The sequence below is a fragment of the Anticarsia gemmatalis genome, chromosome 6, assembly GCF_050436995.1.
Source record: "Anticarsia gemmatalis isolate Benzon Research Colony breed Stoneville strain chromosome 6, ilAntGemm2 primary, whole genome shotgun sequence".
In the NCBI taxonomy this organism is placed as follows: domain Eukaryota; kingdom Metazoa; phylum Arthropoda; class Insecta; order Lepidoptera; family Erebidae; genus Anticarsia; species Anticarsia gemmatalis.
The window spans coordinates 883876-1005492 of NC_134750.1; the positions used below are offsets into that span (position 1 = coordinate 883876).

At 35.7% G+C, this 121617-nt stretch overlaps 7 protein-coding genes across 18 annotated transcripts; 4 read left to right on the forward strand and 3 right to left on the reverse strand.

Moving 5' to 3' along the window:
• Window positions 1–50690: 50690 nt before the first annotated feature.
• Window positions 50691–75829, reverse strand: Nrx-IV (neurexin-4). Of its 2 annotated transcripts, none has more exons than XM_076115117.1 (25): window positions 75625–75829; window positions 75239–75352; window positions 70473–70669; window positions 69672–69813; window positions 68514–68717; window positions 67931–68097; window positions 67198–67374; window positions 66562–66723; window positions 65828–66044; window positions 65147–65291; window positions 64590–64696; window positions 64091–64216; window positions 63466–63669; window positions 62102–62275; window positions 60927–61064; window positions 60441–60577; window positions 59899–60050; window positions 58643–58839; window positions 58024–58164; window positions 57390–57569; window positions 56848–56981; window positions 56281–56491; window positions 55485–55622; window positions 55030–55121; window positions 50691–54731 (listed from the first exon to the last, which is right to left on the reverse strand). In XM_076115117.1, exons 1-25 carry the CDS (start codon window positions 75689–75691, stop codon window positions 54633–54635), a joined length of 3822 nt encoding a protein of 1273 aa, XP_075971232.1. In that variant the 5' UTR covers window positions 75692–75829; the 3' UTR covers window positions 50691–54632. The 2 variants fall into 2 exon arrangements, with proteins under 2 accessions (XP_075971232.1, XP_075971231.1); XM_076115116.1 differs by lacking the exon at window positions 70473–70669 and adding an exon at window positions 72863–73059 and having other exon boundaries at window positions 75625–75828.
• Window positions 75830–76405: 576 nt separating this feature from the next.
• On the forward strand, window positions 76406–94935 carry sw (cytoplasmic dynein 1 intermediate chain short wing). Of its 10 annotated transcripts, XM_076115107.1 has the most exons (16): window positions 76406–76688; window positions 77314–77441; window positions 77895–78085; window positions 78669–78796; window positions 80934–80966; window positions 82837–82857; window positions 83568–83615; window positions 87396–87566; window positions 87991–88147; window positions 89051–89305; window positions 89590–89707; window positions 89984–90215; window positions 90495–90655; window positions 92189–92329; window positions 92647–92772; window positions 93219–94935. In XM_076115107.1, the coding sequence occupies exons 2-16, from the start codon at window positions 77319–77321 to the stop codon at window positions 93381–93383; spliced, it is 2070 nt and encodes a 689-aa protein (XP_075971222.1). In that variant the 5' UTR covers window positions 76406–76688; window positions 77314–77318; the 3' UTR covers window positions 93384–94935. The 10 variants fall into 10 exon arrangements, with proteins under 10 accessions (XP_075971222.1, XP_075971214.1, XP_075971218.1 ...); XM_076115099.1 differs by lacking the exons at window positions 83568–83615; window positions 92189–92329; window positions 92647–92772; window positions 93219–94935 and having other exon boundaries at window positions 80904–80966; window positions 90495–92008; XM_076115103.1 differs by lacking the exons at window positions 83568–83615; window positions 92189–92329; window positions 92647–92772; window positions 93219–94935 and having other exon boundaries at window positions 80904–80966; window positions 87429–87566; window positions 90495–92008.
• Window positions 94936–95298: 363 nt separating this feature from the next.
• On the reverse strand, window positions 95299–96446 carry LOC142973437 (peptide deformylase, mitochondrial-like). Its single transcript, XM_076115114.1, has 3 exons — window positions 96000–96446; window positions 95705–95825; window positions 95299–95512 (listed from the first exon to the last, which is right to left on the reverse strand). The coding sequence occupies exons 1-3, from the start codon at window positions 96333–96335 to the stop codon at window positions 95319–95321; spliced, it is 651 nt and encodes a 216-aa protein (XP_075971229.1). The 5' UTR covers window positions 96336–96446; the 3' UTR covers window positions 95299–95318.
• A 218-nt stretch (window positions 96447–96664) lies between these two features.
• LOC142973436 (3-hydroxyisobutyryl-CoA hydrolase, mitochondrial-like) lies at window positions 96665–102988 on the forward strand. Of its 2 annotated transcripts, none has more exons than XM_076115111.1 (5): window positions 96665–96726; window positions 99042–99582; window positions 99784–100058; window positions 100185–100326; window positions 100763–102988. In XM_076115111.1, exons 2-5 carry the CDS (start codon window positions 99042–99044, stop codon window positions 100906–100908), a joined length of 1104 nt encoding a protein of 367 aa, XP_075971226.1. In that variant the 5' UTR covers window positions 96665–96726; the 3' UTR covers window positions 100909–102988. The 2 variants fall into 2 exon arrangements, with proteins under 2 accessions (XP_075971226.1, XP_075971225.1); XM_076115110.1 differs by having other exon boundaries at window positions 96668–96897.
• A 278-nt stretch (window positions 102989–103266) lies between these two features.
• On the forward strand, window positions 103267–106269 carry LOC142973844 (3-hydroxyisobutyryl-CoA hydrolase, mitochondrial-like). Its single transcript, XM_076115864.1, has 5 exons — window positions 103267–103511; window positions 103833–104373; window positions 104597–104871; window positions 105149–105290; window positions 105614–106269. The coding sequence occupies exons 2-5, from the start codon at window positions 103833–103835 to the stop codon at window positions 105757–105759; spliced, it is 1104 nt and encodes a 367-aa protein (XP_075971979.1). The 5' UTR covers window positions 103267–103511; the 3' UTR covers window positions 105760–106269.
• Window positions 106270–107297: 1028 nt separating this feature from the next.
• On the forward strand, window positions 107298–110048 carry LOC142973435 (uncharacterized). Its single transcript, XM_076115109.1, has 7 exons — window positions 107298–107790; window positions 108014–108314; window positions 108722–108818; window positions 109170–109277; window positions 109569–109676; window positions 109760–109819; window positions 109906–110048. Exons 1-7 carry the CDS (start codon window positions 107298–107300, stop codon window positions 109945–109947), a joined length of 1209 nt encoding a protein of 402 aa, XP_075971224.1. The 3' UTR covers window positions 109948–110048.
• A 598-nt stretch (window positions 110049–110646) lies between these two features.
• On the reverse strand, window positions 110647–114043 carry LOC142973433 (uncharacterized). The gene is made up of 7 exons (XM_076115108.1): window positions 113560–114043; window positions 112752–113052; window positions 112278–112374; window positions 111835–111942; window positions 111297–111404; window positions 110890–110949; window positions 110647–110787 (listed from the first exon to the last, which is right to left on the reverse strand). Exons 1-7 carry the CDS (start codon window positions 114041–114043, stop codon window positions 110746–110748), a joined length of 1200 nt encoding a protein of 399 aa, XP_075971223.1. The 3' UTR covers window positions 110647–110745.
• Window positions 114044–121617: the final 7574 nt, after the last annotated feature.

Here is a 121617-nt window from a genome sequence, read left to right on the forward strand (position 1 = left end):
CGAACTCCGAGCTAGAACTGAAAATAAGTAATATACTTACTTATTTAAAAAAAACTTAAAGCACTTCGCCTCACCCGAGAATCAAACTCAGAACCTCTAAATTATTCTTATGCATTACCTTTGAAATCATAAAGGCAGTAAATAAACCAAAGAATAGTAATATAATGAAGACGATTATTGATAACGCCAAAAAAATGCAATTGGATCAAAATAATTCGGGCGTTTGTTGGACTCGCTAGTAAAACAAAAATCCATTCATATAAATCTAAACTATACCAAAAAACAACATTTTATTAATAAACCAATTGTAATTCAAGGTCATTTCCTACACATTCCGTTGCAAGATGAGTTTTTAAACGATTTTCTGGTACCATTTAAATGATTATGATTTAAACCTTGGATATAAACGATCGTTCTAGGAAAGTGATGACTTACAAACTTATATTTGCGGTTAGTTGTGAATGTTTTGTATGGGGCCAGCTTGTGGTTTATCTTTGTAAAGTTTTTGTGATTATTTCCTTAATTATTTGGGGATGTGGTTATAATATTAGTAAATTGTAGCGTTATGCGTTAGTTAAATAACTGTTTGTGGTTTATGTATTATTTTTGTATTATTTTTGTAGTTTTTTTAAGTTTTTGTGCTTCCGGCCTAATTTAATCATTTATCATGTAGTTTTCATAAACATTAAAAAAAACTGGGCTGGCTAATAGCCAAACCAGCATGAGGTATATAATGAATCCGCTATTAAGTTCCTTAGCGGTTGATTCCCAAATAGCCAAATGCCAATAGTTGATAAACTTTCTTAAGCTATATCCATACCAATTTTAAGAGAAATCGGTGTTGCGGTTTAGCAGTAAAAATGTAACAGACAGACAGCACTGCACATTCAGAACATTAGTATAGACTTGACAAATGAACGTACAAACAACAACAATAGCGAGAATTTTACAAGAGGTACTATGGAGCGTTTGAAACTAAGATTTTGAAATACACAAAACACATGTTTTAATGCAAAATTTGTCATTACAATTGTATAAAATGCTCCCAATTGATCTATTTTCTCAATGACCGATATCCCTCGCACAGATCTACAGATAGTCTTTAATCCAAATAGCTTAGAACTAAGAACATCCGCATAACCGCATATTATTCATTTATTGATATTTAGAGTGAACCACAGATTATATAGACAGATAAACGTGTCGAGATCACGAATAGATGGTATCGAGTTATGGGGAATTCCTATAAGGTGTCATGATTTAAAGGCTCATTATAATCTTGAATATTAATTAGTTTTAGTTTGTTGGTTTATTTCTGTTGTTTTGTCACAATAGTCTTACCTCATCTTGGGATTTAAGAGGGTTTAAAAAGTGTATGAGTACGCCTCTAACGCAGTGGTTATGCCATAAGCGGGTTCGGATCTCAGTTAACTGATGAAAGTTTGACTTAAGTAAACTACAATCAAATTCCACTTATCTCAGTGTAATTAGCTGAATAAGAATCGGAGATCGAATGTATAACAAACTGTTCTTTAAGACTAAGTTGACTATCCTCGTCATTACGCTGTATCAAATATTATTAACTAGCGTTCACTCGACTCCTTTTGTATTAAAACATGTACTTCATATTTTATCCTGCTGCATATTCAATCCTATTTGCGGACATCGCGACTGTCATTCAGTCATAAATAGTCCATACTCCATAACTAGTTGCGCTCACCGGTTGAAAAACGATCTGTGGGTTAAGCGACCATGGCGCGGTCATTCCGCCGGTGACCGCATAGTGGTATTTGAACTGAGCGTCTCTGTGCTTCGGAGGTCACGTAAAAAGCCGGTCCCGGTTGTTGTCTACTAAGATAACAGTCGTTAAGCCATGTCAAAGGCCTTTCGAGCGGCTTGAACAACTTTGACATTAGGTTGACCACTAACCATACGATAGATAGATAGATAGCTAGTTCCATAATATTACCATCTAAGACAGTAGAAAGATCAAAAATATTATAAAACGATCAAATAATCAAACAAATACATCACAGAAAACTCATTATCATCAAAAACCGCGAAGGTCATTAAACTTTTCTTCACCTTGACCCACTGGCACATGACCAGTGTGACCACATGACCATATGACCGAAATAGCCACAAAAGCGTATTGATCAACAATTAACAAGTTATTGGTGAACTATGTATAGAGTTACAACATGACTTGTAGTTTTATAAGTGGTCTAATGAGCTGTATCAACTGGTTGAAAGTGCCGTGACATTCGATGTAGTCGGAGAGCTAGGAGTGGCTTTCGGCGACTATAATATTTTGTTCGATTTAATTTGTTAAAATGAATATTTTAACAGTGAGGAGTGTTTCGGTTAATGGTTTTGCAAAGGACACAAATATACGTTGTTCCAATATATTTTTTACACTTATTTACTTTAATGACTTCTTTTAGACTCATTACTGATCTGAAAACGTTAAAATTCTCTTTTTTTTGTCTATTTGTGTGTCCCGTGCGAGGAAAAATTTCCTCACTTTCCTTCCACATCAATCATCTTAACTTAGTGAGTCAGTATAATGTATGGAAAACTCCAATTAATATAGGGCTAAAGACTGAAAAAACGTTTAGTGGCGATACAAATCAACAACAGTTAATATTAAAGATAAACTATCTCCTAGAGCACAGCGGCGTCGCGTCGGTAGCGAGTTCACAACCGGTCGCAATAACGTTACATAACGATTAACTACATTGTATTCAATAGAAAGGTACACAACTCACACACTAGTGTTAATACATCTATATATTATACTGTCTGTCTGTTACTTAATAGAAAGATTTCTTCACATATGGATGGCCTGTAGGGTTCTGTACCCATTCAATGATTTATTTTGATTATCTTCTTTAGAAAAATGTTGCGCAGTCGTTTTCAAGTCAATGTCAAAAGAGGAGAAAATAGCTCAGTATTTTAATTAATACAATTTGTATCAGAAGAACAAAAAACATTTTACATATATTTCATTCATAAAAGTGAGAAAAACAATCCACATTATTTTTTTTCTAACAAAACAAAAAGAGGCCTATCCTCTGATCCTGTTTGACCATTCTTTACCTGACATTTATAAATATCAAATGGAATTATGACAGTTGTTTTCATACATTTGCCGTCACTTTATTTAGCAAATGGATCTGAAACTTATCAACTGTGAACTTAGCCCCTCATTTTAGAAGAACTAGAAATACCTTGTCAAAATATAATATTCATTTATATTTATATTTTAAATCCTCAATTAAAAGTATTCTAGCAAAAATAGCGATCCTAAGTCCTAAATAAGGGCGATTTTCTCAATGCTAACAGAGCGTCTTAAACAAAGATAAAAATCAATATTATCTAAGGTTCTTTAAAGAACACCTACACAATGACATTTCTACACTCATCCTCACCTGCTCAATCAAACACAACCAGTGTCTCAATTGTAATCGATCAACCGGTACTATTACCTGCACTTACATAACGATGAGTTCAATGTATTGTGCAGTACATAGAGATTAAGTGCTAATAGATACGGAGATATGTCTGTTTGTTAGTAAATTGAGATGTAATTGTGAAGTGTGTTGTTGAAAGTAGACTTTTGGGTTTGGTTGCAGTTTTGGACAGTATTTTTTTACTTAGAAATAAACCGATGTTTTTCGACGGCCTCCATGGCGCAGTGTTTAAGGTGCTGGCCGCGCCACTACCAATGCGTCAGGAGGTCGTGGGTTCTATTTCCACACGGAATAAATGTCAGTGCGATCCATAAACACTTGCTTCGAATCTGGTAGTACGTTGTGTCCGTTATTTGTATGTTCGTAAAAGTCCCCGCGACACAAGAGCAATTTTAGAGCGGGAGTCATCAAAACAAGGAAAAAACATTTATCGAAATGCATGGAGGCAGAGATACAAACTTTTAATTGATTAAATTGTTATAATACAAGCAAAACCGTATCAATTATTTAGTTAATAGCGACAGTATGCTCAATAAATTCTTCTTAGTCAGTTGACATTATAACAATAAGATCTTATAGCTGATACATCAGCTAGTAAATGTTATATAACCGGCTAGTATTTGTTATTTAACTTTTGGTCACAAGTGCATTGACATTTACTGTTCTATGATCGAGTGCAGGTTCAATATTGTGTAGGTCTGTATTAGATGAGTTGGGTAATGTGATACGGATGATACTTTCTCTTAAATCTAGAACAAAAGTACGCCCTAGGAATGATTACTAGACCTGTTAAACAATATTTTTGTAAAACGATTAAATTTATTTTTATTTTAAGATCATATCAATTAATAATTCGACAGCTACTTATTCACGAGCCGTAGAAATATTATTTCTACGTCTATTTTGTCTGAAAAAAATGAGCAGAGATCTATGTTAAAATCTTTTATTTATTTTAAACTTTTAAATATAGTAATATCATAATTATACCATCAACTGATGCTCATACAGCTACAATTCCACAGATATATGAAAGAAAATTACCTCACAAAAGAACATTTTCCCTGAATGGGAATTATATAAACAAACAAATTAACAAACTGCATCACGGAAACCAATTTTCCGCTTTTACTACAAACAGTCAATTTAAAATTCACTCAAAAATTGCATTTTATCCAATTATCCTCAACCGATAGAGGAAGACAAACATATGTAATTAATAGCCGTACGTTTAAACAAGACATCCGCAAACAAACATACATAGCAATAAATAACATAACCTTGTAATGGACTAGTTTATATATCGCGAATTACTGTAAAAAATGCAAAAGAATCTCAGGTATAAAGATTTAGCTATTTATTTTACTAATAGTTTTCATTTACCAATGCGTGTAGGTTTGATTCCGGGTTGACTGGTTCAATATTCAGTGCAAACCGGGCTGTAATTTGTGTCCTTTAAATCTCTGTTCGGGCCAAAAATTTTAACTGAGTTATTCTGTCAAGAACTGCTTAGTGAATTGCCCGGTGTAAGGATGTTTAGTAAGAGCTCGGTGCCCCAGGGAGGATGTAAGCCCGTCAGTCCTGCATCATTCCTTCCACCTGGCTATGAGAACAAGGGAAAAGAAAGTGCACATGTGTTCAGTTGGCTTGTTTCATTCTTGTTGCCTGCCTCAGCCTCAGAGGAACACTGACTTATAGGACATAATCTTCCTTCAAGTTCTCCTACAAAATATAAATAAGATTCAAAATTAAAAATCCTGTTTTATCTATACTAATATTATAAAGCTGAAGAGTTTGTTTGTTGGTTTGAACGCGCTAATCTCACGAACTAATGGTCTGATTAGAAAAATTCTTTCAGTGTTAGATAGGCTGTTTATCGAGGAAAGCTATAATAGGCTTTGTTTGTAGTTTTGATCCATTCTCCTTTATCCTCATCCTCATTTAGTATATTCTCAACATCACGTGCTATTCTCAAATCTAGCCGTCTATTTGACATTTATATCAAAGACGCCACATATACAAACATGTTCAAACATCATAAATACAGTGATTAGCACTCATTTGTTACCTGAATCTAATAGTTGCCACTAATAATTATTACTTGTATTATTAACTAGAATAAACCTGTGACGTTACTTCATATTTATAGTGGAAATACTTTTTTTCAATCCATTACTATCCCACTGCAGGGCAAGAGTCTCACAAATTGAGGGGTACGTTAATCCTTAGGTCAACCACGCTGTCCGAAAAACGATCTAGGGATTTTATATGCCCTCAAAAAATAAGTATGTGAAGTCGATTCTCGGGTCAAACAAGGGGGGCTATTTCGTCTGTTCTGATTATTTATTAATAATACGTTTGTCTATGTAAGATTAATGGAATTGTAGCTTGGTAACGGTTCCGGTATATGGAAATATGTTCGCTCTCAATAATATAGGCAGCAATATAAGCGGCGAAACGTGGGCGGTTTTATACGGATCTACTTTCACCTTAGGATATAACAGGCCTAATATTATGGATGGTTTGTAATAGTTCAGGATGCCAATTATCTATACTAATATTATAAAGCTGAAGAGTTTGTTTGATTGTTTGTTTGTTTGTTTGTTTGAACGCGCTAATCTCAGGAACTACTGGTTCGATTTGAAAAATTCTTTCAGTGTTAGCTAGCCCATTTATCGAGGAAGGCTATAGGCTATAAACCATTACGCTACGACTAATAGGAGCAGAGTACCAGTAAAAAATGTAACAAAAACGGGGAAAATTTTGACCCATTCTATGTGGCGCAAGCGAAGTTGCGCGGGTCAGCTAGTGGCTTATAAATGAGAGATTCAGCCGGAGTTATGAGTTCAATTGTAGCTAGGAATAAGGCTTTATCTACCTATAACACACCTACTTTATAAGGTCTTATGTTCAAAATGATTAAAATGGATCGTGAGTTCTCGAGTTCCGATCTCTAGCGCAAAATAAAAGTTTGTGATATTCTTTTTCACATGTTCTTAGTAGCAAACCGCAGTTTGACAAAAATATTACCATTGGCACATGGCAATGCAATATTTTTTTCTTAACTTGTTACTGTCCCGCTGCTGGGTAGGGGTCTCCTCTCGAACGCGGGAGGGGTTAGGCCTTAAGTCTACAACACTGGCCAGATGCGAGTTGGAGACTTTGCATGCCCTCAAAATATGTGCTTAATAAAAAAAAAAATAGGCATGGATATAATATTGAAGTGAGATAAAAAAGACAGTTTGACAAGCATATAATAAACACATTAGATAATAATCAAGGTAATCCTTACCAGATGTAACATCAATAATGAGATTATAATCAATCAGCTATTTATACGATTATGTGTTGTGTGTGCATCCCGAAGGCGAACACGAATTAATGTAATTTAATCATCATTATATATGCTTATTTATAAATTATTTTATTATAACGTCACTTGTGTACATTGTAAGAAGCGCCCAAAGCCAGTTGCACTCACTGTTTGGTAAACGATCCATGGGTTAAGCAACCCTTAGTGCGATCATTACATAGATGGGTGATCGCTTAGTGATATTTGATCTGGGCATCTCTGTGCTTCGGACAGCACGTTAAAATGTCCTGGTTGTTATCTACTAAGCAAGTGGTATTTAAAAAGGCGGCTTAATGGAATAGGGAGCGTAATTATTTGCCATTTACAGGGCAAAAATGCGAAAAGATTATAGTCAGATACACTACCGCCCTTGCAGCAGAGACAGTCAATTAATCATTAGGTTGTATAACATAAATAACCTAAAATAAATGCACTTTATTAAAAAGTATGGAAAAAATGTCTTTACTCGTCTCCTCAAGGCAACCGTTGAAACTTTTAGATGAACAACCGCGCAATATCCGTATATGTAAAATACTGTGTTTATTTCTAAGTATGTAATATCATAATTTGATATATTAACGCGCTGCGAAATATGGCAATATGCAACATTAGTGCGGATTAGTATGTTTCATATTTTGCTTAGGACTAGGTCATAATGGTATGAGAAAAAATGTCAGCAAAACAATTGTGCTATTTATAGATGATCTGGCGATATTTTAGTATCTCTAAATGTATTTAACTATCTCTGGAATTATTTTTCAGATAAAACAAAATATCTCTTGGTATAATAGCTATTGCCGGTCCTATTGGCGCTCGATGTGGGAGGCCTTTGTCCAGCAGTGGACGATTCCCGGCTGAGATGATGATGATGATGATGATAATAGCTATATTAATGACGTAGGTTTCAGGCCATCTAGTGTCACCCAATGACCAACCGGACCTCAAACGCTCCTGAAACAATGGTGCACTGCTTATAAAAGACTTTTTTTTAACGTAAATTGATAAAAAAAAAACAATTTAAAAGTAATTGTACTCATCCGTATGACAAAATATACTGTCCGCAAAAAAAACTTAAGAATAAAAACCAATTTTACTAGTGGCTGTAGTTGTCTAGTGTCGGTCACTTATTACTTCATTTAACATTTCATTCAGATAGACAAACAAATAAATAAAATATACGATACATTGTGAACACGGTCTAGGTGTAGTTCGTGAAAGCCTGACATTTGCACTTGACTGCGTCTGCGTCGGTGCGCGGGCGCATCAAATGTCACGCGTTACGACAGAACACCGTGTCGTAAACTATTACTGATCATGAGTTAATAGTGCACACCTCGTTTATGTTCCGTCTTGTACCGAAGACTCAAATTTACAGTTTCCTTAAAAAAACGATTTTACTTCGTACATTTATCAAGTATAAGGAGGAAGGAGGCCAGGAGTTTCTAGCCGGCTCTTCTCATTGACCATACCTTCCGAACTGGCGGTAAATTCACCTACTGTATTTTACCATCATAAGTGTTTGTACTTATAAATATTAAAATAATCATAAGTACAAACACAATACCTACTTATATTTAATTTTATGTCGATTTTGAATTTTAGCTTTTGTTGCGCGTCCATTACTAGTTGCCTGGAATTCAATACCTGGAAGTAGCTTACCATGGCCATTTATCTAATGAATTTAATGATAGCCACGTGATAATATGAGCCCACTTTTTCATATACGGATATACATTTAAAACTTGTAAATCATAATGATAAATAAAATAAAACAGCTCTAATAAGATAATAAGAGAACATATGCGAACATATAACGCCTCATTTATTACACATAATTCTGTATTATGTTATATTACCAAACTTTGTAATCAACGCCACGCATTAATCAGAATCCACATCTTCGATTGGTGTCACAAAACATCTAAATAACCATGAAGGATACACAATTTATTTTCCTTTCAACTAACAATATTAATTTTGATTATAAACACCTCTCACTGTCGTCTGGTGTTAAAATTAGCTTTGTATGAGTTACTATACTACTTTGACCCTACGACTTCGTTTGCTTAGTTAGTTTGTAATTACCAGTTTATTCTTAGCTTTAAGATGCGTTTGTTTGTTGGGAAACTACGAAACTTATCTTAAACGTTTTTGTTAAAACATACATTACACTTCTAATTTGTTCCTTGTGTTTAATAATAAATATAGTTAAAATTACGTGTACCACTGATGAGCAGTAATCTCCTTGCCCGAATCCAAACCTTCCCTGACAATCCAGTAAGTAACGTATATAGCATCATGCTTTGTCTGCATTTTTAATTATTTTAATTTAGGTATTAATTGTCACCTTTTCATCATTTATTACGCTAAAAGTATCCTACACTAGCGTTCATTCACTCAGTTGCTGCCGACGGGATCATACACTACTTTCATTCCCGAAGTAAAAACAGCAGTATTATAAAATACATATCATATTCTTACCCAAATTCACTCAGTTTATAACCAACATGTCTTATAAGTTTCCTCATACCTCTTATCTCTTATCATAAATCAGAATACCTACTATGATCATGATTAAAGGAAGCTTACCTTTTCCTCGCTTCATCAACACCATAACAAACCTAGTTCACAGAACATACAGAGCGTTACTTTCCCATGTAACACGAGGAGGTAATGTGATCTAGATCATTGCGCTATTATAATGTATCGGGTGTCAGCACATTACGTGCGCATGATCGATGACATTGGAACAGGTGGGCTATTGAACAGATTGTAAGGACTTGTAGTCGACATTGTTTATAGATTTAGTTTCTTGCGTCATACAATTACTATTATTGTATATGAAGTAGGCTTACGGCAAAATCGTTACAACACATTTATCAAAATATGTGCAGTACGAAATGTAGGTGTAATTTAAAATTAAATGTCGTTTTAGTATTCGCATAGTACCTAATCTATAGAAGACATTGAATTAAACATATATATTATGAATGAAAAGGAAGGACCGAGAATGCAGGTAAAATATGAACCCACGACCTCTCAAATGCAATCTCCATGCCTTACCAGAGGGCCCATAGTAAACTTCAGCAAATTTCAAAATTGTTTACACTTCGATACAGTAGTATTAGTTAACACTTTTAGTTTGCACTTTATAAGAATTTCCCATTAAAAATTTACAAGTTTACTTATATTTCTTTAAAAACATAAATAAAATTTCAGCTTGCAACTATTCTATCAATCAATCTAATATTTTTATACATACTTGATCTTGTTAATCCTTGTCTAATATTCAAGAATGTGATTCTGCCACTGCACTTTGCCGGTTTTTTTAAATCTCAATATTATGTTTAAATACGTAATTTATCACCCACACACATCCATTAATATTTTCGTAAGGACATCTTCAATATAAAATAATTTAATTTTGCCGCTAAAAGGTTAATATCGACATATTTCACGTTTTCATATTATTTAAGTGTTATTGCTCTAGTTATTATTGACCTTATTATGTATGGCCCTGGGTTCGTTTCCTGCGATTGGCATGAAACAAAATACTAACTTGTGTCGCAGGGACTTTTACAAACATACAAACAACGGACACAAAGTACAACCAGACCCTATTAATTATTTGTAGATCGCATAAATAATTGTTCTGTGTGGGAATCGAACCTAGGACCTCTCGATGCAACGGTCGCGGCGTGGTGACCTAAACCACTGCGCCACGGAGGCAATCTTTTAGAAGATGGGATGAGGAATCTAACTTTTACTTTTATGGGCAACAAACGTGCTTTTTGGGTTATAGGTTATTATTATAGAAAGTGTAAATGGCCTCCTTAGTTACATATAAATGAATGCTTCACTTCAATAAATCTCTTATTCTCACGTAAAAATGTATACTTGTAGTATTGTGTATAAATTAAGACCTTAGTTCTTGGTTATAATTCAAATATCAGCCACCAGAACAATACACACTAATATATAAAATGTGTAAATCACAAAATTTGTTGTGTTTGGAAATCGAACCTATGCATAAATTACGCCTCACATGCCTTTAATGGAACAGTAGTCATCTATAAAATATATATAAGGAGCTAACATTAAAAAGCTAATGCCTTAAATGTATCAAATTTCTTAATACACTTAAAGACTATTTCTATATCAAAAATAGTCGAAAACTTGCATATCATTTTAGCTTCTTCCCACGGTTCCACGGCTTTAAACCACTTATAAAAAGTACCCAGTATCAATCTTCATTAAACTAAGTACTTGTATGTTAAATATCATCGCGATCGCTTCAGCAGTTTACGAGTAATATACTCAAAGACGAACAGATAACTTTTTTGTAATATATTGCAATTTATTGTAACATATTCATGACGGATGTATTAATGTTAATGTGTGGTCGGCTAAGAATAAGAAGAATATATTATTTAATGCTATTTCCTGTGGTATAATAATATGGCATTTAAAATGTTTTTGTCGAAGCTGTAATACTAACATATTCTGTAATTGTATTATTTGACCCAATTCCGTGTTTTGCCACAGCCATCCTGAGGGAAAAAGGCGTAAGTATTGGTTCTAAGTACTTCTAAGCATGCTTTCAAAGACTATGAAAATAACTTTTAGGTAAGCAAAGCTCGCTGACGCACGCAGATAATTAATCTCAGCTACTGCATTCCGGGTACTGATAGATTAGATTCTTTTAGTCCAGGATTCGAAACTAGACCTCTGCTCAACAATCACATGTTTCACCGCATAAGTAACTATTGTAAAGAAAGAGATAATTTTGAGAATTTGTGTAGGTGTTATCGCCAGAACTACTGTACATATTCAGATAAATGTTCACCTACTTTCAACTGGGGCGAAGACAGCGCGAGGTGTTAGTAAAAAAATAAAACAAATGCACTACTAGCTATACCTTTAGACGAAGTCTATACAACCTGTAACATAATTAACGCACATCCTGAAATTAGTTAGTTCAGAATCGGTAGCTGAATCCATCCCACTTCTTTCCAAAAAAATTTTTTTCGTTTAGATATACTTGAAAGTTAGTAAATTGTAGACATTGTCTTCATAATCATGTTTAGGTAGATACCTAGGTAGGTACGCCAGCGCTACTCGTGTGCGCCTGTGCGGGAGTGCGTAGGTTTATTGTGACCATAGAATTTGCGGGATATTTTAAAAACAATATGTTCCATAAACAATATCTACAATAATCAAATTATTATACTGATGCATTAATTGTGAATGAAAAAGGATTTTCTTGTTGGGGTGTCTGAGGATGTGCGTTGTTTCCGTTACACGTTGTATATGCACATATATATAGAAGAAGAAGCTTTATCTACATTTTATCAAGAGAAGATTTTTCTTTGCAGTCACGGAATAGAGACGAAATAATATAGAGTCATCTTCGAATCAATAGCACTTATAACACAGGTTGTAATATGCGTGGAATGTGTGTTGCAATAGTTCATGAACAATGACGCGCGCACCATCTTTGTGACTCACTTTATATGGCAGGCTGTACTTTCATTTATTACATGATATTATGCATTTTTTTCTCAGTATATTTAGTGATAGATCAATCCATCCTCATACGCAAAGGTAAAACTTAACTATGCAGCACACTGATTGTTTTTTTAATTAGTGTGTATTTTAGAACTAATAATCACTTATTTCGATAGTAAAAATAAACTAAAGTCATCCTTTCTGTGACAAAGAGAAAGCTTACTTATTCTGGGGTATGACAACTCATCAATGATTTTTTATATTATATTTTTAGCGCTTATAAAAAGTGAAGGAAAACATTCTGAGGAATCATTGCTTGCCTCGTCCTTTCAAGTTCCGCAATCATCGCAGCATGTTGTTAGGATGCATGCAGTCCTAACCAAAATTCTCATTCCAAAAAAACTCTGGTCCAAATCTCACAGCTATGCTGTAATAATACAAAATACACAAATATAATTAGTCTATAACGGCTTTTGAAGTAATTAAAACTTAATTGTTTCTATAAATTGATAATACACGAACACACAACCTGTAATAATAAATCACATTACACACTCCACTACGACTGTTCGTATAAGATCGGACAGGTGGCTCTACAAAGAGGTCAGCCGTGTGACCTCCGCGTCACTTTATATTACTTTATAGGGCTTCTGTCTTTAAAATGTATACCGTTCATCTTATGAAGCAACGATTCCTACTACTTAAATTGAAAATTAATTAGCCGGTTCACAAAACTTTGCAAAATTTTTTTTTTTTCATTATATCTAAAAAAAAAGAACTTTTGGGAATTAAACAAAGCACCATTTATTTGATCTTCATTTATTATACAATCCAGAAATATGGGTAGGTATTCAATTCTAAAACACACTCGAAAAATACTGGTAAAGCAATTTTCAATTGGGCAATTAACTTTTATATTTAAACATAGTAAAGAAAATTCACTAACAAATATCACATTGCAAACACGAAAATACGACTTTCAATCAAAATCATCACAAAAAATCTATCTAACACACACAATACCTTCAAATCGTTACATACTACATACAAACAAAACCACGAACACGAAACAGAAACAGCTAAACCGATCAATTATTTCTAACCAATCATAGCAACACGTAACATTTAAACCTAGACTTTTTCGAGACTATTGCCTAGCTCATCACAGCCTTGCATAGCTTTCAAACATCGGTGAAATACCATCGAAATTCTCTTACAACATGTTAAGGTGTGGTTGTAGTGCAAGATAAGCGATAATATACATAGGTGTCGTTTCTAATTTTAGTGATTGATTTTATGTTTTGTGTGGGTGGATTGTGAAATCTAAATTATGGTAAAATGTCTGCCGTGTTTTTAACAACGATGTTTATTACTCAATGTTGTTTGTTTTGTGATGATTAACAGCGCCCATGGTAAAGTTCATCATCACGGTACTATAAATTGTCGTAAATTAAAATCCCATGTAGAGTGATATTCCTGGATTTCCTACTTTGTGTTCATCACTGTATGATTGTAAAAGCCTCTCGATGAAAAACTTATATTATTAGTGCAAAAGATATATTTTCAAAAACTGTTCTTATTGTTGTGATTATGAACAAAACTTACCAACGATCGTGATCATTGAAACTAAATTGTTCAAAGAAGATGCTTATTAGTGGAGAAACACGTAAACATTATTTCATAGTATAGCTATAGTAAATAAGCTGGAGTAAAGCGCATATATATCGCTGTTAGTATAACACAGTCCCACAGGCAGGTATGCCGCGATTTCGTGACGCGACATTAGACGCGCTCACCTTGACACACGCCGAATGTCGTCTTCGCATAATTAGATAAAAATAAAAGTATAACTGGCTTAGATCGTGTTTTGTTAAGCATTCGCTGACCGCGTGATTGAGAGACGTGCGCGTTGTCGTATACGATACGGGATTCTTTGTTTCTAGTGGAATGTTTATATGTAGCATCATATGGACAATATAGGTACGATTCAGACCAACCGGCTCGCGTCGGGCCGGGCCGGGCGGCATTTTACAATGCGGTAAAGAACATTGAATTGTATCAACAGTAAATACAGTTCATATTTGCAAAGAACTTACGCATAGCTATCTCCGTCGGCATCCCGCGACGCGTCGCGACCTGTCGCAGAATGCATTCGGCTGTCGCGACGGCCGACCGGCCCCGACCGGCTCCGAACGGCGCCGTCGGCATCCAATCGGCTGCCGTCGGGTCCGTTCGGAGCCGGTCAGCTGTGCGTCGTGAAATACGAACGGAGATTACGGTGCAGCAACTAGCGAATCATTGAAGTTGTGTTCTTCAAGCGACAGTTAACATATTAAAATCAAAAATGGATACGGAAGAAAAACTAATTTCTTTAGTCCAGACATATGATTGGATTCCAGCGGACGCTGTCGGCTGCCGCGGCACGCGTGCGGCTACCGCGGCAGCCGTACGCATACCGCAGTAGCGGTACAGCTCCGGCGGACGCGTTCGGCTGCCGCGGCACACGTTCAGCTGCCGCGGCACGCGTACGGCTCCGTTCCGATGCGGGCCGACGCTAGCCGGTTGGTCTGAATCGTACCATAGTCTACTGAAGTATTTTACCGCAAAAAAAGGATTAGATAAGCGTATTGCACTACCTGTTTAAAAGTAATAATTTTTAAATAGTATAGATTGTTTGCGTGAAATTGGAAAAAAACCTAGTTCTTAGTTTAGTTTGATTTATTTTTAATAGAGTTTTTTTACAACATGGCTTAATATGTGATCAGATGTGTTACTTAATTACATTGTACCTCTACATGCATAACTAAAATTAATGCTATTTTGCTAAGCTTTAGTTACACTTCATTAAAAATAATTAAAATTTTGGATTTTACACCATACAATCAAACATAAATAGAATTAACAACTATAACCAATCACCAAAATTCACACTATTTAAAACAAGCTTGACCACTGTCCACTCTATATAAAATTGCGCTCACTGGTCGGTAAACTATCTGCGAGTTAAGTAAATTTTGGCGCGGTCATTCCATAGATGGGTGACCGCCTAGTGGTATTTCAACTAGGCGTCTCCGTGCTTCGGAGGGTACGTAAAAAGTCGATCACAGTTGTTGTCAATTTGTTTAGCCACGTCAAAGGCCTTCGAAAGTTGAACAACTTTGACACTAGCTATACGATAAGAGGAAGTCTAAAATATCGTGACACAATGGTAACGTGCACTAATCTGCAGCCTACGTCCAGTATGGGAGGTACATCTCGTGCCTTATGACAGACGTTACGACATCACACGTGTGAGGCGCGGTAGCCTCTAACATCGGAGCAAGTTGCGCTCACTGGTCGGTAAACGATCTGCGAGTTAAGCAAACTTTGGCGCGGTCATTCCATAGGTGGGTGACCGCCTAATGGTATTTCAACTAGGCGTCTCCGTGCTTCGGAGGGTACGTAAAAAGTCGATCACAGTTGTTGTCAATTTGTTTAGCCACGTCAAAGGCCTTCGAAAGTTGAACAACTTTGACACTAGCTATACGATAAGAAGAAGTCTGTTAAAATACCGTGTGACAATGGTTACGTGCACTAATCGGCAGCCTACGTCCAGAATGGGAGGTACATCTCGTGCCTTATGACAGACGTTACGACATACACGTGTGAGGCGCGGTAGCCTCTAACATCTGAGTGGAAAATACGGTATATGATAGTATTTTGTGATGGTTTTGAGGTCTAATTATGGTAATTCATGTTAGGTTAGAGTGAAAGATATGATTGGCGAAAAATATAATATATGATATAGATTTATTGTCAGTACAGATGAATATAAAAATCACAATAATGATAAGCTAGTTCTTTTTATTGACTCTGCCATCAAAATTAGTAGCAAATATATTTTTTGCATAACTTTTGTAGTTATTGGTATATCATCAATCAATTAATGATAATCAAACCTAAATTCATAGTTTCCTTTGATTAAGTGTTCGAATTAATTGTGAAATTTTCAGATCTGCCAATTTTTCAATACTTTATACCCTATAGAACCGGAATAGCGATGAAACCATATTAATATTTTTAATTTTTTTTTTCTCAGTGCATGACCTAATACTTCCAAGAACATTCTTATTAAATCGTTTTATTACATAAATTGTTTACTAACGAATATAGTAAACTAGTAATTCGCATATTTTAACACAAATGTAAACACTAGACTTCATTTAAATTCAGGAAGATGTCGAACTATGTGAAACATAATATTGACTGAAGTCATTATTAGAAATATTTGAATATTATATGTTTGATTAGATAATTTATTTGTGAGTAAATATGTGTACAATGACTTAGTGGTTAAATAGTTGCAAGTGTACGTAAGCTGCCGAGTTTGTTTCTTCCACTTTTTAAGTAATAAGATCGTGCTTTGTGATTAAAATCTAAGGTTCGAGTTTGATTTCCGACCATAAACTAATTAAAATGAATACGAAGTTATATGTACTTATAATATTATTTCAAATCACAAGCTAACACTTGTGACTATAAAACAAACATTTATGAACTAAAAAGTATTTTATTTATTTATTTACAGGTAACTCAACACGTATAGTATACATAAAAATCACAAACAGACAATTAAACAAGATCAAAACTTATATAAAATACCCAATTACAGAGTTACCAACATTTTTACAATAGAAATTTAATTTAAATTACCCAGATATAATACATAAAATAATAACAGAAAATTAATACGACAGAAAAAATAAATAACATACCTAATTAAATTTCATACTAGAACGCAAAAATTTTAAGTCATTAAATATCAGGATTTGTATATTTGTTACCGATACCAGAGCATGATGCTAGCGAAACATCATTCTATTACTTTGACGGTAAAAAATTATACTTTGAGACTATTCATTTAACCACAAATATTAATTCTAATTATACACCAAAACGTTAGATATTTAAAAAAAAAACAATTAGGCAGATAAATCTTTTATTCAAAATACCTAGCGCTTTTATTTCTTCATACATCACTCACATGACCTTAGCACCGTTGCTTCACCCATATGAGATCGATTTGCACAGTTATCGGATTACGCTCGCACTATGACAAATAAGATTTAAATTTCTCAACAAATACACGTAAATACCTTTTAATGTTATTTTGAAAGCCTCTCTCGGTCAAGTGTGGGTTGTTAATTTATTTAGCACAGTGGTACTCAACCTTTTTCATGATAGACCGCAGACAGCCTTAGCAATACTGCGAAGATATTTGACCGCAAACAGAGCCCATACATTACTGTGAATATTTTTTGTTTTAAAATTATCATAGATCATTTATTAATTAGGATATTAATAACATGCTAGTTTTGTAACAGTCTAGAGATTATTAAATATAAATATTTTTTCGTATTCTTCGCTTCCTGTACGATTCTGAATTTACACTTATTTTTTCAATATGATTAACAATACTTCTTTTTTATTTAAAAAGCCTTTTTACAGAATATTATTATAATACCACAATTTAGCAGTATAAGAATAAAAGTGTATTACAATGTGCCTCATTATGATGAAAGTATATTAAAAATAATAATTTTAATTAATTCGTCTATTTGAAAATGACAAAAGAGACGGCAATGCGAACGTGACCCCTTACTGTCAACCAATGGGGTCAAAAGTTTATAATTTGAGAACCACTGTCCCCGGTCACCTTTCGTTGAGAAATGAACAAACAATGGATAGGCTTGTGTCATATACCACAATATTTATTACATAAATATTTTAAAGGAGGATCGTTGTGAAATATCCAAGTGATGAGTTAAATGACTCGCTTTAGGCGTTTTCGAAACGTTTTGTAGACGAAGTGACATTTTGACTAATATAATTGCAGACAAAGGTTGTTAGAGTGATATGGTATTTAATTGTGTTAGATTATGTAATTGATATTTGATAGAACAAAAGCTGTTGAAATGATTAAGAATGTCTATTAAAATTGACAGAATATTACACACCTACTTAATTAAAGTTAGTTGTTATAGAAATATACTTGTTTTACCAAATCTTTGCTCTGACTAAATTAAAAAATCTTAACCCTATGTACATTTTATAACCTAAGATTCTATCTTTACTAATATTATAAAGCTGAAGAGTTTGTTTGTTTGTTTGTTTGTTTGTTTGTTTGAACGCGCTAATCTCAGGAACTACTGGTCCGATTTGAAAAATTCTTTCAGTGTTAGATAGCCCATTTATCGAGGAAGGTTATAGGCTATATAACATCACGCTACGGCCATTAGGAGCGGAGTAGTAACGAAAAATGTTACAAAAACGGGGGAAATTATGACCCATTCTCTCTTACGTGACGCAAGCGAAGTTGCGCGAGTCAGCTAGTGTGGAATAAATTGGATACTATGTAAAATAATGCTCACGATGTATTTTTTCCATGACAATTATGACAATATCTCATTAAAACTAAGGACGATAACCATCACATAAATATGTAATCGAAGGTTAAAAGATGACACGGGATATTAAATATACAGACGGACTGCATACTGCGAATAAACTTTATCAACAATGGCATAAAAATTAATACTTAATTTTATACAAGCTTCATCATCATTCTTCATTAGGCATAGGCCTTCATCTATTACTGATGATACAGGTGACGACAGATAGTAATATTTGTATCAAAGTTGTGTATACTGTATATCATAGTGTGTTGTATCAAATGAACATCTTTAAATGTAGTTTCCATATTTACAGTATAGATGAAATCAAATTCCATGTCATTTAATCCAATATCAGCAATGAGTTTGAGCAATTGCCCGTAGGCTATGATAACAAGAAACAATTAGGTTAGTTTGTTTGCTTGTTATCTAAATCCTATAACTATTATGTAAATATATTCACTTAACATGTTGCCTATTAAGGGCATCTCGGTTTCGAATCCTATGTCGGCCAAAAAGAGTTTTGTGAGTTTTTTTGGTAAAAAATACTCGGAGATTTCCCGGAGTTAGTTAAGGGCACCCTCAACGCACAACAATAGAACTACTAAAGTAAATAATATAACATGTGACGTCACGCCACGGTCGGTCTGCACAAACCTTTAGCTATGTTAAGTTCAATATAAGCCCTAGACAAATATGTAGGCAACAATTACTAGACTAGTGTTGTAAAGGTCTCATCAAATAAAATAGTGGAATCGTGAGTGGTGTCGGGTGAGGTCGTGGGATCGATCCCCGGCTGGACTACAATTGCTTGCTAGGGTTGTCTCTTGGGGCATGAGAAGACAGCAAACCTGTGTCTTTATACGGATTTGTTGGCTTATATTCATCTCAGCAACCGTCTCAAGCGCGAGGCCTATCTAATTTTTTTTCGTTTTCATCATATACGAGTCTCAAGTCGACAGATAAGTATCATTGATACTCAAGAACTGTTTTAAACAACGTTTAGACAAAACGTTTCCTTATAAAGCTTACTTTCGACTAAGGAATTGTTAATTAACTCAAAATTGTTCATTGAGACAACAATCGCTATATGATTAAAATATCTCGGTTATTTTTATGTTGTTAAGCAAATATTATCGTAGTATTCCTACAGTTTTATCATGTCGAGGCAGCCCTTGATACCCTATGACATACTCATCTTCGTACAAAGGGCAAACGTAAGACATACTGCGGAATTTAATTCCACTACTTCCGAACATTCGAGAATATATACAAGTATTTCTTTTGCCGCCTTTTATCTTAAATGCTTTGTATTTCAAGTTATTTTGTTGAGATAACTGTTTGTTCTTTCATTTTGTTAAGAAAACTGGGTTTTAAATTCAAATTCAAATTATTTAACCAATAATTAGACTTTATATCGAAGAATATCGACACCATCAGCAAAAGCTTGATTTGATCTTTTAAAAAACTCCATTAAAGAACGTCTTTTTATTATATTCAGGCTTGCTTTCGCTCCGTTTTTTTTTAGTGAGTACAGATTTCGCCTTAAAGAAAAAGTTAATAAAAGTCCATTGTTCTATAAATTAGCGTGTCCAAATAACCCATCATCTACATATTAGATTGCATTGTATTTAATTCTCATAAACAAATAATATTTCTGTAATTCACTTTTACTTAGTCTGGGGTCCAGAATAGAATCATATATGCCTTAATCTTCTACTAATCTGGGAAATGAGAGACCCATGTCTGGCCGTGCAATAATAAGTTAAGATGTTTTCATTTCATACACAGAAATTATCATTATTTTTGTGGTATGTAGGTATGCATTAAATAGAAAAATACATTAAATTTACAACCAATCCCTACATCATAACTTACAAACAGCATGATCTCTAACGAACTCAATTGTCGCAACATATTATCATAGGTATCAAATCATCCCTTACTTCAAAGGGCACCGCACTTTGTGCGAGTCACGCGTCACTTCAAAGAGCTGTGACTGTGACGTCACGTGTGACGTAATGATCCTGTTAACGGATTCAAACGTGTAATACAGATGGCACTAGTTAGCATGAAGGTCGTGTTTTTCTTTTCTTTTTTAACTTTATGCCTGTTATACGTATGTAGGTATTACAATAAATATGTATCAATATTCCGATATGCGGTCCCGTATAATGAAAGCAAACCTACTATTACTAACTATAATTCTGAAATATTCATATATACATCAGAAAATACCAGTACTTTACCTACCGGGATTCGAAACCGGAACTTATTTGATCAGCAGTCGTATACACTACCCCCCGAACTAACGAGGCAATAACGAGGCTATTATCATATACGTTATAATTTTCTTTCAAATTTGTTGATTTTAAATTCTAATTCGTTACAACCAAATTGTGCAAGCTGCCTGATTAACCGAGCTCTACACTACTAAAAGTTCAACACAAGCAAACTCGAAAATAACCGTGACCTTTACAAACCCTTAATATTTTATTAATATTAATTACAAAAATTACATAATCAACATCAAATGACATCATAATAAATAAATTAATTAAATACTACACAATATTTCCATACATCCGGATTTATTCCGGATCTAGCTGCCCTCTGCCCTCACATTGAAACAGCAAGGTCACCGGTCACTTGCGTGTTTGGTATTTATCAGAAATGACATATTACATATAATTATTATTTTATTACTATTTCTAATGTTGGTGAATGGCATGCGTATCAATCAAGTGTTTTTTGATGTACAGTCAGCAAGAAAAGTGTCTAAAAATATATATTTTGTAAGCCCATAGCAAATTTGGCTTTCGTTTTCTGAAATTAACTGCACGTAGTTAAGTAACAACACCAGCACGGAATGATCTCACAGGTTAAGCTACACTTACCGAGGTTTTCCCATAGATGGGTAATCTTATTATACATATCGATTTCTTCGGTGTTTCGGAAGGCACGTTAAAATAATGGGTTCCGGCTGTCATTTTCAAAGATCTTTGACAGTCGTTGAAAGTAGTCAGAAACTTGAAAGTCTTACCAGTCTTTCCGAAGAGTATCGTGTTATAACCCAGATAACTGGGTCGTGGAGGTCAGATAAGTAGTCGTCTATGTACAACACTTGTATTCAGCTGCATCGGGTAAGACTGGAAACCTGTCTGTATGTATGATTCAGAATGTAGGGTTTCGAGAATAATATTATGTTCGATAACTATTGTAGTAGACTCTACCAACATGTTCAATGTAACAAGTGGCGTTCTTTCTATGTGCCTATCTCCGTGGAAAACAGGCGTAATTTTAAACATGTTCAATCACTTTTGTCGTCGTCTGTACGTCCTCGTACTTTGATAGCTGATAGCTGGTTGCACTCATCGGTATGTAAACTGGTGAGGTAAATGACCTTTAGAACGGTTTACTAGCATTCAAGTTTGTTTTGAACATATAACTTAAACGTGCTAATTGGAATTATTCATTTTATTTGGTCTTATTATTAACACTTATTATTACACGATATCAAAATCTATGTACTAATTCATACTGTAATACAAAGAATATTGTCTAGAAGTGAAAGCTTGTTTGTATGCGGTGCCATAAAATAAAACACTTATATCGACAAAATTTTGTAAATATCTAGTTAAGAGCCTTAACTAGTGGAGAATGCAACTTTGGATGGGCATAGTTCGACTAGTAATTATAATAAAATCCTAATTCTATCAAAAGTTATTTAACGCATTTCTTAAGGGTATTCAAAATCCTCAACCTGCATTTGGCCAGCCTGGTGGAGTCAAAGCCGAGCCCCTCCCTCAACCAGGAGAAGCCATTACCATTACCCAGCTCAATGAAACAGTCATAACTTAAAAAAACATTGTTTTCATAAATAAATATTTGAGCTGTTAACAAAGACAAAAAGCATTACTGAAGGGATCTTATAATTAACTATTTTTATAATTCGGTTCAGTAGTTTCCCCTAGCAAAACTTACCAGCAAATAACTACCTAGGTATAGATAGTACTCATAATACCCGTATTCCTGTATAGTTAGAACTTAGGTGTAAAGTTCCGATAGCAGTTTAACGTCGGAACAGTTTTTGCTTATCCACACGTGTAGGTGTTTATTAGATTCAGAACTTTGTTTAAAACAAAAACTAGCTCGCACGGGTGAAGTTAGGCGGGATAATGTTGAGAATTTTACTAACGTACCGTAACGTACAGGTAATGTAGACTGTAAATTTTATATTACTTAGGAAAGTTATGAGTAAGCGTCTATGTAAAAGATATGGTACATGAAAAAAATTGCTAATTAAACATTTATTAAATTTATCAATACTTATCCAGAAGTGGTGGAACGAGGTGACTAGTTACCTATTTTACACATACATAGGTGTGTAAAATGGGTAACTATTTTAAATCGTCTGTTGACTCTGTGGTTCAAGTGAAAGTGTACGCAGCTCCCAATTACTGATTATAAAGGTTCAGTTCTGGAATTGCGATGTCGGACATACTGCTACTGAAATATTATCAATAATTATTAGAAATTTGACCTATAAACTACAACGACCTATAAAATGGATTACATAAAATGATCAGTAAAAGAAAAGAAAGAAAGTACAAGCAAGATTAATCTAATACGACAATGTTATCATACATTTTTGAACAGTACCTATTTATATTTACCCCCTAAAGCCCATTCTATACCCCACCTGTCCCCATCCCATAAACAAGCCATAGAGCTCTAAGTCACAAATGATGGAGGGTCGGACCTCAACTATAAAACTTATGAATTTATGGGAAAAAACACCATCGCCTATTGTCTGCGGGTGATGGGTGAACGTATACGTAAATAATGTTATTGGGAACTGGGAATATTAGTTTTTGTTGTGTATGGGATTTATAAGGTGGTCAAAAATAAAGAAATTGTACAATGATTGGTCATTCTGGAATAAAAAGATCACGAAAAGTTGATTTCTACTGAAGTACTACCACAATACTTAGACTTTATACGTGAGACCCGCCAACATAAATAGGCGTTAGGTAGTTAAATAGGACTATCAAATTTAAGTTGCATTGACAATGCCGTTGTGATTTAACCAGCAAACTGGGCACCAAATTGCTACTAGAATGAAAGAAAGCTGCTCTTAACCAATGTCAAAAACTCATTCATGTCGCTAAAAAATCGTATTTACTTTTGTCCAATTTTCTTTTTACCAGCTTCTTAAATCTTATAGGGAAAACACATATCCAAGGTAGAGCCATCTTTATGTTAAAATAAACATCATAATGTTAAATAAAAGCCACCCGTTTGAAAAGGCCCGAGTATAGTGTTCTATCTATACGATTAAAAACTTCATTAGAGACAATACAACTGGTATAAATGCACACAATATTTCACATTTTAATCACCACCTAGTAAAATAAAAAAGTCCACGTAGAACAATTAATAACTAACATAGTTTATCCACACGGGGGCACTTAGTATAAATCCCGAGAAGAGAATAAAAACAGGCCGTGTGTTGCGTCAGTAATAAGTGTCAAAATACAGTCGTTAATTCTTTGTGAGGTGCTCTGACTAACTGTCCGGTGTGAAACATTGCTGTGAGATTGTACGCCAGTGGGAGCTATAATATAGGTCGATGGAATGACCGTTTATGTGGAGAACGTAAAGAGCCACACTACTATACATATAAGGCTAGTTTTAAGTCGACCACAGTAGCTTATTGAGAACTAGCTGACCCGCGCAACTTCGCTTGCGTCACATAAGAGAGAATGGGTCAAAATTTTCCCCGTTTTTGTAACATTTTTCACTGGTACTCTGTTCAAATTGGTAGTAGCGTGATGATATATAGCCCATAATCTTCCTCGATAAATGGACTATCTAACACTAAAGAATTTTTCAAATCGGACCAGTAGTTCCTGAGATTAGAACAAACAAACAAACTCTTCAGCTTTATAATATTACAAGTAGATCCTGAGATTAGCGCGTTCAAACAAACAAACAAACAAACAAACAATCAAACAAACAAACAAACTCTTCAGCTTTATAATATTAGTATAGATATAGTATAGATTCATTTAAAGAACTCTCAACTATGACAGATGTCCTTACCATTAAAATAAGATATATTTGTTGCTAAAACGCACGTCTAATACGAAAAAAAAATGTGTTGCTTTGTTTGAAGACTGAAGGCCCTGCCACCATGGGACCAGTGCTCATAATCATATCTATAAGTTACAGATATAACAGAAATAGAGAATTAATCTTAAGAAATATATAACAGAATAGAAGTATAATTATAAACATGAACTAAAATTATCTTATAGCACTTTAAAGCTGACTTTAACTTCATGCATATCTCCCAGTGTACGACATACCTATGTTCACGCTCACCGCTCACAAAGCAATAAATAAACGAAGAGACAACACCTTGTTAACTGGAAATAATTAACGAGGGAAAAATAACGCTGCCACCCCCGCCACCACTAGCAAGCTTTATTGTCTTATAAGATCAACTTTATTATATTTAAAAATAGTTTATTAACTTATTTAAATTATAAACAATTTTGAATTATAGTCATTTAGCTAGCTATTTATTTGCAAGAATCGAACCAAGTGGCGTTCTTTAGTCTTTATCTAACCCTATAGGAACGAGGCGCGATTTTATGTATGAATGTATTTACTAGATGTGAAATGATCATCTCTACGAATTAAAAACATCATTTTCGCTACCTAGAGTGGAGTTTTCAAAATGATAGTATGAATCTCACTATACAACTGAAGAAAATTAGATAGAGGTCTCCTCACAACTTTAGTGAAAGTAACAACAACAGTGATCATCGGATTATCTCATACACGCAGCCCCTCACCAAACATTAGTCCCCACGCTTCCATTCAATATCATACAAAATAATACACCACTATAATTATGCTACGAACTTTTCAACTTCAGTGAATAGCTACGACGTAGCATTGTAGCGCACCCCTGCCTACGGCGTAGCAGGTCGGCTTGTTTACAAAAACAAGATGACTGGCTTAACGTGCCCTCCCGTGTCTTTATTGGCCCTTGTAGGCTTGTCTGACAGTGGATAGCAGCATGCGGTAGTGAAGCAACAAAATATTTTTAACAATTTAATTAAGTTGATTATTTTTTACAATCTTCAGGAATATGTTATATCTAGTAATTTCATTAATTGCTAAACGTAATTTACGATGTGTTTATAACCATGCATAATTTTCAACTTTTTAAATTTCTGATTAATCTAATATGGAAATTGCTCGTACTCAAAAAGTCTTACAGGATTTCAAAATATCTCAAACATTCAATTTCTGTCTTTTGTATAAGAAAAAATAAATTAACTCTAAACTCTATGTATTACTTTCTAGCCTATATTTCTCTAAGCCGTAAATACTCATAGCTCAATCACCCAATCACAATTGTTCCACACTACATAACACGGTCCATACAACAATAGCGCTATAAACGAGCGGAGTAATGGCGCGGCGCCGGTTAACTTCACCGTGCAGGTGCTTACTGCGCGCACAGTAAGTAAACAGGTACTTGAATTTAACACTCACTTTGTTCCATATCTCTCTTAAACTATAGTGTGGTAGTTTAACAAGTAACACTAATAATCCAAGATGTCCCAATACTTATCTCTCTTCCTATGCGTTTTTTCTCATGACGGTGTCTAGTATCCTACTGTGTTCCATTTTGTTCTGTTCCTGTTCTCCATTTTCATGTCACTTTTTTGCAATCTAAAAAAAATATATTAATAACATTATTTCTTTTCGTTTATAGTGTTTTAACAACTTTTGCAGGAGACCTTCTCTCGCTTTCAATAAATTCACCCAGACCTCCTCTAACTTCAAACAATCAATGTTTATTTAAAGAACCAAGCCTTGACTTCCAGCAATTGGTGGTAAATGACATACATTTTCAAAAATAAGCCACATAAGTACCTAAATAATCTTTGTATAAGACTTTCTTAACCTTAAACTTTTAAAGTATTATAGAACTACACGTATTATAATAATAAACAATCTCACAGTGCACTTCTTTTATCCAAATATTTCATTTAAAATTTCGCTACTTACATTTGCTTTGTCTGAAGAAAGCCCGGTGTAACGACCTAAGAGAAACGTAGCAACAAAAGCAAAAAAGTAAAAAACCCATTACAAATATTTCTTTCACGGTGATAACGGTGCGAAATATACGTAAAATTTTCCACCTTTTTTGTGATTCATGTTTTAAAAATTATAGCGTCCTAAAATACAACATGGTTGGTTAAAAATCTTGCGCGCGCTATCTACTGGCTGTTGGCCAAACTACCTGCACAATAAATAATACAATCTGAGCTCGCGCGCAGCGTGGTGCAGCCGAGCGACTTTTAGTTGCCGGATTTGTAAGCTAGTTTACACTTTTTTGGAAAGCTAACTCACGCCTCATCGAGAAGTTAAAAATAAGTTGTAATGTTAAGTAACTAGTTTGAACTAACTTGGAGGATAAACTCAAAATTGTGACAAAGCCCTAAACAGACAAAAAGCAATCAGGCTTGCGAACAACAAATTACCAAGGGAAGCAAACAAAAATAAGCCTAAGACTTCATACCTTTAATTACTATTATTTACTATTAAAAACACAGTATAATAAACTGACTAGTACCGTTCTTGTTATTCACTACTAACATTTAAAGGTAGTTTTCGTTTGGTTTTTTCGTTCAACATTTTGGCAACTGAAAGTCGCCCGTCTATGTCCTACACGCGTATCGCCGCGAGCAACAGCTACAACACAGGCGATAACTGCCATTGTAATAGGTGCGCGTATTTTTAGTCGCAGTCGCGCCGTAATTACTACAAGTTGTTGATATTCGTTGCTTAATGTGCGCTGATACTAATGCTGATAATAAGAGTTGTTACACATTACGCGGCTATAAAACGCGCGGCTCAAAAAAGTTTACGGTGTTTACACTTTAAAACGCCGTGGTCATTAACTACTTCCTGTACTCCTTAATTACTCCTTGAATTGCTACTGATTTAATTTATTTACACTGTTGACTTAGCTATCCACCATTAAATATTAATCCTTGAATATATTGCAGAATACTGCTGTTGAGTACAAGAACGCCACGAAACATTTATTGTTAAGCTTTACACAAACCCTAAAACGACTTTACAATGGTACTATAATTTCAATTCTTATAACCCAATAATATAATAACCCGATGAAACGCTTGATTTGTAATAAAATTATTGCAGCATTAATAGTACCTTTTACCTATCATAGGGTAAGGATGCCTATTATGAGATACCATTTTTATTTTTGTTTATAAAAATAAAACTGTTTCATTTGAAGCTTCCAAAGATATAGTTTTAGGTAGGAAATTTAATGTACTTTAAATGTGTAATAGCTATTTAGTGCTAAATAAAATATTTTTCTGGCTGGGTTGTCAAAAGTGAAAAATTACAGAAAAAAAGTCAACGGCAAAGGGTCTCATATTATGAGATATGAGGAGTTCTTAATATAAGATAGTATCCAATATTAAGGTCTTTAAAATTTAACGAGTAAAACATAAGAAATACCGGCCAAGTGCGAGTCGGACTTGCGCACAAAGTATTCCGTACCATCATCTATAATAGAAAATTAATATTGAGCAAAAAATACGAAAAAAACAGGTTTATTGTATGGAGACCCCCCTTAATATTTTACTTTTTTAATTTTTAGTATTTGTTGTCATAGCAGCAACGGAAATACATAATTAGTGATAATTTCTGCTTTCTAGCTATCACGGTTTATGCCTAACAATATTAATTTCAGTACAACACATAAAAATAGTTATTTTTGTGTATCCCATTTTAGGAACCCCAGCATATCTCATATTAGGAAAAACAACAGTTTAACGAAATGGATCCCTTGTTTTTGTTTCACAGTGAAAACACAATAAAACTGCATTTACATCTTAAACTTTTAACGTAATAATAAAGTGGTTACATACCCTGTAAACATGTGACGAAAAATATTTCGTTTTACAACAATGTATTAACCTGCCCGCACAGGTCCTTATAGATCGCCGGTGGCCGGCGCGACCTAGCAGACGTTTAGTATTGTTGCTATGTTGATTCGCGTGACACTAGCGCGAAATGGCTGACATGCATAGTTTGGTCAATACTATCTCATATTTGGCGCCTATCTCATAATAGGCATCCTTACCCTACTAAACACCTTTCTCAATAAATCCACGTCGGAATTCTCCTTAAAAGCATTTAAAAATTAATTGCTCGTCTCTTGAACTCACGAAATATCTCTAACTGAAAAAGTTTCACAACTTTTTCTTTGAACAATTTTTAAGTGAACTTTGCTTCGGACAGGGATTAAGGACTCTTTGCTATTCCTCTTGATTTCTTGTTTGTAATTAAGATTGAAAAACCTTAGGCTTTAAGATTCAGTTGAGTTTATTATGAAACTACGTTTATCGTTAGATTCAATACTGTGTTTAAATATACATAGAAAACATAACATTATGCCTCTTTCCTCTAGAGGTGGGCAAAGACCAAATAAGTGTTAGAAAAAATCAGACATACATTTGAAAAAAAAATGCCAATAACATGTACAAATCATAGAAATCCCAAAAGTTTATATTGTTAGAGATAATGTTTGCAGGCAAATGTTATATCAAAGAAAGATATCAATATTTTCTGTACTTGAAGTTCTCACACAATCGCAACCGATCAAAATCCTTGTTACCCGAAAAACCTGAAAGAAATAGACTCAAAAAGCCACTTTTCAATATCAATCCACTTTCAACTACGCACAAAGGAATACAAAAGTACAATATGTTTGGGAAACACTTACAGTATTGTCCTAAGTGAGCAATATATTAAAGGTGAGTCAGGTGAACTGCCCGCCCTGCTATTAACTATTGTCTACGAACATTCATGTAGAATGGAGTGGAGCTGCCGTCATTTGCAGGAATAGGGATTATAGTACAAAAGATCTTCTTTAATTTTCTTAGAATTATCATTTTACTTGTAAAGATGTTTAGCGTTTGTTTCGAGATTTTCTGTGATTAACGTTGATTAAGGTTTCCTGTCACTGAAAAGCATGTTTGATAGCCCATATAATTGTTAATATCTACAAGACAAACAGTGTTTTTTTCCATTTGAAAGGCTTTTAGAGCTAAACTGTTTGGAAATTGGGTTAACCAACGCAACAAATATAGTAACAGGAGTAAATAAGATACAAGTTATATTTTTTGCTTGACGTAAGCACGATTTAAAATTTACTGAAAATTGAGACAAAAGCACCTACAAAAGTTCAAGAATGAAAGCGTGAAAAGAAAATGCGTTTAGTTCAGTTTGATATAGTCTTAGCTCTTGCAAAACTGCCGTATCCAACTCACTATCCTTCCCACCTCTCAGTGGCATCTTAAAGTCATACAAGGGTGAAAGTGGACGCACGCGTGAGTCAGTACCTTAGATTAGCCGTCTAGACGCGCGTGTGTCCTGTGTGTCGCGACCCTTATTTATTAGCTACGTACAACCTCTATTTAGATTATTTTAGATATTAATGTTTTTCTGTCTGTAGAATTTGTCTCTAGGTAGTAAAAGATGATATTCCGCATGCTGATGTTTTTAGTATTAATTTATTTCCAACAATTTTTTGGACGTTTTGAACAGATTTTCGATGCTCATACATAACTTGGAAAAAATATCTCAGATAAAGTTCTCTCACGGTGAAGTGATCTAGCCCCAAAGTACTCGTAATTTTATTCTTAATGTTTTTTAGTTAAAGGTAATAATATGTAGCAATCTCACCGGATGTAGCTAGATACCATGTAGCTGACCTCCTAACCCAGTTACCTGGAATATAACACTATACCCTTCGGTAAGACTGGTTGTCAGACTTGGAATAAAGGTCTGGTAACAAGGTCAATAAAATTAAATCTCAATTTTACAATTGTTTCTTCAGATAATAAAATACAAATACCATTTTTCAGTCTTTAAAAAATTTCAAAATTACACCCTCGTCATAAAACTTCTCCCACTTATTTCCACCCCACCTACATTTTCACCACACTTACACACCTGATCACACAATGTTCAAGCTCGCTCACCGACGACCGATAGCTCAGCGCTCGTAATGACGGCACGCTTCCGGAACGTACCGGGGTTCGGAAACGTGCTATCGGTTTTATATGTTAAACTTTTTTACTTGGAAAGGGGTTGGTTTTTATTACGTCTGAATTAACTGAGTCCTTATGCCTACTAGAATCTTCGTACCTTTAGAATTAAGGAAAAGTACGGTAGAAAATTATACAGATAAAAAAAATATAATAAAATATTATTACTACATTTAGTGAAGCTCCTAGTAAAACTCAAAAGTACGATTACCACATAGGGCAATAGTGCCAAGATCTTGTGAAACCAGATGCTTATTCTCTAGTTTTATTTAATTTTACACGACAAATTATTATATACACCATACGTACAAATTGGAACTTACATATAAAACTTTTGGCTACGGTCTTTCAATAGTAAGACACATATTGATCATATCATATTTATTGTAACTTAAGTCTATTAATACATTTCTAAAACTAAATCTAATCAGTCTACCCAAACGTAATAACAAACGTTTAGAACAAACATAAGCCTTCTTTAAAATTCCATTAAAACAATTCACAGTCTTTCAACCCTTAAACCTCCCTCACCACTTTACTCTCACCTCCTTACAATCGTCCACTCGTGCGCAATGTCCGGCGACACTGTGACCGGAAACGCGCGCCATTTCCGGCCCCCACCTGTCGCCCGACGACTTCCGGTTGAAGCCTTCACCGATTCAATGTGTTCTACGATTTAGAGAAAGATTTTCACTGTTTCAGTGAACGTTTGTTTTAAAGGTAGTTTAAAGATAAAATTCTTATCTTAATGTATTGCTTTTTAGTTTACAGCTAAGTACTAAGTAACCTAGGTTTTCTGCAAATAAAGACCTTTTTTAAGCAGATTAAGGTGATTTTACATATAATACATATTTTTGTATTTTTTGATATAGCAATTTATTCTCCTCTTTCATAAAACAATGCAAAAACTTACTCGTATACACACAGCAAACAAAGCAACTTAACTCAAAACTCTCTCACTGATAGAAATGAGATACGAATACAAGTATTATATAGAAACCGAAAACTAAGTGTATGTCTGTATTCGTCCCTTGATTGACATAGAATTTTTTTGAACCCTGCATCAGTAGAATTTCGTATAATAAGTATTATTACAAGCAAGCAATAAAGAATTGTGAATACATATTATCCACGACGTTCAAATAATATGGCGACTCAGCAATAATTTACTTCTACACAAATTTATAAGAAATTGAATTGCTACGATTTGAATAAGATACATAAACAATTAAACCAATTGTAACAGATTAAATTCATGTATACTTTTTTATGCTCCGTTTAAATACATACCAAACCACCTTCAACCACTAGTATAAATACAACAAAGTAAAAAAATCCCTATCACAGCGAGTTTCCTCACACCATTTGGCCGCAGTCCAAGACTCTCCGTACCTCATTGTTACCTGTTATAAAACTCTTCATTTACACTCGCCGTGATACGTTTTATTTGATACAAGTTAATTCGAAAATACTGCCTTTGTTGATGTAATTGTTGTTTGTTGTTTTGTACTAAAGTAAATGGTTTTTGAACCGTTAATGATAGAATAAAACTTAGCAATGTGATTCCGGGGTATAACAAAAATATATTTTCTTTCTCCGCTGTTTTAAAGATAAATGATGTTTCTAAAAGTCAATATAATGAATGCGTTTGTCTTCTTTAAAGCTGTAAAAGAAAGTTTAACTAGAGTGTAATACTTGGGTTAGGCTTTTGTAACGCAATCTTCGCTTCTTTCGGTGGTTTATAGTGTTGCTCGGTCGCTGCATCTAGATTCACAATGCAACTTAATCGACAATGCTAAAAGTAACTAGACTACGGTGTCTATCTGTACGATCATAGAAATATAAAGTTCCCATTTCATGCTAGCGTAGAGGACTAAAGCCTTAATCGCTTTCTTATTCAGGAAAGAGATACTATACTGGTCCAATGATAAAACACTGGCCCAGACAGTCAAATATGTATGTATGTAATAAACTAAACCTAAATAAATATAATGCAGTAGTGCGGCGTGACGTCACACCTCACTATCCCGCACTAACTCATAGTGTAGGTGCGAGTGACAGTCGACACACGACTCTGCTGATTTATCGCTCTGTCCTTCAACTACATAGAATATTGATACAGAATGGACACTAAAAAGTCACTAATTCCCAGTTTCTGAGTACATTAAGCGGTAGTTTATCTATTCAATAGCGTTTTTTTTATATGAGTTTAAACGCTATTGAATAGATAAACTACCGTTAAATGTATCTCAGAAACCGGGGGTTAACTGTCATTTATACTGCATTTTCTTTCCACCCATGGCTTGCCGGCACCTCTACGGTGTGGAATTTCCAAAAATCCTGTCTTAGTGCTCCTCTAAACTTCCCAAAGAATCTTCTCACCAAATTTCAACTTTCTACGCTCAGTAGTTTCGTTGTCTGACTGTGCGTTGTCCATCAGTTAGTCATTCAATAACGGAAAAGTTTTATATACCAGTGGCGAAGGGTCAGTTTTTACAAAAGGTAAGCCGGAGCTATTAGTCATTGTCTAGGTATAGTACCTACATATTATGTACATCGTAAGAATATCGACGTAAAATTCTGCATAATAACAATATGAGAGTATTATCTACATTCGACTACAGTCTCTTATTTCTCTCTCTACAGTCTAATAATACATAGGTACTTACCATGCTACCTAATCATGCTCGTTTTGCATTAAGTTACTCTGTCTTCAGTAGTAACACGTAGGTAACACAACAGCACATATTTAAGATAACGTATATCGAACGATTGATGATTGTCTCGCACTGGTTGTTTAATAACATATTATACAAGCAGTTTAGAATGTATTCATCAACAATAAAATATCAAACACATTATGGATAAACGCAGAACACTTTAATAGAAATGAGTTTAGGTAACCTATAAATCTGACAAAATGAAAATTTACTCAAATAGAAACATGCAAAACAATTACTGTTTAATACACTGATACGTTCACAGTTATGCACAAACACATTTACTAAGGAATAATGTTGTAATAAACACAAATATTCTAATTTGTTATAGAGCGCGCGAAAAAACAGTATATAAACAAACATAACCTAATGTCAAACTGGTGAACAATGTTCGACACATACTTATGCAGGATGCTTAGCTTATATTTCGCCATCTCGCTCTTGCACGCGGCTCGCGCCGCGACAGAAACATGCGTAAGATCATGTGTCCGCCGCGGCGCGGCGGCGCGAGCGCTCTAGCGCGAGGCAACCCGCTCTTCCTCCGGCTTGCTCGCCACTATGCAGCGCGGTGTAAAGCGCGATCCAAAAGGTCGTAAGCGACATCGCCGCCATAGTTTTTATTGTACGCGATTCCCGATCAGCGCCTACGGTTTATTTCATTATTATTACTTCACGTTGCGTTTTTAGCGGAGCGTAATTTTTGAAGGGTAGGCGTTTTCGTACTGTTTCGATTAGATTATTGATTCTAGTTAAAGATTTCGGTTTAAATATTGTTGTTTGTTAATTAATTGTGTATTATTAGGCAAAAGTAAACAATTAATTTAACACTAATATTAAGTCTGTCCAGAAAGGGAAGCCGGTAGGAATCGAGTTGTATGGAGCCTTCGCCACTGTTATATACTTACATATGTATCTCAATACGTATGTAATTTCATCGATTTCCATAACTACGCATTGCATTTTATAAAACCTTAATGCCTAATTTCTCAAAAATCTTCTTCCCACGCGTGATCTTCAAAAAACCACAAACACAATCAAGTCCGGCCTAGACCTATCCATCGTCATTAAATAACTAACTTAATTCATATAAAAACTAATTGTTTTAGACTACTTGCGGTCAAGTGCACTACACCAGAGTGAGATAGAATTATGCGTAGAGAGCGTTGTCCCTTTCTAGTTGTAAAGATAGTAATCAAGTATATTACTAGTCACGATTTAAAGTTTAATGAAAATGATTTATGAATTGTTGTGATTCCCAAATTATATGGCGATTATTCTGCTACAGTTTTTTACGTTATATTTTTTCATTTCGAGTGCCTCTCGAGTCGAATAAATAAGTCGATGTTTTCATGTACCTCGGGATAGACATAATCTACTAATCTACAAATGTTTATTTTAAGTAATTCGGTATGTAAGCCGTAAAAATGTGATACACAGACATACAAACAAAATGTTCTAAATGAGGCATACCAGCTAAAAGAAAATAATAAAAATAAGTCGGCAATACCTTCCTTTGAAATAAAGCCGCAAGTATTGAATCGTCTTCAAGCGTCGGTAGCAGTGTATAGACTCTTTAACCATCTAAGTTTTTATATGTAAACTAGCTGACCCGCGCAACTTCGCTTGCGTCACATAAGACAGAATAAATAAAAAAAAATCCCGTTTTTGTAACATTTTTTACTGCTGCTCTGTTCCTGTTGGTCGTAGCGTGATGATATATAGCCTATAGCCTTCCTCGATACATGGGCTATCTATAATTTTTCAAATCGGACCAGTAGTTCCTGAGATTAGATTCAAACAAAAAACTCTTCAGCTTTATAATATTAGTATAGATAATTATCACAGAATATATGCAAAGCTGGTCTTCTACGTATATTTGTTAGTCTATGTACAGTAGGCGCAACAAATCAACGGCGTGCATATTGCGGCGGTCACCGGTGTTGAATTTCATACATCAACATACGTACGTTTTTCACTGCTTCCCAACCACTATTTATTGCACTAAATAATAGAAAAAACTAACAGAGAACTATATTTTGTAAAGCCATAAAATCAGACTCAATATACAAACAAAGTGTAATGGAACAAAAAGCAAAATATTTCAATTTCAAGTAGCATCACTTTAGAATGATATTAAAATCAAGTAAATACATGGGTTACTTTAAAATGGAAAGAAATGGCCATGTTTAAGGCCGATTACACTATTTGAAGTGTCACAATTTTATTAAATAGCAGTATTTAGTAACCAAAAACCGGAAAACTGAACTCGTCACTAGCATTTTATGCGAGCTATTATTTATTAAACCCCATTTTTTTCTTCAGTAACTTCACTCTATGGAACCTTTTACTTATCGCTCGCTTATTAGTCAAATTAGAAAATCATCATCTTTATTATCTTCACAATAACCGAAACCTCTTTCAAACTGCCGGACAAAACAAACCAACAAATTAAAAAAAAAACCTCCAAGTTACCAAACCAATAGTCCACGAAACTATTTCGTCTAGACCGAGTTAATTTCCTGAATACCTGCGTACAATGGCCCGCACACGACCACGGCCTCCAAGTCTCCACGAGGCACAAAAACACGCCATTTTTCCCTGGACAATGGGAGCCTGGCATTTAAGTTATTGGACTCGCAGGTGGATAAGAAAGTGTATTAGGTAATGGGTCTGTAATGTGAGGGTAAAGGTATTGTTGGGTTCTTGAATTGTTTACGGAATCTTTCATTTTGAATTTTTAAAGGTATGTATTACTTAACGGTATTACTTATGTTCATATCACACTATTCGTTAAATGCTCTATTAGAAATAAATCCTGTTACAACAAACCTATTTTGCCTTTACGATTAGGAACTTATTAATTTCTTAGATACAACAACAAGAAAATTGAGACATTCCCGTTTTGGAATTATAATAAAATTTTGCATCAGTGTGACACTTAAAGACACATTCCTTATTCATTTGGAACGTCATATAGAAACGTCATAACTTATAAACAACATATATGCAGACGAAAAACCAAACAAATTGTACAATGCTATTTAGTTCAAAGTCTATGCATCTTAGCTAAACAACAACCTGTAAAGCTAACATTTTAGTTACCACACATACTAACGGCCTACATAAATGAACGAACATTCCTAAAGATGAAACTATCGATAAATTATCTAAAGTAGAGTTAATAAGGCAGTGTTTGTTATCGACAGGTCGTGGAGCGAGGTTCGCGTCACATCTGAGGTGAATTTAATTGTCCGACGTCTATAAAAGCGTCTTAACTTTCCCGCTGAGCCCTGCCGATCACAGTGTGCTTGTCCATTGGTTACGACACAAGTTTATAAGTCTTTAGGTATAGTTTGTGTTTTGTAAATACACTGTTTTCAGGGAACTAACTAACTAACAAAGTGTGATGAATAGTCGTTAGGTATTTATTTTTACGTATCCAAATTAATTAATTTATACACCTTTTCAAATAAGATCAGCTTTGTCGCTTTAATTGCGTGAATGTTTTATCATCGAGGGCGAGACTACTCTGATTCCTCACGTAATTCTCCATCTCACCGAACTCCGAGCTGTCACGAAAGTTATAAATCTAAAACACTAGGCTGAGTATATCGATAGATCCTTATAATAGGAGTGGACAATGGACATTCCCAAAAATATTTTGCTAAGTGGAAAAAGATGTGATATCCAATTACAATATATTTGTCCTTTATTTCAATTAATTTAACAAATATCGACACAAATGGAGAAGGGTACTTCTTCACCCCAGATCGGATGTAAGTGGCGGGGGCTAATAAAGTCGTCTCATAGTAAGTGCGCAACTAATCTCACCGGCCCGCGCGTGTGAGCGCACCTTCCAACTTAAGCCTTAACTGATAAGATATCAGCGTTTGAAAATCCATCCAAATCTTATGTCAAAATGTGAAAGTAACTCTGCCTGTTTGTCATGGTTTTACGACAAAATAATACTACTTTCTGCAATTAAATCCTGAAAACCATAGTCTTTGGATCTCGCATCTTATACCATGTTCAAAGTCCAGAGACTCAATACTTTATAAAAAGCAAATGTTACTTTGTAATATATGTAAAATTACCACGTTTAAAGCATTTCCAAAAATCAATTAAAACAATAAACTTTAGACTTTAAATAAAAAAATACCGTAGAACTGATTGCTATAACAGGTACTAGCTGTTATAGGAATCAGTTTTACGGTATTTTTTTTATTTAAAGTCTAAAGTTTCCCTACTAGTATAATAGTTTTTATGCAATCACTTTTACAATCATATACGATACAATCACAAACATTTTACATAAATAATTACTCTCTCTCCTCTCCTAACTTACTCCAGTTAAATTTTAAAGCTCGGCCAGACGAGCGGTTTAAGCTAATCTTATTATACTTGAGAGCGTTTATTGGATCATTGTGGGTGCCAAGGTACTGAGCGGGTCCAGGTATCATTGCTAGCCAACTATTGTGAGGGAGAACGGTTTTACAACGTATTTAGTAATTAATTTGTGAGGTTTATTTGTGCGCTATTAGAGTTTGATTTGTACTTAAACAATTTAAAACATCAAACTGTCGATACAGTTTGACGTTTTAAATTGTTTAGTAAATTAGTTTCCTTCCTTTTCTGAAGTAAGAGACTGTAGTATAGTTCTCTGATGCTCGATTTAGGCAAAGTGTTTTCGGGTTATTCTAGTTTCGGTTGAATGTCTTGTCAATTCTGATAATTCTGTGGTTCTCCTTTTGGTACTGGTCTCAGAAGTTTGGTTAGTGGTTACAAAGTATTTGGTTATTGATTTGGCCCGTATAATCTGAAATCGTTTGTCTTTTCAGAGTCATAGGAGATGCTGGACGTATCAGGACATGAAGCACATTTAAAATATAAAATGAGTAAATTATAGCAATGTTTTTCTCTCTTTCCGTACTTTAGAAATGTTTAATATATGGATAAACTCAAATTCAAATTATTTATTGCTTACTAAATAATATCTTATACCATAGTGACGACAAACTTAGTAGCCTTTTTAGTACCTAATGCAATATTTATAAGGTAGGTAAAGAGCTTTCCATTCATTTCTTGAAACAAAGGATACCTACACAAGAAATACTTATAAATCGTAAGTAAGGAGAGTAATAACAGCAGGAGCTACGACCCGGCGGCCATTTGCACAAAATATCTGTGATATCTGTATGTAAAGCAGAAAAGCAATCCACTTATGACATCGGTTACCTGCACAGAGCTCGTCTGTTACGTTCAAGAACATCAGAGGGATAGAGACGGCTGTGGAGACGTGTTACTACTATACTTTTTACTTAACGATATTTTTTTTATGTTAATAGTGATAAAATGCTGATGATTCCAATAGCTTCTGGATTGATAACTCTTGACGCCTAAGTAATTGCGTCAGATATTGTAAAGTACTATTTTGTCCTTAAAATAACTTGCAACCTAGACACTAAATATAGGATGTCGCGTTGTAGGTTTTACAGTATGAATTAGGTATACAAATTACATGGTTGGAACAATCGCAACTTGTATGCAAATAGCACACGTTAACCCGTTAAAACATCATACTTAAACATCAGCATGTATCTGTTTCTTTAAATGTACCTACATCGATTTATTGAATCGACCTTCGTATTTGAACAAAGGGGGAAAATGAAATGTAATCTAAAAAGTCCATAGTGTCCCAAAAACTTTCATTGATGAAACCAGCATAATTACAATTAACTACCGACTCTACTCCCGCCTCCGTTCACAATTTGCCAAGGACTTACCTCTTCATAAAGAGGGCTGGAATTTTTCTTTATTGTCAGGATTATTTGAGCGCCCTCGTGAGAGGTTTACGCGATCTCAAGATGAGTGCGGATCTTTTACGACAATATCAAACTGCTACCTTTATACTTTATATTAAGTTATTGGACGACGATAAACGGAAAGCTTTTTAACTTTCTACGTTATTGGTACGGGTACTAAATTCCTTTTTATAAAAATATATGTGTTATAAAGTTATATTATTATTCTCGCATTCTTTCAGTTCACACTAAAATAGACCTAGCACAGTTCGCACTATGTTCGTGAGCTAGCATGCAATAACAATATTTAATAACACCCACTTAGTTTAAGCGTAAGTTATCCATACTAATATTATAAATGCGAATGTAACTCTGTCTGTCTGTCTGTCTGTCTGTCTGTCTGTCTGTCTGTCTGTCTGCTACTCAATCATGCCTAAACTACTGAACCAATTTGCATGAAATTTGGTATGGAGATATTTTGATACCCGAGAAAGGACATAGGCTACTTTTTACCCCGGGAAAATTACGCATTTCCCGGGAAAATTCAGGTGGCGAACGAAGTCGCGAATAATCAATATTATAATGACATTGAATAAACAAAATTCCGTTGTCATGGCAACTGTTTTAATGGCGGATATGCCTTAGCGCAACTTCGTTATATTAAGAGATATAAAATAATTTTGAGAATATTTTTCGTGTAAAAAAAAGCATATTTTATATCATCACGCTACGACCAATAGGAGCAGAGTAACAGAAAAAGTGTTACAAAAACGTGGAAAATTCTGACCCATTCTCTCTTATTTGACGCAAGCGAAGTTGCGCGGGTCAGCTAGTACTTAATAGATGAAAACTGGACCTAAGATGGCAAAAATTACCGTTGTTGAAAATTCCATCTAGGGGGGCTATAATGTATCCCAGTTGACAACTATTTAGAAGCCACAAAACACCTTTTTTCTCCGTTTAATTATAATAATTAACACGTTACGTCAAAACAGGAATGTACTTATCCAATGAACATCAATTATGACGTACACTAGTTGTCAATTGAGATACGTAATACGCAAACACACTCCATAAAAATACACCTATAATTTAAATTTAACCAACCTAAATCCCACAACCCAAAAATATTTTCTAAGACGCTACAAAACAACAGTTTTTGAGAATCAACGATTTTCATAAACACGGTTTTCTTGCTCATGAAAAATTCGACAATATCATCGGCAGTGAGGTGAAGTAATTAATGACTTCAGACCCCGGACCCGCCTACAAGGTGCCGACCAGGGAGAACACTTTTAAAAACTTTGCCACCCGCAAATTATTAATAGGTTTCTACGTAGACGTGGGCTAGAGATGTAAGGTGTGTTGTCGATGTTTTGAAGGTAAATTAGATAAAATGGAGTATTATTATATCTTTAACTATATAAAAGCTCGACTGCTGTATTGAAAATTAAGTTTTTGATTACTAAAGATTACAATCGAATTTCTAGATGATGAAGATTGCTTTAAGTAGTAAAACAATATGTAAGTATGTAACGTAATATTTATATTATACTATATAAATAATCATAAATTCACTGTATTATTAACGTCATGCAATATGAAACCTACTCCGAAACGTCAAGCAATCCGTAGTAAAATGTGTGTCCGCGATAGTCCCTGATTTAATTTAAGTTATATTTTCTGTAACTTTCATTATAATTCGCCATTGTTATTTATATCATCAATACAATTGTAGCATACATACACTGATGATGAAAATGTGCCAAAAAATTAATGAAACCCTATTAGCAAAAGAATATCGATACAGGATTCCTCTCTCTACACAACTAACACCTTGCAACGATGTAAAAATTAAGAGAAAGAAAGATTTTTAAAAGTCAGCGGCGTCTTGCGAGTTAGTGACGCCACATTAATTCGCTTGTCGATTACTTCGCCCGGCATCGTACCTGGGACTACGACGATGACTGACGGCTCTTTGTTGTTACTTTGATAGGGAAAGGGGACGGAATTGAGGTATCTTTCTTAAGAAGATAAGTGCCTTTGAAAAGAATTTCGCGTAAAATCCATCGGTTGACATACTATAATAAGATTATGATTAAATTAAATTCTTTTTTTACAAGAAATATATTTCGTTTGAAACTACATTGCTTTGTTAGAAGTTCTCATACTCCGACATTTGAGGGATTTTCACGTTGTATCATTGTATTAGTTTTATGATTATGGGTTTATTAATTCACCCCTGCCATACTTTTGCGTATAACATACGTGTTATAATGTATATGTATGTATGTAGTAAGTACATAAGTGCCATGTAAGTGTATACAAGACAGTACTTAGTTAAAGTACAGGAAGGTTGTACTTGTAGTGTAGAGTCGACAAATCAGTGTCGTTTACCGTCGAGCGAGTTTTCAATTTGTGCCGTCTCACCGTAAGTGCTCGCGTTGTGTGCACACTGTCACGTTGGAACATGACCTACGAATATTGTGCAATGTAGATAAGTTAGGTTATCTTCTAAAATAATTAGATTTATCTCAAATTGTTCCACTGTTGGGCAAGCGCCTGTTTCCCGAATGAGAGAGGGGTTTGAGCTTAAATCCACCAGGCTGGCCTACGAAACTTCTTGCCACGGACTTTGCATAGCTGCTACGAGCTGTGGAATATCATGTCGTAAAAACTGTTTAAGAAAACTCATGCAAGATTACATCACGATGCTTGCTTTTACCGTTCATGTTGCTTGTTCATGTGTTTGCTGCTTCTGAGCCTCTTGTTATCTGAAAAAATATCCCTAGACGTTTTTAAAGGATAATACCAACACCCTAGCGAGTCTCCATCGCTAAACAGATGGGTTATCCAACTAACTGATTGTCTGCGATATCTACCATACTGTATCATATTCTCAGGTATATAATGTGCCAGATCTACTGTTTCCTAGCTCAGTGTGGAGTGCATCTGCCGTGAGCTACATACACTAATGATAATTTATATGTCCGCGTTGTCTAGTGCGTCCAGGAATTTCGTTCAACTAAAACTTTTCACGTACAATACAATTTATTTCGTGTACCATTTGTTTTGTGTTGATTAGAAATGAAAGATTAATTCGTTTGTCTACTTGCTAAAGTATATTGTTGTGTTTAAAGGCAATTTAAGACAAAAAAAAAAAATTGTATTTGCCTTACACTACAACTTAAACATTTGCAGCGGGCATAGAGGTGATGATCCAATTGCTTAGGCATTATTCTTGACAGAAATTTGACTTTCGCAATGTATTTATTCACATATTTTATTTGATAATGTCTTTTATCTATCAATCAGCTCGGTGAAGGTCGTTGTATCTATAGCGGGATCTTACACTATTAGATCCAACAAGCTACTCAAGGGCGGATCAAGGAATTGTAGTACGTCAAAAACTTGTTAATGCCCGGTTTCTGAGGCACATTTATCGGTAATGTATCTACTCAAACTGTCATTTTTATATGAACTTAAACGCTTTTGAATAAATAAACTACTAGGGGTAAATAAAGCAATTGAGGTTACAGAATTATTTCCTTCTTAAAAAGTATTTCAACATCACCTATTCATTTTCTCGAGGGTGTTGGATAGGAAATTGCTTAAAAACTTTTATCAGAGTGTTGGAGCCGTCACAGTGAGTGACGCGGCGGCCATTTTTTACCGCTCACAGCCGTGGGTTGCTGAGGTACGCCGCCGGCTACACCAACTTATGTTTTACGAGCTTTTCATGCATCTTACTGTGTTATAAGTATTCGTATTTTAAAGCACTTTTACTTTGAGTGGCTTAGAAGGTTTTTGGTTAATATTAGTGAGTATTGTTTCAGGAATTTAGGATAATACAGTAATCTGCTAGTTACGTTGATTAATTGATTTTAGTGTTTATGTGATAATGCAAATTCATCTAAACGTAACGTAGGCGTATTGTATATGGGTCAAAACTGATGCGTAATTTGTTTTGTTTGTCACATGTAATTAAATTGGAAACTATACCGTTAACCAGGTACTTATTCACACCAAATTAAACACCTCAATAATTACCAAAAAAAAGAACACTTAACAACTTTCTAAGACTATACGAAGAAAAAACCTCCAGTTTTTACGTCCGTCAAAACAGGAAGTCGCCTAAAGCGCTTCCGGCCGATAACAACATCCGGTGCGAAGTTTAAGACGAACTTTCACGGAGTTTCGCGAAGTTTCGCTGAAGTTTTGCACTCGAAGCAGGTGTAGGATGAAAAAATGCCACCTTTTGTTGGAGAATCTTTTTTATGGGAAAAGATTTTTGCAAGAGATCATTGTCAGAGGGTCCTCAAGTGTGCTAATCTGTTTTTAAGAGTTGAGAAGATAATGGCGTGACGAGGGATGCTCGGTTACAATCTTTATTAGGTGTTCAGATGTTAAGATACTTGAAAAGAAAAGTTTTGGTGGAATGATAACTGGTTTTGTGAGCCTTTTTAATGTTATGATTTGCCTGTTACCTATAACGTTTAAGAGATGAATGAGGAACTTTTGGTATCTAATATACCTCAATAGAAATTAACATCATAAACTAGAGGCAATGTTCTTGTCTTTAAAATGATATTTTTTTGTTTTACAAACCTACTTATAAAAGGTATGTTCCCAGAGTATCTGCAGATAATTATAATTTAGTTAAGGCCTTACTGATTACGGATTCTAGCCGATTTTCATATTTAACCGGGAAAAATAGAGCTTAAATTTAAATATTCAACATTTGCGAACATGAACAACAACTTAACAAATCTTCTCAAAAAGGGGTAGCTTTGAACCCTCACAAAGTAGATACAACCACCCCCCAGAGGGCGGTAGTGTTCAGGTGTCACGTCAGGTGCCGTAAACACGCTACAATCACTTTTTATCGTCATCACGCCCTCGAGGCCAAAGGGTTGCTTGAGAGCCTTAGGGGCCAACTTAGACAAATATTTCGGAACGTGCAATACGTTTTATGTTACAAGATGATAATAAAGAGGTGTATTTGTTTATTTTTGCTGTAATGTTTCATGTGTTATCAGGTTTTTATAAGGCTTTTTGTTAAATATAGCACTTCAGCAAGTGCAGTCCTGAAATACTTGCGGCCTACCCTAGCTTCACCCAGTTTTAAAAAGTAATTTTACAAAAAGTCTTTACAATTTTTACACATATAGGTACCTTCCTCACGAACCACTTTACGAGTATCTATGGAATAAGCCGCTCCAAAAACCGTTGTGTAGTTTTAAAGATCTAAGCATACATAGGGACAGACAGTGGAAAGCGACTTTGTTTTATACTATGTGATGATGTGTGAAGTGAAAATTAGTAATTACTGTTTATTTTTCAGATGCAGAAGCAAGACAGTCAATGGTTAGAAAACATACATATATTAAATAAGTATTCACAAATTCATCAATATTTAGGTATTTCTAAATCGACACTGAATGAAAACTACCTCAAAACAAGCAGATACCTACAATCAAGGCCTCCTACATCACTATAAGGCTTATTATCATACAGAACCACTCAATAATGACATAATACATAGGTGTGGCCTATAATTTGGCGACAGTGAGATGACAGGGCGCAGTGATTACAGGGAGCCATTGATTCCTTCATTGTACGTTGTTTGGGGTTCATAATGTTACCCCTTTGCTATTCAGTGCTTTGTGCATGAAGGTTATACAGGGGCTTTATAGACTGTTATTAGATTTGTGGTAAGGTCTTTACAATGTAGGTAAAATCTGAAAATAGAAGATACGTATGTTTTAAGTTAAGATAATGATGGCTGTTGTTTTTCTTTGAACGTTTTGTTAAGCGCGATGTGTGGATAACTTAAAATTTAGATGCAATCAAGTTATATTTTTTATTTCTCATTCTTGCTTGACAGTGTCACTAAGTGTCGATTATTTTGGATTCAATATTGTGAGCTACGGAAGTTGGTAAAATCCTTTTTTCAAACAATAATGGTATTGTTTTAAGCTAATAGTTTATTCTTAACTCTGCGCTGGAATTCCACAACCAAAACCGATGAATTTGGCCGAGACGTCTAACATAAAAATCTAACTAAACCTCTCGATTTCCGTCGTTTTTAACACCCTCAAATTAAGTAAAATGCGTCTACAACACGATACAATAAAAACCATTCCCCATTATCAAAAACTTTTCCCTAAAAAGCCAAACAAAACGTTAAACAGGGAACTCTGACGCTGCTGTCGACTAACTTCCATCGATTCACGTAACCGGCTCAGACAGGTGAGCAGCCATTTTAATTTGCTACTAATTTGCCTCGTAAGCCGATTGTGAAGTTGATAATTAAGAGACAAGTTGTGCCCGCGGTGGCGCTCCAGTTAAATATGTTCTGTTGTCGAAATGTTGACGGTTTGTTGCGAATTTTGTGGAAACTTTTTGGTCAGTTTTTGTGTACCTAGTTGTAATTTATTTAAAGAACGTGTTATGATTAATTAGACGTGTTTATTTAGTGTGTATTTTATCAAAATTATTATATAAATTTTAGCCGTAATTAGGTAAACACCTACTAGTAATTTAATAAATCGTTTGTTATACCTGCTTATTATTAAACAAAAATGTAACATCTAAATTAACTCCTCCTTGTTTTAGGTTTAAATCCGTAAGTAACCAGTAGTTGGACAATAGTAGATTTTATTTAAGTAAACGTAAGAACCGAATTACCTAATTAAATGAATATTTATGCAGATGATTTCTCTGTAAAGTTAAGTTTTATTCTATAATACAAAGAGCAGACTTTATTTAGCACAAGTTAGCTATTTTAAATGAAATAATAACCACAAAAATACATAAACTAAAGCCTTCAAATCAATCAATTTCCACGATACGAAGAAAGTACAAAGTTGGCCGTAGGTACCGTGTCTGCAAGGTGCACGTTAAGACGCCTCACTCTTGCACAGTCACGCACCGAACCCGCACTATGACTATGTATACGTACGTACACCTTACTATGTTTACACAATATCGAATGATCGTAAAATAACCCTGTGTTTTGATAGTAAGTACCGTTTTGTGGTTGTAGATTGATATTGTACGGTGTTGTAAGTTAAATAACGTATTTATAGCGTACTAGCTGACCCGCGCAACTTCGCTTGCGTCCAAAAAGAGAGAGTGGGTGGAATTTTTCCCCGTTTTTGTAACATTAATTACTGGTACGCTGCTCCTTTTGGTCGTAGCGTGATGATGTATAGCCTATGTCCTTTCTCGGGTATCAAAATATCTCCATACCAAATTTCATGCCAATTGGTTTAGTAGTTTAGGCGTGATTGAGTAGCAGACAGACAGATAGAGTTACTTTCGCATTTATAATATTAAGTACTAGCTGACCCGCGCAACTTCGCTTGCGTCTCATAAGAGAGAATGCGTCATAATTTTCCCTGTTTTTGTAACATTTCTCGTTGCTACTCCGCTCCTATTGGTCGTAGCGTAATCATATATAGCCTACTAGCTGACCCGCGCAACTTCGCTTGCGTCACATAAGAGAATCATAATTTTCCCCGTTTTTGTAGCACTTTTTACTGTTACTCTGCTCCTATTGGTGTTAGCGTGATGATATAAAATATGTTTTTTTTTTCACGAAATATATTCTTAATTATTTATATCTCTTAATATAACGAAGTCGCGCTACGGCATATCTGCCATTAAAACAGTTGCCATGACAACGGAATTTTGTTATTTCAATGTCATTATAATATTGATTATTCGCTACTTCGTTCGCTACTTGAATTTTCCCGGGAAATGCGTAATTTTCCCGGGGTAAAAAGTAGCCTATGTCCTTTCTCGGATATCAAAATATCTCCATACCAAATTTCATGCAAATTGGTTCAGTAGTTTAGGCGTGATTGAGTAGCAGACAGACAGACAGACAGACAGACAGACAGACAGACAGACAGACAGACAGAGTTACTTTCGCATTTATAATATTAGTATGGATGGATTGTAATGTTCATGTCAGTATTGTTGTTTATTAGCGTAGATTTAGTCGTTCATGAAAGCACTAAGTGTTGGTTCAAGTGGTCGCCCGGCCGCTGCGTAGTTTTAGTTTCTTGAACTGTTAAAGCCATTGAGTGGTAATTTTTTGAAAAGGTTTTGCATGTATATATGTATATTGCATGCAAAAAAAGTAAGAACTCTCACATCCTTCCAATTAATACAGATATTATTTGGTAAGAAAAGTGTTTAATCTCTTTGCTAAATACCCTGTTCAAAACGATATCCTAAACATCAAAAAATATTTTGTAATTGAAACAAAATATTAACAGCCTTTTATTAAGTTACTATCTAAAAACATATCCGCTCTTAGCTATAATTAAAATTACACATTAATTGCTATATGTTAATTAAAAACTTACAATTTAATGCGAAAGGAACAGTGTCAATATCAAATGACCCGAAGTCAGAAGTAATTAATTATATTATGACGTGAAATATAGATAAGTGTAGTATCTATTACGTTTATAACCGCCCATCACGTTTAACTCATAAATATCGAATATTAATTAAATATTTTAATTAGAATTACTTTAGTATTTCTACACATATCGTGTGAAAATACTTACTTATCATCGAACATCGGTTGAATAGAGCGGTTTTAGTCAAACTTTCTGCATGTTTGATTAAGTAAGCCTTAAGTCTAGCGTACCTACACCACTATCTATTAGCTAGACAACTTCTTACAAACAAGATGACCATTATAATTAGGAAAACAGATAATATGAAACAGATTCTACTTTAATTTACCAGCAATAATAATGGTTCAATTTAATGCCCCTCGTTTTATACTTCTGGATAAATTAACTGCTAGTTTATCGAATGGAATTTAGACAGACTTAATTGACAACAACCGGGACCGACTTTTTACGTGCCCTCCGAAGCACGGAGACGACCAGTTCAAATACCACTACGCGGTCACCCATCTATAGAAAGACCGCGCCAACGTTTGCTTAACCCACCCAACACCCAGATTGTGATAAGTACAAACTCTACAAGGATTTTTTTTGCACTTTATTAGACTTCAATAAACAGAAATTAAATGTAAGTTCAAATTAACTCCAAATTAAACACTACATCTACTTTTGCTAAACATTTCCAACGCAACGACAAACAGATTTATTAGAGCTCAAATAAGCAAGCCCATTAACACCTATCAATCTACAATAACCTAAGTACAGTAACAATCAGTAATCCGACACCTTAGAATATATTACGTGCCTCTGAATCTAATCAACAACTGACGGATTAAATCTAACTGAAACAGATTAACCCACCGGCCGATTTGAAGCCATTACCAATGCAAAACATCTGCTTTTAAAACTACCTTACTTTTATCAACATAAGGTTAAATTTTGTGTGCTTTTTACTCTGGTGTAAGTTGGTATTTCCAAGTATTGAGTAGGCTTACATTGGGGGGTGCTTGCGAAGATTTATTGTACCTGTGTATTGTTGAAATTGTTGTTTAATGTAGGATTAGATTGGTTTGAAAATTGAGATGTTTATTAAGGTGGTAATTAGTTTTGATGTGTAGGTACAATGTATGTATATTTTTGTTGTTTGAAAATCTATTACTACAATTGGTCATTGTGAAATAATTGGCGTTAAACCAGTAAGGATTAGTGACAAACTGAGCTTAAAAATCAGTAACACGGGAACAAAACCTGAATCTTTATTTTAAGTGTATATTGTTTAGATAATAAGTTCCTGCGTATTATTTCTCAAGAGAATATAAAACAATTGAAATTATATCATATGGTACGATATCGCAAGATTGCACTTGCGCTCTAAGGCATATCACAGATCCTCTCTGGAATTCCAGTTCTTTCTCAATTGGTTACTCTTCTGACTTACCAAGGTCTTAATATCCTACAAGCGGGTATAATTAACGTACATAATGGTGTGAATCAAGGTGGCCCAGTTATCCCGGTGGTCCGGTGGCGCTAAGCACCTGTGCTACTCAACCCGTTTGCAAAACGCTGACTGCCAGCCCTTTAGCACTTACGTGCCACTGATCGGTTTAGTGATGTAGCCTTCAAGATGTCGATAATTTGACGACGTTACGCGAAAACGGTCTGATAATGATAAGGGCAAATCTTGCAGTGTTACTGTTCCCATAAATAACAAAAAAAACTTATAAAGGTGGTTAATTATAATCAAATTTAAGCCATATTTTCCCGACGTTTTTATTTTTATGAAGATTCCTCTTCAACATATTTTCTTTTATATAGAATAGGTAAATTATATCTCCAAGATCACAACAAAATATGCATACGGGTACATTTCTGCTACTAAAAATATTTTAAAACCTACTTTTACAACGTAAAAATACTTTTTTCCCAGCTTCTTCATTTTCCCATAGAAGTCAATGAGCTCTGCCTTCGTGTGAGAATTATTTATATATTTCTCACACGAAGGCAGAGCTCATTGACTACACATTTTTTACTATACTTGCCTGCTATACAGTTTAACCAATCAAACTAAAAAAATAAGGTTAACTGCAAACCAATTATGCCAGACAACGCAAACTAAAAAAACCCTTTGATAAATTTTACTTATCGACACATTCCCACCCCTATGATTCTCACATGAAGCACACCTCTAGGAGGTCGATGGGGCTGAAACGTCGATACACGTCGGCGAGCACGCGCGCCCACTCCACACCTTTTAGCGGCGGTGCTCCACTCCACACTAGTGCATGTTACTGGGTTACTGGACCAGGGTGAGCTGCTAACGGCTGGGGGAAACCACTTAAATGTACGTATATTGTTGCCACAGTTGGGGAATGCTGTAGAGATATTCCTTACTCTCGGTAGACTTCATGGAATCGAAGGAATGCATGGTAAAGTATTTTATTTGCTTTGACTTTATAAGATTACCGAGTACAATCCATTGCACTTCAATAATGGTGCAACAGCCTCCGCAGAATCAGATGGTATAGAATATTATTATAAGGATAGCTTGTCCTCATAATACCAAAATAATATTATACCCACGGAAGACAAGCTTTTATGGCTTCTAGATATTTGTATAAACGTAAGCGATTTATGGCATTCTTTGTTTACGAAGCAGGTTCTGGGTGTTAGATAAACATAGAGCATGAACTTACTTTAATTCATGTATTTTAATAAATACCTAAATACGGGGAAAAGCCAATGTAAACCTGTCTGCAAAATAACTAAGCATCTATTGAAAGGATGATAAATTAAAACACTTCAGTAATTTGTGGAAAATTGTTTATTCGTGATATCGAAGTAGTAAAATAAAAACTCTAGTACGAACACACTACTCAGTGACAATTAACTCTATGTGCCATGGCTCAGTTATGGATAATTAAGGCACAAACACCTTAGTTTAACGCACAACATGTGTGACTGGATATCACGCCATTGAAGCTACCGAGAGAGATATTTTTTTGGAATTATTCTTACTTTTACGTGTATTGATAAATAAGAGGTTTAATGCCAGAAATCACAAAATACTAATCAGTTAGGTTAAACAACAGGCAACATAAGTCATTCACGAAACGAATAATAAAAATCTGATGAAGAAACTAATTCACGAAGTATTGGTAACTTCCTCCCATAAGAAAAAAGCCGTAACTTTATGTAAGTAGTTCCTACAATGTAGTGACATCCAATCACACGACTACAGTCTAATCACATCAACCGCATAATCTCATTGTTCTATCTATCCAGTACAAAACTTTACAAGTTTTCCTCACAGTTGACACGACGCCAGTCCACATTCGGTCAGTACATAACTAGAGCACACGCTATCTAAATTAATATTACAATCGTGATGTCACATCCTTTATACGGTATATTCCCGAATGCCCCTCTGGCCCTGTCCTCGGGGTGACAACTAGGAATTTTCTTCTCACTTGTCACCTGCGTGACATTCCAGATCAGATTTCAGACCATTTTTGAGTAAAGTATCTTCTCTTTTAAAAAGAGTTTAAACTTAAAAGGAACAAATATAATCAGCAATTATTTTGTCTTATATACGGGAACACTTAGGAGCTCGTGGCTTAGTAAAATTTATCACCCAAGTGACTAGTGGGTAGAAAATTCTGAGTTGTCACCTCGGGAGACAGTGTTAAAGACGACTACTGGGAAAACACCGTTTATATGACATCACTTCCTTACAACATTCCAAAAGCAATGACGATTACATAATCGGAACTTTCGAGATTTGCACTTTCTTACCACTAGATGGCGGTGTATAGTCTTATCGTAAATAATACATAAATTAAATACACACTTCATTTTACAATAATAATGAGAAATTAATGCGAAATGAAAAAAATCACATCGTTTTTTTAAGTAACAAAAAGATCTTTTTTGGACGGAACTAAAAATTAAAGAAATTATACATCCAAACATGTTTGATTTGTTGTCTTAAAATAATAATATCCTATTGGCTTATAAAGTAAGCAGTCTAAATAAAGTTCTATGTCAATAAATGTTATAAAATTATAAAGAACTTAATTTTATTCTTATTTCTAGTTTGTATTTAATATCGACTTGAGGGGATAAGCAAAGAAATTTCTATTTTTTCCGTAACTTTAGAATATAGACCTTGCATTCATCATCTTAAGATACAATTTTCATTGACACTTTAATGTTTCTCATATTTGGTTTTTCTTTTGACAGTAACTAAATCTTATATTCTAGTTATCTTCTAAATTGCAATTTCTTTCATTTTCCCACTCAAGTCGACGCTTAGGCTTTTTTTTAATACGACTACTTTTACCAACAACGCCAGATTCAACTATTGGTCGGATGCTATAATGACGTCATAATTTTGCAGACGTTAATATTTAGAAAGAGATCTTAAAAGATCGAATTGTAAAGAAGCAATGCTTTTTTCTTCTTCTAAACAATCAACTAGTGTCAAAGTTGTTCAAGCCAAAAGGCTTTTTATTGACCTGCCTGAAACAATGGAATAACTAGATTCGGAAAGGGCATATCTCGCAATACAAGGTCAAGACATATGCCCTTTTCGAATTATGCTATTTTTACTATAGTTTTAATTCGACATCATAGTTAAAAGTAATCGCATAAACCTTATTGATAAAGCGAATCATGATTCGGCGTACTTAGCGAGTGATCTATATCAAACTATCCTAATGTGTGAAAATATATGATGATATTTATTTAAATATACATGTCTCATGGAAGATACTCATTACAATATGGGCGTTATAATCTCTAGCGGCGTTTTGCGTGACAGAGATAGAGATAGTGATAATACTGAGGATGAAAAGAGACAAAAAAATGTCAAGTCGTCTTTTTAGTAACGCAAATCACCGCCGTTAATTTTATTTTAGATACCTACTATTTTATGGACAAAGCCCGAATTTAATTTGTAAAATTAATATCAATGAAAACATTACCCTCCTTTACGCATTAGGGTAAAAAAGTAAAGTACAGTATTACCACACTCCAATTATTAAAAAAAATGCTTTTTTTAGGTATACATACATCAATGGGTGAACTAGAGTGTGGTAACTAAAAAATACCTTTTACAATAATATTTTGAAGATCTTTTATAAGAGATTCATGTAATAGTCATGTATATATTCTATAGATATGAGATATTATAAATGCTTGAAGCTAGTGATAGTAGCAAGTAGCCAAATGGCACTTCGTGGGAGAAAATTTAGAATGGAACATGGCTGAATACTGGGAGTTTTGAAAATATAATTCACAGCTTTAGGGATAGATGTATTGAAGGATATTTGGCTTACGGATGAAAGAATAGGTATAAAGTCTTATAGATTTGTGCTTTGGTAAGAAAGTAAATGCAGATATATTGATACAGCAAATATATAAAGTTAATTTAGTAAGGAGACTATGAACGTAGTTTACTTACGCACAAAAAAATTCAGAGCTTTTTCTTGAGTTCATCATTTTAAAGAGGGCTTGCCAGCGCTTCTCATTGGCCCTACCTTCCGAACTGGCGGTAAATTCACTCTCTATATCATTAACTATCATAAGTGTCAACATTTGACCAACATGAATAAATGATTTGATTTTAAGTTTTAACTGATGTGTCCATGTATCTGCTTGTAATTCATTAATACTTTCACACATGAGCACCGAGGGTCAATGATCGACGAACTATTTTATTTTTTCATAATACATCTCTTACCCTGTTTCTGAGGTACATTTAGCAGTAGTTTATCTATTCAATAGTGTTCAAGCTCAAATAATCATGACAGTTTGAAAAGATGAACTACCGATAAATGTGCCTTAGAAACCGGGCATTAATACTGTATAGAATAACGAGCTCACGGTATTAAAAGTCCCTAATTTTCTCATTAATATATCATTCGTAATTCAAGGGTTTTTCCTTTTCTTCTCACTGGCAGAGTTAAGATATGAGCTTGTTTTATATATTTACTGTATCTATGTCAGAATTAGTGTGGAAGTGTATTTTAAAAGAAAAGTTTGTATGTTTGTTTATAGTAAGAAGGTTTACAGTGTTTTTAGTCTATGCGACTGTGGGAGGAATATTTTATATTGTCATTGGATTTGTTAAACTGGTTTCAAAATAATAACTAATTGATTTAATGGTCAGCTGCGCTTGCGAACATTTGTACATAATTTTACTTTATATTGCAATATTTATACTTATCGATTGAATTTTTATAATATAATGATGACATTTTTATTTAATGATGTTTCTTTTTTAAACATTTTTGGAAAATTACGCTTTTGATTTAGGTTTACTTGTTAGCGTATAAATTGATTTTGAAAATTTTACTGTTGGAATTTACCTCATATTTTTTGTATACCATCAACTGTGGTACTTTTACTTTGTAATGTTAACTTGACCAACAGAAAAATATGTATAATTTAGAATTTAACATAAGTCATTCCTTTTAAAAATGGGGGAAGCCTTTACCCATCCGTGGGACAATACAGGCTAACAAAAAATATTTTTAATGGAAAGTCTTGGTTTATAAGCACTTTATCATTAAACTAGAACATATTTGTAATTAAATAATGTGAAAGTAAAGTTGCCATGACGAAAGAAAGCTACAGTTGACTGTACGTACCTGTATTTACAGGACACTCATGTTAATAGATATTCAAGTCGTAGAGGTATAGAATATAGTGTGATATACTCATTTTACATACATGTGTATGTGTTCTATATAAAGAACTCCCTGCGCTTGGTGACGCGCGGGCCGGTGGCGGCGGCCAGCGCGGCCGCGTCGGGGTCCGCCGCGCCGTCCGCGCCGCGCTCCTCCTGCGACAACACATATTTACATTTAAAACTTATACATAAATTATATGCTCCTAAAACACTTTTTAACACGATTTAGACAAGACATATCTATAAAACTCATTTAGATTTTAATTATGAAACGAAATAATACGGTTTTTTTAATAAATGTATGGAAGTCCTATTTTTTTAAAAACCAAGTAACCAATGTATTATAATCAATTCATAAGTTAATGTTGTATAAAATACCTGCTGTAATCGTTAACTTATAGAACATAAATATTAATTTCGATACATATACAATAATGAAAGTAAAACTGACCTGTGTAAGATATTCTCCCTTGTGTCGTGATAACGCTCGCACCAATACGATAGCCACCACGATCAATAGCAGGAATATGAACGCCAACACAGCTGCAAATACAAAAATATTGATAAAAATCACAATTCTCAAGTTGATTCCCAAATTCATAATGTCCTACTACCGATAATAATCAGTTACTGGTTACCAGTTTCATTGAAACCAGCCTGTCTGTGAAGGAGACTGTTTATAGTGCAGAAATATATAATATATAATGAATATTCGAACGCATACTTGTCTCAATCACGCAATAACTACTAACAGATTCTGATAAAATTTAGTACACAGGTAGTTTATAACTTGAACTAACTAAATCTTTTCACGCACCGCAGCTAGTAGTGTTATAATACTTTCATAGCCCGTAGGGACGGTCCAAACAGTGGTAAGAACTCAGGTATAAATAAAGGGATACATACTGCCCAGTATGGCCTCGTCAGTCTTGTGGTAGTCGAGCTCGTGCTGCAGGTCCACGTCGGGCGGCGGGCGGGTCTCCAGCGGCTCTGGGGGGTGCGTCACCGGCTCCACGCCGCAGAAGTCCTCGTTCAGGACACCACCTGGAGGTAAATGGTATATATTAAATCTACTTTTTTACGTTTCTACTTTCGTTATTCATTTATGGTGTTAAGAATCCATAGGTTTTTTAACCAGGCCAAATTACTTTCGTACCGAGGACAATAAAACTTCATAATGGCGACCTTTACGATGATAAAGGTTTATAAAGAATAACTGACCCGCGCAACTTCGCTTGCGTCACCTAAGAGAATGGGTCAAAATTTTCCCCGTTTTTGTAACATTTTTCGTTGCTACTCCGCTCCTAATGACCGTAGCGTGATGTTATATAGCCTATAGCCTTCCTCGATAAATGGGCTATCTAACAATGAAATAATTTTTCAAATCGGACCAGTAGTTCCTGAGATTAGCGCGTTCAAACAAACAAACAAACAAACTCTTCAGCTTTATTATATTAGTATAGATTAATTTTAACTTGGCATATAAAGAATGTGCATATCTAATGAGATATGCATGTCCTTTATATACCAAGTTTAAATCATCCAACAAATTAAACATTTACTTCTTTGTAGAAAAAGGTAAAATGGATAATTTGCGAAGGGAAGCCGACATACTTTTGATTGAGCGTAAAGCAGCCTTCAGTTAAAAAAACCTCATAAAATACAACTACATTAAAACACTTAAGACCTTAAAGAGCCTTACCTCCCAAACTCCTAACATTAGGTGGCGGGTCCTGCTGGAACAGTAACTTGAGCGGGTATATGTCGTCAAACTCGACGCGACTCACGCACCCCACGAACCCTTCGTTCATGCTCTCGTTCCGTCCTATGTACATGTACTGGATGTTGTTGAACTGCGCGTCCGCTGAGTCTTTGATGTCGAATGAGAATTCTTGCGTTTCGTAGTTATCCACCTATGAAGAAATATATTTGAGTATGTTGAGATATAGCCTCTTACATGTAGAGTAATATTGTACAAGTCAAATCACTTTGCAAGAAAGACTGTTTAAGAATGCAACGTGAAAAACTTTAAATTTGAAACTAATGACTTTTAGGCTTGCTTGGAATCAATTACATGTGTTAACGTTGTTTGGCAACACCTATAACATAATATGTTTAGGCAAAAGTAGTGTTTAAATCCTATGAAACTGATAAAAGTTTAATCAAATTTAACTAAAGGCTGTATAATTAAATAAATAATGATAAAAGCTGAATTTAATATAACTAAAGGGACAACCAACCTGGTTGAAAAACTATGTAAAAGACATACCTGTAAAACCATAGTAGCGCCGCTATTCTTTCTCGACAGTCTGATATCGTGATACTGTCCCAGCGCGAAATGCTTGCCTTTGAAGATGATCTCACGCCGTTCGAAACCGAAGTCAAATATAACTCGTAAATGACCTGTGAAAGAATTTTATCATTAAGAAACCTTTGAAAGAAGCAAAGGTGAACATTGTTCTTATCATTAATTACTATTTTCATGTAATATACCAAATAACAAGCGATAGTTTATAGTACTATCGATATTCACAGTTTAGTATGACTTATGCGATGAGTCTGATGAAAATATATAATGTAACCGAGCACAATTCCAAGACGCTCAGTGGTTTCTGATTTGGGCGTCTCCGAGCTTCGGAGGGGACGTAAAAGGTCGGTCTCGGTTATTTTTTTCCTAAAAATAAGGAAAAAGGTAAAGCAACAAACAGCCGTCGATAAAAGGCCTACCAGGCGGCTTGAGCAACTGTGACCACTAACCATACAACAAGAAGACGTAAGCGATATTAGTATCTAAAAAATATGACTACTTACCGGAGTTGGAGACCATGAGTGTAAGATATTCTCCCGAGATGTTAGAGTAGAATCCAAGCAGGAATCCCTTGGGGTTGGTGGTGGTGAAGCCGACGCGGATCTTCTCCGCGATGGTGGAGCGCCACGAGCCCAGGAAGTCGTACTTTATGATCGAGTTCGGACGAAGGTTCACGCCGATTTCTATGGGAAAAAACACGGGGTAATTTTGAAAAATTTTTGTTTAAAAATGTTGTCAGCAGATAATAATTTCACATAAAAATAATGTTATTTTGTTAAGTAAGGTTCACGCTTGACCAAAACAATAGTAAAGACAGAAATGAACTTAAATAAAAAAGTGGCTCTTCTGTATTAAAATGGATTTTTCCGTATTTTCAATAGTAATAATGCTTTAATTTAGATTGCTGATGGTGATGCTTTAATTTTATTTAGAGTATATTTGTGGCTAAACGATGGTGAATGCAAGTGCAGCGCTAACCGAAATCATAATAGGTTTGAATCAGTAGTCAGAGCAAAAATTGTCTTAGTTTTATTGATTTAAAAACTTCTATTGACAGTAAGTATCCAGATTAGGGTCAAACATTTTGAAGAACATGTGCATTGTGAAATGTTTTCAAGTAATCTACTGTCTGCTTACCATCAGCACAGATGGGTCCCTTGAAGGCGGTCCAGCGACAGTCGCAGTTGTAGGAGTCGTACCCCTCCAAGCACGTGCCGTTGTTCAAGCACGGAGACGACGAGCACTTGCCCACGCATCCTTCGGATATACCGTACATTCCTGGCGGGAGGGAAAATGTAAATATTAACAAAGTGGGTTCAAATTGATTGAAGGGTAAATTAATCGTATTATCTCTGTTACTTAAAATATTTTGGAGTATTCTTTTTTTAATGTAAGCTTTTTAATGTTTTATTATTAAGTTGTGGAATTGTAAAACTATGGTAAATCCATATTTTAGTTATCAGAAAGAATCATCAAACTTGGGTGCGACGATGAGACAGTTGTCAGAAAGTGACAAACAGCTTAGTATTACCAACTACATATTGTGAACACTCATAACTTTTAAACTCTCGCGTTGCATGTTTAATGTATAATAGAATACAGGAATTAACACGAACACGCATTTTAAAATGCGTTTTTTGTGAACACTGTCATAGCGTAAGTGCAACGCAACATCTGAAAACAGTGCAACTGTGTTCCTTCGCTATCCTACATTTCCAGTGTTATGGTCAAAGATTGAACAGTTTTAAGTAGGCACCTCTCCGGGCATAGGCGCGCAGGTCGACGGGTCGTCCGTTGAGCAGCAGCGCGCGCATGCAGCCCACGAAGCCGTCCTTGCGGTCCAGCGCCGCGCCCAGCGCCAGCCCCGTGGTCAGCGCCAGGGCCCGCACCGGCTCCTTGGCCGTGCGGATCTCGTTCTTCAGCGCGCCGTCCACCACCACGCGGGCTTCCTTCCTGCGAGGGGGGATAGGTTTGAATTTGAGTTATTTTTGTAACAACTATTCCCCTATTCCTAAACGCCTATTTAATGGCAACATCAAACTCAACTAGTATCGTATGTTCGTGAAAAAAGGTATACGTATACGCACGTAACCTATCTTACAGGGTACAAAAGAATACGACTAAAAATGCACAGGTTAAATTCAGAAATTGCATGTGCCACAGCACCGTCACAAACTTAACGTTCATAATGTATCCTTATTAGTTTTATAAAGTCTCACTATCGCTTGGTAACGCAATACATCTTTGTAAAACAACTTTTTTTTAAAGGCAACTCCCGCACTAATAATTTCTCTTATGCCACGGGGACTTTTACATACAACGGACACAAAGTACAACCAAATATACAAACCAATTATTTGTGGACCGCACAAATAATTGTGCCGAGTGGGAATAAAACCCACGACCTTCTGATGCAATGGTAGCTTATTTACCCATTTCATAGACATAGACTGTCTATGAAATGGGTAAAAAAGCTACCTAGACAAATTATCTAATACTAGCTGACCCGCGCAACTTCGCTTGCGCATAAGAGAGAATGGGTCAAAACTTTCCCTGTTTTTGTAACATTTTTTATTGCTACTCTGCTCCTATTGGTCGTAGCGTGATGAGATATAGCCTATAACCTTCCTGAGATTAGCGCGTTCAAACAAACAAACTCTTCAGCTTTATAATATTAGTATAGATAACTAGCTGACCCGCGCAACTTCGCTTGCGTCACATAAGAAAATCATAATTTTCCCCGTTTTTGTAACATTTTTCACTGGTACTCTGCTCCTATTGGTAGTAGCGTGATGATATATAGCATATAGCCTTCCTCAATAAATGAGCTATCTAACACTGAAAGAATTTTTCAAATCGAAACAGTAGTTCCCGAGATTAGCGCGTTCAAACCAACAAACAAACAAACAATAAATCGAACAATCAAACAATTAAACAATCAAACAAACAAACTTCAGCTTTATAATATTAGTATAGATAACCATTCACCAGGATTTATTGTTACAAGCTTACCTGTTCCTCTCAATAGAGACAGAATGCCAGTTATTATCGGCCAGTCTGTTGCTAGTCTCCACAGACACGCCGAGCGGAGTGTCACCCACTTGGAACTGGAACTGCAGCTGATCTCCACCGATTATTGACAGCTTTATGTAGTCTTGAGGACCCTGCGGACAATCAATACAATGTTGCTTTATGTTGGCCAAATGTGGTGTTAAAATAATCTCTGGTGCTTTAATGCGTCCATTATACGCGTTGTTGACAGTTTAAATGCTGTTCAGTTTAAAAATGTTATTTTTGACTTTGGTCTTTCGATTAGAATTGTGAATAAAGTTCAATCATAATAACAGTCACAATCTTAATCGTAATTACAATCATGATTATCATGATCATGGTCACAATCAATGTCATATATAGGATAATCACTGTCATAATCACAGCTTGTAGACGAGACCGCATTAACAGCGGAAAGAATAATTTAAAAAAGCCTTATTCAATACTAAAAAATCATTTAAATCAAATCAATTAATTTAGAAACACAAATTGTTCCTTCTTACCTTAGAATGTAAAAGCACAGCATTTTCCCTGGTAGTCTTGAACTCGAAGTAGATGTCGCCACTGTGGCCGAGGTCGAACATCGGTAGTGTTATGATAGCGTCCGAAATACGGAACGTTACTGCGTTACTGAATAGATCTGTAAAACATTAAAGTAGTAAGATCTTGGTTTGTTTAAAAGGTAACGCTAGTTTAAAATGTATTTTTATTTTGCGAGAACATTCAAAAATCTACTGGGTGGTACTAAAAACGAGCAAATGTAATTTTATAGAGACATAGTCCAACTTTTGAGAGTAAAAGACAGTTTACGCTTTGCAAACAAGTGTGGAATGTATAGGAAACTGGGTTTACGAGAATATAGGGTCTTTCAAAACAAAGTGTACATACTTTAGTTAGGAATTTCTATAATTAAATATGCATCTCATAGTCATTTGTCTACAATGTAGATTGTATAGAGTCACAAATATATTATTGTAAATTGTTCTTACCGTCTCCCTCACACAGCAGAGGTCCGAGTGTGTACCGTCCTTCTTTCTCGTCGAGATGTGAGCCCGTGTCACCAAAGCGCAGCTGTTTGACGGGTAAGAATTCCTTCTCTGTGATCTCACCACCGTCCACTTGGAATTCTAAATAACACATACATTTGTTAAAATATGTAATTGAATGATTTAATGCCAAAAACGCTTGGTTTAGAGACTGAGTTTTGTAAAATCTGGTTATGAGTATGTATCAATCAATAGATAGTATCTAAGATCACACGGTTTACTATGAAGGATTTCTTAGTTTTGAACCAATTACAAAATTCAAGAAGAAACGTCTTACTTGGAAATGGAAGTTGTTTATTTTTTTTATAACAAAAATACGTCTTAAAAATGATTATTTTGTCTATCGACACTTTCGACTCCCAGTTGTTCCCTATAACACTGTCCCCCGGGGTGACAACTGGGAATACAAGTTCCTACTTGTATTCCCAGTTGTCACCCCATACCACGGCATATACCGTGTATGGCACTCTGCACTCACCATCAGGCCTGGCGTGCTCTGCGTCACAGTTGCACCACTTGGTGGGGTCGGCGCAGGCGCCCAGCACGCCGCACTGGCACATGCGGCTGCCGGGCGTGGCGCCGGCCCAGTAGTCCATGCGCTGTTAGTGTATATGTGTATATGTGTATATGGCACTCACCATCAGGCCTGGCGTGCTCTGCGTCACAGTTGCACCACTTGGTGGGGTCGGCGCAGGCGCCCAGCACGCCGCACTGGCACATGCGGCTGCCGGGCGTGGCGCCGGCCCAGTAGTCCATGCGCTGTTAGTGTATATGTGTATATGTGTATATGGCACTCACCATCAGGCCTGGCGTGCTCTGCGTCACAGTTGCACCACTTGGTGGGGTCGGCGCAGGCGCCCAGCACGCCGCACTGGCACATGCGGCTGCCGGGCGTGGCGCCGGCCCAGTAGTCCATGCGCTGTTAGTGTATATGTGTATATGTGTATATGGCACTCACCATCAGGCCTGGCGTGCTCTGCGTCACAGTTGCACCACTTGGTGGGGTCGGCGCAGGCGCCCAGCACGCCGCACTGGCACATGCGGCTGCCGGGCGTGGCGCCGGCCCAGTAGTCCATGCGCTGTTAGTGTATATGTGTATATGTGTATATGGCACTCACCATCAGGCCTGGCGTGCTCTGCGTCACAGTTGCACCACTTGGTGGGGTCGGCGCAGGCGCCCAGCACGCCGCACTGGCACATGCGGCTGCCGGGCGTGGCGCCGGCCCAGTAGTCCATGCGCTGTCCCGCGCGGGACACCCACCACGCGAACGGGTGGAACGACGACTCCTCGCCTAATAAAACGTATTAGTCAAACTTGAATAAAATCTAACAATTATAACACCTAATATCCTCCCATATTTGAATCGACGATCTTATGGATGCTACACATGCCGCGCAGAGCTGTGAAATGCTCAAATCAATCGCTCGCGCAAGTCGCGTAACCCGCCGTCACACGCGGCTCAAGCTGCGCCCACGCCGCCGGCACTGTGTGTAGCAGCCGTTACGTTATCTCCGAGGCACGAAGGACTGCGACCTAAACTTTGTTATTTCAAGCACCATCATCAGCCGAAACTTTCTTCTAACTATGTCGAAGTCGGCTCCCAATCTTACCAGATGTAGCTGGATACCAGCAGTTTACATGAAGCGACAGCCTATCAGACCTCTACAACCGAGTAACCTAGATCACAGCTCAATACTCCTCAATAAGACTGGTTGTATGACCTTTAAGCTTCTGAAAGCTGGTAAAAAGATCTTTGATAACGACAGCCGGGTAAAATGTGGGTTACATTTTAACGTGCCTTCCGAAACAAGCGGACCTGTTTATGTATGAAATGGTGACCCATCCATTAATCAACCTCGGCATGCGTAGCTAAACCTAAGACCTGACTTAATTTCGACATTAACTAAGCTAAGCTAAACCAGCTGCAATTGACAATCACATAACACAACAATTTAAACCACAGAGCTATTTAGTGTTACCAGACCAATCGCTCGATCGTTGAAATAGGTCGAGTTAGCTTTAATTAAACGGATACCAGTCGACTAATGAAACACCGGGTGACATGGGGAGCTCAAGCAGCTTCATCGACGTCGACTTACCCACTCTAACATAATTTGATTGCCTCCTTGGCTTAGTGATTTAGGTCGTCATGCCGATACCACTGCTTTGGGAGGTCGTGGGCTCGATTCCCAATTAACAATTATTTGTGCGATCCACAAACAATTACTTGTACGATCCAAAATAAAAGTTTCAGGTCTGGTTACACTTTGTGTCGGTTGCTATTATTTGTAAAAGTCTCCGCGGTACAAGAGCAATTCTTAGTGCGGGAGTTTTCTTTTTAAGATTAAATTGTTCGACTGGTCTGGTAGAAACTATCGATCGACATCGACTATCCATTCTACCATAGATCGATTAGTGTGGTAACATCCTTAAAGAACACAACATAATTCCGACCTAGTTATTCTAAAAAGCTACACTTACTAGGTGAGTTGAGCAGCCGGGAATGTTTGCACATATACTCAAGATGTTGCATGCAGGATGTGGAGCGGTTGAGCAGAGCCTCCAGCTGCTGGCGGCTGGCGTCGTAAATGATGTCCTGGCGGAAGCTGCCCGGCTCCTGGTACCCGTCCACCACCGTGTTCTGAGATGACGAGTGCTGGACCGCTGTCATTATGCGGCCGTCCGCTAAGGAGGAAAGATGTATTTTAGAATGCTGAATAATACAGTTTTTAAAGAGATTTGTGGCTCAGAATAAAAATAATTATTGGAGGTCATCACAGTGGTGCTTTCGAAAAATAAGCTTACTTGCTAAAATAGGAAGTGGAAGCAGCGTTGCAGGCATAAATTAATAAACACAAAGGTAGTTTTTTTTTCAAATTGTACTACAAATATTTAGCGTCGCGGGGAGCAGATGCGACCAATTTAAAATGTGAAATAATCACACATAATAATATATTTGTTTCAAGGGCCATTTGGCTATATAATAATTACTTACTAGACTTTTAGCACAATAGTATTATTATTGTGTTATAGAGTAACTAGTTCGAAAATGTACTGTATAATAACATTTGGTATAAACAACCAGTTTTAAAAATACGTGACTTACAATAAAACTCGCAGGTGACGGGGAAGGCTGCCAAAGGTCCGGAGCCGTCCACGTCGATGTAGATCTCCGCCGAGCGAGACACTGCTTGTACGTTCTTGTACGCTTGACACGACAGCGGGTGGATGGCTAGTGACAAAACACAATATAAACATTAAATTTGTTGTTTTGTATTATGTATAACACGAATAATTTAGATAGATATGTAACGATGATGTTTTCCCGTTGCATGGCTTCTACGCAATGCAAACTCCCGAAGGATAACTGCATTTTATGAAAACGGCGGTAAGCGAGTGTAATTTTTATTTTGCTAATAAAATCTTCAAACATATCAATCAAGGTCAGAAAGTGTATATATGCCACATACATAATACTTCCGTGTCGTAAAGGAATAGGAATATACAATTTTTTTACCGACCATATGGTATATTTCTAGTATGTAATACATACATAAAATCCCGCCTTTTTCCATAGTGGTAGGTAAAGACTACAAGACACTCACAAGTATGGCACACGGCGCCCGCGTAGCCGGTGCCCTGGCAGTTGCAGGAGAACTCGTCCGCCGTCTGCGTGCACACGCCGCCGTGCTCACACGGGTTCGGGTTGCATCTGACACGAACAATACAAACTTATTACAAACCTGATTACACTTCATATTCGTCTGCGTAAACTATTGAATAAAATCTGAATAAATATGTCTTTTGTCTAGCTACTGCATTTTTTTTAAATACCATCACTTGATTTGTTTAGTTAACCTATAACAATTTTAAAAGATTAAAACATAGAACAAATAGCGCCGACTCGAAGATTCAGGCCAAATCATTCACGCATCAATTATGTTAATGCCACAGTTTTTCATACAATTTTATGGAGTCAGTTTGAATAATTACATTAAGCTGCTTCTACGCTAGGAGGACCGACCATACATTTCTAAAAACGTGCTCGTTTGAGACTCTTAAGTCAGACCACACTACAAAATTAGTGCTCGGCTCGTGCTCAGCTCCTCTAGCGTAGACGCATCTCAAGGCGACAAAGGTAGAACCGTATACTGGTACATACCTATCAATCATCTGACAAGCATCGAACACGACTTCGTTCTGACAGCAGTACTCTTCCTTCTTCCAGTCAGTCGGTTGTCGGTAGTTACCGTCTACTGCGATCTTACGCATACACCCGATGAAACCGCGGGGAGGGGCCTTACCACCTGTGGGACAACAAATGTGTATTACTATCAAGATAGGACTATATGAAATATTTTTTTTAAATTCCACACTACGATTATCGTCGTCTCTCAAATTTTCATGTCGCGAGAACTTGTACAAACATTTTGACAATTAGTGGTGTTTTAAGTTTTTTTTCTTGCCGTAATCGAATCCATGAGTTAACTCATATATATTTTTGGTAATTTTGAGGTCTGCTATTAGGGTAAGTGTTTCTGGCCATGTTTATAACAAACAAATGCACGTTATTAAATAAAATAATCGATCGATAAATTAACCTAAATCATGTTTTAAATTCAAACATTTTAAGAAAGATCCCAATTAACCATCCAGCCAAGCTTAAAGCTTGCATTAGAATAGGGTTCACTTCTGTAGGGCAATAAATGAGTTTCCAACCCAAAGACTATTCGATCGTCCATTTGGGCTGCAGGTGCTCGATCGTAATTTCGCTGTCTAGGCGATTAGGCTATAGCTACTTTTAGATTAAATTCAAGACTACTTTCCAATGGCAATTACTCACCAGCAATAAGATAATAGCTGCCAGTCATAAACCTCAACTTCTTAGTAGTCTTAACAGGTCGGTAGTCTACTGCTAAGGTCAGGGTATCAGTGGCCATGGTCAGCATGAGCGCGTGCCAGCGTCCGTCGTTGAACTCCTCCGCGTAATTGTCCAGCTTGACCTTCGGAGACCCTGGGATTTCTAGCTCGACTTTCACACGACCTTCTTCTATGTACACCTGGGAGAATGATAACAAATTTATTATGTACAGAAAATAGATAGATCTTTACTTCAAATATTGCCTTGATGTTTGCCTTGGGTGTTTGCTTTGTTTTGTTCAAAAAAAATTTACAACAAATGTAAAATTGCTTTCATGTCCTAGAGGATTTTTTTTATGTATGTTTTTTCTCTCTTTATACAAGAATCATCAGGTAACGCACAAAATCAGTATTTTTTGTCTCAAATATTTGTTCCGCGTGGGAATCAAACCCACAACTATAGAGCACAGTAAACTTTACTGAGTAATGAAGGAGATGCATTATCAGTATTACATTTTTTTAAAATGCTATTACTGCTTAGTCTTAAATTTTTTTTACTTCAATATTTATGAGCAAACGTACTCATAACGTCGGTATACGCGTGAGTAAGTGCACGCATATACGCCTATAAGTTCGCAACTGAATCGAAAAATGTTGATGCAAATTCTCAATGAAGCAGCAAACATAAAAGTGTCATATCAAACGAATTCTTCTTACCTTAACATGTCCTTCAGTGTTAAACTTGTGGAATATAAGCAGTCCATGGTTTTCATATGTCCTGAACTCTAAGGAGATGTTGAGAGTGTTCCCGCCGGAGTAACCCTTCAGTTTAGCGTAGGATCCTTCCTTGAGGAACGTTATAGGCACTACTGGTGGTTCCTGCAAGTAAAGATTCAGTTATTTCTTGAGATTATTGATGGATCCTAAAGTGAAACTTGTGATTGAAAGATTTTTCAGCTTCATTTAATAGTTAATGGTGTCAATATTAAATGGTTTGAATAAAACATAATTTAATTAAAAGCACTTGCCACTCAAGCATTTATGTCTGACTATATTCATTCTGTCGTATGGTTAGAGGTCAACCTAGTGTCAAAGTTGTTCAAGCCGCCCAAAAGGCCTTTGACATGGCTTAACGACTGTTCAACATCTTATTAGACAACAACCGGGTCCGACTATTTACGTGCCCTCCGAAGCACCAAGACGCTCAGTTCAAATACCACTATGCGGTCACCCATCTATAGATTGAAGGCGCCAAGGGTTGCTTAACCCACTGATCGTTTACCGACTGGTGAGCGCAACTGGCTATGAGCGCCTCAATGACTATAATATATAAAACTACAATTAAATTCTCACCGGGCAAGCATAAAGCGTGTTAACTTTCTGGAACTTGAAAGGTTCTCCCGACTCGTATCCTAGTCTCAGGTCTTGTATCACGTTGGTCGCGTTCAGGTACATGTTCTCAATACAGCCGGTGAAGTTCTGGTTCACTACTAGACCTTCTTGGAAGTTGGGCACGCCGCCGATGTAGAACTGTAACAAGGAATATTTATTTCTATTATAATAATGTCACAAATACCATGGCAAATAAGAAAAACTAAAATCATGACTTTTGAGTAATCCACTGTGAGTTAATATCTTTGGAAAAAGAAAAAGTGTAACTAATTGACATTTCTAGTATTTCCTTTAATTCAATGCTGTATACTTTCCTAATTCTTACCTAGTTTTCTGTGTAAATACGGTTATAACAACGAAATTATGCTGGCAGTGAATGACTACCATAACCACTGTGACAGACACTAAACCTTAGTGAGAGAAGGAACACTCCAGCAATATGGTTCTACAATTTTAGTATCGCTTTAAACAGTTGATCCTTTTGGGATTCATTAATTACCCAACTTCTAACCTCTTCACCTACCCAACTTCTACTTCTTAGATGAAAAACTGGTCTTAATGGCTAATTTCACGATAAATTTAATATAAACGTTCACATTCATTGTAACTGTATATCTATACAATTAACGTTAAACTGAAGACTAACATTGTTCACATTAATGTATTATAACTGCATACATATACATGTACTCACAGCTCTATTAAGATTAAGCCTAGAGAACTCCCCCTTGATCCTGTCCTGCACGATGACGCGGTCCACGGAGAAGATCACCTCGCGTCTGTTGCGCGAGATCACCACGTCGTGCCAGATGTTGTCGTCCAGAAGACTGCCTACTGACAGCGATGTGGATGTTCTTGAGCCTGGAGGGGAATAATATTATATTTTGAATGCAGTTGTGTCATCATATACGGGTATTTAGGTTCCTGTGCAGTCTAAAAAAATATAATCTTTGCGTGCACCGTCTTAAATAGAATGCATTACTTTCTCAGTCATATGCAATTTATACGTGTACGGATACGTACGTGCACTCAGAATACAGTGTCTGTCATAGATTACAATACTTGCACAGTTAGTACTGTAGTACGAACTATTCTTAAGGAATATATTATTAAGAAATGTTTTTTAATTTCTATCTATAGATTGCGCTGATGAGTTTTCATACAAAATTTCTCGATACTTACTCGGTGGTCGATAGTCTAGCGATAGGAAATCGTTCCACAAAGACAATATAGGTGGCTATATTGTAAAATGTGTGTACTTTTGTTCTTTCACTTACCCAAGTCAATATTAAGCACCAGCCTATTATCCCTCAGCTGCAACGCTAGGTAGTCTCCCTGCGTTCCGCGGGAGTACATCAAAGCGCCTGATGCTGCACTGGTCTTGAATCTGAAGCGGATCACCTCCCGGGACGCCGATATTGGGTCCCGGAGGAGGTCCATCTTGACTAATGAGGAACCGTTGAAGTAGAGGGTGTCTGCCACTGTAAAAATTTTAATTCATTGAAAATATGCTATGAAAATATATTTTTTTACCAAGCCGTATTTGACCATAACCGAAACTTCCGGATATCCGTACTCAAATCTTCTTCGTCACCATAGCCGATATAAAGTTTCGGATTACTTTAAAATTTTCTATTCGTTTTTTGGATTCTGTAACCTGAGGGTAAAACGGTCCCGTTTTACTTATTACTAAGTTTGTTTAGTTATTACTATCCAATATCTGTAACTAGTGAATAAATTAAAAGCTTTTAATATTCATAACCATTTCCGTATTTGAAATGATATATCCTGAACATAATTAATATAAACAAAGCCTGAAATGTGTGGCAAAGGCAATTTCTTCCAATCAATTTGAAACGCTCAACGCATTTCCTGTTAACCTTGGAATGATATAGAGATCAAACAAAGTGTGCAAAAGCACTTAGAGTGCAATAAATCTCAATCACCAAAAGTGACGTCGAACTACAATATATCTGCCCATAGAAAATCATGTTTACAGCTTAAAAGCAGTATACAGTACATTTTAATCACTTAAAAGCAGTATACAGTACAACAATAGTAGTACCATACGATGACTATAATAAAAGACGCACCCATTAATTTACCAAATGATACCATTAAACAAATTTGATCCATATGCGCCTGTAAATATGAACTATAACATGAATTACCCTACCCATTTAATAAACCCTGCACTTTTAACTAAGCTATTTTGATGCTAATGACATAATATCATTAAAAAATACGAAACATAATGTCTTCTGCCGAGCTATATTCTGCCTATATAACAAGGTATTTTTCTAGCTCTGTGACGTCATAATATATGCCAAATTTTCTATAATAGTAAGATTTCGATATAAAAGGGTAGTTGATTTGATTGCTACTCAAGTAGACTGTTAAGTAATAATGATTTTTATTTCTTTAACCATACGTACCATAATCGCATCCATAGACTTCCACTCTCATAGAGATCTTGTCGCGCCATCTCATAGGGTTTATGCGTATATACTGAGCTATGATAGGCACTTCGAATTCGTTCTTCTGTATCGTATTCCCATCGTGGTTGCCTTCGAACATCTATGGAAATGTAACCTCTATTATTAAGTAAATAAAAGTGATTTTCCTTTGAAAACTGAATGCCCTTTGTATATGGATAATGTTTGTGTCTTTTACAAATGTTTTGAAAACCTGAAGATGATTTCCCCATGTTCTATAAATAAGTGTTTTATGACGATAAAGACGTAAGTGGGTACGTGATTTATGGAGATTTTAGTGCTTTCTGAGTACTGGATGCTGACAGATGTTGATATTTATATACTTTTCTTCCCGTTTAAATGTGAGCTGTTCTATAAAAATGTTGCAATTTAGGTAGAATAAAATCTAAGATCAAACTGCTAATAATTGCTCCTAGATTTTGTATGGTATTAAAGCATACTTTCATCTGCGAATATTCTTCAATGGCGAAAGGAAACATTTAAGAAACCTAGTTTCTGAACATTTTAATGCCATTTTTGAAGATGTCAATTTCAGAAACAAATATTTGTGTGATCGACATAGTAAATAAGTAAATTTTGGTTCTGGTATAACTTTAATATACTTAATGACCGTTTGTAACGTGTCTCTAAAAGCCCCTGAGACTCAAGACGTATTGTTAATGGAGCAGTTGCCTTTAAGTCTTAAAAAATGAATTAATGTGAAAAGTATTACCCATAAAGAACCTTTAGAACACTACCAACCTGCGTGAACCCATCAGAATAAGTAACCGGCCTCCAACTCTCTCCATCATCAGAATACTGGAGCATATACTCCGTGACATACTCATCGGTGGCATACCGCCCCCTGGTGGCGATGCCGCGCAACTCCTTGCGTTTGTTCAGATTCACCGTCAGGTGCTGGTAGTACGAGCTCTCCTGTGCCGTCCATGCTGAGGTCCCTTCACCGTTATTTTAATGTTAGTATGTGCTGGGGTCTGAATGTGAACTGCTTGGTGTTAGTTACAGTAGTAATCCCGATTTTTGGACTATCAAGATAGAGGAAAGTATATGTAGCAGGTTTCTGAACTTTGTTATGATAGTGTAAATGGAACATAAGTACATACATACAAAATATTCCGCCTTTTTTTCATAGAGGTAGGCAAGATGACTGACTGATGTCTTGGTGTGATCTTTACCATGGCCTTCCTACATGGATACCAGGCCTCATTCACATCCATACATCAAATGGAAATGGAACAAACTTATTAATTAGGTAAATAGTACACTGGGTACTTGAATACTTGATATACCAAGAGGATATCAAATAGTAAGACTACACCACAACAGGCTATCGAATTACAAACTATAGTGGATAACCGATAGTTTCGTTTCAAAAAATTTACATATTTCATGGGAAATAAACATGAGCGTTAAAGTTGACTTTTAGAATACTTTCTTCTACCCAAGAATCGTTATTTTGTCTAGACTGCAAGCTGTATTTAGGTTTCTAGGACATATTTTCTTCAACATATCAAATATTTTCATAACACATTCCTTTTTACGTAACTAATTTAGTTAGAGTTCGTAAAACAGTCTATATGCAGGTCACATGTTCGAATAATTGAAATTTTAACTAAAACTTTGGAATGTGGGGTTATTACTGTACATTATAATGAATGAAAGGTCAAAGGGTCAAGTCAATGTATGCGTTCAATGACACGACTTCCTATAAATGCAAAGCAATTCACATTCAGACTTTTGTTCACCTATAGGTATTTGATATTGGAAAGTTGATGGTTGAAAAGTTAGAATTTAGTATTTACTGGTATAGCAGAATAGATTATGATAGTAGGTAGAATTAGACATAAAATTTTGCTTCTAATTGTGTTTTTTGAGGACATATTTGACGCTTACAATTTCTATTAAATAGATGGTACTGTCAGTAACTGATAGATTATACTGTAGTTTTTAAAATCTACGCGCCTGGTTCATCAAAGATACCATTCTGAATATCCAATCCCAGTGTTCAACTTATGAATAAACTTTGGTGGTTAAATAGGACACACAATAGCGCGACTGAACATTTCACTTGGTGAATGTAGTGTCAGTCATTCATGTAGCCCTCAATTGCGTCTAGAAGCTGCTACTACATAACTTTACCTACTGTTTATTATATCTCAGGGACGCTCTCTTGAATGATAAGCGGTCAATACTCCCCGTACACTTTTCAAGGTAAATCAGTCATAATTTATACAAAAGCTATTGACTTCATACATATCTACACTCGTCGTCGTCGTTTCATGGTAGAGCTTAAAATAATATTAACGTAATTTATGTTAAATCTATATATACCTACTAATATCATGAATGCGAAAGTTTGGATGTTTAGTACCTACTTAATCTAGCAAAATTTCTTTTGCTTCGCACCGATGTCTACTCAGAAAGTCGCACTCAGTGCGTATTATGTCTTAATACGACATCGTCTTAATAATACTCCAAAATTATGTATGAGATAAACCCCCTTATATTTACGCTATAAAATATTACGAACGGAGCCAAACATAAGCGTATTTGGCGTAAAAAGAGTGTTTTTTGTTTTGAATATTTTATACCCAACCTTGTGTTCTTTACCCTATCATATTTTTTATTTTTTTTATTATATGCCTATGCCTATGTAACACGTATGAAAATGTTACGTAGTCATCAGTAAAATATCGAAAAATGAATTAATATCTTCTTAATACATTTTTCTTCGCTTGAACAATACATTAAATCTTTATTACTTGAAATTAGACTGAGCGTCTCCCCACTTCGAAAGCCTTGAGATTTGATTTATGACTGAAGTTATCGCTAATCCTAGCCAACCTCTAGACGTTTTGAACTCTGAAGACCTTCAACTCCGATCTTAAGAACAATCTCATGATAGTAAAAAAATATTGTCTTTTAAGTAGTTAATCAAATATGTCCTCAAAAGAAACTAATGATTAAAAGAAGTTGTGATTATTAAATAACCCTTCTAATACCCCATTAAAAAAAACGTAATCTACAAAACAAAAGCTTACTACCAAACTAAAACAAAAAGTAAATAAGCTTGAAACACATGCAAACCCACCTCTCAACCTGTTAGTCGTAATTTAGAGTTTGAGTTTTACCTTCACTTCGCCACCTGCAGCTTTGTACTGCACATAGTCGAGACCATTCGAACCATAGCTTATATGGTACTCCTGGACGAACTCTTGGGAATGTGCTCGACCCTGGGTAGCCACCCTCGTAATATTCTTCACACTACCCAGGTCTATTACCAACTGCTGGTCGAAATCATTCTCCGACGCCGTCCAAGCGTTCAAACCTTTTCGATACGGAAAATTCGTCTCTCTTTATTCATTCGCTGATGTTTGTTAATAGGTCAGTTTGTTAGTTCAAAATAATAATTTCCATACTTTATAATTCGTTTATTTGAATGAAGTAACAATATATAGTATCCCTAAACCTACGTAAAATCTATATAAATCAAAAGCCCCATACACCTATTTGTAACAGAACGATAAAACGAACTCGTAACTATAATTCGAGATTCCTTAGTAACCCATTTAAACCTTATAGTGTTTTATTTGTTTCTCCATAAAATCTGTACCGAAGTGGTAATCCGGTTCATGTAATGGCTTAGCGTCTTTTACCACGTCTTCGTAAGTCAGGAAAGTGAATGGTGTTGGCTCAGGTTGCGCGTTTTCACCAACTTTCAATGAAACCGCGACCGCATGGCTATTATCCAGTAATGTTTCCTCAAAAACATAGTCCTTTTTCAAAACGTTCCTCTCATATAAAACCGTATCAGTCACGATCTTCCCCACCTCCAACTTGCGTGTGCTAATCGAAAAACTTATTTCGATCATAGGGACGGTAATACCGAACCCCGTGTTCTTCACATAACTCTCTTTTAGACACCAAATACGGTAGAAACACGCAATCTGTTCCGATTCCGTGGGAAAGCTGCGTATTGTCGCCCATTCGTGGGGGGAGAACTGCCGCGTCATGATACGAAAGAATTCTGGAATGTTCTTATTAACAGGGGGTTCTATTTTCATGACGTCGATACCGATGCTGTGATCTGTATTACCAGCTAGGACTACATAATCTCCTTGATGAGATACGTTAAATGTCACCGGCGCGTCCCCAGCGGCCGCGAGTATCGGCTTGCCTTTAACATCTCTGCTGAATCGTATTTCCTCATATGGCATTAAACTTGTATCGTGAACAAACTTCCTAAGCATTAAACGTCCGACAAGCGAGGATTTCGCGTCATCCTGGAACACAAATCTATCTATCCGCTGCTTCTCTTCCATCTGAATAAAACTTGAGGCATCTGTTATTTCCTCCATAGTAGGCTTCCATTCCGTGGCATTAAACGCCCATCTGATATTAGTTCCTGGCATTGTGTTAAATATTTGTCTTTTTGGTATGACTGAGGTCCAGTTATAAATAGTTTTAAACTGATTTCGGACCTGCAGATGAATGAATCCTGTTACTTTTAGTCTTCTTTTCATTTATTTTTTTGCGATTCACAGGTTAAGAAGCGAAATAAAATTTCTGGCAACCAAATGGCTTACAAAAACACACAAACATGCAAAAATAATGGCATGAAGTCATCCCCAAATAAAAAATGAGAGTAAAACATCTTTTAACATAATTTATTGAGTCATTTCCTACAACATTCTCCAGCGTATATACAAAATACTGATTCATAACATTTTATTTAGACTGAGGACCCATTTTATGGTAGGCAAGTATTCTCAGAACAGTACATATTCATACATAATATATTTAAAAATTGAGAAAATCTTTATTTTGGGTAAAGTCTACTTGCTTTCATAAAACAGACCTATGTTTCTGAGCTAGTACATAATGTAGTGTGGGTTCAATGAACTTGTGATGAACCAGTCAAGGCCCTGAGTGCAATAAAGGCATGATAAAATGACTTATGTTCTATAAATATAAGATATAGCCTACAAAATTGCAATGAATGAAATCTCTATATATTGGACAAAAATAAATGTAACAATAAAAAAGCTTTGTATGATAAACTTCCATTCAGAATGTTCACTCTCTAAAACATTCAATGCAAAAAAACATAAAAGGAAACAAATGCTTGGAAAAATAAATGAAATAAAAATATACCCTTTATAATGCCTTGTAACAAACTAAGATATATATTCTGGCCAACAGTTACAATACACACCTTTGTACATAAAAAAAAGTGTAACTAAAAGCCAATTTCACCACATATGTAAAGAATTGCTTAGCTTCAGATTACATGTTATTCTTTACAGTGAAGTGCACAAAGTGTCACTGTTTTATCCTATCAATACTAGTCAAAACTAAATAAAACTGACTGGCAATCTTATTGAAGGTGGTGCTATTGTAAAAGGTCTATGATAGGCTAGACTCAATTAGCCACAGCTCAAGGTCAAAGGCTGTATACATAAACTATTGGCCAGAGTATTTGAATAGCATGATCAGCACCCACTCACCATATAACTTAGCATTCTCCGGTCCCCTCTCTCTTAAACTCGATGTAGCGGTCAACTTAGCATTCACGACCAAAGGTTCGTTACATTCATAGTCGTAGTAATATCTTACAGAGTCTGAAATAACAATACATTCAATTATTTATGCAATTAGTCATTTTACTACACGAAAATAACTCTTGGCACACTGCTTTTTATGGTTGAGAGAACTTGTAACGAAGTAAACAATGTCGAGGACATGTTACAGTATTGAAAAGGCATCACGATAAGTTACGTTAATAGTTTTCCTGTCATAATATTCATGAAAAGTTTGAAAATACATGTGCATTTAATTGAATATTACACAAAAAGTAAACTAAACCATGAATGAAAATAATCGTTAAACTAACCTGCATCAGAATTTGTAATGCTATAGCTAAGCAAAACAAAGAAATAATACACGAAACCACTCATCATAATTTCATAGTTATTTTATAATCGGTACTAGTATTGTAAACGTATTGTATCAGTCAGAAAATCAAATAAAACTGTTTGATCATTACGTTAGCGTTGTTACAATCATCAAGCCGGACAACACCCAAGTATGTTTCGTCAAACTCTATTGACAGTTGACTTGCGTATAATGGATTCTCATTGGTTTATTTGTGACACAAAAACCAATTCCGCCAATGACGTCAATGACTTTTAAAATTGACTTGACGAAATAAGATTGAGAACAAATTGACAGAAGTGCGTTTTGAAAAAGAATCCATTGAAATCATTTACTTCAAAAACTAAACGTATTTTACTGTCCTAAGCTTATTTGTAAAATTAAATTGACTGTTTGATATGGGATAAATCTGTCAAAAAGGAACGAGTAGGATGGATTCATTTATTTACGTTTCGGGATTCGTTGTTCTACAGGTTTTAATTTAGAATTTTAAAAATGTTGTTTTATTAGTATTCGGTCGCACTCTCTTCTCTTTATTGCCATAATATTAATTTACGCCTTCGCTACTTATTTTATTTATATAATATACCACTAATATTAAAATATATTCCTCGGAAAAGTGAATTTTAGTTTAAAGGCGTTACTTGTGATAATTTTCTTATAGTCGTTATTAATTTGAAATGTTCAAAGTGAATCTTAGAATGAAATAAAAGAAATTAAATTTATCGCATCTTGCAACACTAGCGTTTTCTGCCGAAACAGGGAAATTGTGTTGATCGATAAATTTTTCGGTTTTTAAAGAGAATTATGCGTATTTTCTAACAAATTCTATGCTAAAGCATAACTGAAATCAAGCTGCATAAACTATATGCGATTCAATATAATAATAGGGTAGTTTGTTGGTGTTTCGAGCCGCAAAATCCCGTTACACATATTTTACATTTGCCACGTTCTGTCGGCATATTTCGCTGCAAACTTGTGTAAAAATGATAAATTTTGTATAAGAAGCCAATTGAATAACAGGTAAGAGTAGTATAATTTCTCTAAATAAATCGTGAATGAATCATCTTCGATCAGTGTGTGACATCAGACATGTCTTATTAGGATTGGCTTTCCCTTGAAGAAAAAACATGTACCTAATCAATGTCCGAAGTTTATTATGAAAAACATTGTGATGATTTTGTGACTCATCGGGCTTGGGACTGCTTTTTAAGTTGTTACTGACACTTGATGCACTATTGATTTTTGTCACATTTTGACACACATTTTATATGCAGTGCCACAGAAACTAGGTAATAGTTTTGAGTATGAACTACAGAGAAAAAGCGAATAACTTTTTCAGCATTTTCGAAGATTTAGTTATATGTTTGCTGAACTTATTACTTAGAATTCCAGTAAAATCTTACAAGACCTGTCTGTAGCTCACAACATTTATTCAAAAAAATTAATTGGCAGTTTATTACTTTGCACTATGTAGTAATACTTACACAACTGCATTTATGTAATTTCCAAAATAATTATAAATTTGATATATCTACTTACTCATAATAAAACATTGAAATATCTAAATGGTTGAGAAGATTTTTAAATCAGAATTCAAAACTTGATCTGGTTATAGAGTGTCGTAAATTATTAATTTTTTCTTCAGTAACCATGTCAAGCATGTCAGACCGTAAAGCAGAGTTGGAGCGCAAGAAGGCGAAGCTCCAGGCTCTCCGTGAGGAGAAGGATCGTCGCAGAAGAGAGAAAGAACAGAAAGATGCTGAGGAAGCACTGGTATTTACTTTTAACATTAATAGATAGAGCAAATTTGTTGTAGTATGTTATTTCCTTATATTGAGTGAGTATTAAGATTCTTATTGGAGTTAATTGGCATAAATTGGTTTTAATGGGTAGTAGTTGGTAGGCCAGGGTAACTGGTCCCAATTCTTTATGGGACAATCTTCTTGAGCTTTTTTTTATTAAAACCGTAAATACAAATCAAGGATCAACATACAGGATTGGATATTTTAAGTGTTGACACCTTTAAATAAGTTAATTACTTCAACACACAACTTTTTGATCAGTCATTCTAAGGGTTAATGGTGAAACATAGTGTGCTAGGAATCTACTATCCTTGAAAGTGATATATCAATTGTTTCATCTATAGAACAAAAGGAAAACTTGCAATCCTCATGTCTAGCAAAAACATATTCCATAGTACAATGAACCTTCCACTTGTTACTCCAGCAACGCGCATCAGCGGCATCAAGCCTCGACAGCCGACGGGACTTGGACGAGATGCTCTCCTCGCTGGGCGTGGCGCCCGTCAAGGACGTGCTCTCGTCCCTGTCTTCCATGACGTCACTCACGCCGCCGCAGACTGCATCGCCGGATGCCAGTCTGCCACACACTGATAAGTCCAGTTTACCTGCGCATGGGTGAGTTGGCTTTGATGTTTTTTGATGTAGATCAACAACACATGAGTTTGCCACACTCATGCCTATAATAATAATTAATGGCAGTGGAAAGAAAGAATATTGTTGTCCCTAAGCTACTATGTCTCAACCGAACGTATATCTGGCAGTGGAACAGTATTACTTATTTATTCCGTTGGCTCAACGGCCCAAAATGTGTCTTGGCCTCCGACACGAGAGAATGCCACTTTGCCCGATCTTTGGCTATTTCTTGCCAATCAGGGGGCTTGAAGCTCCCTCAGATCTGCCTCCACTTCATCCTTCCAGCGGTATCTGAGGCGCCCGACAGGACGTCGTCCTTTTGGTCGACCCAAGTTGCCTCTCTTAACACCACTATCTTCTCGCATTCTCTCGACGTGGCCGAGCCAACCGAGTCTGTGAGCTTTTATTTCTCCTATGAATGAACAGTAATAGAATAACTAATACTACATATTCAAGAGAATTTTTTACCATGGCACTAATATTCACAAAGATTTTTATTATTTTTGCAACTATCAAATAAATTCAATGCCCCAAAGTAACAGTTCTATGTAAACACATTCACCAGCGGGCCTAAAAAAGCCCCGTCCCTGCAAGTGGTATCGGTGCAATCTACAGACATTCCGCCGAAGGAGAACGTCACGTACGCGAAGCAGACACAGACCACTGCTACGGGAGGCACCGAACTGCGAGATGGTAAGCTATTCGTTTAGTTTGTAAGCTAACTGTGAATACATAAGAGCATTTACTTGTAACTTTAGTTACCGTTATTTTAGGAGTGATTGAGAACAGTTTATCTGTAGTTTAACATAGCATTTTGAATCTTGTCTAATGTCTTCTTGTAATATAAGTTAACATTTATTTGAAAAGCAGACTGCTGTGCTGCATATCTTACCAATAAAAGGGTGAAAGCATGAATTGGTTAATCTTTGCAGTGTCACTTTCTATCAAGTTTGGGACTACTTTTGTGCTAAAGATTAAACACTGATTTACCTGTATAGTATGTTAGTAATGCAAGTGACAAATTGTAAAATTCTTTGCTAGGTTTTTCAATTCAAAGTTCAAATTGCTAAGTTAAATACAGAAATATGCAACTGATATTCTCTTATACGTTTTTCTTTTACAAGCAAATGCTCATGTAAAGACCTTAACATTCTGCCAGTACTTTTTAGTTCTCTATTTGAACATATTATTTTTTAATTTGTTTCCTTTATTCTTTTGTTTTTGCAAGCACTAATGAAGTAGGTTTTATGCAAACATGGGGACTTTGTATTTATTTGGGGAAAAAATAAAATAATGTTAAATTAAATATTTTTAATGATAACTTCAGCTGAAAGAATATTTCTTCTTTCTAATATAAAATCATATTTTAATAAAATACTTTGTGAATATAAAAATAACATAAAATAATATGGGGGTTTTGGAATTGTTTTTGTGTACTGACATAAATTATATGTTTTTGTTGAATAACATAATTTTGAGAGTTTGCATACCCATTTTGAAAATAATGTCTTTAACTGTGATGTCTGGGTGTGGGTTTAACTGTACCATGTCATTTGCTTATATTAAATTCGTAAACTAATACCTTAAAACCTACAGAGTAGTAAATTCGACCATAGTTTCATAACTATAAGTTTGATAACTAATGAATTTTACTGATAAATGGACAAATGATAAATAAATGTGACTCAAGTTCTGTTGATGGGTATGGGTCCCTTCCAAACGAAGGAAAGGTTAAGTCCGATTTCCACAGTGAGCAGAGAGGACTTATGTCCATTAATTACTTCTTTAAACTCTCAAGCGCAAACTTCATACTTGTATTTCCTCCAACAAGAAAATTATGCTGATCAACTGTCTTTTGGGGACTTCAATTACTACTCTGTATGTTAAAATTGAATAATAGGCCTAGAAAATTATGCCTATATTTTGTATAGTAATTAGAAATATAATGCCTCTTCCAAAACGATTTAATTGCCAACATATTTGCAAATGACATAAGCCCTTTTGGTAACCAACGACATCTGTAGTTACAAAACAGTATTTACTTTTCACTCATCTATTTTTGATTTGGCCTTTGTGTGTTGTTTGAATTTATGTTCTAGTGTAAAGCCTTAAAGTAGCAATTCCTTCAAAGGGGTTTCATAAAAACCATCATGTTTGCTTCAAGGGGTCTTCATTCACAGATTCATGTTATGTAGAAGTCATATATGGGATTACATAGTCGTCAATATGAATTGAGATACTAATATTATCATTTAGCTTTCATATTTAGGGTGTGAGTAGAAAATTGATTTCGTTTTACATAGGTTGTATTTTAATCTAGCTAAGCAAACCAATAAAATTGTAAATTGTTTAATTACATTGTGACGTCCGTAAATAATGTGGGAATAGACAAGGGATTGTTACCTTAAGTTTTCATAAACGAAACTTGAATTACTACGTGTTTTATATTGTGTTTAAACTCATCATTTGTACAATGATTTGGCTTTAGATGCCAATTTCGTATAAAGGTATCCGCTGAGATACACGCGTATACGTATGTATACGCTCGTTACCTTAAGTAAAGCGTACATGCAACGCAAAATACTTTCATTTAAGACTAGGTACTGTACAGAAAACAGTTTATCAATTCGCGGAGATAAATACTTATAGTAAAAATATTTGAAGCATAAATTCAATCAACATTTACTTAGCAACAATTTTATTTTATTTCCAAGCTTAACATTGTGTCGTCTGAACCAAAAGTAAATACTGTCATGAGAATTGTGGTGCAATGTTTGTGTTTGTGCTACCATAAAAAAAGGCTGCTCTTCCAATGCATCACCGCTTGCAGGATACATGGAGGACTGGTGGCGGCCGCGTAAAGGTAAATTGTACCTTATTAACATTATTATACCGTTTTGTTTTATCCACGAATATACACTGTAGACTCATTGAGATTAGAGGGTATTTTTCTATAAGTTCATACAAATATGAATTGGTAGATATTTTTATAGGTAGTATTTTGGTTGTTCATACAAAGAGGTTTTGTTTGTTAGAATTAAATCATTTGATGTAAATCGTAATTGTTCACCCAATTTGAACAATTAATATGGTTTTCTAATATATTGTTCATAGATTACACATAAATACTAGTTATGTTGATGTAGATCTCAATTGATCACCCAAATTGAACCGTAGATACATTACACATAAACCCTAGCATGTTTTGGTATTGAGTTATGATACACATAGTAGAAGTTCCATAAAGTAATTTATTGACATGCAATTTCAGTATCACACATCAACATTATCACATTAAATTTTACACAAAAACTGTAGTTGGAATTATCATAAATATCATCAAGTATTTAGTACTATTTAGTTATAAAGATTGACTTTTTTGACACTTTATACATCTATAGCTTTTATGCCACATTCACACACCTCAACGTATACGTACATTTACGTGCCCGTTGCATGTATACGCACTTGACCGTTTAGCAGAACAATTGATGTCCGTGTGTTATGTCCTAGATACGTGTTACATAATAGGTGTTTTTATATAGATTATGTTATTTTCTGTTCAGTGTCATATTCGTGGATATATTTATTTCATGTCTAGCCTATTAAGGCGTTAATGCATGCACTTTAAACAATAAAACCACACATTTTAAACCCATTTGAAATTTTAAACAGTCTAAATTGAAAACAGTGTGGTTTCATTGCAGTTTTTTGTAACTAATACACTATACAATTTGTTAAGAGCGTAGCCAGTTTTTAAATTGACTCTTGTGGTCTTATAAATAGAGTTTAAAATACATTTTTCTGGCTACATTCGGGTATATTTTGCGTTATTTGATATATGTGATGAAATGTGTTCGAGCATGACCGGTTGATCCTGTTGTTGCTTTCAAATTAACGTCACAACCTCACAAGTGCACCCACACTGTTGTGTAACGTTGTATAACATAGTATAACTGTTGTAGAAGCGACTTCCTTATTAATAAATGTAGTGCGAGTAATTGCCTTACCCGTCTTTCAATTCGGGAGGAGACCCTTGTCCAGCAATCATGGGATAAAAATAAAGGAAGTTTTGGTAGTGGTTTAGACAATTCTTGATTAAAAAATTAAGTTTTTTTAAAAGAATCTATAAAAGCTCTTAAATGTGTTTGATGGCACTACTGTAAAAATATTACAAAAAATCATTTTCTAAATAAAAATAAAATATAATTTTGCGGTAAAATTATATTCAGTTCCACATACGCACTAAACTTCGGACGAGAATAAAGCGTAAGCTTTCTTCAACATTAAAGAATATTCAAATAAAGGTCTTTAACCTAGTACAACAGCTGTGGGAGCACAATAACACTTAAGCTAACAGACTTGACGCTAGTTTGAAAGTATACGGGCCCTGGACTAAAAACCGCGGCAAAACCATCATACAGACTGATTTAATTTAGTTTGATACCTCTCGAGCCACTGGCCTCAACAACGGCCATGTTTGCCGCACTACTCAAGACCATGGCCTCTACATGCATGTGCTCATTACAAACTAAATTATCAAATAATATAACAACCCATTGTGAATACCATCATTTCATTTAAGAACCATTTATTATAATCTATGTAAATATTATATCTATATATCAAAACAAAAATATTCAACGGTTCTTTTCTAAATATTTGTAAATTATATTGTGCCTTATCACACAGATGTAACTGACAGAATATTTTTATTTTTTGTCCTTTTCTAGCACACGCAACCGACTACTACGGTAAGTCATTATTCCGCCAGGACGCTTTCTGTCGTTACCCTAACGCTACCTCTCTCTTGTCATGTCGGTTAACACGGTGTCGGTTGTATATTAGTCTTCATCTCGGTCTAGATCTGTATATATTTTAGTCTAGGTTGTCCTTACTATCACGCTTCTAGTTATTTCCTACTAACAACAATAGGTGCGGATCAGATTACTTGATAAATTATATCTAGACCATTCAATCTCATCACATTTTATCAAGAAATCTGTTTAGTAATAGCGGGGGGTTATCGAGTGACACAACTAAAAACATCATCATTTGATGCACTTTTTAAAGAATATTACACGGAATTGTGGCCTTCCAGAGTTCTCCACTAGGCCTCCGAACAGGAGACCTAATATAACGGCCGCAAGTTTAAATTATACAGAATATAATATGTGTATATCGAATATGGTGGTATTATGGGGTCGCCGTATCATTTCACGCTGTTTTACCCTTCGAGTCAACTAACATACACTGCACAGGTCCTAACACACGGACGCGTGTTGTCCGCCAGGCGGCGCCACACGTGCCGACGCGTGGCGCCCTCTGACGACACAACACGAAACGGTCATGCTGTACATTATATAAGCACTAGCTATGTCTATGTATAGTTTGAAATTTTTTTATATATTTTATGGTCGAAAGATACTGACATTGTTTTTTTGTTTTTTCCTCCCTTTTCAAGACGAGTACAATCTAAACCCGGGTTTAGAGTGGGAGGACGAATTCACAGGTAGGTTTCAATTCCGAATCATACAAACAATCATTTTAACTATGGCTGGTTTTATAGTGACGCTTACGGTCCGCGCGAATGGTGAGCGCAGCTTAGCTTAGAGAACCGCTGACGACCCGCGAAAATCAGTAGAACAAAGATCACTAAAAACATTTCCCGGTACATACAATAAAGATCAAATATCAGCGGTACAATCGATCTCTTCGAAAGAAAAGGTTGTAAAGCCTTAGTGACGAGTGCAGTATGCTGACAAATGCATAATAAAAATAAAACTTAACAGAATGGTCGCTTACCGCCCGCGTCTCATCCCCGCGCCATCACCGCCCGCGCGGCTAAAGCTTGACTATAAAATCAGCCTAAATATTGCCCTTAGTAGAGCCTGTGCCTATCACCTAGCATGGTTTGTTGTCTATCTGTATCTATGTAACGCTATTTATGATAAATGCTAACAATACATAATAACTTAGCGTATCTATTTGTGTGTGTGGTCATAATACAGGTCCCCCGTCCTTATGTAGCTGGCTTTCAATGTTTCATATGTAAATATTATGGGTAAAGTTTATGGTCATAGCTAGGAGCTTAGTGATACAAGTTAGACTTATTTTGTACACTTGATCCCTTATTACAGTACTCTTTCGACATAATAATTTCTTAAGAACAATACCTTCAGCTCACAAATATACTTTGTTAATTTTGCATTAAATAAGTATTAATTTATAAACCAAATTAGATAGTTAACCTATTTTCTACTTATGATTTTATACTCTCTACATAAGAACAATTTAGTTTTTGAAATCTAGAGCTGAACACAATTTCAATAACTAAGGGTCTCCTTTTAAACTTGTTTATAAAAGCAGGCTTCTTCATGAGAAACAAATCCATCAACCAATTGAACCTATAAAGTTCAAAATACGTCCTAAACTCATGTAAGAAAACTGGGAATTTTCTTCCTACTTGTATTCCCAGCTGTCACCCCCGGGGAGAGTGTTAGAGGGGACAACTGGGAATATACCAGATGATTGGTTTTTAAAGTCTAACTTAATTTGTTAAAGGCACTAGCAACACCAAAACATTTTGAATTCGAGCTGAACACTATCTTCCGTTTCTTAAGAGACAAGTACAATTGAAAGTCAACTACATAACTCACAGAACTCCCTGTATTTTATTACATACATCAACTTCAGTATATAAATAGTACATAAAATCCATCATGCATGTGACAGAATTATACATGTTGTTTTAAAGCATGACCTATGACGTCATCCATATAAAAAATATATTATTTTTATTTATTATTTTTTTATTATAAAAAGAACTTTTATCTCTCTTGTGGAGAGCTCGGGAAGTTTACTTTTTTGCATAATTACTTTTTTTTAATTATTATTCTAAAAAAAAAAGCTTTCTGTCACCAGATTTTAATGCTTTTCGGTATCCTGTGTGTTTTAGTTGCACATTAGGTATTATTAAGTATTATGTAGTACCATTTAGAATTTTTTTTACGCTTTTATGTGTATCACTTTCAGTTTCTCGTAAAAAAAATAGAAGTAGAATAAAGATCTGATAAAAAATTGAACTGGCAATTCAAATGCCGATCAATTTCTATCCAGATTCAATTCAGTTTTAGTCATAAATCTTTTTTAGTTTATGAAAAATATTTAGTCCAGAACCAAAATAATAAATCTGGAACTAAAAACAATATTTTATAAAGCCTTACCATAAAACGGCATTTTTAGCTTCTTTAAGTTTTTACCTAGTTGAAAAGTAGCTAAATAACTAGCATCGATGTTAGTTCATCTCATATTCATGTAGTGAATCATTTAGAGAAACTGAAAGATCTGAGAATATAGTTACAGTAAATTATTATTGTCCCACGCTGCAATAGAAGGTATTATACGAAACGTGGTATGATTATAATATATCATTGTTGTGTGCATGATAGATAAGGTTTTTTTTTACTTTTTAGTACTAGAGTACGTCCTTTTTTATAGATATTTAATTGTTATACCTCTTTTGGTGAAATACAGATGAAATGTCAAATTTCTTTGTTATGTTGGCAAAAATAAATGAATTTATTAATGATTAATACGAGTTATTCGTCTGGTTACTCTGAAATTGGCGTAATCACAAAAAAAAATCGCCATTGAATATATAAAGAATGCTATATTATTTTATGTCAAGTAATGTTTGTATTTGACGTTTCTTCTTGTTGTTATGTAAAAGAGGTGTAATGAGTTTAGTTAGATTTTTTCTAAGAATTGTGTACAATTTTTCTTTTTTAATAAAATTTTAGTAAGGGGTTTATATTTTAGTAAGTTAATACTACCTGTAAATTTGATTCCTACTAGTTGAAATAAATATAAATACTTCAGTGAAAATTGATATGGATGAATAATATTCATCCTTGAAAGATGAACGGCGTTAACCAGGCTTCTTATAAAACCTGTCTTAGGTGAATAAAGCACAGTCCTACTTCTAGCTCACTCTAATGTTTCCTGTTTATAGAATATACTAATTTAGTTATTTGCTGTAACTGTAGTCTCATCCATCGCTTCAAGGTATAATAACTATGTAATTTTAATTTGTTATACGAAAATAACAAATAAAAATTACATAGGAGTGTGATACTTTTAACTCTTAGTAATATGCTTTTAATAGCTAATAATCATGAACAAATGATACCATTTAATAGCCATTTACTTACAATTTCGTTTCTGTAGTAATAGTATGATTGCGAAGGATGAGTTGCATCGGATGAACAACGTTCATCTTCTGCAATTTTTACTTTAAATTTTCATCCTTATTTTTTGTGTTATGCAATTCATCCTTTCTCATACTTATTCATCTTATTAAACTCAACATGTAAGCAGCTTTTCGTTAATAAAACTTAATGCTTCAAAGAGGCAATTAATTGAAATTAATAATTAAATAATAATACGATTGCTATCATTAATTTTATAAAGGACAAATTATAAAGAAGAAATAAAAGATAATAAATTATATAAAAATTTAATTTTTGAGATGTTATCTTCGGATTTATCCGGGAGCTGCTTGCATGTGTGTTTAGATTCTACCTGTAGGTAGTAGGTTCATTCACACACAGTAGTTAGGTCTGAATAGCTACACCAGTAGTGCGTATATAGATATATCTATCATCAACACAATACATTGTTATATTTCATGAAGTTATACACAAATAAATTTGATATTTAAAAGCTTACGAATAAAGTTGATATTGTTTTGGATTTTGATATCTTAACTTCATGACTTATATTCACATTATAACGGACGGCCGATTTATATCATACAATACGTGAGGTATTGTATATTTTTTATGTTAAATAACTCTTGAACTAAAGAGTAGTTAATATGAGACTGGCTCAAAATGGTTCTGAACCTTCTTAGTACTTTACCTTTTTTTTTTCCGCCGCTGAAGGGGATTTCTAATTTCAACATTTCCTTAGAAATTGCCGGCTGTAAGAAATCATCTCCTTTTAAATTACGATTTTTTGAAAATGTATCTAGCTACCAGTAAAAGTTCTAAGAACTACAAAAACCATATACTTGTTAATCGAAATATTAACTACCCGGTTAAAATTTTGGCGTAATTCACTTCCTTAAAATGAATACTTCGTTACCTCTCTTTTGGACTTATTATTTTTCCTCCTCTTATCACAATCAGCCAGTCTTTAACAGTAAATACAAACAAACAAAAACATAGTAAATCGGCCGTTCGCATTACACACACCGTCCCGGCAAGGGCCATTCTTATTCACCGTCCAGTGCTTACATTCGACGGCGACGGCGCGCGGCAAGGCGACGAAGAAGACGCCGCGTTCCATGGCAAGCTGCCGCCCGGCATACTGCCGCATGGACTGCCCACCGTCAAGGAGGTGCAGCCGGCTGTTACCGTCGCGCCACAGGAGAAGAAAGAAGATGAGAAGGAGAAGAAAGGTTTGTTCTTTGTTATTATTCTTTATTTCTTTGCGTAGGAACTAATTTATAGTCAATACGGCGTAATGTAAATTAATTTCTAGCTCTTGTGTCTAGGAAGGATGATAAGTCCTGGGTCAAGTTACTTGTTAGATTAGTTGTTTCAAGACTTTTCCCAGAAATAAGTGTTATCTATATACAAGAAAAAAATCTTTTGAAATCATATCCGTTTATTTTTGTCTCCTGCTAGATGAAGAATCGCTATGCTTGCTCTTGCCCATAGGAGACGTTTTTTTGCGAATACAGTTAAATCCTTTATTGTATACCTAAACATACTGTTATATACTGATTGTTGTGTTCTTTATTAACGAAGGTAAATTACTCGGATTCCATGAGAGTAAAGTCATTTTGCAATCAAGCTTAAAAATCTAAACGCGTTCCTTAGTTCGCGAGTTGAGCGCGGACGAGAAGCAGACGATCATGCTGTCGGCGGAGTTCCAGCGGTTCATGAGCCGCGCCGGGCGCGTCATCGAGCGCGCGCTCGCCGAGTCTGTGGACATCTACACCGACTACACTGGCGGGGGAGACAGCGAGAATGCACTGTGAGTAATCTTGTAGCTGTAGCTTTTAGCAATTTATCAGGAACACTTTCGAAGATCTTTGACAGTCGTTAATAGTAGTCAGAAGCTTGAAAGTTTGACAACAGGTCTTATCGAAGGTATCGTGTTATAGCCCAGGAAACTGGGTTGTGGAGGTCAGGTAGGCAATCGTTCCATGTAAAACACTAGTATTCAGCTGCATCCGGTGAGACTAAAGGCCGACTACAATTAATGAAAACAAAATTTCGCTTAATCCTTACCACAATTTCATTTATTTCCAAAATTTGTTTGAATGGAATTTAATCCGCGAGAGCTTACTTAGACAAAGACATCGAAATAGTAACGAAATTTCGGATTTACGAAGCCTGACAGGACCAATGTTCTGATTTCTATCCGTGCTGGTAATTTTTATCGCATACTCGCACAGTCAAAATATTTCTGCGTTCATAATCTACGCTGTTGCTCTGAAGATGTGTTGCTTTTAGTTAATTTACAAACGTAACATGCTATTGTTATAGGTATTGCACAGAGTACGTAGTTTAGTTATTGGTAATGTAGGAATTGGAGTGATTTAACCGTTTTTTTACACTTGAATGAGAGCAAAGTGGTTTCGAAATAAACCAGACTTCAAATAACAAGTTATACTTTTACTAAACTTTCCGTAACACTGTCTTACACTTACATAATCTGTTAATAACATTAAAATTTATTCGCTAGTACTTGAAATATAATACTGTTAGTATTATATTTTGAAACAAGAAAACACGAAAGGCTCAAAACCATCTTGGATTGGTTAGCCAACAAAAAATTGTTTTGTTTTGCAAAACACGATCAATCAGGTTTTTCTTAAACGCATGCTTCTTGGACTTTTTCTTCGCGTACTCTAACACAATCAATGTGATGTAGGGATGACAAATCCGACGCCCGTCTGTCCCTGGTCCGTACATTCTACGACGAGCGCTGGTCGCGCGGCCGCTGCGTGACGTGCCTGGACTGGTCGGCGGCGCACCCCGAGCTCATGCTGGCGTCGTACCACAACAGCGACGATGCGCCGCACGACCCCGACGGCGTGTGCCTCGTGTGGAACACCAAGTTCAAGAAGACCACGCCCGAGGATATCTTCCACTGTCAGTCGCCCGTCATGAGCGCCACCTTCGCTAGGTGAGTGCACTACACTACACACAGTACACACACTACACACGCTACACAGTGCACGTGATGTGCCTGGACTGTATATCACTACATGCCCGCAGGGTTTAGCTATATCATGTGCCTGGACTTTTGGCCATGTGATGTGTCTGGATCTCATGGACTCATAAGAAACAAGTGTCTTCTTGAAACTAAAATAACACTTCGACAGGAATGTGTTTCCGATCGGAAAATCGTATTTCGAAACCAAAATGTATTTCAATTGAGTAGTTAAAATGTGTTGTTCCTACCACTAGGTTCCACCCGAACTTAATCCTGGGCGGCACGTACTCCGGTCAGATCGTGTTGTGGGACAACCGCGTGCAGAAGCGCACGCCCATACAACGTACACCGCTGTCTTCACTCGCACACACTGTACGTATACGTGTGCCTTGTCATTCTTGTGTTTTTATTAAGATATTTTTTCAAACTTAATCGAATAGGGAAATGTAATATTAGTCTGAAGGCACATAGTTGGTCCAAACTAATAGCGTCTGCGTATAAAAAATGCAAGATTTTTAGCATTTTCCAAGTGAAAAACTGAATTTAAACATTAGCACATCAATTAATCACAAAACGTAAGATAAAACTGAAAAGACATACAGACGTTAAAAAAATTATTTACACGCGTCAATACCCTTTCTCCAACAGCACCCAGTCTACTGCCTCTCAGTAGTAGGCAGTCAGAACGCTCACAACCTGATCTCGGTGTCAACGGACGGGCGCATGTGTTCCTGGTCTCTGGACATGCTGTCTCAGCCGCAAGAGACCCTAGACCTGCAGCACAGGCAGAGCAAGGCCGTGGCTGTCACCTCCATGGGCTTCCCACACGGCGATGTAAATAATTTCGTGCTTGGTAGCGAGGATGGAAACATTTATACAGGTCAGTTGACACTTGTCCCTGGTTATTCCAGGTAATTTCTTTTTTTTAACAGATTTTTCATATTTTATTGTTAAAACCAGTATAAGCTTGTTTAAGCGTGGGTGCCCGGGAAGCGCGGCTGTTATTGGGTTCGGTCGCCTCGCGCGCGTGTTTCGTGCTCGTAATTCTTTAAGTGGATGATTCAACTACTGACACATGATGTGTTGCGTTGCCCTGCACTTCGACATGGCCAGCATTAATCTTTATGTACTAGTGTTGTAACATAGTGTTATTCCAAAGGTTGCCTGTACGGGCAACGCGCGGGCGTGACGGAGTGCGTGGAGGCCCACGCGGGGCCCATCACGGGCGTGTCGTGCCACCAGGCCGCCGGCGCCGTGGACCTCAGCCACCTCTACCTCACCTGCTCCATGGACTGGTCCGTCAAGCTCTGGAGCCAGAAGGTATACCCCATACCCATACCTCCACTCATTACCTTACTTATAGTGCGTGGAGGCCCACGCGGGGCCCATCACGGGCGTGTCGTGCCACCAGGCCGCCGGCGCCGTGGACCTCAGCCACCTCTACCTCACCTGCTCCATGGACTGGTCCGTCAAGCTCTGGAGCCAGAAGGTATACCCCATACCCATACCTCCACTCATTACCTTACTTATAGTGCGTGGAGGCCCACGCGGGGCCCATCACGGGCGTGTCGTGCCACCAGGCCGCCGGCGCCGTGGACCTCAGCCACCTCTACCTCACCTGCTCCATGGACTGGTCCGTCAAGCTCTGGAGCCAGAAGGTATACCCCATACCCATACCTCCACTCATTACCTTACTTATAGTGCGTGGAGGCCCACGCGGGGCCCATCACGGGCGTGTCGTGCCACCAGGCCGCCGGCGCCGTGGACCTCAGCCACCTCTACCTCACCTGCTCCATGGACTGGTCCGTCAAGCTCTGGAGCCAGAAGGTATACCCCATACCCATACCTCCACTCATTACCTTACTTATAGTGCGTGGAGGCCCACGCGGGGCCCATCACGGGCGTGTCGTGCCACCAGGCCGCCGGCGCCGTGGACCTCAGCCACCTCTACCTCACCTGCTCCATGGACTGGTCCGTCAAGCTCTGGAGCCAGAAGGTATACCCCATACCCATACCTCCACTCATTACCTTACTTATAGTGCGTGGAGGCCCACGCGGGGCCCATCACGGGCGTGTCGTGCCACCAGGCCGCCGGCGCCGTGGACCTCAGCCACCTCTACCTCACCTGCTCCATGGACTGGTCCGTCAAGCTCTGGAGCCAGAAGGTATACCCCATACCCATACCTCCACTCATTACCTTACTTATAGTGCGTGGAGGCCCACGCGGGGCCCATCACGGGCGTGTCGTGCCACCAGGCCGCCGGCGCCGTGGACCTCAGCCACCTCTACCTCACCTGCTCCATGGACTGGTCCGTCAAGCTCTGGAGCCAGAAGGTATACCCCATACCCATACCTCCACTCATTACCTTACTTATAGTGCGTGGAGGCCCACGCGGGGCCCATCACGGGCGTGTCGTGCCACCAGGCCGCCGGCGCCGTGGACCTCAGCCACCTCTACCTCACCTGCTCCATGGACTGGTCCGTCAAGCTCTGGAGCCAGAAGGTATACCCCATACCCATACCTCCACTCATTACCTTACTTATAGTGCGTGGAGGCCCACGCGGGGCCCATCACGGGCGTGTCGTGCCACCAGGCCGCCGGCGCCGTGGACCTCAGCCACCTCTACCTCACCTGCTCCATGGACTGGTCCGTCAAGCTCTGGAGCCAGAAGGTATACCCCATACCCATACCTCCACTCATTACCTTACTTATAGTGCGTGGAGGCTCACGCGGGGCCCATCACGGGCGTGTCGTGCCACTAGGCCAATTTGATAGAATATCAAGAATATTAAAATATTTTTTACGATCGTCATTTACGTGTGATAACTAACTAATATGTTATAATTTTACAGGAGAACAAGGCGCTGTACTCGTTCGAGGACAGCGGTGACTACGTGGTGGACGTGCGCTGGTCGCCGACACACCCTGCACTCTTCGCCGCCGCTGATGCCGCCGGCAGGCTCGACCTGTGGAACTTGAATAGGGACACTGAGGTAGGCTTTTGTTTCACATTATCGCAAAATTTGTTAGATTACAAAACACGTTCTTGAGATTAGTAGAATTATGAAATGCCTATAATGTTGTGAACTTTGATTAGGTTAATATAAGACCATCTATGGCGAAATTTTATGCTATTTAAATAATAGCTGGTTTGTAACAAAATTTGAATCATAATGTAAAAAAGAATCAAGTTTCTTAGCATAAAATACACTTATTTATCAGTATAATATAATATGCTCATAACTTTTACAGTACAGTAAATAAACCATTTTTTAAAAGCAAAAATTTACTCATGCCATTTGTATCGCAGGTGCCAGTAGCATCGATCCAGGCGGAGGGCGGCGTGGCGTTCAACCGCGTGTCGTGGACCCCCGCCGGCACCCACGTCACGGCCGGGGACGACGCCGGCAAGATATGGGTCTACGAGCTCGCTGAGGTAACACACACTATTATCATAAGCTAGATATCTACATTTACCTTTATTGTCAACAATAAGAGTATTATTTACTATACATTTAGTGACCTGCCTTTGTACCTATAAGTACATGTTAAAGTATTGTTAAATCATTAAATAAGTAAATTAAGACGTCGCCACAATCAGAGACATTTTAGACTGCCTGATGGACCTTGGCGTAGTAACCCATGGAGCCCGCGATGTCAATGAATAAAAGATAACGAATATCATTGACGCTCATGCAAATCAAGAATATCTGTAGTGCAATGCCATAAGTATCATGTCTATTTCACTGTTCGTGAGTTTGATTTCCATTTGACTTATTTGTCGTATAAGTGCAACCTCGTGACTTAAAAAGTGCTAAACATTGAAGTCGCAAGTTATTTTTCTTCCATGATCTTAAAAAACATGACCCAATTTCTCCGCAGCACGTCTCCCAACCCCGTCACGACGAGTGGTCTAAGTTCGTGTACACACTACAAGAGCTGCGCAACAACCAGGCGGACGAGGAGACGGACCGCCTGAGCCTGGCCGCGTCCGGGCCCTCCTCGCTCACCAGTCTCACGTCGCTCGCCAGCAACCCGCTGCGGTAACTGCGCTCGTTGTAGCAGGGTAAGGATGTTGGTGGTATTAGGACATGTTTGAACTAGTTTGAAACGGTATCTGAATGTAGGCTTACAGTTATTTGGTTTTGAACGTGACTTTCCAAAAAGTAACATGAGTCAGTTAACTAGCAACTAAATACAATTTTACTTGACGTTATTTTACAGTTTTACAGACCTTAGTTGACGTTTCGGCACATATTGCATTTTGCCGAAAAGTCAAATATAGTCGAGTAAATATGCGAGTCGCATCATTATCGGTTTTGAATAAAATTACGCAACGCAAAAGATGATTTGTTTTTGTGTATTTAAGTAATGCTGGAATATCCAGTCTAGCCCACTACTCTTAAAGGGGGCTAATGAGATTAATTAACCTTGGTATAAACCTACCCTTGATTATGAAATTTTAAGGAATTCATTTTAGGTGCTAGCTGGTGGAAGCTGGTGCTGGTCTCATAAAAATATTTTTTTTGAAGTAACGAGTTTCTAAACATGGCTAAACCACCAACATCATCAAAGGTTAGAATGTACTGAAGTTGAACTGAATAGATATGAATGATGTAAAGAGGGTATATGTAAAGATTTGAAGCGGAGAGTAACACATTCAGTTGCAATACACTAACTACATGATATACTTTGCAGAGTAGGAAAATTACATAAGATTATTGTGTAGAATATTTCAAAATGGGCACTGAAATTGACCCATAAAGTTGGTAATTGTAAGAACAGCACCATAGATAATGAATCTTTTTTATCTATGCTTTAGAAACTGTAAAGTCGTGCTTTTAAATGTGATAGTTGCCTTATTGCTCGAATTATTTTACGTTTTTCCTTCAATTGTCTTCCTGCACTCCTGCAAAATAATATATTAGTTATTGCAACTGAATGAATATTATTTTTGAATTACAACCAACGGCTGTTTCATAATATCCAAGTATCTAAATATCTTGTTGTCTCTGTCTCTCTAAGTAAATGAAAAGAGACATAATATAGCGAGTTGTACTTGAAAGTTATGAAACAGAATGAACAATATCTATGTTAAATGTTACATTCAAATATGTATATTAGAATATTAGCAGCAGCTCATAATAACTTAATTGTTAATTAATAATGTACGAAATAAAGGTAACATAGATTTATACTCATTTTGTGGCCTATTTTATTGAGTTTTTATCAAACTGACAATATTTGCAGGATAAATAATAGCAAGAGAAAAATATATCATCAGTATTCTTAGAGAATGCACTCTTTCAATTAAGTTATCTTGTATGATATAAACTCAATGCGATACAATACTATCGAAGTTTGTTAGTAAGATGTTACATCAATGTTACCTTTATTTCGTAATAGTTTTACTTAAAGACAACATCAGAATGTAATAATTCTAAGTTAGTTTAGTTAATGTTATTTATTAGTTGTCACCTATATTCATAATGCTAATATTTATTAAGTACAGGTACCTATTTATAGTATTACTCTACTAAACAGATGTCGCTTTATTGTAAAAGTTAAATCAAATAAACAATTGCTTATATAAAACTGAATTTTACTACTGAATTTTAACGTACTTAAAGCCCTTTATACACAAGGTTACCCAAGTTTACAATACTTAAAAATTAATAGTCTTTCAAGTAACTACTGCCATACAAATCCAGCCGTGGGACAAATCTCGGCGACACGGCTCGTGTGCAAACATTAGCGTTAAAAATTTCCACAATATAATTTCTCCAAATCTCACATGTTTGTTTTGCTTGTTTATTGATTTACTGCCCTCAAAGTTTGACTAGCTGTTCAGGATATAATCCATAGTTGTCAATTATTTTCAGCTATCTTAAAAGCCAAGTGATTTAAGAAAATAAATAATCAATGAACAATATTAAAAACTAGGTTAGTTACACGAAAAAAGAAAGTTTTACAATAAATATTTTATTCAGGGGTGAATGGTATAACAACTTTTCCTTTAGACAGATTAACTTCTTCCCAACAGTTGCACTCTAAAGTCTTCTTGTCCATTATGTCTGTGTATATCTTGCCATCGAGGTGGTCCATCTCATGCTGAGCTATCCTGGCTGCCCAGTTCCTGAACACCTTGGATGTGGAGTCTCCTAGCTCATTATGACCTGGAAAAGGATCCTGAATTATTGGAGATGAAAAATTTTAAGACTTACATAAGTCTGTTCTGGTGCAAAAATTTCAGCAAATAGTGGGTTTATTTATGGGATTCATAAACCTCGGGCTCAATTCACACTAGGACCTAAACAATGTAACTATTCTAATATGTCTGTATTTTGATATGGTAAATATTTAGGTACCTGTGACTTCGACTGCTCTGTATCTTGGTACATCAGCTGAATACCCTTGCACACTTTCGCAACCTTCATTGTGAACTACCTTTTGATAGTCAACCACCTTTAGTTTAGGATTTATAAAGACCTGAAAATAAAATTATAAAGCTTAGTACTATTCAATATTAAGGTATATAAAATTTTGTGTATTTCTTGTGTTCATGTTTTACAATGGTATTTGAAGTTATGGATATTTGTTCATCTGACTTAAACTGTACTGTGACTTTTCAGAATCTTATTACAACTGTTAATACTTACTCACAGTGTACGGTATTGGCTCCATGCCCCGTGATTGCACTATTTCTTTAGGTACAGTTGAAATCTGTTTGACGGTGTGCCTCATAACAAATATCCTCATATTTACACCAATCTGAGGCGCAGACATCCCTAAACTACCATACCTCTTTATAACATGTTCTAGTTTCTTTATAACATTTTGTATTTCATCCGTTTTTATTTTATCTAGCGGTACAGGCTCTGAAACTTTACGTAATCTCGGATCACCAATTTGTACGACATGTTCGTAAGGAGGCGTCGATCTACCTCGTGCTGGAGAGAGTCTAGCGTACCAGTTAAGTACTTTTCTTGTAACTCCCATTTATAATAAGTTTTTCAGTTACAAAAACAGAAATAATAAATACAATATTTGGGATTTATCTTTTAGGTTACAACTAGTTGTCATCAGTGTCACTGCAACTTGATATTGAAAGAAGATTGTTTTTCGGTTCAGAAATATATGAACAATACGTGCAATTACTTATTGTAATGCACTTTCATTTTTTTATTAATTTATTATTTACTACTCTAATCTCGCTATATAACGTGTTGATTTTATAAACGTAGTAAATTATTAATAACTGTCCGTAGAATAACGTAACATCAGCTGATATTTGCCTATTTGCAGTGACATAAGTTATCACAAAATGACGTCTGTCTGACGGACGAATTGTAATCGCGCAGTTTTGCGGACGGCTTGGACCGGTTTTTGGGTAGATTTATTATTTCTATCATTATCATTTCATTGGTTACAGCACATTGTACACGATACTTTTTACGAGTGATCGTGGATTTTATAAATGGTGCGGTGTTTTTATTATCATTAGATAAGCACAGTGATTTCGTACAGTTAATTTTGATAAGGCTGTTTTCGTAGGTTCAAAGTAAGTAATTATGCAATTAATTTATGTTATGTATGCCGTATTTATCGTACATGTGCTGTCTTATGTTTTAGTTTAAATATATTATAGATTTTATTGTTTTGTAGGTGTTTAATGTTATGATATGCTATTCGTTTACGACACTGTTAATAAACTATTCGAATATCAATGAAAACTTATGTTTACCCACGTTATTGATACGTTGCTGTATGATATTATTATTATATGAGATACGCAACGAGATGTCATGATATTAAATGATCTAATTGGACTCAAGTACATATATTATTATTTCAGCCTTCACAGGGTCACATTATGAACCGGTTTCTTTGTTTTGTTGAGTTAGGTTAGTACCTGACACCCTATACAACACAAAGTAACTCATTTTACATGCTCTGTAAAGGACAAATCATATAAATATATTTTTGCATTGTTAATTATGATATAGGTGGTTCAGAAACTGTATAAAAAATAAATAAGCAATGATATTAACATAAGAAGCCATCCTGATTTCAGTTAGTGACAAGCTTGGAATGGAGAATGTTACTAGGTATGCCAAATCGCTTGAAATTTTGACACAGTATAGCCTGTATGTATACATATAAACTAGTTTTTGTTTTAGTCAAAAATACCAAATAGTTTTGATTTTATAAGTATTCAAAGTTTCGAAAAATATCGAGTCCCGCTAACAGCCCCGTGAGCGGCTGTGACGTCATACTACTTTACCGCGCCGCGCGGGCCGCGTCCCGCTTAGTATTAAGTCGCCAATCGCTGTTGTAGGTGTAATAGCTTGCGTAGTATTTTGTTGTGTTTTCGTCCGCTTATGCATAAAATAACTTATAATAATAGTAAATACTATTCGATTAATAAAATGGATAAAGGATTTTAAAAAGGGCAATCGGATTATCTACCTAAATAAATGGAATAATGGTTGCGAATTATTTGTGAGACAAATAGAGGTTTTGTTGCTTCCGAAATCCTACTTAATATTATAAATTTGAAAGTTTGTGAGAATGTACATATGTACATACATAAGTACATAAGTAATACATAGAATGACATACATATGTCATTGTACGTATGTATGTATGTACCTATGTGTGTACGTATGTGTACGTACGTACGTATGTATGTATGTATGTACGTATGTTTGTATATGTATGTATGTATGTAAGTAAGTATGTAGGTATGTAAGTATGTATGGATGTTTGTTACTCTTTCACGCAAATTTGACTGAACCGATTACGATGAAATTTGATATATAGCTGAAGACCCATAATAACACATAGACTACTTTTTATCCTCGAGCTCCCGAAGGATCGGGATTTACGCGGGAAGGGTTTCCATGCGGACGAAGTCGTGGGCGGCTTCTAGTATATTATACATAGGTATAAGTAATATGTTAGATATTTACGATCACTGCATATTATAATGAAACAGTTTTTAACCGAAATAATCGCATACTTATCGATTTTACATTTTTCCTGCCACAGTAAAATCAAAAAACTCGCGATCAATCCGGTTAGAAATTGTTTCATTATAAGATGAAGTTATTTATTATTACTTATGTACTTACCTACATAATATTAAATTACATTTAGGTACAACATATGATTTCCTAGTATTTGAATTGAGCATTTTTAAAAGTATTTAGGAATAATCGAGCGCGCGACCGCAAGCGGACTGTGTGAGCCACACTGAGCAAGTGTAGAGTGACGTCACACCGTCACCGAGAGCTAGCGTCGTGCGGTTACAACTTGTTTTACTTATAAATCGAAAACTAATTGACGTATCGAAGTAATTTTTTCACCAGTATTTTTTATTTTTAAACGAGAATATGGAGTGCTAAAAATCTAAATTAGGTAACATTCTCCATTCTTGATTAGTTTGAGGTAAAGACATATAGGTAAATTACATCAAAGATATCATTTTATCTATAATTAAATAAAAATATTTATGCCTGGGTAAACATTTTTATTTCATTAAATATAAACAGTAAAATATAGCTCTTTTTATTGGGTTGAGTGTGGTGCTGGAAACACATGGTTGTGGCCATAATAAGGGTTATAGTATTTTTTGAACATAGAAGTATCTTAACATGAACTTAAGAGATAAAATTTTTGATTCAATGTTAAATCTTTTTACAGATGTTATCACTAAGTGTCAGACTAACACGCCCGGCGTCACTCGCCTTCAAACGCACGATGTCTAGTCAAGAACAGGATGTTTTATTTGAAACACTCAACAATGCAGGCATCATCACATTAAACCGACCGAAAGCACTGAACTCACTCAATGTCTCCATGGCATCAAAGTTATTACCACAACTACAAGAATGGGAGAGTCAAAAGGCTTTAGTAATTATTAAAGGATCTGGAGATAAAGCATTTTGTGCTGGAGGTGATGTAAAAGTTGCCATAGACAAAGTTGAAGGGCCTCGGTTCTTCCACACAGAATATAATGTAAACTATTTGATTGGTAAATACAAGATCCCGTATGTAGCTTTAATCAATGGTATTACGATGGGAGGTGGGCTTGGTCTCTCTGTTCACGGAAGATACAGAGTAGCTACAGAGAAGACAATGATTGCGATGCCCGAGACTAAGATTGGGCTGTTCCCGGATGTTGGTGGTTCATATTTCCTGCCAAGACTGCAAGTTAACTTAGGATTGTATTTGGGATTGACAGGTCAGTAATATTGTAAATATTGTAATTTTCAATTCTTGAATCTTGATTCAGTATGCGACATAAGACACAGAAGAATGCCCACCCATTCACAGAGAACAGAAGTCTTATTCATTATCATTATTAAATCATTCAGTGTGCATTACTTTGGATAATATTTCAGAGATTCAGACTTTCCATTTGACATTAGCCATGCATTTGCAGGTGATAGACTGAAAGGCAAGGACGTCGTGAAAGCCGGTATCGCGACTCACTTTGTGCCAAGCAAACGACTCTACGAGCTCGAAGTACTGCTCTCCCGTTGTACTAGCGATGTGGAAGTAAATGCCTTATTGAGCAAGTTCCATGAGAGCTCAGACGACTTCTCATTAGCTAGTAATATCAAACATATTAACTACTGCTTCGCTGCCTCCACTATTGAGGAGATTATTGAAAGGCTGGAGAAAGTCAAGAATGATTGGTCAGAGAAAACTTTGAAGGTGAGTTGATGTATCGTGAATATTCTGCAATACACAAATAGTACTTTTAATTTGTATTTTATGTCAATTGCCTTTTGTATTTTATGCCAATTGCCTAACCTAACTTGGGTATTATGCTTCCACCAGACCCTCAGTGAGATGTGCCCTGGCTCCCTGAAGATCACACTCCGCGCACTACAGCGTGGCGCTCAGCTGGACCTGGGCCAGTGCCTCAAGATGGAGTACCGCCTCGCGTGCCGCGCTACTGAGAACCACGACTTCCCTGAAGGTAGGATTTAAGAGTTTATTCTCTGTAGTAAAGAAGGATTTTATCACATATTGTTATGCATATTGTCATTGCTATGACAAACGGTACACTATCAAAGGTAATAATATCTATTTGTTTTCTCTTCTGTCACATTACATCGGCCTTGGTCGCGAGATGAATGTTGTAGTCGTAAAGCAGCTTTTGTTATTGACTGTAATTAAGTGATGTAATGTTTATGTACCTATAGTGCTAGAACTTGAATAATGAAACATTTTTCTTGTCATTATTATTATTTTTACTACAGAGCAGAATAAACTTAACCCTCGAACAGTCTATATGAATTATAAGCGGATATGGAATATGCACTGTTATTTTCTGTTGTTATAAAAATACACCTTGCTATATCTGTCAAAACTAAGCCTAAATGAAATTTCAACACATGTTTTCTCTATTCCAGGAGTAAGAGCACTTCTAATAGACAAGGACAACAGTCCCAAGTGGAAGCCGGCGACACTAGCCGAAGTGACAGATGACTACGTCGAGGATTACTTCAAGAAACTACCTCAGGACAAGGAACTGCAGTTCTTCGACTCCAAACTGTAAGAGTAGCGACATCTGGCGGCAGTTTGTAAAATTTACACTTTTGTGACAAAACTTTTATGGCCTGTTCCACCATATGTGAGTATCCGGTAGTTTATCATCTGGAACTTGCTTATAAGCTGGTTTTCGTCATATAAGTGTAATTGTATTGGGTAATGATTGAGTGCTGATGTGTAATGTTACGATTAAAATTTAATAGGAAGCAAATGAAAACCTAATTGAGAGATGCTGTTAAAAAATTACATAGATGTTAATTTATATTCCACGCATCCCTTTTGGGTTAGACTACGATACATCTACCTGGGGGGCTATCACGTATCTTAGTTGACAGCTATTTGAAAGCCACCATGCTGTACATTTCTTTCTACCTTAGATTATAGTAATTAACACGTTACGTCAAAACAGCAATGTATTCTATAGTGATCATCATTTTGACATAAACCACCTGTCAACTGAGATACGTGATAAGCCCACTAATCTACCAAACATACAAAAATACAGTAGGTAATCGTTAATATAACACATCAGTAGTATATGTTTTAGACTGATAACAACCGCGGTGCAAGTTTATATTTTAATACAATATAGCCATATAATATTAAGTTATAGTCTTCCGTATAGAAGTTACTTACTAAGTGTCTTATTACTATATACCTACTAAAGATATTATATTGGGAATCTTTTATTTTATTTGCTTGTAAATTAAGACTGCATCACTGATTTTGGAGAAAAATGGAATTACAATTATATTTTATAAATGGTAATAATATTCTCGTTCTCATAAATCATAATGTTGTCCTAGGTTAAGCAAATAAATTAAAAGTTTCTCTATCGCAATTAATTAAATATGAGGCCTTAAGGTTTGTATGCATTATACATATATCGGGAGAAAGCAAACATTGTGAGTTTAGTGCAATTGTATACACGGCCCATTATAATATAAACAACTTTTTTTTGTATATTGTAATAACGGTCTCTTATGACGTCACTAGCGGCCATTTTAAAGGAATAAACGTTTTTAAAACGTTTAGTTGAATGTTAGCGTAATGTTAATACTGGGGCCACATTAGCGGCCAACGTCCAATGCCCATTATCGCGGTAATTATCGCGATAATTTTTAACGCGCTAAAGTAGATGGCTACACTTAATACGGCCACCGTGATTTGACGTTTGGCGATAAAACGGCGTTAAATTTACTTTCAAAGATTTTTTAATTTTGTTTAAATGGGTTCTATAGTAACCCATCAGGCTTTCCTTCTTTTTTTAATTTTTTCAATAGTTGTTTCAAAAGGTACTAATTCCATCAGTCGACGCCAAGCATCACTTTACGATCCTCGATTCTTGTAACTTTTCAGTTTTGGATCCCACAAACATGGTTCTGTTTGCAGAAGCTCCAGAAACGCAATTACTTTCTCGTTACTCCACTCCATAGTATGTATTGCAAATACAAAACACGTGCGATCCCGTCGAGCTCCCGACGCACACTGACTGGCGTAGTGTGACCGCTTTATCGCATTAATTCTCGCGTTATTCTCTTTAATGTACCGCCACTTGAGTTATCGCCTAATGTCAAACGACAATGTAAATGCCGTTGTCAAATTATTGCGTTAAGTCGTGGCTACATCTACGGTTAACGTCCTTTAACGCGATAATTAATGGCATTTCCCGGTAGTGTGGCCCCAGCATTAAAATAAAAAAAAATAAAAAAGTATGTTGTTAATTTAATAACAGATATTTTTTAACATTTCTGAATTTTACGAGTTAAAAATGCTTTTCTATGTGCAATGGATAAAATGTTATGGAATACTGTATCTTTATAACTCGATTTTTGTACGGATTTACATTCAAAGAAGCTATGGTGTCGGTTATGAATTCAAACTGCATTTTTTACACTTTTGTAAACGATCTTCATTTAAAACAAAGTGTAACTGTGTAAGGAAAATATTTCGCATTTATTTTGATTTGTTTAAGCATTTACAAACGGATAGAAGTTTTGTATATTTTCGTGTAAAAATGTAAGTATATTAGTGTTTGTTGTTGTTGATGTTAATCGATGAAATAAAATTATATACTTTGTAATAAATTGTTTTATTTTGTAACTTGTAATAGCGCATTCCACGAAATATCCGGGTTCGATTCCCGGGTTAGACAAAATTGTACGGAAAATGAACTTTGACAAGAAGTTAATTTTTTCCAAAGAATACTATCTCCTGTTGTTCTTCCATAATAACAACGTTAATTTAAAAATCTAAATGTCAAACGAATTTCGTTCGAACGAAGTTTCGGAATGTTACGAAAATTTGAAACATGGTAAAAAACACCCGAAACTTCATGCGGAAAATAAACACGAAATGACGACTGACGTTTGTCAGTTGTCTTATGTTATGTCTTACGGGCAAATAGCCAAATAATAATCACGCTGTTTTGTGGGCTTTGACCGGTTTCTGAGTTAATTTAATATTTCTATCATTAATATTTCATTGGTTACAGCACATTGTTCACGATACTTTTTACGAGTGATCGTGGATTTTCTAACCGTTGCGGTTTTTTTATTATCATTACGATAAGCTCAGTTATTTTGATAAGACTGTTTTCGTAGGTTCAAAGTAAGTAATTATGCAATTAATTTATGTTATGTAGATATTATGCCGTATTTATCGCAAATCTTTTAATTCAAATCTATTCTAGTTTTTATTGTTGTAATTTGGTTGGTTTTTACTCCAATGGGTTGATTACATCGAAGATAGCGGTTTTAATAATTAAATATTTTTATTAAAATAATGATAAACTGCACAAGTTAGGTACTGGAAACCGTTTGACTGTGGCTATTTATAGGTTTTAAATATTTTATGAAAACAGTGTAGGTACCTATCATTAACATGAAATTTACACATAAAATATTTAATTCTATAAAAATCTTTTCACAGATGTTATCACTAAGCATCAGACTAACACGCCCGGCGTCACTCGCCTTAAAACGCACGATGTCTAGTCAAGAACAAGATGTTATATTTGAAACACTGAACAATGCAGGTGTTATCACATTAAACCGCCCAAAGGTATTGAACTCACTCAACATGTCTATGGCATCAAAGTTATTACCACAACTGCAAGAATGGGAGAGTCAAAAAGCTTTAGTAATTATCAAAGGATCTGGAGAAAAGGCTTTTTGTGCTGGTGGTGATGTAAAAGCTGCTATAGACAAAGTTGAAGGACCACAGTTCTTCCACAAAGAATTTAATGTAAACTATTTGATTGGTAAATACAAGATTCCTTATGTAGCTTTAATCAATGGTTTTACAATGGGAGCTGGGCTTGGTTTGTCTGTTCATGGAGGGTATAGGGTAGCTACAGAGAAAACACTGGTTGCTTTGCCTGAATCCAAGATTGGTCTATGCCCGGATGTTGGTGGTTCATATTTTCTGCCAAGACTGCAAGACAACTTAGGATTGTATTTGGTATTAACAGGTCAGTACTGTTGTTTTTTATTTTATTTTGCAGATAATACAAGCTTTACCTGGAAATGTTAAACTCAGCCAAGATTTAGAAACAAAGACAGGCACAAAGAAGCCTTACAGCCGATATTGGATTGAAAAAAGCACATGGTGATAATAAGATGCTTACTTTCCATTTGTCATTAGCCATTTACATTGTTAATTATGCAGACTCAATAATAATCTTATAATTGTAGGAGACAGACTGAAAGGCAAGGATGTCGTGAAAGCCGGTATCGCAACTCACTTTGTGCCAAGCAAACGTCTCAATGAGCTCGAAGTACTGGTCTCCCATTGCACGAACGATCTGGAAGTAAATGCTCTGCTGAGCAAGTTCCATGAGAGCTCAGACGAGTTCTCGTTAGCTAGTAATATCAAACATATTAACTACTGCTTCGCTGCGTCAACTATTGAGGAGATTATTGAAAGACTGGAGAAAGTCAAGAATGATTGGTCGGAGAAGACTTTGAAGGTGATCTAAAATGATTAGTTAGTAAAGTATTTGATAACAACCTTTGTAGTGGCAGCCACCAATGCTCCAGGGTCGTACACTTCATCCAGAATATAAATATTTCTGTGTCCCCAATAAGTTTTATCTGATCTGCAAAAAATTGTTTTCCTAAAAGAAGATAATCAAAAAAAGTTTAGCTATTAATTTAAAATGAGGTCTGTTCATAACTTACAAAAAATGTTCTAGTTAAAATGATTAAGTAAGAAAAGTACTCACTTGGATGTAATTCTTTCACCAGACACTCAACGAGATGTGCCCTAGCTCCCTGAAGATCTCGCTCCGCGCACTACGGCTTGGCGCCCAGCTGGACTTGAGCCAGTGTCTCAAGATGGAGTACCGCCTCGTTTGCCGCGCTATTGAGAACCACGACTTCCCTGAAGGTATACTACTCTTTTGATTAAATGTTAATTTTAATTTCCGAGATAAAGGAGGATTTGTAGAGGTAGATGGGCTTACAAGCTTGCTGAATACATACATTTAGTACCGCATGTTGTATAAGATGTTAATATTTCCCTCTATTAATATTATGGTGTTTACGGCTAACATCAAAATAATCTAAATTGATATATTACCATGTTCAGAATTAGCTATACATATTTATGTTTCTAAGACAAATTTCTATAAGGCACGAGCAAAGGGCATTGACCGTCTAGAACCCGTGTAAGAATCTCCCTAAATTAACTATTTACTCTATCTCTCGCAGGTGTTCGAGCGCTGCTAATAGACAAAGACAACAGTCCCAAGTGGAAGCCGGCGACACTAGCCGAAGTGACGGATGACTACGTCGAGGATTACTTCAAGAAGTTGCCTCAGGACAAGGAGCTGCAGTTCTTCGACTCCAAACTGTAAGAGTAGCGACATCTGGCGGCAGTTTGTAAAATTAACTAGTGTGACTTAAATGTGGCCAGTTTAACCACTTCTGAATAAGTAATGGTTAGCTTATCTTAAGTGGAATTTTGGCATTTGTTTTCATATATTTCTTGTCAGGTTATCTACCGGTTATGTTATCCGATATTTATCTATTTATAAGCTATTGAACTGGCCTTTTAACTCTTTCGCTTGTTTGATACGAACGTATTTGTATACGCAGTGAAGTATACTATAAAAAATCGTTGTGATTATACTAATCATTGTTTTTGTTGTGCCTGAAGTATTACTTCTTAATATGTTAATGTGTAAAATAATATATGTGATAATTTTTGTGATAATATTATGAACACATGTAAAGATTTTTTCTAAAACTTTTATAATAATCTTCATTTAAACGTAGGTGTAACTGAGTAAGGATAATGTGTAGCATTTATTTTGTATGTTTAAGCATTTACAAACGGATAGAAGTTTTGTATATTTTCGTGTAAAAATGTAAGTAGGTATATTAGTGTTTGTTGTTGTTGATGTTAATCGATGAAATAAAATTATATACTTTGTTATGACGCTTTTTTATTTGTCATTTACCATTAGGTAAACTTGTGTTTAATATCTCAGAAAATAGAGATTTATTGGTCGTCTCCGTGGTTCGGGTATAAGTGCCACGAAGGTCTTTGGTTTGATTCCCGTGTCAGGCAAAATGTTAATGAGCTTCTCTGTCTGCACCTTTGTATAAGAGGCGTAGCATTATAGAAATTGTGTCGAATTAAATTGAATACCGGAATACGAAGAGATATACTTATAACAGCTGCATCAACATTGCATGTAAGTACACATGTAAATTACAATTTCACTTTGAACACACATGTTATTTAATTAAGTATGTAAACACATCTGTTTATATTCACTTTCTTTGTTTGTGTTTCTTAATTACAGGGCTTACCTCATTGTAAAAGAAATTCGCAAGGGAAATTCACAAGAAATATGTTTTTAATGTGCGATTACAGAGTTGCCGAAAGGTTCTGTAGCTCAATTCTCTACTACTATCAACTACCGCGACAACCGACCTGTCATTGAGAAATTTTGTATGAAAATCTGATCAGCGCCTGTGACGGGCGTCCTAGGAAATATTTTGGCAGTAAGTACATTCTAAATGTCAAATTTTCGATACTCGACAGTACCGACTGTATAGAATCGCGCTACTGTATCATTAAAATGTATCGAATTTTTTGCTTCATAAATAATGGGTACAATATAGATTAGTCTTAATTGATTAGAACGATAATAAGGTTCAACAATTACACATAGTGACGCTGGCTCTATTTCTTGACATTTTAGTACCGGACCTATCTTTGAACCGATTGCATGCGGTACTCTATAATAAGGCTTTTGTAAACTACCCAAATGGCGAGATCGCACACATGACCTTTATAAATAGGCTCTAGAGCCGTAGACTATATAGAGACGTTGATAGTCAACTCATTATTTCGAAAATAAAGGGATCAAGATATTAAATAACGATGGAAGGTTTCACCGGCCATTACAAGTCAACAAAAACAACCGAATTCCTCATACTACTAAACAAATTCGCTTTCTTCTTCGGCCTACCAAACTACTGGATTGAAGACTTGGAATTTCCAGGCAATTTCTACAAACATAACCATCAAATTAATAAGTTTGGAAACATGTGCTCCTACATTTTAATATTTTCGGAATACGGAGCATTTTTCACGCAAAAAAACTTGTCAGATAAACAAGCTTATTACTTAAAAATCTATGTTTTAGCTCACACTATAGTGACTCTATTTCGTATCAGAGTAACATATAGACATTCAGAAATCAAGGAACTTATGTACAAGCTTGGTATTAGACTAAAAGAAGTGTACAATGATTTGCTGGTCGAAGAGCTGATGATTAAGAAGGCGAAGTTCTTCTCCGTTGCGTTTTGGGTGTGCTGCATCATATCTGTGATGCTGATGACTTTGGAAGCTTGTTTGAAAGTAATCTTCGTAGGTGAGGAACTAAAAATTACGATAACTATTAAAACAAGGTGTTAGTTGACTAAAGCTTTGTGCCCACAATCCCATATCATACTACACGTGCTAGGCGTCATCAACGCCTCTAGCGGGCGTTGTAGTTACTATTTCTGCACTACGATTGTACCGGTTCAAATGAACTGCATTTCTATACCCAGTAGTAAGCTGATAAGCAATAAAAAATCCACGCAATTTCACAGGAGAACCATTTAACACAATAATCACTGTGGTCCCTGACGTGAACGACAACTCTCTCAGTAGCAACATAATCCGAGCCATCTACTACGTCCTGTGGTGGGTCTACATTACCCGTATCTTCTCAGTCTATGCCCTCGTCATCTGCCTGACCACCGCCGTCAGCTTCCAGTTCATGAACTTGAACAGCTACTTCAAAAGCCTTGATGGTATTTTTGAAGAAGAACATTTAATGAGGAAAGAGAAGGAAGCGAAGTATGAAGCCGCTTTAAAGATTGGGATAAAACTACATGATGAGACGCTCAAGTATTTACCTATATTATTTGTTCTGTATTGTTAATTAACTTTGTGTAGATCATCATTATCATTATTGCCTCGGTCATTTGCACTCCACGTGGTCTGAAAAGCACTGAACGTTTTATTTTATCTCTCCAACTCTCGGTTTTTGAGTACATTTAGCGGTAGTTTATTATCTATTCAATTGCGTTTTTTTTGTATGAGTTTAAACCGGGGGTGAGTCTGTTATAACTTTTTTTAATATTTATGTTATCTTTCACACAATCCATCACTTACTTTCAAGTCTACAATAAATAAGGTAAGGGCTGCTTATTTATTATGTGTCTTATGCTGTGGCTTATTTCGCCTCTCATTGCAAGCTATAATTTCATACGCTTTACTTAAACCTCCTTAGTTACAGAAAGTTCGATTTACAGGTGCACGGACGAGCTCCAAACGATATGTCAAGAAGTTTTCAGCGGTCAGATAATGTTCAACCTGATTCTACTTACCTTACTTATGTATCAAATGGTGGTACGTACATACATAATATTATTTCCTACCCAGTTGCGCTCACCGGTCGGTAAACGATCTGTGGGTTAAGCAACCCAGGTCGCGCCGTGCTAGTTGGGCGGTCATTCTATAGATGGGTGACCGCATTCTATAATGGTATTTGAACACGGCGTCTCCGTCTTTCGGAGAGCACGTAAAAAGTCAGACCTGGTGGTTGTTAAAGGCCTTCGGGCGGCTTGAACAGCTTTGACACTAGGTTCATCACTTAACTAAGTATACCATAAGAATAAGAAGATCCAGTTGGCTACTAAATTATTAATCAAATTGAGCCTAATGTTATTTTTTACAAGGATATGCTTTGTTTTGTAACAGCATTCAGATCGGACTCTGGCAAATACATTAACGGTTATAGTGACAGCATCGTCCATTTTGTTGAGCACTGGCTTCTTCATGTGGAATGCTGGAGACATCACTGTTGAAGTAAGAATTTAATATATGTTTTCTTTTCTATTTTTCTTATTTTATCCTGCTACTGTTGAACAATAATTGGAAGTCTTTAGCATAAAACAGTATATATCATTATACCGACGTTAAAGTTACGATATTACATTGTCTACGGTTTGCAATTTTCTGCAAAGTGCTTAATTTGAGCAACTGATGATTGTTGTATATAGTGATTGCATTATTTACCTATCCTGAAACCTACAAATTCTGATTCAGTCTGGGGTCATTATTATCACTATAGCTATCATTATTTAATTACTTTTTCAGGCGGAAGGTTTGTCAACTTCTATATTCTGTTCTGGGTGGGAGAATTGTTACAATGATTCTTCTATACGTGTGAGGAAACTGATTGTCATCGCTATGATGAGAGCACAGGTAACTAGCCTTCAATAGACACCTTTATTAGTCTTGTCTTTATTTGTTCCGTCTCTGAAATCGGATTGATCTCCTTTTTCCAGCAACCAGTAATTTTAACAGGTTTTGGTATTATAACCCTGTCGTACCAGTCATTTGTGTCTGTAAGTACCTAGTAACCTAAATTTTGTTTTGCTGATGATCACGGGAAACGTAAACTTTATATTACTAACTATCTTTCTTCTTTCAGATAATCAAATCGTCGTATTCAGTATTTTCTGTGATGTATTAATAAGTTTTCAATGTATATCTTCTGCTTATTTATTATTTATTGTCTTGACGAATTGCAAGCTTTAATCAATCTATATGCTACCTATGCAAACCTACTTTAAAATAAATCAAGCACCCTTAAAAGACTTTCATTATGTTTTACTATTCTACCTAACTCTGTAGATTTTTAATGAGTGTTAAAGAGCACACAGTCGTGTATGTAAGTATATTATTATATGTTTTTGGCAACCAATAGATTATCAGAACGAGAGAGGGGTACGTTCTGTCCACTCTCCAAAAAAGTGAAAAGCTTGTCAAACGTTCAGACACGCTATGTATTATAGGTATTATATATTTATATTAGCCTTATATTAGTTAAATTAATACATAATAATTGCCCATCAATCAAGTTAATCCAATATGCATAACGTAATGTGTATAAATTACTCGTAATTGTTACACGTACCACTTATAGGAAAGGATTATAGAGGTATGATTGATGGTCGTTATACATTGTGATAATTTATTGGATTAATTAGTGTCTAATAATTGCAGACATAATACACACTACTATTATAATTTTCAATATAATGTACATAGAATACAGTCTAATACTTAGATATTTTTTTAGTTACAGTGAACTATTTATATGTAATAAAATAATAGTATAAAATTAATTACATATTTTTTACTTATATTTTTGACAACATGATCTCTATCAACGTGATCTCTAGGTAACTCTACATTAAAGTGATATTAATACGTTTTATTTTTGCGATATTCTGATGTTTCGATTCTCTTCTATTAATTTCGAAACTAATTAAAATAGGACCGAGAAGACAGAGTAAGATGACTTTACAATCTGAAAAAAAGAAGTTAATTTGAAACCGAGGAATGTTATAACGTAAAATTATGATAATCAGTTCTTCATATATAAATTTCATAAAATGATGAAGTTTCATACCCTCAAATAAGAAGCGTAGGACAGTTTGATGTAGCCAAGTCCCTTTAGAATCACGGGTTTCTGTAAAAATCATTGCTCACTATAAAAAACAATCTTTAGCTAAAATTATCCATGACTGCGTGAATATTGACGCTGTTATGGATAATTTTAGCTATTGCTACCTAGTTATTGTAATTAGATGATTATTTTTGTCTTAATACTTATTCTTTTCCCTGCTGCTTGTGTTCATAAACTTCCGAATTACCGAAATGTTAGATAATAAATAGCTTGCACGATGTTTGAGAGTACGACTATATCAAAGTTTAAAGATGTTTTTAGTAATAGTAGTAGAAGTAGTATTAAAAAAAAATGTACCAATGATTTGGATTTGATCATTATTGGCATAGGAAAGTATTAAATCTGCTCACCTGCGCATGAGCCATGGTGATGGAGACAAGGTTTCTGATGCGTGTAGAGGACTCATTCTGACAGTTTTGCCACCCAGAGAAATATATAGACGTTGCTAAGTGAGATGCCTGTAAAAAATAATAGGTAAAACTCTACCTCTAAAATACCTACCTCTACCTCCCTCAGGTACTACCTCTGTGGCCTGAGCGGAAGGATGTTCGGAAAGCCAATTCATTTTATTGTGGATATGAAAGACAGTTTCGAGTGAATTTGATAAATTTAACACTTTATGACCACTTAAAAGGCTTAGGATTATCCTCGAACCTTAAAACTGTCTCTAAACATGAAAAAAGCGAAATGACTTTCCGAACAACCTAATATATAATAATAGATATATACCACTGCCGTGTCCGAGCTTTCTGGTTCGACTTCTGGAATTAGATTTATACTTTAAAAATAATTTTGGGGAGGATTCAATATTACTGTTTAACTAAATAACCGTTCTTAAAGCTTCTTACAACAAAAGCCTGCTTTAAAGTCAGTAGTTTAGGAACAGACCTCTACAGTGACATCGCCAGCGTTCCACATAAAGAAGCCAGTGCTGATGAGGACAGCCGACGCTGTGATCGAGGTCGCACACAAGTTGCTCAAGTTGCGCTCCGACTTCTGCGTATAAACACAGTAAAAACCTCACTTATGACTGAAACTTATGGAATATGGTTCAGGGGCACAGAATACAGAAAGTTATAAGAACTTTCTAATCATCTTCTCGGCTTTTGCACTAAAAGGAGAGATAACAAAAAGTGCTCACTCAAGTTTATGGAGAGTTAAGCAAAAGAAGCCTAATGGCTACGTGAATTTAATGATATACATACATCAGTCATAGTTTTGACTGATTTTGCTATTCAATAGTAGTTGTGACGAGTTTTGACTGCATTATATATATTGATCATCTATTCTTCTGTAAGTATATTGCAAAATGTTGTTATTATTATACTTACCACCATCTGCGCCATGAGAACCACAACAAGCACGATATTAAAGATGATCTGTCCGCTAAATACTTCGTTACAAACTGTCTGAGTTTCTCGAGTGCATCTAAATAACAGATAGAATACGACAATAAAACTTGATAAGTATATACTTACATCTTAGGGTATTTCATATATTTCCACCCAAGCAAGTTTAGCATGCACCAAGTAACTTAAACTAAATCTCTTGTTTCTAGGGTTTCGTTTACAATGGGTATAGAGCGAACTTGTTGTCATATACAGGACACGTTACTAAACTCCGGGCTACTATTGAGAAATAATCTAAATTAAGTAGAATAAAATAGAACTTGTCTGAATCGGGAGGGAATTGAACTAGGAACCTCGTGTTTAGCAATTGGTTACACTACCGACCGCGTCATACAGGCATCTACTTTTTCTTTTAAACAATATACGTAGTTTACGATAAGAAGCAAAAGTATTTACTCCAGTGTCTCCGAGTGAAACTTAATCCCAGCTTTCATCTTGCTCTCATATAGATCTTCCTTCTCGCTCTGACTCAGGTCATTTCTATCAAAAATATCATTGAGACTACGGAAGTAGCTCTGCAGGTTTATATACTGGTGACTGAGGCATATGGACAACGGTATAACGAGGAGGAATACTGCGTAGATCCTGGTCATGAAGATCCACCATATAATGTTGATGAGAGCTCGGAACACGTCCGCTTGGACTGACCTGTCTTGCACGTCTGGGTAGGCTGTTATAAGCGTCGTGAATGTTACATCTGAAAGATGATAAAATACTTACCCTCTTATTCATAAAAATAATAGTTATGAAAGGCTTATAAAGAGTTTTGTTTCTTTCACTCCTTAGTGAAATGAAAAAGAGAAAACATATTATAGTAGTTTTTTAACTAAAATAAGTTTATAGTGTATTTATCAATAAGAGGGTTAATAGAATAGCTATTTTTATTAAACTGTATTGCCGAATGCAAATCCATCCTTCAATTTAGAAATAGTCTTTGTTTATTTGATGTGTATCGTAGCGACAGAAATTACTTTTGAGCATAACTTAAATTAAACTTTGACTGTGTGACGACAGTTCTTTTTACATTGTTACAGATTATTATTACAGATTACAGATTGTTTTTTTGAGTACTCCTTTTACTGACTAATCCTTTCACTACAATGGTACTCTCAAACTCTAAAACATTCTAGTTTCTTCCTCCAGATACTGTATTACTATATATTTAAAAAAAAAAGAAAATAGCGTGTAGTGTTTTAGAACTTACCATTAGTCATCATATCCGAGCAAGCATCACATATATACATCACCATAGACAACATACAAGCGGACAGCAGAGCGGTTAAATATGTTTTAGTCTTCGAAATCATATGACTTTCAACCTCTTCATCATTGTAATCTCTCTTTAAAGACACAGTCAGTGTATACAAGATACTTCTCACCCTCTTCCGATGATATGTCAAGGTTAAATGGTAGAAGCAAAGAATCGGATGGGAGATCGCAAATAAATACAAGTTCATACGCTGCCTCTCCGTCAAATTGAACTGAGTGAAGAATGCCGCAAGTTCAGATAAAATCATTATGTATTGCAAGACGTTGTTGAAACTTGAAAACTTGTTATAAATCTTGACAAATGTTTTGGAGATATTCAAGTCTTCAATCCAGAAGCTTGGTATCCCAAACATGTAGATAAAATAGTTTAATTTATAGAAAAACTTTGTCGTTCTACTTGGTTTGTATGTAACCTCCATGATTCGCGGTGTCTTTTTTCAGAGTGCTTCAATTGGGTAAGGAATTGGTTATTATATTAATTGAAGATGATTTTGTAATTATGTCAAAGGATTGACTCGTAATTGTGTCTAATAGGTGCGATATTGAAATATGTATGAGTAAATGACGACTGATCAGCCGTTATTGCATGATTGCGTTAATTGTTGAATTAATCTAATTCTTAGGTTTGGACTTTATTGGATAGGGGAAAGGATTATAAAGTCGGATATACAGTAACAATTAGTACCTACTTAGATTATAGATTTTTCAAATCTTTCTTTCTGATTTTTGTCTGGTATTTCCTACAAATACAAATACTTTTTTCTGAATTTATTAATATTTAATTGCCTATATTAATATATACTTTTGGTCATGAAAGCGTTAGTTTTTTGGTCATTAAAGCGTTAGTTTATTAAATTTAATGTTTGTTTTCCTAACTTCCTTGTGTGTCTGTGTGTAATTAAAACTTCCTACTGTTATCAAACTGTAAGTTACTTAAGGATTACTAATAGATAAGGCTTAATTGTCTAGTGAGGTACATTACATCAAGTATCAATGATAGAAAATAAGTAGGTACCAACGATCTTGTTTCATTTCAGCAAATAGTGCTTGCCATGTTCTCTGACTTCAAATACTCGTCCTTATTACCGGGTGACGTTTTTGTTTATGTAGACAATGGTCAAAGACTCATAGCAAAGTGGTCTAATCACACCACCTTAAAACGTCGAAAAGTGTAACGCCTACTTTTCGAAGTCATGTAAATATTGGAAATAATAACTTGTTTAAACATTAAAGGAAAAAAATGTAAATAAGTCTTGCGTGCCCAATTGTAATCCCATCACTAGACTTGTTAACAGTAATTAACACGTATCCAACCGATACAAACAAACAACTCCAAAGTGAACCAGTTAGCCATTGAAACAACACACAAACATATTCCCAAAATGTATCAAAACAAAACCTTACAACTATTCAAAGTTTTAAACACATTTCTTTACTTCGGCGGTTTCAAAAACCTCGTCTCTAATGAATTGAAACTGCCCAAAATATTAATTAAAATCTACGACAAGATATCTTACTTACTAAATATAATTTTAGTGATATTTATGGTGACCAATTTCGCATCATTTTACACACAAAACAATTTAACTGCTAGTCAAAATTCTGATAGAGTGATGACGTCCTTTTCAACTCCATTTATTCTGTTCTTTTATACCATCTTTGTGTATCGTAAAAGGGATGTAAAAGACTTGTTGATTAAATTGATAGTGTTTTTGAAGTGTGAGTATAATGATGAGAAAACGGAAGACCAGATGATTAATTTTGAATGACAATTTTACGGATACGTTTTTGCAGATCTGTATTATTTGGCTTCTTCGGGATTTGTCTCACTTGTAAATTACTTTTTTTGAATTTCTTCAATTCTTGATTTAGTCTCATGTATCTCTTTTTGTACATCAGTATTATTTTATTAGCCTTTGCCAATTGGTTTTTTAAATCACATATTTGCTGAGTTTTAAGTTTTTGATATTTACGAAATTTTATTTTAATGTCTTGATTGAATTTAATTGTTGCAAGGGACGGCTCTAAGTTAGGAGTATTTGGACGTAATGTTGATTCTTCTGAATTTATTGAACTAGCACTTGGCGTTCGTAAAGGAGATGCTATTGACAAGTCTAGAGGACTGCTTGTACGTAAATAGTGGGAACTACTCGCTAATATGGCATCAAAACGCAGATTAGGACTATTACATCGGACATTCTGTTGAAATAACCGTGAGCTACAAGGTCTTATTTTTTCTTGAGAAATACCAGGCTCATTATCTCGATTTTTTGATAGCGATTCTGTTACATCATTGGTCACTGAAACACTTGTTTGGTTATGTCGGGCAACATTTGCCTTAGCTTTTTTTCTCTGATAATATGCACGGGCACTGATTCGGTTATTTTTTTGTAAAATGCGACGTGCACGTGCAGTCATTTGGCTTCGGGTTACGATAAGTCCCGCAGCTTTTCGTCTAGCTAAACGTTCTCTATCTTTCCTTAAATGCTCCTCTCTTGACACAGGATCGCTTTTGATTTTAGCTTTTCTTATTCTTTCCCGCACCCGTTTTCTCTCCTTTTTCTCCTCCTCTGATAGTTTTGGCCTCGGCATTCTTAAACAAAATACACTATTAAGATATTTTGACGTCTCGGTACCGGAGCAACAATTTCTACACCCTCGCGTCTCCCTCAATCGAAATGCGGTGTGACTGCGGTGCGGCGCCGGAACACACCATCTGGATTATCATTGAATAGCTGTTGCGCGCGGCTCCACCCGCGTTTAACTTGATCCCGTGGGAATAGTGAGATTAAAAGTAGCTTACATGTTAATCCAGGGCTTCATTTACATACATACGAAATCTCATTGACATCCGTTCAGCCGTTTGAGCGTGAAAAGGTAACAAACATACAAAACAAACTTTCGCCTTTATAATATTAGATATAATTTATATATATATATATACAGGGTTATTAGTAAAAAACTAACAACCTCTCAGGACTATATTACTGAAACCATAAACATCAACTTTTGTTTTACGACTTTTAATCATTTATCAGATTTTAATTCATCAAACTTTTATACAGTACACTAAGAATACATACCGAGTGACAGTGAACGGGAGTTGTAGGTACGACAAAACAAATTTAAAATGTGTTAGATAGAACAACGAAAACTTCAAATTTACTTTTTGTTATATTATTATGTATTAACGTTTTGTAAAAAGTCATAAAACAAAAGTTGTTGTTTATGGTGTCACTAATATAGTCCTGAGAGGTTGTTAGTGTTTTACCAATAACCCAATACTAATAAATCATTATTAGTATTATATAGTAAGTTTTTATAATAACCGCAGCCACATCAACATCGCTCCGGCGCTGGCGCCGCGACCGCACCGCACGAAATAACACAGGATCTACCGATATGATAAAAAGACACCGAGATGATAAAACAATCCACCGTTATGATAAAGCAATCCACCGACATGATAAAACAATCCACCGATATGATAAAGCAATACACCGATGTGAAAGAAACTGTACGTCCATAACACCGATATGATAACCTAGGACACCGATTGAATTTTCTTATCATTTCGGTGTAAATTATCATATCGGTGGTAAAAAATGCCACCGATTACACCGATATGAGAACACCGACGTGAGAAAAAACACACGTTTTAGAAGATTAAAGAAAATGTATTATATTTAGGATAAATTGAGTAACAGCCAATGAAGTTAATTCACTTGCTGATGCTGTTAGAACCAAACAATAATAATAAAACTACTCATTACACTGAAAAAATGGAACCACCGATAACATAAAATAATTGTCCGGGAGCAACTGAAATGGCATACAAACTTACGTTATTGGCGGGAAAATGCAGCGACTTGACACACGTCCGTCTTCACTGCGCGCTAGCGCACACTAACGAGGGAAATAATATTGGGGTGGGGACGCTGTCGGACCCGCCGATGTAAAGTTAGGTTTAAATTACTTTTGGCCACCGATATGAGAGCATTTTTCGAGACAAGTATGTTTGTGCCTCTCAGTAATTATAAACGTCGGTTATGTATTAAAATATGCTCTTTGTTAATAATAAAACTAATAGTCTATTAAATAAAATTAGTTACATACTTAACTTACTTATTTTTACAAGTGTATAAGCATTTTTGTCAGTAAAAAAAGTAGAGGGACAGCCACCGATATGAGAAAAATTGAGGTTTATGTATTTTTTTCTACCCTTATATATAGTCCTAGGCAAATTATATTTTTGCCACAACCCAATAACTGCCTATTGAATACAAAAAAAAAGAATCCAGAACAATACTTATTTCTTTTTTCAAATACGAATTTCACTAAAGACAAAAAAAAAGTCATTTGGGAAATTCACCCTTAATTCAGTTTTTTGAGGACGATGACAATTCAAATCTTTGCCCAGGTAAAAAGGATACTGTTACACAACAAGCAGAAAAGGCTATTGAAAGACACAATTAAAAATTTACACAAAAAATACTTGAATTCGGGCCATCCTCCAATCAGTTATGTCAATTTTACAAGAATGAGGCCGTTTTGGGTCACACAGCCAAAATTAAATGCTAGAAATACATGTCTATGTCAGAAACATGAGAACATGGACCTTCTCATAACATCCTTAAAACGAAATCGGATCATAAAAGAAAACACCACGACCGAAATTCTTAGTAGTATTTGCTGTGATATTTTTAAGGTAGAATGCCTACAAAGAACATGTCCTATCTGTAGAAATCGTCACTTAAATTATCAGGAATTTGATAACTCCAAAGACGTTGTTTACTGGGCTTGGAAGAAGATAAAAAAAAATTACAAAAAGAATGGAGTCGATAAAATAGCGATTAATGTAGAAAAAGTAAGAATAACAGTTAAACCATTGCAATTGATCAATATATTTGAAGATAATCTGAAACCATTCCTAACACATTGCAGTAATATACGAAATCAAAGTCAAGCTTTTAAGCACTATAAACAAAACATGACTGAAAAGGATTGTGTTGTCCACATTGACTTCAGTGAGAACTATAGCACCAAGTACGGGTCCGAAATACAATCTGTGCACTTTGGTGGCAGTCGCCAACAATTTACATTACATACTTCTGTAATTTATTATAAAATGAAGGAAGGGAATACAAAAACTCAATGTTTCTGCACTATTAGTTCTTCACTGCGACATGATGCTGCCGCCGTTTGGGCTCACCTTGTCCCAATATTAGAAGAAATTAAAAACGAAGTTCCAACTGTTCAGAATCTTATTATTGTGTCGGATTCTCCATCAGGCCAGTATCGGAACAAGAATTTTTTTTATATTATGTCCCAACTCAGTATTTACTGCTCTTCTTTGACTAACATAATATGGAACTATAGCGAATGTGGGCATGGAAAAGGTGCGCCAGATGGGGTAGGTGGGCTACTGAAGAGAACAGCGGATCGATTTGTTGCACATGATGGTGATATGAATAATATAGATACTTTTGTAAACTATTTAAAATCTACTGTCCAAGGTGTGAAAATAAGTACTGTAGAAGAATATGAAGTGGAAGAAAAGGACTGGCTTCTCCCTACAAATTTGAACACATTTCGTGGAACACTACAAGTCAAACAAAGTTGTTTGGACTAAAGAAACTGAAAATCGTATAGTTTTACGTCGTCTTTCTTGTATAGAAGATGAATGTATTAAATATGTTGTTAAATGCCCACATGGCAAACATCTAGACTTCCACAATTTATCAACAGAGATTAAGTCTAAACCTCAGCCTACTACTTTTAGTAATAAAAAATCCATCACTAAATCAACAATAGACAGAAATAAATTGCGACCAGTAAAGTTAACTGATAAATTAATTTTGTTTCCACGACCATCATTTTCAACGTACTGTACACCATCGAAGGCACTACAAATCTCAGAAAATGCGGTTTCCAGATCATCCCCTTCGACGAAATTATCCGAAAATTTGTTATTCAACTATGAAGATTTAAACCAAAGCACTCCTTCCTGTTCATTTCTAGAAAATATTGATACGAATATTTTAGTTGATTTAGAGGGGTCAAGTCAACTCGTAAATAAAGAGGATACCGTAAAAGCACCTGAGAGTGTTACAAATCCCACCATGGAAGACAGTGATATTGATGAAGAAATATTTACTACAAAGTCTAAAATTAAGTATAAAGAAGAAAAAAATCAGCCTCGTAAACAAATTTCTAATACTCAACGAAGATTTAGGTATATATTTGGTGGCAGTGATACTGATGACGACTTATTTTAATGTGGTCTGACTTGTTTTAATTAATTACAGTGTTAATTGTTGTATTTAACTAATAATAATATACATATAAGTGCTGTGATTAGCTATGAATACATAGTCTCTTTTGACTTAAAACTATAATTATGATGCTATTTTACAAATGCGGAGTACGAAGATGGCAATTCAAGTTATGTTGTGATTAATGTTTAACTTAAAGGCTGATTTACATAAAAAACAAAATAATTTTACTAGCAGATTTAATGTATGCTTAACTTTACTAAATATTTGACTAGATGTAGAGTATTTGCTTATTAGCAGTAGCGTTAAGATTGTTTACTAGATGTTGATTGTTGATGTTAGATATAAACGATCTGTAATCTGTGATTTGTACTGAAAACAAAGTTTTTTTTTAAGGTAAATAATAATTAAAGCTGTGATTATTGTAGTGTGGTTATGTTTAATGTTAAACTGAAAAGACTGATTAATTAGGTATTTAGACTTACAGTTATTTTTATTGTTATTATTGTAAAACAATTAGCTGGATCGTCCACAGTAATAAATGTGTATTTTGCAATTTTATCCCTTAAGAGATTTTTTATTTATCTTTGTGCTTCATTTTAATAAAGACATTGGTAATACAAATGTATATTCTTTATTAAAACTCTAAGAACCTATAGTAAAATAATTAAAAAGAAAAAGTAGAAAGTAAATATAATAAAATAGGTATAATTTATTTTTAAATCAATTCTCGTTGGATGTATTCTTCTTTCATGAGACCAGACAGTTCAGGTCTTCAGTTCGTTCACATATCGTGTAAAAATATATAGGCACCTATACTAACTATATTTCAAAGATAGATAGATTATCATATCGCCGGATATGTTATCATTTCGGTGGATAAGTTTATCATTTCGGTGGATAAATTTATCATATCGGTGGATAACCTTTTCATATCGGTGTACATAAAAAAAAAATCGGTGCCGGTTTATCATATCGGTGGAAACCAGAATTCAAACTGATTTTTCTTCTAAGTTTTACATGATATGTTGATGATGTTAAATTTGGGAATATATACTATCCTAAAGATTACATAAAACCTAAAAAATAAGCAAAATATGTACATAAACAAAAAAAGCACCGATATGATAAAAAAAATGGCATTTGTTGAAATTCACCCAAAAGATTGAAGATGTATTTGGGAGCTTTTGTATCTTGCACGATTATAGCTGTTGGTGGTGCTGGTCTGAATAGCGTTCTTCGCGTAATTCTTTATGGTGAGTGGAGTCTAAAGCAGTATTACTTATAAGTAAGCTAAACTAAGGTTGTTAGCATTGGTTTTGCAATAAATCCTTGGATTTTTATGCAAGTAAAACAAGCGAGTGGGGAATTTTGATTATTTACGATTTACGATCACCAAGATTCCGTACTGACTACCGTTTTATGCATTGGTTCATTCCTTCCATGCGATAAAAGTGATTCTTTTTATGCATTTGCAACATTTTGATCACTGAATTAACAGACGAAATTTGCTATATTGACCTACCTAGTCTCAGTCCTTCTGCAGTAGCTAATACCGACAGCAAATAGCTTGCTCTTTTTATTTTCTTTCCATCTCTCTTTTCGGCAAATGCTTGCTAATATTAAAAGTCGTCATGTGGCTCGTTTAAAACCCTGTGATTTTCTTACCTGTCTCTATTTCCAGATGACACCTTCATGCCTTACATCCCAGCATGGCC

Coding starts and splice junctions, on each gene's coding strand:
- LOC142973435 (XM_076115109.1), top strand. CDS start 107,298: ATGGAAGGTTTCACCGGCCATTACAAGTCAACAAAAACAACCGAATTC. Junction 107,791..108,013: donor TTTGAAAGTAATCTTCGTAG/GTGAGGAACTAA, acceptor GCAATTTCACAG/GAGAACCATTTAACACAATA. Junction 108,819..109,169: donor TACTTATGTATCAAATGGTG/GTACGTACATAC, acceptor GTTTTGTAACAG/CATTCAGATCGGACTCTGGC.
- LOC142973844 (XM_076115864.1), top strand. CDS start 103,833: ATGTTATCACTAAGCATCAGACTAACACGCCCGGCGTCACTCGCCTTA. Junction 104,374..104,596: donor ATTGTATTTGGTATTAACAG/GTCAGTACTGTT, acceptor TTATAATTGTAG/GAGACAGACTGAAAGGCAAG. Junction 104,872..105,148: donor GGTCGGAGAAGACTTTGAAG/GTGATCTAAAAT, acceptor TTCTTTCACCAG/ACACTCAACGAGATGTGCCC.
- Nrx-IV (XM_076115117.1), bottom strand. CDS start 75,691: ATGATGAGTGGTTTCGTGTATTATTTCTTTGTTTTGCTTAGCTATAGC. Junction 58,840..59,898: donor GTCTCTATTGAGAGGAACAG/GTAAGCTTGTAA, acceptor CCCCCCTCGCAG/GAAGGAAGCCCGCGTGGTGG. Junction 58,165..58,642: donor GCGCGCCTATGCCCGGAGAG/GTGCCTACTTAA, acceptor CCCTCCCGCCAG/GAATGTACGGTATATCCGAA.
- LOC142973436 (XM_076115111.1), top strand. CDS start 99,042: ATGTTATCACTAAGTGTCAGACTAACACGCCCGGCGTCACTCGCCTTC. Junction 99,583..99,783: donor ATTGTATTTGGGATTGACAG/GTCAGTAATATT, acceptor ATGCATTTGCAG/GTGATAGACTGAAAGGCAAG. Junction 100,059..100,184: donor GGTCAGAGAAAACTTTGAAG/GTGAGTTGATGT, acceptor TGCTTCCACCAG/ACCCTCAGTGAGATGTGCCC.
- sw (XM_076115107.1), top strand. CDS start 77,319: ATGTCAAGCATGTCAGACCGTAAAGCAGAGTTGGAGCGCAAGAAGGCG. Junction 77,442..77,894: donor AAGATGCTGAGGAAGCACTG/GTATTTACTTTT, acceptor TTGTTACTCCAG/CAACGCGCATCAGCGGCATC. Junction 78,797..80,933: donor AGGCACCGAACTGCGAGATG/GTAAGCTATTCG, acceptor CACCGCTTGCAG/GATACATGGAGGACTGGTGG.
- LOC142973437 (XM_076115114.1), bottom strand. CDS start 96,335: ATGGGAGTTACAAGAAAAGTACTTAACTGGTACGCTAGACTCTCTCCA. Junction 95,826..95,999: donor TGGAGCCAATACCGTACACT/GTGAGTAAGTAT, acceptor TTTTATTTTCAG/GTCTTTATAAATCCTAAACT. Junction 95,513..95,704: donor CAGAGCAGTCGAAGTCACAG/GTACCTAAATAT, acceptor ATCCTTTTCCAG/GTCATAATGAGCTAGGAGAC.
- LOC142973433 (XM_076115108.1), bottom strand. CDS start 114,043: ATGGAGGTTACATACAAACCAAGTAGAACGACAAAGTTTTTCTATAAA. Junction 111,943..112,277: donor TTCTCATGGCGCAGATGGTG/GTAAGTATAATA, acceptor GTTTATACGCAG/AAGTCGGAGCGCAACTTGAG. Junction 111,405..111,834: donor CTGGCGATGTCACTGTAGAG/GTCTGTTCCTAA, acceptor TATTTTTTACAG/GCATCTCACTTAGCAACGTC.